The sequence below is a fragment of the Psittacula echo genome (assembly GCF_963264785.1).
Source record: "Psittacula echo genome assembly, chromosome: 7".
NCBI lineage: Eukaryota > Metazoa > Chordata > Aves > Psittaciformes > Psittacidae > Psittacula > Psittacula echo.
The window spans coordinates 32,188,732-32,332,910 of record NC_137740.1 but is presented as its reverse complement, the minus strand read 5'-3'; the positions used below and the strand labels follow the sequence as shown (position 1 = coordinate 32,332,910).

The 144,179-nt window shown below is 39.5% G+C and overlaps 1 protein-coding gene across 8 annotated transcripts; it reads right to left on the bottom strand.

The window, feature by feature from the left end:
* Window positions 1–26,036: 26,036 nt before the first annotated feature.
* TBL1XR1 (TBL1X/Y related 1) lies at window positions 26,037–139,835 on the bottom strand. Of its 8 annotated transcripts, XM_080623078.1 has the most exons (18): window positions 139,636–139,835; window positions 88,406–88,470; window positions 76,028–76,075; window positions 65,857–65,924; window positions 47,809–47,911; window positions 45,491–45,636; window positions 43,815–44,034; window positions 41,611–41,743; window positions 41,274–41,415; window positions 40,944–41,007; window positions 40,745–40,842; window positions 38,977–39,037; window positions 37,668–37,789; window positions 37,105–37,179; window positions 34,551–34,678; window positions 34,201–34,366; window positions 33,212–33,313; window positions 26,037–31,432 (listed from the first exon to the last, which is right to left on the bottom strand). In XM_080623078.1, the coding sequence occupies exons 5-18, from the start codon at window positions 47,864–47,866 to the stop codon at window positions 31,406–31,408; spliced, it is 1,542 nt and encodes a 513-aa protein (XP_080479204.1). In that variant the 5' UTR covers window positions 47,867–47,911; window positions 65,857–65,924; window positions 76,028–76,075; window positions 88,406–88,470; window positions 139,636–139,835; the 3' UTR covers window positions 26,037–31,405. The 8 variants fall into 8 exon arrangements, with proteins under 8 accessions (XP_080479204.1, XP_080479202.1, XP_080479203.1 ...); XM_080623076.1 differs by lacking the exon at window positions 76,028–76,075; XM_080623077.1 differs by lacking the exons at window positions 65,857–65,924; window positions 76,028–76,075.
* Between the last annotated feature and the right edge of the window lie 4,344 nt (window positions 139,836–144,179).

Sequence of the window (144,179 nt, the reverse complement as noted above, 5' to 3'; positions counted from 1 at the left end):
AGTACCTCTGACTTGAGAGCAAAGACATCAGAAGCAGTAAAATATGCCCCAAAATAAAACACTGAAAACCAACTTATTATTCTTACAAAAAATGTTTCAAATGATCAGGCTTACTTTCCATATGAGAATGATTTCTCTATACATCCAGAATGCCTAGAAGGAGTGACACGTGATGAGAGTTGACCTTGGATGCTGGGGGACCCCAGTTTGAGTTTATTCAACTTTTCCATTCTGTGTTATTTTTAATGAAGATGAAGCAGTACAATTGTAGGGATCCCCCAGAAAAAGGAACAAAGTGACTTACACAATTGAAACCCAGCAGGAAGTAACACATTTTAGCTATCTCCAAGAGCCAAGTTTTTTTAATTTACTTGGATCTTCCCGCATTTCTGTGCAATTGAAAAGTGCCTTTTCTGCCTCTAGCAGACAGGATAACCTGTGCAAGCATCTCATGTAATTGGAAATGCACAGCCTTCTGAAGCTTCAAAGACCACATTTCAGTAACACGTAACACAGAGCTGGATGCCATCAACCATGTTTCTAGTAGAGTAATCAGACTTTCTTGTAAAACTTACTATTTTGAGAACATAGCTTCAAGTCAGTGCACTGGCCCAAATCTTCCAAATACATACACACACAAGTAATTTCATCTAGCTATGAAGCTCTGTTGAAGAAAATGAAATTACTTACATACAGCAGTGGAGTTATATACTATATTTTAGGAAATATGTGCTTTGGAAAAGACAAGAAGGTGTCAACCATAGGGCAAGCTCCTTTGAATTGGAGTACATCGTGAAGTTCACAGACACACTAACTTCCCTCCAGGACCACAGTTTATTGTATGCAACTGCTGTGAGTCAGATTTTTCAGGCTTTTGCCTTTAAGTCTGCCTTTAAGGCAGCTCTCTTTGCATAGCCAGAGACTAAATGCTTACAGATTATGATTACTTCAGGAGAAAAATAATCTTGAGACCCACAGCATTAAATTCACCTGCAAATCTGTCTGATACATTTCAAATAGAAATCAGAGTTGAACATTTACCTATGATTACCTAACTGGCCTGGCCATCTTTTAATTACTACATATCTCCCAGTGAAGCTGGAGACACATATTTCAGAGCTTCTTTCCAAGCAGAGGGCAACAGTCCACTTCTCATCACGAAGAAAAAGGAGAAAATAAGCCAGGAATAAATCATCACATCATTTGAAGCAACCCCAGGAGGTAGGTGACTGCCTTAAATGATGCAACTAATATTGGCTGTCTATGAAAAGTTACCAAAGAAATTATTTGGTTATTAAAAGCACCGAGCAAAAGCAACCACTCTGTAGACTTAGTTGCTGGCTGTAATCAAACAAATGGTTCGTGCATATCCCCTATCACTCAGACACACACCCGAAAAGCTGAAAGAACAAAACTAATCAACATTAATAATAAACTTTAACTTCCTCTTGGTAAACCTTACTTTTTAGTTATACTTCCCACTTACATAGGTATTGCTTAAAGAAATCATATCCTGACTAACAGTGCCAAAGAGCACTGTTAACATATGTGTAAAATATTACGGCTCTCATTATTGTCTTTGTATGAGCCAGCCATCCTGAAAAGCTTCCCTTATGAACAGCAACAGAGCTGAATGGTCACAGCCAAGAGAGGAGCAAAGAGCAAGCTCTGCTATTAGTTACGCCAGTGCAGATGCCAGCAGAAGTTGAGCCTGTTGCTAACATCAGTGGAATTACTGTTGCAACCAATTTGTCTCATGGTTGGGGTGTAAGTTCAGTTTTCTGAGTACTTTGGAAAAAAACATCACCTGCTCACAGCCTCTCCACTGACTGTGATGTGCAGAAGTTGTACAGGATCACGATACGCCTCAGTCTGAAAACATGACTGATTATGGATGAGGGAATTCAGGTGCAGAGATGCTGAAAAGACATTAGGTGCCCAAATGTACAACAAGAAGGAGAATATTAAATATGAATGTAGTTAGCTTCCCTGCTCTCCATTCAGGCACGTACATCTTCATTGCTTCCACTACACAAGGAAATTATAGTGTAGACAAAGAAGTACAATGTTTTCAAAGTCATTCACTTCAGTTTGGGTCTGCCTGATCTAGTCTCAAGACACCTGACTGAGGTTCTTAAATAGAGGCTATTCGGCAAACCAAATCCCTTCTGCGGACACCCATCTCCCCCTGCTGGACCACAGCGGTCCTGACTGCAGTTACCTCTGTTACGTGTCAACAGTTTGATGGCAGAATTTCACCCCTGACTTTTCTAAATGTGGTCACATCCTCAATACCCAGAGCTCAGAGAAGCGTCTGTGTCAGGGCTGAACAGGAGACAGGTCTGGTCCTGCTCCCAGCCACCTGCCTGCTGAAGGACTCTGTCCCTGCAAGCAGTCCTACCCAAACATCCCTCCTGCCAAAGCAGTACATATTTTCTGTCCCTGCTGCTCATTTTCACAGGGCAGAAAACTATGCCGTGACAGTTTACATCATGTTTCACCCATTTGCTACTCAATGAATATAACAATTGCATTCACAATTAAGTACTCTCCAGATAGGACAATAAATGCATAAACTAACACTGACGTGCAGTCCCAGACATGCCTATGTCATCACATCCTTGCTCACATCCCCAGAAAAGCCTTTTTACAAAATTAAACTTGGTAAAGGTGCTAAAGGACCCTTCTTTCCTATAATACGATTTGAGACAGCAAGCATAAGAAAATAAATTTCATAACAAATATGCAGTGTAAGAAACTGTATAATCAGTGCAAATTCAGTGGATATTTTGTGTAATTCAGAAGCATAGAAATAGCAAGAAGGATAGAAAAATGTAGAAATAACAGTGCAGTTTCTACTAATCCCAACATAGAAACCTAGCAAGGCGGTCAGTGCCATGCGTTTGGAGTTTAGCACTAATTAGCAAGGTTAACCCAATATCTATCTTGATCTTCCCAACTGCTGTGAGGCACCTTCATTGACTGTGTAACAGTTTACAAAGCACTGTCCATTTTCAATGATCAAAATCTTGACTGCAGTTGCCCCACCATCATGATGCAGTCTTTAAAATCATGAAGTTAAAAAACAAATTTCAATAAATACGAACAACATTAAACAATCATTTGTGGATAACGTTTGCTTTTTTAGATAGGAACTAACTTCTGATCTTCAAAATACAGGGTCATATTTGCTTAACATTTTGAACTTTTCTCTGGCTCAGGAAGATAAAAGCCTAACCTTTCATTTTCTTTTCAAGAAATGTGAGATTTGCCTAAAATAACATGATTATAGCAACCAGACCAGTTTTTATTGTTGGGGTATTTTTAGTTGCTAGACCAGGTGATATGACTGCAGCAGAACTACTTTCATAGTGCCTATTCAGTTTATGATTGTTGCAATACAATCAACAACAACTATGTCACTGCCTATCTGCTCTGAAGCAACCCAATTTACCTATGCCTGATGTCAGGTCCCTCTTCTACTGCACATGCATGTTATAGCAGCTGAGTTTCTGTCCCGCAGGGATGCAGCAGCAGTAGTGCAACATAATGGGAAAACAGAGAAAAGACATTTTATTCCCTCTTTATTCCTGGAAAATAAGGCACAGAAAAAAAATAGTGTGTCATCATTAAGCTTTTCTATTAAATACACTATGCTCATGCTCAGAAGCGGCTGGACTCAAAATATCTCTCCAGCCATGGTCACAGAGTGTTTGCTTAAGCTCAGCATCATATCCAGGTCTGAACTGGCTCCCAGTTAAACAGCTTAGAGTTTGGGCAGCATTGCATCGTATCATTACTCAGAGGTGTCTGAGAAGGTATTAGGTCTGCCTCTCTCAAAGAGCTGCAAAAATGATTTGTCTCCCTGTAAAAAAACAAAACAACCCTTTCCTATGCACACATAGAGCTGCATAGGGGCAGCGCAGAGGGTCAAATTTACTGTGTATCCTCCCTGTTTTAAAGAGAGTTGAACCATTTCCCTACCAGTCTGTGTAATACAGCACAGCCACAACTACTTTCCTATATCTGAAAATACCTCTTGAATAGGGATGACTCTCAGCAGGTTCAGGACAGGACTTGGATGCAAAAGCACACAAGAAGCAGTCCTACATGGATCTGTGACAGCAAAGCTGCTCCAGGAAGCTGATGAAGACCTCAGGTACACAGGCTTGCAGAGAACCCATTCTGGTTATAGCTACCTGGCTGAGGGATTAAAAACAGCAAAGTGAAGGAAGATTTAGGATATGTCTTTTTTTTTGAATCAGGTCAGCAAAACAGGCAAAAGCCTTAAGTCTACACCTAGGTTTTTATTATATTCATGTGACCATACTCAAACAGAGCATTCACAGCCATCTACAGGTTCTTCTGAAAACCCTGCACTTCCTCATCACTCCTTAAGAGTCTCCTCTGGCATCAGCTCAAGAACATGTTGGTGCTAGGAAAGATAAGGTCTTGTGTGCCAGGCTGAACAACAGAGAAGAGCAGAGCTCTACTGAAGGGGCATTTTGAGAATTACACCTCACAGGAGGGAGCGTTGTAGCAGACAGGAGTTGTTTTCCAGGAGTGTGGTCCATCTACTTACATTTGATATTCTCCAGTGAGGACTGCCTTTCAGAACAATAAATATTTTTTGCTAATTGTCACCATTCTCCTGTCAGCAGCATAAAATCTCTATGAAATAAGACTACCTGAATTCTGCAGAGATCTGCAGCGTCAGGAGCTGAAGGCAATATGGCCCACAGTCTGGGTGTGTGGGAGTCCCAGATTCACTTGATACCTGTGCAGAGCTCAAGCAGCTTATTGAGCTGAGACTGAGCAAGAGCACAAGTGTCATTGCCTCCTGCTCAGAAAACATCCTCATTATAGAAAACATTGGTAGCAAACAATCAATTAGAGGAACAAAAGAAATGTTCAGAGCCAGGACTTAGAAACACATCTGCATCTGTTCCTCTTTTGTCATGAGTGTCACCTTGTACTTCCTGAGGGTCTGATCCTGCTTTTGATGCATAAGCATCAGCTAGAGCTGCATGCACATAGCAAGGAGAGAGTGAGACCCTGTGAGCAAAATCACTCAGTGTTGCTGGAGCACATCTCAAGCTGATGACAATGTTCTTGACAACAGCAGAGATGCAGAAGCACACCCGTAGCTGCGGTAGATATTATCATATGTCAACATCAGCGCTTCCCATGTTTATGAAGAATTTGATTGAATAAAGGGCCTGGCAATAAACTATACAAGTGATTCCAGATTGCAGCACACATATCCATCACATGCCTTTTCTCCCCTAGAGTATTGTATTTCACCTAATTGGTGACACATGTTAAGTGCCACACACTGTCGACCACCCATGCGGAGCAATGGTTCCCTCAATGTTCGTTGCTGTGCCTTCCCAAGAGCAGTGATTCCTCCAGGTTTACCAAAACCATCTCATTTCACCGAGCTACAATCGTCCACCTTTAGTGGGAACGCAGCATGTACCTGAACCCATGACAGTAAAACGTAATTTGTTCAGATCTTTGCCTTCAGGGTGAACACTAAGATGCTGCCACCAGCCAGAAAATTTGTGATCTAATTTAGAGGCAGTGATGCATGTCTTTTCTCTGAGGCTTCTGGAAAACAGAGCTGGGTTCTCCCTTTTACGTGCTAAAAAATGTCCAGTTTTTATCCAAAAGGCAGCAGGCTGAGACAGAAATGAAGGCACCTCACAGAGGGCTGTTGGCTGTTCACCCAGGCCCATGCTCCAGGCAGGCTGGCATGCATTTGAACACCAAGTTTGGTGCTGGGGTCCCTCAGCTGCTGCCAGCGATGGTCATTTGCAACCATCAGCAAGGGGGAAAAGCAGGCTTTGAGATTCATTTTTGTCACAGCTGTTTTAGATGGCTGTTCTACAATCTTCTATGCACTTTCTCCTTAGCCCTCAATTGCAGTGCAGAATAAGGCAACTACAATGAGTGATAGGATGTTTCAGCTACAATTTTAATGCACAGCATCCCATTTCACCTGCTTAACCCTGCCTCCTGCGGAGTGTTTGAGATTGGCTTAGAAATATCACACAAAAAGACCAGAAATATTTTTTCCTCTTTTTTAGAAAATTTCTGGGTAAAGTCTGCTTCTTCCAGTCAAGCTAAAAATACTGCTGCTTCATTGTGAAGCAGCACTTGGAAAGGTTTCCTAAAGGTCACAGGCTGCGACCGAGGGTTTGAGCTCCTGAGATTTACACTTAGCTCTTGCTCTAAACTGTTATGTGTTATATGGCTGTGCTCTCCTTTGCCCTGATGTACTCAGACAAGTGACAACTGTAGGGTTGGAGATGCCGGCATGTCCAGCTCACATGTGCCCTGCTGAACTGTAGCTGGAGCACAAGATACCACCACACATCCCCGGGCCAACAAGGTTGTGAGGGAGGCATCGCCTTGGCTGCTGGTAACTTGGATGAGGAGGCTCTTTCTTGGGGAGGGCCATTTCTAGCCAGTCTCACATCTGGTACTTAGCTCTGGCTCTATCCCCATGACATCACCCAGCAGATGAGCAGTACAGAAGTATGGTTAACACCAGAGAGCACTGGATTTGGGGCAAAGAAACATAGAGGTATCCCACACCTTAGCAGATCCATCCCTTCTAACAGAAAGTTTCCCTTGTTCTACCTTTCTTCCCAGAAGCAACTTCCTAGGGGAACTAGAGGGGGAGACATGGAGATCCAGGGCCAAAACTGAGACCTGAAAATGAAACATTTACCACTAGTCCAGCTCCTTGCTCCCACCATGGTAGTGTTGGGAGTTACATACTAACCTAATTTAGCAAAAAGCGTTGCTGCTGCTTTGTTAGGGATATCGCTTTAGTGGTAAAGCCAGTGTCTCACAAGAGCTCCAGTACTCCTCAAGTTAAATACAGCTGAATGCAACTGCTTCAGCATCCTCCTTTTGGGGCTTTCAAGCCAGGCAGAAATGCAGTGGATTTGGAAATAAAACCTTGAACCAGATCTCCCTGATGAATACTAATTTCCAAGGAGCTTCTTAACTATATAATAAAAAGGTTTTCCAGGCTTTTTGAAATTCTTCCCTGCAATTCAGCAGTAGAATGGGCAGGAAGACAAATACAATTCTTGACAGCGTACGACAGTAATGTATTCACAAGTGAGAAATAAGTGTGAGCCGCATGTTCGGCAGGCGCTGCCTGCACCTTCTAACACCCTCCGGGGTGACAACAGGCATCGGTCAGGGACGCGGCTAAAACCTCCTCGCACTGGTTCCCGCCGCTCCTGCCACGCGTAAGGTCTCAACAGCGGAGCTGCGGAGGGAAGGCAATCCTGTCCGAACCCCGGCGGAATGGGGTCTGTAGTAAGCATCAAAGCGCCTGAGGTAGCCCCGGAGGCCAGGGGTGAGTTCTGGGGATGACTCCGGGTCACCGCGGCACTCAGCTCGGAGGAGCGCTGAGGGGCGGGACAGAAGCGGTGCTGCGACGGTGCGCGGGCGCCACCTGGCGACGGCAAGCAGCGACTGCAGAGCGGGACCCTCAGCAGCGCCGGCTGCCGGGTCCCGCCCTCCTGCGGCTACGGCTGGGCTAAATGAAGCTGAGAATCGTCGCCGCCGCCGCTGGGAAGCTGGGGGCCTGCCAGCGTCCTGTTCGGGCCTTCCTACAACCGGCTTCACCCTCAAAACCAGGATCAAAGACCCTACAACAGCACTGTTGTTGCCGCAGCCCGCACAGCCCCATGGCTGCAGCGCAAGTCTGCAGTTTGCCTGCGGTGCCAGGGAGGTCAGCACTCACCTACCCACCGCCCTGGATAACCCCTTAAATTATTATAAATAACGTTGTTAGCAAACTGTCCGACAGACCTTCAGCCGTGCAGGCCAGGGACACCCCGCCAGCACCCAGAACAGCTTTGTCTCATCCACAAAGCACCAGAGCTGGCAGAAATGACTGTTGCAAGCATTTATGTTCAATCCCTGCTCTGCAGGAACTAAGCTCTTCCAGAGAGTGAAGACAGTCAGCAGTATCCTAGATAGTGTAAGCAATTGCAACCAGGAAGTAAAGATACCACTTCCCCATCTTAACTGCTGAATGACTGCTCCCATAGGATACTCCTTCAATCCCTCCACTTTGCCACTTAAAGAAAACAACAAACAAGCCTCCAAGAATACCCCCCCCAAAAAAAAAAAAAAAAAAGAAAAGGAAAATAAACCCCAATCAGTGTTTAAATCATAGCAAGTAAAGATAATGTGAAAGATACTGGTTTAAGCCACTTACATACAATGGTGTTGTCCAGTTCCACAGGCAAGAAGACCTAAGAATATGTGTTAGGTCCTTAACTGAAGTCTCTTGACTTTGTAGCATTGTTGGCTTTAGAGGTGAGAAGAACTGGAACATGAAACTGGAAGGCTCAGCTGTTTCCTGAGGCTCCCATGACTGATCTCAGACCTGCCCCAGCACCACAACCTGGACATAAAAATGACCTCATCCACAGGGTCTAGAGTATTTGTGATTTTGGGTCACTTGCCCAATGTCTCACTCTCCCATCCATGATGCAGAAAGACAGGTGACTGTCACAGAGGCTTGTGTGAGACACTGATATATGAATTAAGCTGGTCACAAACCTTTCCTATTCACTTGTCACCCATACGAGGGAAAAGAATGTCACCATGGTGCTTCGCTGCCAGCCTGGGAGAGCAAAGAGAAGATGCAGGTTATACCCAGGAGCAGCCTGCTCCCCATATTGGCAGAAGCTCACTTGCAGTTGGAAAGCTATCAACTGGCTTTTGCAGATGTGTTGCACAAGCATTTAGATCTCTCTGCAGACCCTATTTGTATCTGTCTGTGTATTTAAGCCTTTTTGTTGTAGCCAGTTAGAAAAGGGTGATTCCAGACCACACAGTAAGGTGCCATTAATGCTCCAAGCTCACAGCCCTAAGTAGAGGATCGTAAGTATTGTGGGGCTGGGGTATTCATCATCACCGGGGACTAGAGTGAGCGTGAAGCCAACAGCGTTCAGTGCTATGTAAAGGTCAAACTGCACACTTGAACAACATCTTACCTCAGAATTGCTTTCTGGGGAGTATTAGCCCAGTCTCACTGCCTCGTGAGGATGCACTGAATAACCAGTGCTGCTCCCCTTTAACAGGTGGGTAAGTGAGATGGAGATAAAATGATTCACCTGCACAAATATCACTCCACTTGTCCCACCAGCAAACTTAACAGCAGTAGTTACACTCAGAAATTCCCAGGCCCTAAATCTGGCTTTTATTCTAGCTGCTTTCCACCAGAAAAGAGACTTAAATGTTGAGATCTCACCAAAGGCGAGTGACAGAGAGTTTCCCCCGTACAGGGAAGTTTTTGTCTCATATGAAATGAAAGCTTTCCAGAAAGCTGAATTTCTGGATTTCAGGGGAAATACCAACATCTCAAAATTTATTCTTAATTACTATCCAGAGAAAAGCAAGCTCTTCCACAAGACAAAGTCACAAAATTGTTGTTTCCGTGATATTGAACTATTTCACTTTGATAATGTCAAAGCATCCTAAAACATTGTCTTATCCAAAATAGCAATCAGACTGACCATTTTAATGAGCCAAAGTGAAATAATTTACACAAGCAAGTCAGAAAGTTTTGTTTCAGTTTCCTCCTTTAAAAACTGTCAAATTGCCAGAAACCTGAGATTTCAACACTAACAATACTGCCTTTCCCAAAAGGTAACTATTCTAGCCTGCGTTTTAGACTAGCTCTTCATATGATAACCAGACTGGCTTCAGCCTCAGCAATATCCATTGCTTTGTTGGTACAAATCTTACTCTCCTGGAGCTCCTGGAAGGGAGGAAGGCCTGTGGTGGAAAAGCTGACCACAATTCCATCACTTGCAACACTTGTGTTGTACCCTTAGGCTGCCTTTGCTTTGTCTTCTGCTGGTCCCAGGGACTGAGCAGCTAAAACTAAAAAAAAAAAAGCCTGGCACCCAAGTGACAGCTCAAAGGAAAATTATAGCTATCAGAAGTCAGAGCCTGCAAAATAAGCATTATCATCTCTGTGGAAAAAACAAGTGCACATGCAGCTGAGATCGGTCATTTCAATCTCGGCTTCTAGAGCTGTACCAGAGCACTCAGACTGTGATAATTTATAATTAGGAGTGGGTGATTTATTGCACACTGATAGCCCTGTAAATCAAGCTGAAAAACTGGGCCTGTCAGAAGCTGTCTGTTAGCATTTCCATTTCTCTCTATGCTTACTGCTACTGAAGAAACTTCAGACTGTGCTATTCCAGGTCCCACTTTCCTTTCACCTGTCATTTTCAAGTATTTCAGCTCCCATGAAAGGGCTGAAAAACCTGGGGTTTGATGCTGCAGGTCGTGGCCCAAAATACTCCCCCAAAGCATTTCCTCCCAAGAACACAAAAAAACTCTCCCCATCTACCACATTTTGTGTCCCGCGTTTAAGGAATGTGCAAAACTTCGAATACACTCAGAGACAAGCTGTTTACAGCTTGCAGGAGCAGAGAGGACAACCACAGTGCAATGCAAAGCCAGCTCAGAAAAGCGAGGAAAATATTTAATTTCCATGAAACCTCTTACCAGCCTGGCTCCCTGCACACATCACATGAGCTCCCCGCCTGCCGCTGCAGCCCATTTTGACAATGGAAGCATCCTCCCTTTGACACTGCTTTCCATCTCCCCTGGATGTGGGTTTCCCCAGTGTACCAGCCATTGCATGCACCACCTGCCCTTTCTGAACCCACTGCTGTAGTATCAGACAGTTTCTCCACCTGTCTTACAAAGAAATGGCAAAAGAGAGATCCATAAAAGATGCAGTTAATATACTTATATAACATAACACTCCTGCTGTCTGGTCTGGTCACCCTAGGCTAGTTGTGGAAGGACCACAAAGGTCCAGGCACATTTTCCTTGTTGCCTAGTTTGTCCCATGAGGAGCAGTGTGGCCTTTTCCCACTTTGACACTGTTTTTTCCTTTTCAGGAAATTTCTTCCTGACCCCATCAATTTGTATCCTGAAACATGAAAGTAGATAAATTTAGAGATGACAATTTTATTTCCAACCGTATTTTTTGTTTTCATAAGTGTCTGTAGTTTAAGGTGCTTGGCTGTTTGCATACTAAATAGCCTGCCTCATTTTCACTTTGCCTCATCTTTGTATTATATTATTTTTACAGCTGACAAGCACTGTGGAAATGCTGTAGTGTCAAGAGCAGATTGAATTTGCTGATTGCTGGAGTTCTTTGTGCTGCTCACACAAAATTTCCTTCCCCTATAATACATCTGTTGTTTGTATATTTGATAAAGTTAATATCTGTGAAATCAGTCATTTTCCCTAGCTCTAAATTATACTGCAACAGACAGAAGATTGACTTCATTGTATTGACAAGAGAGTTCTCAATGCTTATTATTTGTGGTGACTTGGAGATATTACGAAAGCACACAGAATGGCTTTATGAGGGGAGTATATTTCTATAAAACCTGATAAGGTGGTGTATGCACACTAACAGTGGGAATAGTTTTTAACAAACTTCGACTTTTCTAGTATTTTGGGGAGGAAGAATTAAAAAAATAGCTTAAATCAATGTATCATTCCTTTCCTCTCTTCATGCCAGTATCCTGTTTAATACCAATCTCGTGTGCAATATTTATGTCTACATAAATAATTTAGGAACTAATTAATCCAATTCTTTTATAATTACCTCTTATAATGGCATACAGCCCAAATCCCAGCAGCTTAATTGCTACTTAATGGAGATATTTATGACACCAGCACTAGTAAAGAATATAGGCGCAGTCACTTATTTCAAGCAGGGTTGAGGCTTAAGCTAATAAACTGCTGATTTGAATTTCAAATGCCTCCAAAGTTCTGGCATTTAAAGACACATGTTTTTTTCAATTCGGAGCAAGAGGCTTCAACTCTTCTATTTCACATATGACCAGATGTTAGGGCACAGGAGTTAGCACTCATTTACTGGAAGACAACAATACTGCAGTACCATTTCTCTGATGCTTTGACTCTTGCAGCAGGGCTGTGCTGGATTTTGACCCCATAGATATGACCAAGTTTGACCAGGTTAGCTTAGCTCATTGTGGATGCAACCAGAGTGCAGATCACCCTGAGTTCAATTCATAAGCCTTGCTCAGTACATGGGAGTGGGCTGATTGTTAAGGGCATCTCAGATGGGAATGGGATGGGATGCATTATGGATCTCGATGAACCACACCAAGGACCATAGTAGATGCTTAGGTGAAGAACATCACTCAGACAGGTGAGAGCAGAAATGTATCATGTAGATCTGAGAATGTTAGAATCAGGTAAAGGTTTCTTATGTACTATTCACCCATCAGAGAGAAAGATGTGAGGGAAATGTCCAGCTTTGCCAATGTCCCCACCAACGCCGCTATGCGGATTCAGGAGTTTATCATTTTCCATCTGTGGCCAGTGCTGTAGTGACCCAGCACGCCACAAACCTGATTAACACAGATAGCCTGGTGCTCGACACAGCTGCCTGTGCCGGTCCCCAATTACATTTTCATAAACATAGAAGGCAAGTGTAACATGGCAAACTAGGATGCTCCTGCAGCTCTCTCAGGACTGGCCAAAACTGTGGGAGCAGCTGGCAGTGAGAGGCCCTGACCTCTGAGTGCCACGTTAAGGCCTGCAGCATGCATCAGGATGCTCTTGCAGAGATGGGAGCACTGTACCCAGCAGTACTGTGCCACCTTGGCCAGTCCCACAGGAAGGAGGACAGAGGTCAGATTTTGTTAGGCTGGAACAGTTTAAGGATCGATTTTGCTTATTTGCCACATGCAAATACGAAGTTTAATAACAGCACAACCTCGCAGTAGATGCAGGTAGCAACTTAGTGAGTGTTTATGATAGTTACCTGAAAGAAGTGGGTAACCAGCTTTGTCCACTAATAACAGATTAGAAAACACCTGGAAAAGTAAATACCATATAAAGGGATCTTTCAGGTCATAACTCTGCAGAGCTTTTGCTCTAGTCATATCTGTTGACATTTTGATGTCTTGTTTTATGCAGTCAGGTTAATAAGGGAATTAAGATCACAAGCAGAATCATGAATAATCAGGTGTCACTGGTCACATCCTCTTGTTCTGTCATTTATGCCTCAATAGGGGAAAACTGACATGATTTAGAAATAAAGGAAAGTTAGCTCTCCCTGCTTCACCTTAGCAGGCCTGCAATTTTCCCATCATCCCTTCAGAGGAAAAAGCAAAAAGAAACCTTGCAAAAGGAATAAATGGTTAGGGGCTGTCTAATTTGGTAGTCAACTCTTCAACACAATTTCAAGTGAGTAGCATATTTCCTGAGCATGGTTTGCACTGCCTGCTATATGATCATCTTGTGAGGTTGTCTCACACATCATTTAAAATAACCTCTTTGAAAATATGAAAGCATTTCTTGAAGTGTCGCATAATTACATATGTGGTGCCTTTTCCTTTGCGTATGTTGCATGTCTCTCAATATGGCTGTGCACATGCTCTGACATAGGTCAACACCTAGAGCAAGGGAAGGGGAAAAGCCTGGAGTAGTACCCTGCACCCTTCCTGGCAGGGATGCCCCACATTCATGGACTGCTTTAAGCAGCATATTACAAGACAGGCACTGGTATTCAGGTAGTCAGAGGCAAGCGTGGCATTTCTGAGTAAGGCTTTGCCTGCTTTGGGTGGCTGCATCAATCTGGTTTACTTCAGCCTCAGAAAAATTAAAGCTTATTAGGCAGTGCAAACAACCATCAGGATATACGCATTTGGGATTCAAGGGACTGCATTCAAGTTGAGCTCAATGCGTTCTCGATTGATTTAAATTAAGGGAAAATAAACAGTTCTTAAATGAAAAATGAACACCCACGGATTATCCGGCACAGGTTTATACTCACAGAAAATCACTCCTTCTACCAGTGTAATTTTCCCATCATGAATAAGATCTAAAATGTTAATGGCTTTCAACTTGCAAACACAGAATGCCCTGAAACTTTGCCCTGTTACTTGTAAAGTGTGCTCTACCAAGAAGTACTTGATAATTAGAGGGAGTGTGCTGGTGTGAATATAGAAAACTCATTTTAAACTATTTAAAAGCTTCAAACTGAGAGTCACGTAGGTTTTATGATTGCTTTTATCTTTACTAGCAGCTAAAGACATCCTCTGAAATCTTAAACTAGTCCTAAAGATGGTTTAGTTAGGGTATTTTCATGAGACCTGGCAAATTTATTCCATTGTGCTGCTATTAACTGGTGGATATTTACACATTAGGATGCAAAGGAGTCACTCCTACAACTAAGAATTCACTAAGGAAGGCTTTGTAATTAGACCAAGAGACTGGGAATTTGGATTCTTGTGTTTCTTCTGACACACATAATGTGCTGTCCTCAAATTGAGTCACTTTTATTCCCTCATCCACTGAATGCTCAATAATGTTGATAAGAAATTATTGTGATATGCGTCAAGAACTGTTCAATAAAAGGGTGAATTTAGGGGCATTTCATTCCCTCACCTGCATGCTCACTCTAGGGCATTTTACTGCTGGTAAGGATCTTTGAGATTCTCAGGTAAAATGTACTGTTATGAATACTTCTATTAGTGTTTATGGGTGGTTAATGAATTAATCCCAATCCATTTGTCTCTGACCTAAATCACAAAAAATAGAAAGCTGAATTTGAACCAGCAACGCTGGATAAGAGGTAGAACAGAGACATTTACAAGGAAATTAAAAAGAAATAGAGTTGCTACTAAAAGTATTTTCAAATTAGTCCTTTTTATTTGGGGAGAGGATGACATTTTTCTGGAACTATCAAATTTCTTAGAAAGAAAATTAAACTACCCCCACTCCAAGACACAAAGACTGAGGCTTACCATTTCTGGAAAATCTTCCAGCTTTGTTTTCTCAATAAAATAGAAAGAAAACCTGACCTTCTCTATGTACATGCTCCTAGATCCTTCACTTCCAGCAGCTGATGAGCAGATAGGGCAGAGAAGCACCAGCGATCACCTGAACAAACACCATGCAGCAGTCAGGAGGAGCCTCAGAGGGACACCACTTTTCTTCAGAAGACCCAAAGGGTAGCTTAGAGGGAGCATTAGGTTTCCTCTCCTATATCTGCAGAGAGCTGGGCAGACCACTCTTGCCAGATATTGTTCTAGTCTCAGTCTCTTGTTCTTCTATTTCTAGTACACTTGTCCCCAAGTGTAGGGTTATGAATAAGCCCCTTGGAGAGTCCCATATTTTTTAGGATGACGAGCCTTACTTGTTACTTCCACAAGAACTTCACCAGTGGTACTGTACCCAGGCTGTAATGCACCAGTATAGTCTTGGGGGCCAGTGCTGATCTCCTATCTCCTCACTTGTCCAGATAATCACTATGAACATTTAAGATATGGGAACAAAACTGAGCCCTATCAAAACCTTTAATAAAAAATTGGAAGAATCGCATGCCAGGATAGCTTTTTACGGATGTCCTCACTGCAGTCTGCCACATGCCAGGTAGGCAACCTAACCTTTGGCTGTTGCACTGGCCAGTGTAGCCCTGAATACAAAAAAAACTGTTGGGTTCAAATTTTCCACTGAAGCAGCTTTACCTGGCTGAAATGTTCAACAAAACACACTGTAGAGAAAGATACTTTATCCAGAAGAATGTCTGGAGTTGAGTAACTTCACTGACTTCGATGGACGAAGTCTCTTTTCTGAGCTGATGGTGATTTATCTGCTCCATTAAGTCCAATGACCAAGCTCACGGTGCTTTCAATGGGACCAGAAATTAGACTGTGAAAAGAGAACAGACAGAGGTTTCACCTCAGTTACTCTGATTTAAATGCAGAGAAGCTCTTGTGACTTCTTTTGTGTTATTTCAGCTCCAAAGGAACAAAATGGAGAGCAGAGCTGTGCCAGTGAACAGTTGCCTAGGCTGAAAATAGCAGGTAGTTAAAGCAAAAAATTTTTTCTTTTATCATGGAATTCCCCAGTATATTTGGGAAGTTACTGATTCATTTCTCACAAGTAACAATTTGCATGTAATGAAAAGAAATCCTTAGAAATCACTTATTTTAAGAATATACTTACCTGAATCTGTGTATTTTGGGGTTTTTTTTCCCTCCACTTTTCTCTCAAGGTACAATTCAGCTAACAATAAATAAATATCCCCCATATTTAACAAATGGAATTCCATGGTAATTTCACAATCAACAATGCCTGGTGTTAAGGATTTCATTATTAATCTGATTGAATATGATTAAATATGGCTCATGCTTTTCAAAATGGGTTGCATGATAGATTTAAATGAACTTATTAGTGCTTAATGCAGCAAAGCGCTTTCTAAATGCTAATGTTTGGCTGCCTTTGGCTCGTTAATTAGTTTGAAGATTGTGTAATTATCAGAGGTTTCAATTAGCATACATCTACTTCTTTTTATTCCCAAACACCAGTTGTTTCCATGTAGTTATTGGAAATTCAATTATATTTATAATAAAAATAGGACATCAAACTGCCCAAACAAGCACACTCTGCATGGGAACAGCATCTTTTCCTTTAAATTCTCTTTTATTACTGCTATTTTAAAAAAGAACATAGGCTCAGCAGCTTTCTCTCAGCACAAAGAAGGGATAGCAAAGTACACGGCTTTACCAGATACTTATATACCTCTGAAGAGTTGTGCAAGATGCACGAGGTCTGAATAGTGCTTGGAAAGAAGCAGGAGCAAAACCTGGCTTGTTTTCTCTCCCTCTTCCCCCTCCTTTTTTCATTTCTTTGGTACTTTGCTTTTAAAGGCCAGCAGCTATGACATGAAGCAGTACAGCACAAATGCCCTATCCAGAACAGTTGAGCTGCTGTGTACATGCGGACATGGCACAAACCCAGGTCCTGGTAGATGTGCAGGACCACAGAGCCACAGGCTTCAGCACAGGCTAGGGAAGGGACACCAGTTAAATACACTGATATTTACAGCAATGAATGAACCAGCAGTTCTACTTTAAATAATACAAAAGCATGGAAATAAAGCAGAAATAGTCTCTTAAGCAGATATTAGGCACGATAGGGCCATAAATGCAACAGAAACGGAGAACTGAACGAAGTGTTACAGTCAAGGCTTGTGTCTGTAAAAGAAAGTCGTGGGTTACGGAGATACAAGCACTTCAGAAACATCAGCATGGACTCAAGAGAGATGCCATAAGGATAACTCATGTCTAAGTTTCCTGGAGCTGGAAAGCTCTTGGGTGGAATTAAAAAAGAGCTTTTTTTCCTGAAGGCATATTGAATGACAATAGCTAAAAAAAAAAAATCAACTGGATCATTTCTCTCACACTTTTTAAAGGCATCTGACTTCTCCAGCAAGCCTCCATGATTGTCTTCACATGCCAAATTCATGTCAGTCCTTACAGCTTTTAACAGGGAACTTCTTTGTCATCAGTAGGTCGTGTTTCCACTAAATATGGAATTCTCTGCTGTAGTTAGAGGGTCACAAACAGCTGAAGTGGCAGCACAAGTATACAAGCCAGAAAAATCAAACCTGGTAGCTGCTGGCAGAGAAGGGCTCTGTTCAGGCAATGACATGCATGCTAACGAACCGCAAGAGCCACAATGCATTAACATATGGAATAATTAAGCCCAATAAGTAACTATTACATTTTTTAGCGAAATAAAACAACTTCATTTTCTCAAACAGTCAACTTGTGTCTCAATACCAAACCAATGTGCACCACTTAGATAAATCACCTGATAGGTTTGGTTTTTAAATTGCTATTAATCATGAATGCTCATCCTATGCACTTTTATGTGTGTACCTGTTATTAAAAAATGATCAGCAGGGCATGATTAGGTAGATAACACTTTATGCCCCCCAAAACCTCAACAACCCCAAATCTTCATTCAAGGGAAAAAGGTCAGCAATGATTACAAAGCGAAATGTGTCACCCTTGACTTCTAAGCTATTGCTTGTTTTAATGAAAAAAATCTGTTAATTCTTTGGTTTTCACCAAAGTAGCTGCCTTCACAATTCTTATTTCAGACAGAGATCTACCTCAATCAGTAGCAGGGGGGTTAAAAATATAAGGCTAGGTTCCATTAATAATTTACAGTGAAATAGGGATGCCAAGGTGGTATGTTAGAGAAAAAAAAATTGCACTTCCAGTGGATGCAAAGGCCTGTCACCAGGTCTACTGTCATACAGGAACATAGACACATTACTGGACAGGTTACTCAGTGCTCAGCCAATTTGATTAATGCCTGCAAATCCTCTCAGCACCTGCTTCCCATCTCTAAACCATGCAAAACCAAGTGTCTCAGCATAGCCTAGGAGATGGCAGTGACCCCCCAGCAGCAGCTCACTGTCAAGGCTTGCTGCATATGAAAAGCCACCTTCTTCCCTCAGCCTCCACCACCAGCTTAGAGAGAAAGCAAACACAGACAGCCCATGGCATATAAGGCCCAAGGAATATAAATGGGCCCATCAGGTCAGTGAAGAATATTATTGTTGAATAGTGCAGGGACTGGCAACACAGAGAAAAATAACAGAGCTTTTGCCACAGCCTCTGACGGAGAAGGCAGAGAGTGATGAAAAGGAACCAGGCTCCCAGGCAGCTCCTGGAACCTGTGAAGAGTCTCCTGGGCTGATGAAAAATTGATGAATCAAAACTTGAAATACACACTTAAATCATTACATTGACTTCAGGAAAAGGTGCAGCTCGGTTCAGCAGGACACCACTGAAAAGTGACAGGAAAGCGTGGGTTTTAATGGTGAATTGTAGCTGCTGCCTGAGGCAGAGGTCTCACCAAATGTCTACAATGAATTTTTAAAGCCAGCTAAAGGGATGAAAATTTTGTTGTTCTGATGCTCTCAGAGATTTGGCTGCTGATTTCCATGGAGCCAGCAGTCAGCCACCCTAGAAATATCTGCAATACCAAGAGGGAAAAAGCCTCCCACTCTCCTGGGTATGACATTTATAGATGGGAAGGGCAAAACGTGGCATTGCTCAAATGCTTTTCCTTGCTGTTGGTTAGGAGGCTACCTGTGGTATTAATCATACAGACATCCCTTTAAATCCTGCATTTAATGCTAATGGACGTGGACCATGCCTCAGGAAGCTACAACAGTGGGAACAGGCAGCTCTCCTCCAAGACAAACAAATACAAGGAAATGAGAGGAAGGTCTGTTAAGTGCACAGTAGCTGATCCCAATCTCCAAAGACAACTGTGTCACACCAAGCTGACAGCCTACTCCTCTTTATGCAGCCCTCATCTTTTTCTCTTCTTCTCCCCTGTACATCCACAGACACACATGCACCTGCCATAACAGACATTACATCAGAAGAACACTCCATCCATCCATCCATCCATCCATCCATCCGCTGAAAGGGCTGATGGTCCCCCTGCATCATCTGTTGTATTTGCCTTTTTATCTCCTTCTTTTCTGTACTTGAGGCATACTCCAGCATCTTCAATTCTGCAGATAGCAAAGGCCTGTACACTATCATTTACTCAGTGGATGATGAATCTGACAGTCTAATCTTAACTTCTTAACAGCTGTGTTTATTTACTAAAGTAGTAAATTGTTTCCTCTAAAGCACACAAGGGTTGGTTTGAACAAACTAACATCTCTGCAATTTGGTGAGATTTGGTACTCGCACATGCTTTCTCTTGAAACTATACATTTTTCTATCACTGAAGTATCTGAATTATAGGCAATCTTGGGATCCAATCTTTATTTTAATGACTGCTCTGGCTGCTGTATTGCATAGAGAAGGAAGGGTGGAAGTACAGTAAATTGGATTACAGGAAATGTGCAAACTTCTGTTCTGAACCTTACTGCCTACATTTGCCCCTATTCCAAGACTCTTTTCTGTTTCCTATTTGTAGTTTGGTTCAGATTACACAAGTCATTGCAGCACCACACTGCTCTTTTAGCCTGTCTCCACACTTACACAAACTGGACACTGGATAATTACATGCAAGCAGCAATGCTCCAGGTCAGAAAAGATGCTAGGATACCCTAATGAGTCTCATACCTGCCCCCTGAAACTTAAACCCCAGCCCTGTTTCTCCAGACCAATTTGGGTTTTGAGTTTCTGGAAATGGCTTTCAATAAGAGGCAAGTCTTGCTGGGACACCCTGCAGCAGCCCCTGAGCTGCTGGGCTTCCCATGGTGCCTGCCTTGCGCCATGATGCTGCATGCTCCTGCTCTTGCCTCAGGATTGTGACTGCTTAGGAGCCTGTACAAAGCACAGCTACTGCCCTAACACCAGGGAAAGGAAAGCAAAATCTTGCAGCTTATCATGAGCTAAGTATAGCTTTGCTGCAGCAAATCCAGCTGGAACAGCAGGATTTGGAAAACAGTGGAGATGCACAAATCTACTGGGAATACAGTACATCCTTCTTTTTTTTTTTCAGTGATAAAATAATGCTAATAAAACCTCCTTTTCTAGTTTCCATTTCTCCCTGGGGGTATGGAAGCAGCTGAGAATACAGCACACACTTACCCCCTCCACCACCACTGGGACTGCTGGATCCTTAAAATTCCTCTCTCAATTAGGGCTGATAAAGGAGATGCCTTTTCTTCCGACTTGCTTCCTCCGGCAGCAGCAGTCACACCAAGACCCAAGTAGGAAGGGTTCAAGTGGCTCCCCAGTATAGGCAAGAGCAGAACAGGTCATAACCCAGAACTAGAAGTGATCAGCATACTGAAAGTACAGTTTATACCTCTCACCCCACCTCCTTTTTCTGTCATTCCCCACATACCCATAGACATGAAAGCAGGTGCTCAGGAATACATCCAGACATCTCAGCATCTATCAGGCTTTTGCAGTGGGTGCAGGTAGATGTGGCAGCTGCAGCCACCCTGCTGCTAGGTGATCCCACTGCCTCCACCTCTGCTGTTCCTCCCCTATAAAAACCAGTCAGTTTTTGCTGGGTCAGCAGGCTGAAGCAGCACACAGATAGGAAGATCTTAACTGTTCTTTTACCAAGGAACACATGCTGGATGCTGTCTTGGCTGGGATGGTGGGTGCCATGTAAGGAGTATGCCTGGAACTGGTTGCTCTGGTGGCCTGTCACAGGCTGTTTCACAGTGACTAGGGCTGCAGCCAGCTCTGACTGCTAAGCAGAGTACTTGAGAGATACTTCAGATGTTTGATTCTTCCAACTTGCACTTTGTCCTTCAAAATTCCCATTTAGACTGAAATGACTTACACATGGTGTCAGCTGAGAATTACCTCTGCATGAGTTTGCAGATGTTTGGGGGTTTTACAGTTTTAAAAAGAGACCTGTGTTTAAAAGCTTTTTATTTACAATAGATTTGGTTATTTTTGAATCCCTGTGACACTCGTTATTTAAATGAAGCTCTTTGGGAGACAAGACAGCTGTGTGGTCAGAAATCAGGAATATGTGCGTCTCCCTGAGACAGAAGCAGCTCTGACTGAAATATGTTTTTATCACTTTAGAAAACATTTATTGCCTGAAAACGTATTTAATATAAAGCAGCAAAATTTCTTTCTCTCCTTCTTAGTACTCTTACCAAGCATATTAACATATCACTGGAGCATTTCATGAATTCATTCTGTCTCAGTGCAGGCAGCATGTACATCTCCAGCTCCCAGGGCGCCCCTTCCCCATTTTCATTGTTTCTGGAACATTTCTGTGGCAGTGTTGGTTTGGGAGGGTTGTCCCAGGTGTCCCCTGTCCCAGGGCAGATACAACCCTCAACCTGGTCTTCTGTCCTATTCTGGGGGAAATTTAGAGTTTTATTTCTACCTCTGCTATAGGCTTGCTTGACAACTCTGGACAAAACCTGTCAGTAGCTGAAAACCAGGAAGGGGGAATAGTGCAAAAGCTTCTAGGAGAGAAAAAAGGTGTTTATGTAAAACTTCCAAGAACAATGGGGTCCCATCTTTGCTGGGACATCAGTAATGCAAACACATTAATTATTGAGCCATTGTTCATATTTGTTGTAGCAGAATTGCAAAACTAGGAGTCTTATTTCATTTTCAGTCCCCCCCTTCCTCTCTCATGACCGTATTTCCTATAAACAAGATTCTTATTTCAAGAATTCCTTAGACTGTTTGTCAAGAAGGGCAGCTGGTGTTCATGAACTGATTAAGATGCACAGAGGACAGTTCAGCCTAAACAAGAAAAGATAACAACAGATTTCAAACATGCAAAAGGCTGCTGTGAACAATAAACAGTTTTTTTTTCTTTCCCCCACATTCAGTGTGGACAAAATAGTAAGTTTTTTAACTGCAACAAAGAAGATACAGATTAGACAAAAGTGCTTTGACATTAAGGCTATCACACTATTGGAACAGGTGGCTCAAGACAGCCTTTAAGGCCAGACTGGCAGCTGTCTGTCAGAAACAGGTGCCTGTTGCCTGCATGCCTGCTGAGTTCTCTTCTAGACCTACAACTGCAGTAATTTCCCCTTGCCTCCCTAATTATTTGATGACCCCATTATTTTCAGACACTCCAAACCTGAAAGTATTCCATTTGGTCCTGCTTTTTTTAAAATCCTCCTGAAGTGGAATGTTGAGAAGCTGGAGAGACAGAACCTCCAAATTCCTGTATCCGTGCCTGTAAAGCGTGATCCAGCTGCAGACAATGCAGAAAGCCAGGCAGTGGGCTGATGTTCAAGCTAACAGAGTACTATGGGCACATATTTCTTATCCTTATTATTTCTTATAATTATTTCTTATTATTTCTTGTCCAATTCAGACACATAACTTACCTGCAATGAGAAAAGCATCTGCTGGAAACACAGAGTTGATTTATCCATCCAGCCAAGCAAACAGCAATAAGCCAGGAGATAAATAAATAAGTGCGTCAACAAGTATTTCACACTTGAGTGTTCTAGATAAGAAATCATATACCTAAACCTCAAACTCGGAGGCATATCCACTGTCCAGGGACCAGCAACATACGACACCTCTATTTAACTGACATTTCAAATTGGTACCAAACAGGAAATTTCCCCCTTTTTAACAACACATGGTGCAAAGTTATAATTTGTTTGTTATGAAAACTCTATTGAATGATTTCTTGTGAAATTAGCTGCAGGAACTGAACTGAAATAGAATATCTAATAGAACAAAATAATAGAATATTTAATTCAGCACACACAGCAAGATTTACTGATTTGAGCATGAGATGGTAAACAATGCAATTGCAACAAATACACACGCTCCTACTTCTTTGCCTTGGGAACTGGCTTCTGGCTTCAAATTACTTACTGCTAGAAAGCAGTCTGTTGCCATGTACCTAACCAGCATCTGACTTGGCTGCAGTATTCAAACAAACTGAAGATAGATGAGACGTGGCAATAGAAAGTGAAAGAACAGCAAAACTTTAAAAAAAAACAAAAAGTAAATGAAGCATCAGTAATTGCAATTTTTCACTGTTTTCCTGAGGAAGGAATTCTCTTAAAAATGATTCACTTAAAAGAAATTAAGGGATATATGTCAGAATCCACTGTGGCTCCCAATTTAAATATTAGGAATGCATGGTTATTAGATCATACCTTCACAGAACAGTTTGGGTTGGAAGAGACCTTAAAGACCATCTAGTTTCAACCCCCTACCATGGGCAGGAACACCTTCCACTAGAGCAGGCTGCTCCAAGACCCATCCAACCTTGAACACTGCTAGGGATGGGGCATCCACAACTGCCTTGGGCAGCCTGTTCCAGTGCACTGCCACCCTCACAGTAAAGAACTTCTTCCCAATATCTAACCTAAATTCACCATCTCTTAGTCTAAATTCTCCCTTGTTCTCACACTAAAAATGTCTTTTTCCATATTCATGGAATGTAAGGCCTTAATGCAGTTCAAGTGTAGCAGACATTACTCTCCTAGCAGTTTTGTAATTGCAAATGATGCAGCACTGCAACTCTGTAAGCAAGAGAGAGATTTTAACAACCCAAAGCAGCTTTGGAGAACCAGCAGCCACGTTCAGATGACTTACACCCTCCTTGTGCCTGGCATTTACTGCAGGTTGACCCTTACACCTTCAGATATTCTTGACAATAGAAGACATTTGAAGCAGGGACAAGGGTAGCAATTAAACTAAATGGAGCCTGCAGATTTAATGTTTTCTGTCAAGGCTGATAGAAAACATAAAGAATGCCTTAGATTTGTTGTATGTGCACTTCAATGCAGTGGAATGGGAAATACGATCTTTAATAGATGGACTTTTAATATTTGTCAGAAAAAAAAACCCTCATTTCACCAACATTTATTTTCAGAAGTGCTGCCCTAGGTCTGCTCACACTGAAGTAACTGGAAATTTCCCTTCAGCATCACTGCAAACAGTGGCCTTTCATTATCTGATGGGAAAGGGAGAACACTCAATCTGAGCTGTCACCAGTGCAGTGAAGAAGCCCTGAAATGTTCAAGAACATGTAATTCAGAAAGCTCAAAATGCAGCTCTCTCAAGGTGAAAATCAGGGTTCTCTGCATACACAGCAAGTCAGAAAAATCTCTGTGGAAACAACAAAGCATTCTGCTGAAATTAATTAACCTGTACTGAGGCTTCTTGACATCTTCTTGAGACTAAAACTTTGACTTGGTGTCAGAAGAATGACTCTAGGAGCTGCACATTTTTACATTCCATCTAGCAAGAAAATCTTTTTTAATCCTTCAAATAATCCTTTATGGTACCAATTTTCAGTTAGTCAGATAAATGCACACACAGCAACTCCTGGGCCAGCATTCCTTAAGGACAAATTGTACTAACTGGGACATCATTGTTCTCTACAGAATCATCAATAACTTCCTCCTAAATTATTATTCTGTTACAGCTGCTCTGTGCTGCCATCAGTGAACCAAAGATGTTGCTTAGACTTCCATTAAGTCATTTCCCTACAAGGTAGGGAACATGGATTTTATGAATCTGTGAGTTGCTAGAGAACTGCAAACCCCAGGTGGTTACAGCATGAGGGTAACTACCCTTCACAGGGAAGATTTGGGCAGTAATGGCATGAGGCACCTACCTGGGATAGTCTCCCCCTCCCAGGATGGGAGGGAAGCGGACATCACTACTGTACAAGCATAATATCTAGGTACCACAACACTGCTCTGGGATTCCTGCATCTCACGGTGGCCATATTCTGGAGGGCAGCATTTGTGCTAATGAAACTTCCAGACACACAGATTTCCATATCGTGACATTAGGTGTATAAACAGTCTGTCTCAAACCCATGAAATTGCTTCAATATTGCTCTCTCAAAATTCAAACGGCAACGGAGGAATACTCAAGTGACCTCAGACTCCAGGGGAAGGGAATCCAAGAATGGTTTTACACTTGTAAAATACAGTCTCGCCTCTGTTTTCAATCCATTATATATGCTTTCAGCAGCAAGTTTCAATACTAAAATTGATTTTGGTAATATTATTGAAATAAGAAAGCTTACTACTTTTGAACATTTTATAGCAAATAAAAAACCTACATGAAAAAGCAGTATTTCACCATAAATTTCTAGTGACATTAAAAATAAGCCATCCAGGTTCTCTCTCTTGGATTATGACATGACCCACAATTCTAAAGGAATTAAACCATCATTATGTGTAGATGGATGCATGTTATTGCACACGTAATCTAAATCTTTCAAGTACCTGAAATACAGTAACGCAAATAACATTCCTTTGCTAATCAAATTGAATCACTCTATAAGAACAGATCTCTGCTGTGACCACAGAGGAGACTGCTCCTACACCTCCGATGCCTTCTGAACAGCTGGAGTGTAGCTGCGAGTATCACTAGACTCAGCTTCACTTCCACAATTGCATGGGTAAAGAGAAGATGAAGCACATAAAATGCACACAGGAGAATTCAGTTCGTTTAAATTAGATGCACAGCAGTAGATGGTGGCAGAGGATAGCTCCACTGCTTCAGAGATCTATTGTGTGGTCACTAAGAGTACATAGCTATACAATGTATTATCTCCCGCTACTGTGTCAAACTAAATATTAAAACTAGTGTTTTAGTCAGTCATTTCTCCAGCTTAATCTGTAGATCTTCGGTACCGGGCATTTAAAGTTACTGGTATATAACATACAGGCAAGGTAATATCAAAATATATTTTATTCTGGACCTCTTTCAGATCTGATTCAAATTACAGTTGTCAAAGCAATACAATGCAAAGGGAAACTGCAACAGAAAATGTGCCTAGAAGGGATATAAGGGCCTTGGGGACAAATCATTGTGATGTAGAACCAAAATACATCATAAAGTGTAATTAACATGGTCCAGGACAGTATAGAACATCTATATCAGTCTTCTTTAGACAATAATCATGAAAACTGAACAATAAAAGTCCTTTAAACAAGTACAAAAAACTGTCATGGGCTGGTTTACACTTTTACAACAGTTGTAATTTAACTGGATAACTGAAGAAATGATGCAGACATTTTAATCCAGTGCTATAGGTAGGCTCACAGAATTAGACCCAAAGGATTTGTAACTCCAAATGAAACCATTACAACTACAATGTCAATGTCAGGAGAGAGAGAAAATTACTTCTGTATTCTAGAATTAACTGTTCTGCACACTGCAGTCTGTTGGGGACAAGATTGCAAAAGTACACTGGACTAGCAACAACATGCAGACTGTTTTCTTGTATTTACCCACAAATGTCAAAAAACATGAAGTAAAAATGAATGATTATTTAAAAAAGAAAACAAAACAAAAACATGCCTCAAGTTATTGTCAAGCTTCAAACTTAAAGGCCGAAAGAGCGAATTATGTACTCAAAACTACTGATCTGAAGCACTATTAACACTAAACCTGCAATCCACAAGAAATGGCAGATTTTCCTGGTTCATCTGCCTTCCATCAGACTGACAGCAAAGACAGTCACACCTTCACAGAACATGATATTTCAGAGCTTTCTCTAGAAGGAGAGGCGAGGATTATGCCACTGCTCTCTCCCTACAGAACATGTTAGGGATCTTGATGGAGCTTTACTGCTGTCTCCCAAAGCCATATTTGCTTCTAACATGCCACAATGTTGCTTCTGCTTTCTTCAGACTTCTGGAGAGTGTGAAACTGCTCCCACAGGGTAATAGCTCTACAGGACTTTGTGAAGGGAGAAGCACTCATGCTTGTCAATAAAAAAGGAACACTGGGCTGAATGTGGCAGGCCCTGCTGTGGCAAAACGCTCACTTAAGCCAAGGGGAGTCCCGGCTTGAGCGAGATGTGGCTCGCTTTACCTATGCAGCATGCTGTGCGGTGTTACACAGACCCAACGCCTCCAATGCCGACTCTGGCAAGGTGTTCTCATGAGGTGAAAGACAATGGAATTCCTGGTTATGTAAAGATTGGAAAAAATTGGGTCCCAAGGCTCCTCTTTGCTAAACAGACAAAAACATACAACCTCTTATTTACAAGCTGAAAACTCCAGTTTGCAATTTGTACGAAATTCCTTCATTCAGCAGAACTGAACGCATCAGCTGCTAAGACTGCTCTGTAGGCAAACTGGCACAACCACCCTATGCCACCTACTATTCTTCCTAAACACAAAAAACACTGCGAAAGTACAATGTCCCATTAAATACCCTAGCATGAGGTAAGCAGTGTAAGGAAAAAGGAGTGCTTTTCAAAATGAAATTTAATTAAAATTGGTAGAAATCTTTGGCCTTTCTCTCAAGATGCATTAAAGTGTCATGAAATCAAGAAACATGCTTCAAAATGCCGTGTCATTCTAACTCTGGTAACTGTTACCTCCCTCCACCCAACCCAGAAAAAGAGGCACTTTTAGTGTTTTATATAAGATTTCCAATCATCTAGTAGACATGCTAAATAACCCTGCACAATTGTAGCCCCAGAATAAACTGAGTTTATCAACATTACAAAGAGTCTAAAAAAGCTTTTATGAGGACCTAGATATTCTCTTTGCTACACTAAAAAGTCCACTGGTTGGGAATCTTTACATCAATTCAAAAACACAGAAAAAGTAAAGTAAAAATAGAAAAGAGGAACTCTACAGAAACCTGGAACTAATTTATGCAGAAATGAGAAATGGGATTCTGAAATGGATGCATAGAAAGACAGAGAACTTAAGTGCAGTTCATTCCTTATTCCATCATTAATTCTGAGCCCAGTTTTCCCCCTTCCTTTTATCCTCTATTTAGATGTTTGCCCATTAATGACTCGAACATGAAAGAATAGGAACTATAATGTATGCAAAGGCTTATGCACACGTTTGCCTATGTATTTTGGAAACAGGCAAGACAGAATTACTCAGTACGTAAGACTTAAGCATGTGCATACGTTCATACAAAGTCAGGGTCTCACTGACATTTGGCATACCCAATTTATAGGAAAAATTTGGACAGTCCACCTCACTACTGAAGACGAGGTCGTTGTGCTATAAAAGATAATAATTAATGTCATGGTTTGCCTTTTTTTTTTTTCTTTTTGCTTCATGTAATCACAGAAGCTAGCACACCTTGCATGCATGCATTTAGCAATGTATAAAACAAGAGGCGAGAAGAGGTGTGAGCAGGAGCAGCACTGTGGCATGCTAGTAAAGGACAACAATAAAATACCTATTGGCCAGATTCTTTGCTAGTGGAAACCGGCATCATTCCACTGCCGTGGGGCACTGTGGATTAACACCAGGTTGGGGGTTACTGCCTGCACGTCCAGAGCACTCAAGTCAACAGATCTGATATTCCTGCTGGACTGTGCTTCAAGCACCTGAAAACCTGGAACTGTGAGACTGAAGCTCCGTTTTTCCTATTTCTGAATATGTGATTCTATGCTTAAGCAACCAGAATTACAACCAAAACAGCTGATGATTGAGAAAGAGGAAAATGGCAATACCCTAAAACATGGCTGTGTGATTTTGCAGCTATGTCACAGAATTCCACCACAATTGTTTAGACTGGCTGAAAGAATCATCCAATAACTTGTATGAAAAAGAATAAACTGTCCATATTAAAATACAAAAGTACTATCAAGAATCACTTCTGACTTTCAAATTTAAATTCAGTGCAATTGACAAATGCATTGCTAAACGAAAAATGCAGCTTAAACATACTCAAAACATTTGTGTCTATTCCTGGGAGCACAGTTTAAAATTATTGCACAGATTTTTTTTTGATTTTTTTTTTCATTAAATGACAGAGGTCAGCCACAGTCATGGACCTCCAGCAATAAAAGCAATATTTCAAGTGCCAGACACTCAATATATTAAATTACCTACATATTGTAACTCACAAGGTAATTGCTCTAAACATTTGTAATATGTTCCAAACCCCTAAATATCGCTGGCACTGAACCACTGCAGATGACCATCTTTATGGATATGACTTTTTGTTGGTTTTAAATGCTGTGTATGATAGTATTATAATCCTGGGGTATATATAAAGAATGTGTTTTGTTGACTTCTCTATACCACTGGCAAATTGCTACCCTACCTTAGCCAAACTCAGACTTGCTTCAAGTCATATTTGTTCCATGAAATAGCAGAAATCAGTGCCTAAAGAACAATGGTTAAAATGTCAAAGCTGCATTACCTCAATTAAATCAATTTGTAACTAACTTGGAGGGAGGATAAACCAAAACCAAACCAAAACAAATAGATTAGAAACTAGCAATCATAAGCCACAAAATCATTTGTGATTGAAATAGTGTTATAAAACTGACAACTTTGCAAAGCTCTGTAATATAAACCATTCCTTAAGTAAAATTCCTGTGACATAAATTTGACAACCTCTCTTTTTATAAATTTACACTCTTGGAATCTTATGCAAGACATGATGCAACCTTTTCAACTACACGTACTTGTAAACACAACCTCATGCTATCATTTACAAATAAAATCACTATCAGTATACTTTTAATCACATGAGCAGAAAAAGGTTTGCCATATACATCTGTCATTGTAAGAAAAATACTTGATATTGTAAACAGAGTAAAAGACGCTATATAGTAGTGATTATTAAAAAAATAGCAGCTTACATCTACCCTATATTTGGAAAGAAATGTAGTCACAAGATATAATAAACTGCAGGACTGGAGCAGCAGGGCAATTAGTGCAAGTATTCATCTTTTAAATGAGCTGAATCACTGCTATTAAAATAAACTTGAAGCAAGTCCTCTGTTTAAGGTTTGGGGGTTTTTTAAATCTAAGGTAGTAAACATTTTGCCTCCTAATGGCAGTGTTATCAAATATATGCCAAAGATTTTATTTTAATAAAGAAAATTACATGAGATACTTTTAATACTGGAGTTTGATTACAATTATACATCTAAGCTCCTACAAATAATGATGGGCAACTCTCAAAGAAGCTGTGGCATGAACCCTTGTCCAGAAAGATCTTAGACTCTGAAAAACAATCCCCCAGCTACACTTTGCTCCTTCTCACAATAGTGCACAATTCAACCATACTTCAGCTATGGTCTGAAAGCCACACAGAAGATGCATTTTTTCCTTTTTTTTTCTTTTTCTTTTTTTTTTCCCCCCCCTGCATCCCTGTACTTTTCCTTTCTGTATTTTTGTGCCCTTCTACTCTTAAATTTGGCAGAATTATGCCTCAAATAAGAAACTACTGCATTTCAGCCATGTCACCAGAAAATAAAACATAGCATTATACCCATTACTGTCATACTTTGTAGATGAGCAGGACGTGAAATATCACGCCTTGAAGCAGGATTTTTTCCTTCTTCTTTTTTATTTCTGTCTCCATAATCCCTTTTCCACCCTCCCTCTGTTCACAAAATTGTGCTCTGGGAGCCACAAAATTCACCAAATAGTATCAGGTTCAATCTCCCTCTTTAAAGAATGCACTAAAATATGTTTCAAAGAAACACTTTTTTCCAAGGTGAAAAAAAACATAAACAAGAAACTAATTTACTCCCTTACTTCATGCATCCGTAAACTTAACCAAAACAAAACAGAAACCCCAAAGATTAAAAGCAAAGAAAAAACTACTGCTGCAGATTTCTGTAAGTCCATTTTCTCTGTACACACAAACTGCTCAACTACTAAGAAGGAAAAAAAAAATACCCCACAATCCATTGTCATAATGGATTTAAAGGGAGAAAGGGGTAATGAAGGCTGCCATTAGTATCTTCTGAATTTGGTATGTATATGGGTCTGCTCTTGTATATGGTATATTTCTCTCTCTCTCTCTCTTCTGTTTTTCATATCCAAAACCTTTAAATGTTATTTCGGGGCACAGCAGATTCCAGCACTTGGTGAACAGGATTCACAAGCTGTGACAAAACTCTGTCATCCTCTTCAGGGTGTCTTTTTTTTTTTTTCCCCCTCTTTTTTTAATATACAGTATATGTATATATTTCTTTTACGTTTGGCTGTAGTGGACTGGCCATGGTTCAATTGGGACTATAGCAGTACATGGGTCAGGGACAGTCATTTTGGCTATGTACACATTCATAGTCGGTCCATGGCTTCCAACTAATAGCGCTATTTCCGTAGGTCTAATACACAAACCTGCAAGAAAAAAAACACAGATACAGAAATTGCACATGGCACAATATTACATACTTAATGTGTGAAGTATCTGAGCAAAACCTACAAAACAGATTGTGTAAGCTTAATCTTATATCTATTAAAAATAGATTGGGCAGAAGAAAAAGTCACCAAGTGAACAATTTGTCTACAGTCAGACTCGAAGACTGCTGCCTAATGAATTACTATCAGAGCATTAACAACATCTTCTGTAAGTGGTTTGCCTGTTACTGATATTATGGAGCTGAGAACTTACTTGAATCTAGGCTATAAAAATACAGTAAAATGAAATTAAAAATGTGTGGCCAAATCTAGAATTGATCACAACAATTCTGAATGAACAGTTAACGGCACACAGATTCCAGTTTTTGTCTTCACAAAATCTTCACCAACTAGTGCTTCTAGTTCTGTCAGATATAGAAATCTACAAAAGCTATGCTTTTAGGCATCAAACAGTTCAAAAGTGCCTGTATTTGCTTAGTTGTTAACAGCTATAAATATATTTAAAACAGGAGAGAAGAAGGGCTTTTGCTAGCAAATATAAAACAAAATAGGCTAAACAGTTTTAGAAGAGCAGAAACTAAATGAAAACAAGTCTGCTGCAAGTACAATCAGCCTCTTGGGACAAATTAACTGGAGGACTGGAAAGGTTTCACAGCATATCTGTAACAGGGTCATCGAGAGGGAGTGATAATTAATTTCTACTCAGGGTATGCCTTGAGATTTTTCTCTATGTATGATATTGCCTATACTTGCAGGACTAAAATGATATGAAAGACAAATCAGAATCAATTCTCTAGAATTTAATCTATCTAAAATCTAGAACTTCCTATTTTCTGTTCTTAACTGTAACAATGTGATCTTGCTTACCAGCATGGAGCATGCAGGACAGGAGAATGCTTTGGCATCTCTGTCAGGATACTGAGACTGGACTATACAAAGCCACCAGGATTGCCACTTACTGACATTTGTTAATTTAAGCTACAGCGCTTCAAAATATGATCCCTTTATGACTCTTATTTTAATTTTGCTTTTCCTTAGGCTCTCTTCTCCTTTTTTAAAAACCATGGCAAAAGAAAGAGGGGCAAGCAAAAAAAACCCAAGCACTGTCCTTGTTTTGAAGAACTGCATGTTAACATCTTACTGCGATACTTTGTAGAAAAATGTCAGAAGAGGAACAGTACACTACTGTCAGATGATAGGGGGTGCATTCATGATTAGTTAAACGTGAATTAATGTCCTGCTTTTTCTAAGCACAGTAAGCAGACTGGTATTTACGTATAGCTCCTATCATTTTTAGTAACTTTAATGACGAGCATTCAGAAATTTGTACTTTGTTTTGCCGTACTTTCTGCTGAATGCAATGCAGAAGATATTTCATTCCTATCATGCACTGTAATAATATCACCTACATTGAACATTTTCACTCAGAAAGACTAAAATTAATTTGTTTCCAGGCTACAATGAAAAGACCAGCCACACTGAATACATTTCCATAGTAAGCTCCCATAGGGACAGAAAATCTAAATTACGGGCATCTCCACCTTCTGAGATTTTTGGAGGATTTAGGACAATAATGCATTAAGCTGGAATAAAGACATTCTCCTTATGACATTACTGAACTCTTGCAGGCAAAATCTATAGGTGAGCTGACCGCATTCAAACTACAGCTACAGAAGAAAACTTTGTCTCCATTGTTAGTCAAAAGATTTCCAGAAGATGCTGGTTGTTAGAATGTCAACCAAGTCAAGCAACACTTACTGAACCATCTGAAGCGCTTGCTCCAACTTTGTCTCCTGCTGCATTCCAGCAAACCTCAAAAATCCCTCCTGTTCCCCGGTAACTGTGAACTAGGGCACCTGTCTAAAAAGGGACAAAACATGTAATTAATATAATTAATAAAATCCAAGCAAACAATTAAGATTTGCATAAAATGTAAAACTTTCCCATGGCTTTTAAAGGCTGAAATTCTCAGAGGAAATGATTCAGATGAGACTTGTGGATAACCTCAGCATCGTGTTAAAGGACACGGCAAACAATCTCATGTTTGACAGGCAAAACTGGGGATGACCATGACTACCTCAAATTACTAAAATAAGCCTCTTAAAAATTAATATCCAATTAATTCCCAGTAGCCAGAGATCACGTTTTCTGACACAAAGGTCTTTAGACTTTCATTTGCAATCAGCCTTTTTTTTTTTGCCTGAAATGCAAAGCCAGTAACAGTGTTCTTTCTTAGAATTTTACATTGTGTCATCATTGTCTTCTCTCACTTTACATGCTCTTATTTTCAGTGAAATTCAATGAAACAGCTATCAGATTTCTATGTCTACACCTAGTCATCACTTTTCAAAGCAAAACTGTTACCAGGAGTTTAAAGTAACAAAGACAATTTATGGATGCAACATGCTATTGGAATCACTGTTGAATGTATTTTGTTGGAAGTGGTGTGGTTTTGGTTGGTTGTTGGGGTTTTTGTGTTTGTTTGGGTTGGGGTTTTTGTGGGGTTTGTTTTATTGTTGCTTTTATTTCTAAGTAAAGACAATGTAAATACAATTATTGCTTCACCCTAGCCAAGCACTCAAAGAGATAAATTAAGTTTACATCCAGTAACAGAAATAACATTAGACCAAAGAGAAAGCGAAGCAGGGTGTTAGGAATGGCAAAGCAATTTGTGGTCAAAACATGGTGGAAGGGTGCTGATGGAAAAGACCGGAACACAAACTTCTAAACAGACAGAAGATCTATACCTGTGTATTCCAGATGTGTACACATTTATCAAAGGAGCCACTGGCCAGGTACCTGCCATCAGGACTGAAAGCTACACTGTACACAGGTTCTTGATGTTTTGTCAGAGTATGAATACAAATTCCTCTGTCTACATCCCATAACCTAACAGTAGAATCAAAGGATGCACTGCCAAGGAAAAAAACACAGATTAATTAACATCTTGATTTGATATATTTTTTTTTTTTACTAATACAAATACAATATGATTAGTATCTTACATGCTTCAAAACATTCTGTGAACCTACATATATAACGAGTGAAGTAAAAATGATGTTTAACAGGTATTAAATTTAACAGGATTAAATAGTACCTGGCTAACATAAGATTGGCATTTGGATTATTTGTTCCTGGTCCTGTAGGACTCCATTTGATAGTATAAATTTCTTTGTTGTGTGCTTGTAAATCATGGACACAACTGTCTTGTTTCATACTCCAGATCTACAATAAAAATGAAAGAGAACACAAAGACACTCAGCACAATAGTGTACTAAAATACTTTCTTCTTTATCATTTGCAGCTTTTTAGACAACTCAAAACATTTGCTATGGCTACTGGGTTTCTTAAGTAATTATGACAAATATTATTCCAGTACCCTCCACTCTCTGAGTTGTAAGTACCTGATGGGGTTAATGAGTAATAAAAGGTACTGTCTATAGAAAGCAATCTGCAAGTGTTAACTTTCAAAACACTTTTTAAAGTGTTAACTTTCAAGCCTCTTGAAAAGTGCACGGATGAGAACAGATGCTACAATGAGAAGAGCAATGTGTATATGTTCATGTCTGAATTGACAAGCATCAGAGTCCTATTTTTAAATGAGATTTTTGCTACACAGACCGAGTGACATAAAGGTATAGGAAGTAAATGTTCTGCCTCTATACCAAGCATTTTCCTGGCTTATTTGGATTTGCATTTCTAGGTGTTTATTCAGTACTTCACTCAGTTCCTTAGGACTGCAACTCCTTCATGATAACCTTCAACAAGCAAAATAACTTTATTCTATTAAGGATTTACATTGCCACTACAGAGGAGATTTTGGAAGGCTTTTATATCTTTTCCTAAATGTGAAACTTGATATGGTAGCTAATCATCTGAATGCTTTTTCTTTCTGATATCTGTTTCAGTAGTGCTTGTAGCTCAACTTTTGTTAGAAGAAGCTAAGAGACGCATGTTTAAGCCCAACTGTATTTAAGATACAATTGAGGCATATGTTTAAATGAATAATGCTCTTCAGAACTAGTGCCTCACTGAAGGGGAAATTGATTTTTAATGTGCAGAGAGAATTAAAATTGTGTTTCCAGTTTAAATTGATGGGATCAAAATCTAGTGTCTCCAAAACTAGTAGGGATAGAAAGAGTCCATATAAGCTGCCCTACGGAGCATGAAGTTGGCATCACAAGAGAGAAAAATACATAAATCAGTCAATCAATTGCCTTCCATATGCTTCAAACCCCAACATTCATTGCTACTGCCATTGAAAAGTAAGTGGTCCACAAGTGATTAGTGATGTGTAAACTTATCTACAAACAATCGGTCTTCCAGATAATCCTGAATAAAAAGATAAAATTCTTTCCAGTCTGTGTTGAATTCAAAAAAGCAACCAAGTTAATTGCCTGAATTGCCTGAGCCCACAAATAGTGACATGTTCTCAATTGTCACCTCTCTACTCACTGAGAGGCAGCAGCAACACCTTGAGCTCTAGACTGGAATTTATCTCACCTGAGTTTCAGCTGTGTTAAGTATTAAATACCTTGCTTAAGCTGGCTATTTTGACTCCATCCACTGCCAATGGAGAACAACTGATGTTCTCAGGGGTCTACTCATCACACTTGACTTAGACACTTAACTTAGGAAAAGATTAATTATTTTCCAGTGGTGCTAGACACTCTGTGGACTAAAGATGTCTAGACATCAAGCTTTGTATTTAGATAAGGTGACTTCCATTGCAAAAGCTGGACCGTGTGCCAACAGAGGAGGGAATATCTGGCTACTCATTCAGCCATTCCCTATCTCTGATTAAACAATGGTGAGCTTGATGGAAGTAACTGTCCCAAGGGCTACTAGCATGACAGCACTGTCAACATAAAATACAGTATCCCAAACCTTGACCTAACATGGTGCTAAAACACCCACTAAATGTAAAGCAGTATGGGAGTAATAGGAAAGGATCTGTACCACGGAAACAGCACAGGCCTGTCAGGCATGAACCATCTCATTTCTTCTAGTGTATCTAACCTGGTGAGATTCTTCTATGGTTCTCTAATGGGCTTTGAAGTCATATGTGTAAGTTACAGTATCCTCTACATTCATGAGTTTGCTCCAGTTCTACAAGCAAGCATGTTGCTATGAATTATTTGGAGGACAATGGGCAACTAAAAACTTACACTGGGAGTAAAATTACTCCCAATGAACTGGAAAAAAAACAAAGAGAACTCTCTTTTTTTAAGACACAAAATGCCAAAGATTTTAACTAAGAAGAAGGGGAAAATGAAGGAAAACCAGGAAAAGGGTAGTCATGCATTCTTGTATGTGGTACACAACTTCTATGCATTCCAACTCTTCCTTTTAACCAAAAGCAGCCATCAAGTGTGACAGTTTAATGATTAATGACCCGATTCTGTAAACAGCTAAAAGCACCTAATAAATCATGCTTCAAGTCTCAGGGTGGCAGCCTGTAACAAGTTCTCGGGACCAAAGCTTGGCTCTGATTAACAGGGATTTGCTAGGATTGCCTAACTTCGCTGTACTAAAAAAGAGCAAATATTAGATGACACGGCAAGAACAGTGATACTGCTGGATTCCCCAAGCTAATGCTGTGCATTTCAGAGTCATGCAAAGACAAGAGCCAGTACCAGAACCTCCGTTACCTTTAGAGTCATATCATCAGAGCAGGATGCTAGAAGATTACCAGTTGGATCCCATTTGATTGCGTTTACTTCGTTCTAAAATTGAACAGTGAGAATAAATTGGAGTCTTCACTTCCATTACAAATGACAGCTTATGAAAGATAAAGCTGGACAGGAGTATTTGTATAACTTAATATTCTAACATTTAATTTTCATTCCTAGCTTTGCCTGCAATAACAACAACTGTTATTGAAGTTCATCATAATATTAGCATCATTATCTCGTCCATGCTCTTACACAACACTGGTTGTGCGTAGCAAAGAAAGTATTTCTTCTTCTGAAGCTAACTTTTGCTATGCCATCCTGGCACTGGTAAAGAAAGCTGCACATGGGAGTCATAATTCTTCTAATAATGACAGAGACTACAGTTAACATATGACCTTAACTATAACTACCTGCACATGTGTATCCACTGCCTGTTGCCACAGACCCGTTACACGAGTGGTGTATACTGGCAAGTATACATGGCCCCCAATCTCTTATTAATAAAAACATACAGTGCCCCCCAATTTTTCAGTACTTACTGTGTGACCCTGGAAGGTTTTGATGGGCCTATCTTGTCCTAGTTTACAGACATGAATACACATGTCTGTACTGCAAGAGGCAAACGTGTTGTTACTCTGCCAATCGACATCTAATGCTGGTGCTAAAAGAAAAACGAAGGTATTTGAAACTATGGTATGTATTATGCAGGAGTTTGATTTGCAAATTTAGCATGGACCACCTTACAACAAATGCCAACAGGAAGCAATCATTAATTTTACAGCAGTTCTGAAGATAACCAAACACTATGAACAGTGAGAAATGCAGTCAAAACCAGTCCTACACAAAGAAATAGAACAAAATTTAATAGAAGTCACTAAAACACGAAATATATCTGAAATTAAACAGTCATACAGAAGACAGTACAGCAGGACAAGATGTAGTTAAGTCACCTATGAATAAATCTCAAGAGTCAGCAATAGGAACAGGTTCCCACAACTTAACACATCACCATGCATGAGCTTTATCTCCACTAACAGCCCATGCTTGTGCTGATAGATGGCAGCCAGTGAAAGGTAATGATTTATTTCCTTTCTTAATTCCAGCACTATAAGGTGTTGTAACTTGAAGCTTAATCATGGGCAGCATACTCCATTTGATCAAGCCAAGATATTTATGGCAGATAACACACAGAATTGCTTGGAGTACATAAAGAATTGATGTTTTTGACTGTTGTCATACCACTGAAAATGTAGTACGAGTGGAATAAAAAGTGGAAACGAGACACATCCCTTGAAGGCCCTTCAACAATGTGTTCGTCATCCTCTCTATTCTATTTACCAGCTGATTCTGGCAGGCTTGCACAGCATGCAGCTCACAAAGCAATTTGTCTGACCTCCTGAGGTGCTGCGCACTTATCCCAGCTGGCCAGTGAACAGCCTTTCAGCTGGTTTGCGGCCAAACAAATTGGGGGCAGCACAGCAGGCAGCACAGAACAATGGGATGCAGAGCTGGGATTACTGTAGCAGGAAAATGACAGATCAGTCCTTTATCTGATAAACACAAATCCTTTGTGGCCCACCCACTTAATTTTTCTGCCACTGTGCTACAAAAAGTCAGTAATATTTGGGTTCTGTCTTGACTTTCATAGAACTGTAATAAAATTGGGAGCTACAAAATTATAAAACCAATAAAATTCTACATTTACGTTCTCAAAATTCCCAAGATTGTTAATATGGGAGTCAGTATCCAAAGACTGCCTCTAAGACTTCAAAAGGGTGTAAATCACACAGAGATCATTTATTTCGTCTTTTTAGATGATAATCCTGAATGATCAAAATCAAGACTTACCAGAATGAAAAGGAAACTGCTGCTTGGCTTCACCAGTGTGGGCATCCCAAATAATTGTGGTCTGTATTAAACAGATAAATAATAAACAAACTTATACAAACTGCTAATATCCCCACAACTACCACCATTCACATGTATCAGACTACCTAGTCTACTTCCCATTGCCCATACCTGCTCCTATCCTCCCGATTATGTGTTTCTAGTGCTTTACCAGTACTTAAGGAAATGGTAGTAGGTGTACAGACAGGAGTAGAAAACTTAGTATAACGCAATATTACAAAGGCGTTTAATCACATTTTGGGGTCTAGAGGGAAGAAGGGGATTGTGTTGGTTTTGGTTTGGTTTTTTTTTTTCACTTAATAAACAAAATGAAACAGATTCATTTCTTTAGTCCTAATTATATTCTTGCAATCCACTCCACACACCTATTTTAATTTCAAATACTTGTATATTCAAATTATAATTTCAAGTACTCATTTGTTCCTAAGGAGATCTTTACATAAACAGTTTCATACTTAACAATCTGAAAGATTTAAGGGTTGAATTTTGTTCTCTGCCAATACTTCTGATATCTTTCTGATGAAAGAAATTTAACATGACAAAATTAGTACTTTATAATCACTACATTATATGCCAATAATCCTGACCTACCTCAACAGTCAATGAGAATTTTGACACAGGAAGCATGAACTGACCACACAAATTATTCATGGAAAAGCAGCATAAGGTTGGGTCAATCTTTTTTCCTAATGCAGAGTATTTCTCAAAGCATAATCTCAGTTGCTTTGTCCAAGTTTTAGTGACTGAAACAAGGCTTCTACCTCCTCCAGAATACCTCCACAAAGATTTAAAAATTGGCATAAGATATCACAGCTGCCAAAAGAAGAAAACCATTCTTTTTATGCTTCGAGACATTTACTTTTCCTTTCTTAGTGCCAGCACTAGCATTTACAAAGCTGGGCACTAAAGTAAATCATGTTAAATGCTTGCAGGAAAAAAGTAATAAATAAAGGAGAAAATCTACTACTTTACAGTGACACTGCCAGTTTTATGTGTTGTGGGCCTGTGGTTTTACTGAGCTTGTAGTTTGCCAGTCTCACTAAGAGAAAGCCTGTGTTTAATTCTGCACTTCAGTAAGAATCAATTACAAAGGGAAAATTAAACTCTTCTTAGTCTTCAAATAGTCTGTTCTATCCTTTGAATGCATCTTAAGTCTATTCTTCATCACTAGGTGCTTTTCCTACCTTTAATGAAATTTCCCTCACTAACAAGGGCTTTGAATTTAAAGACCGTGTGGGTCTAAGTTTGTTTAGAGATGTGAAATAAAACAGTTATCAGTATATATTGACTTTTCTTACGTTTCAGCTCTAATTTTTTTAATCATTGTCAGGCTTGACTGATATCCAGATCAGCGCCAAACTATTCCTTCAGTACAATTGGTTTTCTGCGTCTTTCATAAAGTGCTTCACTAAATTTTAGATGATTTGGTTTTACAAAGGTTTAATGTTCCTGCGTTCAATGCACTTACTTAGGCTAACCTAACTGAGAAGAGATCTAGGGACACTGAAATCTAATAAATTAAAATATCTCAGTAAACTACTACATAACACAAGGAAGCCTTGCTAGCATTACAAGTTCTTTGTAAGCACATATTTACATCCCCTGCCTTTAGTTTCATTTACTTACTTTCTAATGCTTTGCTATTATGTTTACAATTAGATTATAACGGTGAAGGAAAGAATTTTAACTTTACCAAAGATTATCTCACCTTGTCCACTCCTGCACTTAAAATGAAGTTTCCTTTCTTGTTCCATTTTAACGCAAATATAGGACCTTTATGTTGCCCTAAGGTGCTGGCAAGATTACCTGAAAATTTATATTGATATGAATACATTAAAAAAATAAAAAACTATGCTGTGAGCCACAATACAGGAAAATATACTGGAAGTGAAAAGTATTTCACTTACCATCTTTAGTCCATATCCTTGCAAAGCCATCGTAAGACCCAGTTGCTAGAAGTGTACCTTCACTCTGCCAGCAAAAAGGTTATTTTATTTATTTTTACTATATGACACAAAGTAAATGCACAAGATTTACTTACAATATTTACTCCACTGACTACAACTTACTAAAAAGTCCCCGAAGCGTAATACAAGAAATGACAAAGCAACTCAAAAATAGAAATATTTCAGGAACTGTAGCAGAAGATGCACAGTTGTTGTCACTTAAAATTTGACTATGCAAAATTATAGGTACAATTTTCTTGGAGTATTTTGAGCACTGCCATTTCTACTTACATTCCAATCCAGCGATGTCACATCTTTGTTGCTGGGTACATCCTGCCCTCCTTCTCGTATACAGTGTCGAAGTACCAGCTGTGTAGAGCCGCTCGTGCTGTTTTCACTGAGGTTCCATATCCGTGCTGTTGAATCTCCAGATCTACAAAAAAGTTACTGAGAATGTAACTCTCAGTAAAATAATTCAATTTTAAAAAGCACTATTTTTAGAACAGCAAGCATTGTGGTATTTGATCTACAGTGTTAGGGCAGGTATTATTTTAACTTGTTACCATCAACATACAGAAGTATGCCAATGAGCACCGATATTACGTACATACATGGTTAATGCACATACCCTGAGGCCAAAAGGTCACTAACGGGATTCCAGGCACAAATGAATACTTCAGATTCATGGCCACGCAGCACCACTGCCTTGTTGGGAGGAATTTCAACATCTCCATCTACTTCCATCATATCTGTATGATTATCTGCATTATGGGAAATAACAGTAGAGAAAGGTGGATTTTAATATTTTGGGACAGTACACTGTAACTACTGTATGCTTCATATTCTTCCAGCATGAACATAACAATTAATTCCTAATTTACGTAGATCAAAAGTTGACAAAGCTGTAATGTTCCTTTATTTTTATTTATGAAGTACTATAAACAGATGGGATGTTTCAAAAATGTGAGAAAGCTCTTAACCCTTTTAAACGTCAGCATCTAAACGGATTTAATTTTGAAACTTTAAATTGAGGCCAAAAGTTAATTCTTTGCTATGTGAAAAAATAAACGCTGATGTTGAAAGTATTGACAGTTTTTCAGGCACAATACTGCATAGTACAATATGTTACTAGTCTATGTTGTGCTTTAAAAATACACTTATGACACATCCGTTTTCAAAACTCTCTCTTTTCACCAACTGCAGTCAAACAGGTTTTAAATCAACATCTCTGACACTTCATTTACAAAATGGGTTTAATTAATATAACAACATTTGGTGATATGGTAAACTGATAACAGAGCTTTTTAAACTGCATCGGCAATTACAGTGGAATTGTGGCAATACATAGCTTTCTGTGTGGAAGTGATGTTGAATCCATATTGTTCTGCAAAATGTAATGGAGGTAATTCAACTGACAGAACAGTTTTCTTGGCAGCTACCATCAATAATTTTCTATTAAAAATAAATTCACACTAGTGTAAATGCAAAATATAAAAAATGCTGAAGAGTTCACCTGCTCTGTATTTATTCACTGTGGTTAAAGAAACCATTTCACATCTATTGCTTAATTTAATATTAAGGGTTTCTGTTGCTGTTTGTATGCATGGGAAAACAGAAAAGGCTAAGAGAACATGCATATTTTAAAGAAAGAGCACCATATAAAAAACATTGATTCAGTTTAAGAGAATCAATGCCAGTATAATTTGGTGTAACAGCCAGTAGGGGTTGCTGGAATCACATTTAACAGTGGCTAAGATCTGAAATTTACACCTACTCTACCCAGTTCACAGTTAACAAGTACATATTCCTTTGAGATTTTTAAATGAAAACATCAAAGAGCTTATTTTTTTAAGACAAGGATTATTTTTCCAGTTTATTTATCATATAGAATAAGGAAAAAAACCCTACTGAAATCCAGCTGTAAAATGCAAAACTTGTACAAGGCTTAATATGGATATTCTCTCAAAAATATCTCTTTTCTCCACGTGCTTTTACAGCAAAAGCTGTAGCTCCTCTCAAATATGTAATTCAATAACTTCCAGAACAATATTTTCAATATCACATTTTAATGCCTGACCGGAACTTTTCTGCACTAAGCTTGATTGTAAGCTATGTTCCTTTGATCAGTGATGAGAAATCTTGTTTCAGGCATCACAATTAAAATGGAACCAGTGAATAACCCAAACCTGCAAGCAGTTGCATTGAGTAATTCTAATAATAAATCATGAAAACTGATACCCATAAAGGAGACAAATGACACAGGATTTGTCTCAGCAGCCATGATGATGTCAGCATGACAAGGAGGTCTGTCCTACAGAGAGCCAGTTACAGCTCTCCTATGCATGGGGTTAGCAGAACCCATCAGAAGTAAGTTTGCAGAGCTTCACAAGCAATGCTCAGTGTGGATTAGAAAACTCTCCTTATTCCTTGTACAGCCAAAGCTGGGAAGATGCAACATTTAAAGAGTTGTCTCTGATTCCTCCCCTCTCTCCACACCACTTTATGCAAAGGCTCTCAGAGAGTCCTGTGAAAAACCTTCAGACAATGAGAAAGGAGCAGTACTGGAAGTGAGACTGGTCAAAGGAATATTGTGAATTAGTGAATTCAGAAGTCTGCATCTCCGCCTGCCATATGTCAAACAGGGGACAGTCAAAGGTGAGACACCATCTGCTAAAGTATCACCTATGATGAAGCATTCTCTGCAAGATGAAGTGTTACTAGTACCTCTACACATCTACCTCTCTCTACTAGCTCATAGTATGAGCCTGTACTATGACAAACAATAAGGAAATGATGTTAACATAGGTTAAGGTCATTTCTGTCTCAACTTACTTGCTATAGTATGTGCTCCATTCTCTTCTCCATTTGCAGTATTTTCTCCATTTTTTGCTGATCCCTGTTGGTTAGTCGCTGCTGCAGCTGCAGCAGCTGCTGCCTGCTGTTGTGCAAGTTTATCTCTGTAGGCCTGTTGTCTTGTCTGTACCACATCAGGCATTACTGCATCTATCAGTGAGAGAGACTCTATCGGCCTACCATCAAACAAGGTACCATCCTAAATAGCAGCAGAGGGAGAAAACAACAAAAAAAAAAACAACACAAGACCAAGTACAAATTAACATTATGGGAATAAATTCCAAGAAAAAATATAAATTTGAAGTTTTGATTTAATAGAGTAAATCAGTTTACAAATTGTGATATTCCATCACTGTTGTGTTTAGGATTGGAATTTTAGCCTAAAGTTGCCACTATAAATATGCAAAAAAGGCACTGCAGGCCTCTGGCAGAACTTCTGGAGTCAAAAGTTACATGCTTCAAGTTTGCTAAGCAGCCTGCTAAAGCAAAAAATTCTGTAAGCTCTCTAGGAGTATGATTTCAAACACGAGTGGCCACAACAAAATCTAATGGTTTGTTTGAAGAGCTGCCAAACATTGCAAGCCTGGCCACTGGCTTGTGAAGTTATTCTATCTATTAGACTAATACTTTCCATAAACATATTATCTGGAGAGTTGACTAGTTTTCTTCCTTTTTTTAAACTGTGCTGGCACGCTTTCAAATAACAAGAAAGAATTTTATCCTGAAATGGACAAGACCCAGTTAAAAATAACATGACACATATGCTAGGGCTTTGTAAGGATCTATTTTTAGGAGCTAGAAGGATTACTTGCAATAAATACAGAGTTCCCTTCTATTCCAATCACTTGCTTTATTTTTCTGAGGCTTCCTAAGGGAAAGGATCTGCTTCACTGGGACTGTGAAAACTACACATAAACAGCAGACATAAAGGAGACTGGAAAGAGAGCAGAATTAGTAAAAAACCCACTTTCCTTCTGTAATATAACTGACACATACAAATGCTGCTAACCTTCCAGGCATAAATGAGAATGGAAACTGAGGGCGAGGATCTGCACCATCAGGCAGGAAGACACATAGCTTTCTGTACTGCTGGAATAACCATTTAAGCATCAAATTTAATAGATCCTACTAAAGATGGATTAGCCAGCAGAGGCAAAAAAGTAAACTGCCATATACCTTCATCCTTCCTGCCACAAATTAAAACCCCATCTCTATCTAGAAACCTTGCCTTTGACCTCTCATTCCTTCATTATAATGACACATCACCTAAATGAGTGGTGCGTAGTGCTCTCCCACCTCCCTAGTGCAAGTCTACAAAAATAAAAATTAAGAGGTTACATGTCTCAATGATTATCTTATTGCACTTGTCTGGATTTACTACAACAATGTATTAAGGTAAAAACTCTACAGACAACGGACCTTTAAGCAATGAGCCAGAACACCATGCCTGGTGTTGTGTGGCTGCACTGGGCAGAACCCCTACCCAGTTATGTCAGTCCATTCTGGTTCCACCACTGGAGTCATGGTGAACACCAGCAGTAAGGAATCTGAAGTAAAAGTAAATAAATAGGATATAAGAAAGTTAAGAAAAAATACTAACATTCAAACTTACTGCAAGCAAGGACATAATGTTGCTGCAGGCAAAGCCTCCTTACCTCATTAATACTGACTTCTGCCTCTACATACTGCAGACCTTTCTGGATGATGGAAATCAAAGCAGCTGGTGGCACCAGAGCACCATTTATATTAGACTGGCTGATATGGCTCTCTATACCAAAGGTAAATGCTGAATGGGAAAACCCTAAAGACAAGGCAAAGACATCATAATTGATTTATAGGCAATGCTACTTGCCACACCACTGCAGGATCTTCTGTTTACAAACCTATGCAAATTGTACGAAGTTATAACATGTTTATGAACTACAAAAAAACTCATCAAAACACCTCTGTTGTTTCTCTTATGTTTTTAGCTTAAATGTACAAAAAGAGAAAAACAAAGTTTATATATAAACACAGCAGTTACTAATTACAGTATCATTGGCAAAACATTTGAGTGACTAAATACAAAAATATATACAATCTGCAATAGCATTTACATATACTTACATATTCTCAAACTATATATATGTATTGTATCATATATAGCATAAAATATCTCTCTCCAATACACCAAGACTCACTTGTTATTTACACTCACTGATTTGTTACCCATGAAAGTGAGATGGATCTGTGTGTAGAACAGAATTCCATTCATGGTACAGTTCTGTCATAATTGCATATGTTTTGGCACTTCGAACTACATCAGTATTGTGCACTGATTAAGAAGGAGCAAGCGTGCTATGGTGCAGCACTCCTAGTGGCTTGCTATTTATTTGATCATCCTGAAAAGGAAAATTAAACCAAGAGAAAAATAGTTGTTTCAGCAAATTAACTTTACTGACAGGATTTTTTTCTTAAACTCCTTTGATGTGCTTTTTTGTGTTTTGTTTTGGTTGTTATTTTTTTCTGTCAGGTAACAAAGAAGCTGACTGTAAACTTTCAAATGATGACAAAGCAATTTTGTAAGTTTGGCTTCCATAACAAAAGCAATAAGAATAAGAACATGTAATAGTTTTCAGTAAATTCAGGTGGAACAATGAGCTTCTGCTTTCTTCTGACAAGCACAGACTGAAAAACTCTGCTGTCCACCATTGCTCCTCGTGCTGCTTTGTCTCAGTTTGAGAAATCCATGAGCAGTGGACATAAGCAGTGGGCAGATGTTAAATTAGTCAAATGAATTTTCAAGAACCCTGAAGCCACTCATCAATCACTGAACAAAACTAAGAAACAGTAGCTGTTGAAACAACAAGGTAACATACACATTAAAGCTGATCCTTACATTGTTAAGAGTGGGATGGGGGGGGAAGGGCGTTTTGCTTTAATATGCTTTTTCTACGTATTGCTAAGGTCATATTCCCTCCTGCCAACTGACAATCATCACTTGTTTATTTCCTGGGGCATGCCCTGATTTCCAGCCAAATCCACCTGTTCTAAATGTAGGCTGCTTTAGGCAATTGGTATCATAGCTGTAAGTAAAAGATAATGTTGTATTTTACGTAGCTTCAAGACCAAAAACCACTGCAAACCCCTCTGCAACCATATGGCTACATCTAGAAACTCAAATATGCAACACAAACTGCTAATCCAACAGGGTTTCAGAGGTTTTAAAAATAAACTGCCAAGGGAACATTACCGCATTCTATCTTGTGTTTTCCAGATACGGTCAGTTTGGACAAATATGACAGGAAAATAGTTCCTTTTCAAGTTTGACAGTATTCAACCATCTCTGGCTCTTATTCCTAAGAAGCAAGTTTTGGCTAGCCTGACACCAAAGGGCAAAATCCTCCAAGAAAGCCTCCCACAGGGAGGAAGGATTTTCAGAACCCAGGAGTCACTCCTGTAAAAAAAATCTGTGATCTGTACTTCAAAAGATACAAGTTACACCAGCACAGTTGCCACTTCTTCCTTTGAAATACAGCAACATCTGCCCTCTCCCACAGTCCCATTCGGGTAAGGAATTCAGCCATGTTAAGAGCAGCTCACAGGAGCACCGTCACTCCAAGACAGAACAGGAAAAAACAGTATTTTGGTGGTCATCCTTTTTTCTTCTTCATGCAGCCCCAATGAAAATGGTGTGAAGTATCATCATCATCCTGTAGATAAGGGATCTCCAGGAAAATGCATTTCTAGCAATCCTTAGTTGGTTGGTTGACTGCCATCTGAAGATTCCAAATAACTAAATCTGATTAAGTTACAGAAGGTAACTTGACAGAAATTCATTCTCTTGTTGAGAGAAAACACCAAGAAACAGTTCAGACAGAAGCACATGCCTACTGGCAAAATAATTAAATGAGTCCACATTTGCTAAAGCCCGTTGCAGATGAATACCAAGTAAATAATGCATCATTTAACAACCGGAATTGTAAGAACTCACCTGACTCTTGCAAGTATCTATATACCAGGAAGTTAACCTCATCACTGCTTATACTCATCTTTATTCCCAGTTAAACCATGAGGTCACAACAAAGGACACAACCCTGAAAATAAAGAAGTAGGTCAATTAAATATTTTTAATTCCTAATATGTATTTCTCAGCAAACACTGTATTTATAAAGTAAGTAGCTCCCTGGCAGCACAGACAATCGTTTTATTTTATAATGCAAATAAGTCTAGTCATGAAAAAGTAATTTCTCTCACCACAACATAAAGGTCAGTAAATTAAATATTGAAGGGACAGATTCTCAAGTGACACAAATTGGTAAGGACTGGGGAACTATGCTGCTTAATACAAGTACTAAAAAAAGCCTCATTTCATGGGTTTAAAAAAAATAATCAAGTGAGTTTCATCTAATCAACATTACTGCTACAGAACATGTTTTTCAAAACGTGGATTTCTCTCTACCTGTATAACAAAGACTCAGACCTTGGTTTCACATTGGTATCCAGACAAGTTCTCACTTTTACTTTCTCATCCTCTTCAATTTTCAGGTACTCCTGCTCTAGTAAAAAGGTGCAATATGGGTTGTACCATGTATCTGTTCAAAGAAAGCCCAGATGGTTCCACTAAAAATTGGAAAACATCTCAGCCATACACTTAGGCTTTTCAAAAGGAATTCACAAAATTACAAACAAACTTTAACCACACCATTTTTAGTAACATTTCTCTAGGCTTTCAATCAATGCTTTAAAATATGGATGGATATATACACACAATTTTCCCTTGATTTTATTATCAGTAAATATTCAGCATGACAAATACTGTATCAGACGATATATGCTTCTGGATGACAAATTTTGAAAATATGAAGCAACAGCAGTCTTTAAAGCACAAAAGATAGGAGAGACAGAAAACATTATTTTCCTAACTTTAAGCCTTATTTTTGAGAACATTCTCAAGACCTCTGAACGCTTGATAATCCTCATCTTTCTATGGCATCTAGTAAATAATAAAAACATCAGAACCAGAACATAGTATGAAATAAGGTCCATCTCCTGTTCCTAGTACCCACCCAACACTTTTCATTAGCAGACCTTCAAGGTTTTTACCCAGCCACCCACCACTATCACTTTTGCCTATGGAACTGCAGTCTGAGAAGATGAAGGACTTTCCTACTCTTATTTGACAGTCCAATCCAGAACTGACATAAAAAATGGGACCACAGAACAGGTTTTCCTGTTCCATTTGGAATCAAAAGTTCTTGCTACATGTCTGGGTGGTCAGGCCACTACTGCTGCCCAAAGTGTGAAAGCAGTGAACATGGCAATAAGCAACAACTATGAGATTATGATTGGACAAGATTATGATTTTAGATTGGATATAAGGAAGAAATTCTTTACTGTAAGGCTGGTGAGGCACTGGAATGGGTTGCCCAAGGAAGCTGTGAATGCTCCATCCCTGTGTTCAAGGCCAGGCTGGACAGAGCCTTGGGTGGCATGGTTTAGTGTGAAGTGTCCCTGCCCATGGCAGGAGGGTTGGAACTAGGTGATCTTAAGGTCCTTTCCAACTGTAACTATTCTATGATTCTATGATTTGCATTACAAGGCTGCCATACATATTCTTTCTCGGTATCTTTTCCTAGCAAGATTTCCCAAGGAAATAGGAGAAAATGACCACACTCTCTTTCTTATCATCTAACTTCTAATTTTAACAGTCAATTGTAAATAAATTTGATGGGAAGAGCTCTTCAAGATGTGACTTTCTACAAGTCCCATAATGTTGTAGAAGAAAGACCCAATTAAACTCCTCAAGAAGAAGAGAGGCTACAGAATGCACGTGGACATCAAAAGAAGTGTGTCTGGTCAAAACATATGAACACTGGTGAGTCAATGAGTGCATGGACACCCCCAAACCCACCACAGCCACTTGGCCACCTCGCAGCTAATAGCCAGGGGTAAAAGGGAGGGCAGCACACACTGCCCACTTTGTTTGGAGTGGGACGAGGCAAAGTAACACAGCCCAAGAGCTGCACAGGGAGGGCTCAGACCCAGCAGGGGCCAGTGGGAGAGCTGGGGTTATCCTTCAGGGAAAATGGGGGGTTGTAAACAATGCTGGATGTGTTCACAGAAACCCAGGTTTCACGCTTACAGAGCAGCTTGAGCATACTGTGCTGCCAAAGGTAAGAATGATGGTTTTAGTTCACTAAAAAAATAAATACAAATACAGAGCTACTTAAATCCATATCATTTCTATATGAAAAAAATAACTGATCAAGTGCAACGGTGCAACACAACTTGCAAAGAAAGGTGCTTTGATACTCAAGCCACTCCACCCCTCCACAGCCCCCAGTGTTGTCTGACATACAAGGTATACCTGCCAAACTACAACATACGTTGATGGCTCGTTTATTGAGCAGTGTGTGAAACGAATGTAATTTTTAGCCATTTCATGCATTAGCAACTGATTCTGCCACATGCAGGACCAAACACTTATTTTATTTAGCTATGTTTTGTTGTCACGCCTGGCGTAAACTATCTCTAAGACTGCGTCTTAGAGAAGTTCTGTACGAAGAGAAACAATATTCTCCTTAGGAAAAAAAAAAAGGTAACTAAATTTCTGAAAACTTGTAAAGAAGCCTTTTTATATTACGAACATGCACAGACAGTGTATCTCATAGATCTGTTACTGATTTTTGAAATCTTGCTGCATCGTTGAAAAGCTGGATCAAAATGCAGAAATCAGATGAAAATGCCATCTGCTACACAGAGATGACCTGCGTTTTTAATATAAAATGGGCCCCCCCACTCAAAGCAGAATTCTGGAGATGCCACGTAATTTCATCCATTATGTAGCTGGATAGCTAAAGAAAATAAAAGCTAACATTTTGCTTGTCTGTCAAAAGCATTATTCACCCTGTCCAAGTCAAATGAGTATCACTTTTCAAGGCTAGTTCACAGTGTTTCCCAGAAGATGCTTTGGTAAGGCAAGGAGTACTGCCACATGCTGTCCTGCCCGGCTATCAAGAGGTGGCAGTGCAACACTGGCTTTGGTTCCCTAAAGGCCAGAAAAACAGAAATGTGTTCAATAAATACACAGCTTGCCTGATGAGGACATGAAACCGAAAAGGGCTCAAAAGGTTCCAGGTTTTTACCACGATATTGCTTTATCTATTATTTTTTTATATGTATTTAAATTTTGTCAAAATATTTCTGTATTTATCCCTCATCACAGGCCCAGTCATTCCGCCCTGGAGGCTATCCACAGTCAAGGGAAGTGAGGAATTGTGCACAGATCAAGCAACACCAAACCACCTTCCTGCCCATCCCGAAAGTGAACTATCACAATAAAGAGAAAACACAGCAAAAATACAGATAGCAGAGGATACAATAATTATTTCTGCTTGACAAACTTTGAATTGACACCAGGCTTGATTCTGGCTGCTGGGCTTATGCTGCCAACCCCTGAAAGCAAGGTCTGAGCCAAATATCCGAGCAAAGGACTCTGCAACATAGCCACCTCCAGCCTCAGGAACAGACTTTGCAGACAGATGAAGAAGCAGGTCAGAGCTGCATGAGCCCCCATCACACATGATGGGGAAGCTGCTGCTGTTTCTAGCCCTGGGAACCGTGCTGCCTCCTTCTTTGTTCACAACTTCCTGGGATGTAACCAGCAGGAATGACCTGAGACTGTGGCAAGAGGATGATGGTGCAGAGGCAGGATGGGGAGGGGACCCACTGGCCCCAAGGCCACCAGCCATGTTCTCAGTGCTCAACACACATGGCCCTCCCTTCATGCTGAAGTTACAACTTACCAAGGATGTCTGCCAAATTAAAAACAGTAATGGGAAAGAAAATAAAACTGCTAACCTATGAACCACGTGAACAACAGTTTCCCTAATGCCCCAACGCAGCCCCAGGGTTTGTTTGGGAGGTGGCAGAGATTTCTTCGTGGTGTCATGTAAACGGAAACATAAACATGAACAGAGGAGGAAAGGCTGAAAATAAGCAGAGGAGAAGAAAAAAAAAAAATTTACCTATATGTATGCACCCATGCATGTACACACCCCATGTACTAACAAATCTACTTCATTAATGCTGGTTTATTTTCCCTAAATCCTCTATTTTGTATGTGCAATCAAGTACTTATTTTTGGCACTTAACAGATATTAATATTGCTTTTTATTTTAGATACAAGAACTAAATAACCAAAAGGACAGAAAAATGAGCCAAAAATAAATAGATGTGACACATAATTCCTATCAGTCTTAAATTTCTAGCCTAATTTGCAAAGCCCATTAAAAATATCTCACAATATCTCTATGCCCCAAATCCATTCTGAAAATAAAACAAGATCCTTCAGGACCTTTTTTCTGGCCCTTATAAAAATTCCAAGTCTTCATCCAAACATTCCATGAATTTACAGGAAATACAGCAAAGTATGATGCACCCACAGTACTATTTTAGCTCCAAGTGCGCTTTTAAAGGAAATATCTCCCACTTGCCTCTACTTTTGTTTTGCATGTTGGAGCAGTTACAGTGCATGTGAAGCAGATTCTTTATCAGTACCAGTAGGATTAAAACAAACAAACAGAATTAAAACACAGGTTAAAAGAGGATGTGCACAAAGGCTTACAAATCATGCCCATATTGCTCTCAGGCTTCCAGTCCCTAGGACCACACCAGGATGGATGTTAATTGCTCAAAACAAAGTCCACTTCAGCACACCTGTCTCTCAATCCACATGTCACTGCAATGTTCAGCAATGCCACAGTGTCAATGAAACTGTATTACAGCATAGCTAACCCATCACCCTGTTCTCCCTCAGTCATCTGAAACCACTGGTTATCTGTAGGATCCCCAGCCAAAACCAGCACAATCCCCTTCCTAAGCCTGTGGTTTGTAACACCACTGTTCAATTAGAATCAGCACAGTACCAAGATACCCCAGGTAACTTTTATTGTTGCTATAGAAAGTCTCTGAACTCCCAAAATTTATCAGGCATAAAATGCATCAGCCATAAAAGTCAACTGTCTATACACATGCTGGCCTCAAGACCTACTCAAGAACTAGATGTACCACAGGTCAGGAACAGACAAGACGCATGCCTGTGCTTTAGACAAACCGACCCACTCATTCCAACTCTGAATCCACATCAGAAATTCCACAAGAAGTCATTTAGAAACTACTTTTTTTTCAAAGGAAATGAGGTTTCTTGTCCCAATGCCAACATACCAACTCTGACTTAGCTTCCACAGAGCAAAAATGTGCCTGTATTTTTATAATAAGCCTACCATAACTCAGACACATAGGTGTCACAGAGACTTCTCCATCCCTTGAGGATCATTCTACACTTTCATACCTGGGATAAAATTTACAAGTAAAATCCATTGTAATGACATTAAGTTGCACTATCACAAACACTGGCTCTGCAGCCTAATAGAAGCCCAACAGTACAAAACTGATTGCATTTCTGACAAATTATTATTATTCTACTCTGCAAGTTCATGCTAGCTTTGTACTCTTCTTCCAGGTTCATGCCAAATGCTGGAGAACAGATGACACCTGATAAGGCTCTTGGCCTAATAGATGTTTTGTTTCTTTCTTTTACTTTTTAAATAAACAAACCTGAACTAGCAGAGAAAGTTCCTACATCAGATTAGTGCCCTGTATCTCTCAATCACGGTTTTATAACATATAATAAATCTAACTATAGCAAATCTATTATATCATCAAACAGCAGCCTAAGAAAGTAATACTTTTGCAGTTTAGGTGGGCTCTAACACATCCTAATTAGGTAGCATAACAGAAAAACCTAGCAGGCTGCTGTAATAGTTCCCCAAAACACACCAATCGTTAGTTTGATACCAAATGTGATAAGTTAAAGGGAACAGATAATGCTCTGGGTAGCTCCGAAAAATGTTCAGTGTTCAGATATAAACAGAAGTCTGGCTACAGAAACAACAAATCCCCTACAACAGAAATATTGCCGCTAGTCCTTTTATTTTTCCCTCTTTTACAAGAAATTTAGACAAATATTGTGCCAGTATGTGTGCACATAAACAGTGATACCTTTTTTTTTTTTTAAACTGCTGCTTAAGAATCTTTTTCTTTCTAATGACTATGATGATTTAAAAAAAATAACCAACCAAGTTACATGACCCAATCCGGAAATTTTTTTAATTCCTCCCCAAACCTCTGAAATTGTGTACATATCCTCTGGAAAGATTTATTACAATTCTGCTTTACATCTGTATTACCTCTCTCAAAAATAAAAATTAAGTCCTGCGTGCAATACACAATTCCTCTTCATTATGCTTTCCAACTAACACTGGATTCCCTCAGCCTGGCAAATCTACCTGCTGAGTTCAACAGCTAAGTGCTTGCTGTCATGGTGACTCAGGAGACAGACAATACACCATAGCTCAGGAAAGTGCTGATAAAACTGCATCCAGGTCAATTAAGACTGTGAGGCACCAATGCCACCAAGTCTGCTTGGATTTATCAAATCAGAGGTGCTGGATAAAGTGGAAAAGGTGCTATTTAAGTCCAACCACTCAGACCAAGTGAACTCCTTGATGTGTGAGGTTTCAGAAGGACTTCATTTGGGTACCAAATCTACCGTGTGAGTACCTTGCAGAACTGGAGTTTAAACCAGGGCCCCGCAAAACACTGCTGGTTGGCGGCTGATGCTGTATGAAAGCGTTCTCCAAAGACTCTTCCCAAGATGTGGTGTGTCTACCCCAAATAGCTGCTGAACTCAGTAAGCCTATATTCAAAGCAGAGTTATGTATAGGCCTTTAGAAATAGTTTATAAAAGAAAACTCGTAAAATAAATTGGTGGCTCCTGTATGTCAAGCAGGCAGTGTACAACATATGTTGTATGTCCTTCAGTGTAAGAATTTATTAAACCACAATTTCAATCAAAAGAACATTTTGTCATACTTTAAACAGAAGAAAAAAAAAAAAAAAAGGTTGAGTTTTCTTTAACCACTTCAACTGATTGTTCTAAACACTCCTGTTTCACATCTTCACTTTAGAGATAAGGTGCAATATTGCATTGGGCATAATACAAATGAGCCTTTATTAAAGTTCTACTATCTGACAATCTGCAATTAGGAGTTCTTTCTAACCTTCTGAATTTAAAGGAAAATGATTTTTAACTTAAATGTATAAGCTTTGTTGTAATATATCCTAAAATGAAAGTTATCTTATTTTCTGCATTTTAACCTGTATCTAAATTGCTATTATTTAAATGTGCCCTTTTTTATTTTAAGGTTCAATAATCTATGTCAAATGTGAAATTAAAAAAAAAAAAAAAATCTGTACTTCTACCTAGTGAACCTTCTTACTGATTTCCCACATGATCAAGCTTTACTAGTTTCCCTTCTAGCAATTTAAACTACAAGATGCTTCTCATGTTCTAAATACTGCTTTGCTTTTAATCTCAAAATACAGCTTCATTTCCAAATACTAAAAAAATACTTTTTCCTCTCCTCATCTGAATTGTTTTCCTTAGCTCAGGCAATAAATATTTGTATTCTGTACTTCAGCTTTAGTGACCTAATTTATGGCAACGGCCTCTGTCTTTCTGTGCCAATTTGAGAGTATGAAGCATACAAGATGACAAAGCCAGTCTGAAATTTTCTGAAGAAAAAGAATTACAGCCCTGAAAGGAAGAAAAAAATAAAATTGCCAAAACCACCGAAAACCTTAGCTAAATATACCGCCTACTTATCTGAGTAGTCAGTCCCCAGAAATGCCAAGTGCAGTCCTGAGCACTATTACAAAATAAGCTGCAGATGAAGCCCATTTGTTAGTTTTGCCTAGAGCAAAGTAGTATTTAATTACTGAACTACGAATCTCCTCCCCAAAGTCATATGCTGCATGACCCAGGAGACCGGGATTCCGGATGTTTCTGTAGAGAAACAAGCCACAGTATATTCAGTATCATATTTCCAGGGCTATGGCTACAAAGCTGCAAAGTTCTATGCTTTCTAGAATCTTCCTGGACAGCTATATGGCATTTTGCAGTGATTCCTGGCTGCCATATTCTGTAAATCCCCAGACTGACTAAAGAAGACTAAGGGATATTTCTGGTACCGACACTTTCCTCAGCACTCTCTAGGTTCTTAAACATCTTTTTTATCTTGTTATAGTGCAACACAAGAAGAAATGAAGTGCTTAGGGAAGACTTTTATTCTCCTTATTTCCTGTATTAGAATAGCAAATGGTTATTGTATATTAGTATTTTAAAGACTTTCCAAATGTTTGGGGAATAATGAAAATAGACATCTCTTTCCAGACACAACTCTTCTGCAAGATAATTACAACCCTATTGAAATGGAGGTAGCCACAATACATCTTTCTTTAGAAGCAAATATGCTATTCCTTAAAACTTAAAAGACAAACCTAGCTGCTCAGCACATGCACTCATATTCCAGTAAAACCACCAGCAGAAGAAAATCTTGCCTCAATTTTGACTACTTCACCAAAGCCATTCCTCCCCAAATTCCCACAAGATCTCAAAGCCCAAGCATCTCGTCTCACTTCCTTGAGGGCAACTAAGGAGAGGGTTTTTAATCACAGACTCACTGATGCAGGCAAATTAGGATTAAATGAAAACTGTTCAAAAGTAGTAGTTGAAAAGCTAAATCACCACCCTCTTTCAATACTTGAATAATTTTTAGAGTGCTCCAGGAAATATAACCAAATGTTACGATATTCTCCTTAATAAAACACCTCATCCAGGCTAAAGGCATTTTGTTGGAAAGAAGGAAGCCATGGCTTGATGGGATGACCTACAGGGTTAGACTGTTAGACTGTTATACCTGCACAGAAGTTGGGCAGATGCCCATAGCAGAAAAACTGGAAATGCAACATTTCTAAAACTCATCAGAAACAGATAGCTTCTGATTGATGATCAGAATTAGCACAGTTACCTGGGGAAGCAGCAGTACAGGTTCGGCCAGTATGGATTACTTCACAAGATGTCCTGCAATGTCCACATTCAAGGCTCTGTATGCTAAATATACCTAAGTACGTAATGGAGAGGGAAATACCAAACAAATGCCTTTTTTTTACTCCAGGGAGAGGCATCTGTCCCCCCAAAAGGAAGAATTTTCTTATTGGTGGGGTCATCAAAGAAACAGTGGTAATGTCAAGCAAGCTGTAGTTTCCATTCTTAGGTCATTAGAAAGACGTCCCTTTAGACAGAGTTCAGGAACACCTAATTTAAATAAAGACTTTTGCAATCAAACTAACAGACCCTGTCCCCAAAAGGCTTTGTCAAATTGTTAACTGGCATTAAGTGCTAAAATAATGGCGTACTAATATTCTCTGGATCTAGATACAGAATAACAGTAGGTTGCTGGAATCAAATACAAGAAAGACAAAAACTGGAAGAACTATCTGCTATGTTGTTTAAAATCCCATGCAATGTACCTCTTTGGCAAGCACCCAGTTCTAAGCATACAACTGTATGACTGCTAATTTCCCATGCTGCATTAGAGCCTTAGCAAAAAAATTAATTATGGATGAATGTGGGAACACACCCATTAATCCTTGCTTGGATCAAACTGTGTAAAAATTTCAGACAAAATAAAGGATTGAGAAGTGCTCTTAAGTCAGTCAAAATGAGCCCTATCAAGAGCTTCTGCTGAAATTAAGGTAGGGGAGCAGCAATGTCCAAGAAATGCCTTCTATTTGTGACCATGCACCATTGAAAATAAGTACAAGAATTATGGTTTGAGTTTTCTGATCAAAAATGTGCAGAAATTAAACTGTTAAACAGAGTTAAAGATCTCCACACTGTGCTAAGTTTCTGCTCTTAGCTGATTTATTCTCATTTTCACTGCTGGAAAACCCACCAAATAACACAGCCTGTAAGCCTGATCAAGAACATACCATTTTTCCAATACATTGTTCTTGATGTTCCCACAATAGATCATTCAAGGCTCTAAGGGACTGTGTCAATTAAATTGAATGATGTCGTCGCCTGCTGGTACATAAATGCAAAGGCAAAGCTGAGGGGGTTTATTTTCAAAACAGGAGACATTGATTCTGTGACAATGTTCCATTACCCTGACTTTATTTCCATTAGAGACAGTGATTACATCCACATCAACTGCTCTAGCTGATGGGTACTGGTGCACTAAAAGTGACACAATTTTTCACTATGCTGCTGCTGCTGACCTGCATACTGATGGCTTACAAAAAATGATTCACTCTGAGCTTGGACTGATGCTACTTATTTATCAGTAGAAAACTACTGAAGTTTGGGCAGACTTTCATAATTAGTCAGTTTTCAACTATTTGTGGTTTTGGGTTGGTTGGTATGTGTATTCTGGAAATCTCATTGTGGAACAGTGATTAGTGACCATGTAGGCCTGGCCTGATTATGTTTGTTATGATTAAAATGTTTATATTGCTACCTGATGGTAATAAAACAGCATATGTAGTTTTATAAGCATCTGTGGAAAGATATCCCTGCACTCCTACAGTAGCATCTCTATTTTGACTGGGGACCTTTTCATACAGATGTATGGACTCTTCTTCCATTTCCCCATACCGTTAACATTTAACAGTTTCTATACGCTGTACCTGCTATATCTTTCCCAAGCTGGTGATTCTGGCTTTCATCTCAATTTGACATGATCTTCAGCCTGTGGTCACACACTTACTCTGGTTTTCACCTCTTCACCATGCACTGCCTACATGTACTCTGCATTGCTGAATTCATCTCTCCAACCACATTCAAGAGTGCTGCCTTTATCTGTACTACCTTCAGTCACTTCCTTTTCTACATTCTTCTTTCACCACTTTTCCATTGCTACACAAGTTGCTAACATTTTGCACAAACAAACTCTGATGGTTGAAAAAAACTCAATTCATCTTTGGAACAGTGATTTCTATTCCAACTAAGCCCTGTTTATTTTATTTGTCCATGTTTGTTTAGCCTTGTGCCCTCAGTCATGTCCTGAAGTGCTTGCAAGAGAAAGGCCTTTGTCAGACTTGCTTCAGTGTATGTACCACAATGGGTTCCCTCTTTCTTGGTTTGCAAGGTTTTTTAATGCTGCCATAACAACAACAAACTGAGGTAATTTGAAGTTATACCTACACAGAATAACAGCACAGCAGAGGTTGGACTTACCAGCATCTGATCGTGTGCAGAAACCAGAACAGCAGCACGCCTGCCAGAGCCAACCAGCATCTTCTCATGGCACCCCTCTGCACCATTCTGACACCTATAACTCACATTAAACACAAGGCTGGCCACCTCTTTGGTGAAGCCCATTCCACACTGCACGTCTGTAGTTTTTCCATAACCAAAAGTAACACAAAAAGACTCCGTCTTCCTCTGTAGTATGCCCTGGTACTCACAAGGCTGAGCATGTGGGGAACCAAGCAGCCCCTGCCTAGGAGATCCAACAGCATTCAAACAAACAACAATGAATTTTGGTAGAGTCTAAGTTTTTAAGTTTTGAAGCACAGTTTAGAGGCCACCACTGCCTCATGGCTTTGAATTGTGTCTTTTTGGTGAAATTAGAGGGTTTAATGTTTTATTAAGGTTGCTATCATTATTCAGGCAATTACCCTGAATTTCTGCATGTCTCTGGGACCCGATTTGCCTTTCCCAGTGAATACCCTAAACCAAAACTAGGACCAAATGTACTTAGATCAGTCTGGCCACAGACAGCTACACGAACATGACATTTTCCAACAAAGGGATCCACTCATTCACTTGCCCTGCCTTTGCCGTATGAGCCTGAACATTCTCACCTCAGGTTTTTTAGCACCTACAAAGCTAGTATTAAGTGCAGATTTTATTTTCAGCACAGAATTTGACAAAACTACCCTACAAATAATACTAACTACACAAAAAGAGCAAGAGAAGCATTTCCTGCAGTGGAAGATCCAGGGGAAGGGGCTGCTCTCTGTGTGTGAGCATCTTCCCTAACTCCTACATTATTTTAGAAAAGATCCTGGATTGTCTGGCACAGCACGTAACTTCTGTAGTGCTGGGGATATAAGCATGCAATTAGATTAAGGGGGAAAAAAAAAAAAGAGAGACAGTAACGAGGTGCTCTGTTCACAGAGCAAGTGAAGAGGGTTTGATCTATTCTAAACGGAAATAAACCTATCTTATTTCCCCACTGTTAAGCCTAGTCTTATATGGCTTTCCTGTGAGAAAAGAAGTTCTGGAATTATGTACTCTGACAGCATCTAGTTTGAGGATAACAAATAATTTTTCTGAAATTCCTTTGTGAGTGCAGGAAAGCTGCCATTTTTTTCCTGAGGCAGATGTTTTGTTGAATACTAACAGCTCTGAGTCTGCTGCTTCTGAAAAATGAAGGATGAAATGTAAAACCCCTGTGAGGAAATACCATCATGAGGTCAAAAAAAGAAAAAAACACAAGCAATTTCACAAGACACAGAGAAGATCCTTCAGTCACAATTCATTACAATTTCAAGACAAGAAAATATAAACTGTTAACAAAGAAGGATATCTCCAGCTTTAGTGGTCAGTAATCAAAGCAACTACATCAGAACTTGCTACTTACTGAAAAGAAGGCCATATATATTTATTTATATTTTAATTTGGGATGAAGAAAAAGCAAACAGCACCCTTCAGATAGGGAAGGCAACAAATTAATTGTATTAAGAATGCAGGGGTTTGTTGTGATTTTTTTTTTTTTTTTTAAATAAAAGCATCTAATTACTTCTGACTACTTGGGACAAGGCTAATATTAGTAATGAGTTATAGACTCATGGCGAACAGGTAGAATGGTATTATAAATGTTAACAGTAGAAATGCTCTGTACTTTAGATCTGCTTTTCTCTATTAACAGATATTAAACATGTTGAGAATCTAACTGCAGTTGGTCAACAGAATTTAGTATTGAAAATACATGCTAACATTCATCATATTTAGTGTTCAAAGTTCTCTACAGCTATGAAAGATATCCTAAAGTCTCAAATAAATTAAATATAAACCGACAAGTTCTTTCTAGCCCCAAGATGTTCACCTCAAAAGATTTAAGGACATGTAGCTCATGACTGACTCCAGCATTATGCATGAATGGAGAGTTTTAAAGAAAGCTTAAGAAAGTTTACCCTCAGATTAAAAATTCAACTCTTTGCTTTACCCAAGCATTTTCACATCCAGCCCTGTTTACTAAGCTGCCTGAAATGAGCCTGTGGGAACCATTATGAGTTCAGGACCTTTAAAAATAAAAATTAAAGGTCATTCCCCCCCCCATTCACAAAACCGAAGTAGACAACACGCTTCTGCAATTGGTCGTATGAATGTAAAAAAAACCTCAATGTGTGAATCTACATTAGGTATGTCTACTCCCACACTCCTCACTATCCCTGCTTTATTATATTGCTAATCTGCAAAACCAGGCATCCTTTCCTTACAACTATTCTGATACCACCTACAACACAACTTTCTTTTATTCCCAAATAAAATCCAAATGCAACAACAGCATTAAAAGGGCAAACAACAGCTCTGAATCTTTAAAAGCTGTCTGCACATTTTTGCTGAAGAATAATCAAATTGTAGCACCTGAACTTAAATGACAGAAACTAGTTACCAAACAAGATGAAGTGCAAAAAGGCTGTATGAAACCATCTTCACCCTGGCTTATTTTTTTTAATTGAAGACTAATTAGCAGGAAGAAATTATTAAATCAGAGCATACCTCAGAAAAGAGAGATGTACTAATTAAGATTTAATGCTTACAAATTAATTTTAGAAAAAGGACGGTTAAAGTGGATCAGGAATTAACCACTTACTTTAGCACCTAAAGATTTAACCTCAGATGGACTTTGTAATTGGGTAGCTAAATTTACCAGAAGCACCTAAATCACTTAGAAGCCTTACTGGAATTGACTTCTAACGAAGAGCAGGATGTGAAGTGTTTGCCTCTTCTAGCAACTTGATGTGCCTCTCAAAACCCATGAATTAAATTAAAACACAAACACTGTCTGACAAACATGATTTCTGGTATGCAAAGAGTCAAAGCTGTTCTCCTCTCCTCAATTTAAATCACGTATATTACTCAAGTAAGAGTTTAATATCTATGATCTTAGCTCTCCTAAGGAGACCAGGCACGGCCACTCCAGAACATGACTGATTGCAGCCACAGACAGTACGCAATAATTCATTTGTCTTCAGCTGTGACACAGCATGATCAAGTACTTGTCCTATTTTCTATTTACAACCTAAAATAACGAAAATGTGAGAGCAATGTAAAATTCTTAATTATTCTTTCACTGCCATATATACCAATCTGCAATACACATGCAATCTGTTAAGATGTTATCAAAAAACAAAGCAACAACAACTGGAGATGTTGTACCAGCCAATGCAGCTGGTCAACCAGGCGTGTGCCTGAGGCTGCTCTGGAAATGAGCAGCCTAGAGGCAGGTTAAAAAGGGTGCTGATACAGCTTGTAAGGGCAAAATACTGCTTTACTTCTACTGAAATAAATGACTGGGAAGATTGGGCATTCCTTGTCCACCGTTCTGTCATTGTTGGTCTCTCACGGCTGTCATTGCCTCTGCCACAAACTGTCCCGGACGCAGTGAGACAATAACCGAAGAATGAGAGAGGCAATGAATTGACTTGCATAACCCCTGCCTCAGCTTCCACTGGACACTCAACTACACAAGAAGTTGAGCTGCAGACCTGAGACCCTTGCCAGGAGAGAGGTAAACAAAACCACCTCTGCCATGTTAATCACTTTCGATGCAGACATTCAATCACCATATCTTTACATTTAATAAAAAACTCACTCGTGCCTCCAAGGTTTGTCTAGACATTAAGCTGGTGTCCCTTCCTGCCTCCAGCATCTGCTTATTTTTTTCATCTAAATGAAGCTGTATCAAGGGTCTTTTGGCAGAATATTAAGAATAGCACATGTGCTGAGGAGATATGCCTGTAATACATGGAAGAGACATGCAATACAGTCATCATCCATGATCAGCTCTTCCATACCCTGCAATATATTCTTTTTTTTTTTTTACTGAGAGCTGTTGCAGTATCTAAATCACGAAGAACAGTCTTTTACAGAATGCCCTGAAAATAAAAACAAGCTTCTTTGCTTGTTAGTTGAAAATGGAATATTTTAACTCCATTGAGTTAACTAACTCAAACTAAGTGACTAAGGGCAACTCTAAATGAATGTCAAGTTCTGATACTTCATCAGTTTAAGTCTATAAGCACATTTATACTACTGCAAAGAAAAAATTCCCAGAGATCCAATGAACATGTCTGCCATAACACAGCACCAGACTGCTCCTGCACATTGTAGTCATCTGTATCTGTAGAAGCAACTGCATTGACGATCTTAGAAGATTAAAAAAGCATAATGTTCTTACTGCTAATTTTAAAAGACACCTGAATACACCTGTAGAGAGATATACAACAAGATTGAAAAAAAAGTATTAAAAGACAGTTTAAAAGAACACTATTTTTGTTTTTCCATATAGAACATGGGATATAGAAAAGCTATGCCGAGGCAGCATGCTGTATATAAAATTTCTGTTTTGGAGGGAAGCATCCTTAGAAGCTGTATGCGAATGCTTGCATGAATGCCTAGACACATGCATAAAACCGTTAAAATTTAAAACTGTTGGCTTTGTACAGCAGAAGCAAAGAGTCTACTGAAGAAACCCTTATCAAATGGGCTAGAGTCACAAAGGATCCAATTAAGATAAAAAGTTCAAACCCAGGACATTTCCTCTTCTTTCTGACTGCTCAGGACAACATCAGACATCTGCTCTCACTAATCTTTTAATTAATGCCCTTTGAAGCAAACTATTCACAACCTGAGGATACATCATCTGCGTAATAGGATAACCCCCTCTCCCCCACTAAAAGGTTCTATTTTGAATTAAAGAGTCTTCTCTACTGGTGCAGCTGGAAATATGATCATAGCTTTGTGTAGAGAAAAGTTTTGCTTAGTCAAGTTAAAATATCAGCAGATGGAAATACACTATGTCTTATAACTGCAGGCTACCATTGCATATGCAGCTGCACTGAAACGGCCTTCAAATTGTCCCACAAATGACCTTTACTGTATCTTTTGTAGAATTAAGCAATCACAGGAACTAGTTCTGCTAGTTCAGATTTAAACAAATTAGATAGCTTTTCACAAAAAGAAAAGCGCCATATTAGGTTATCTTTACCTTACCTCAAACACTGAATAACAGGTTCCACACATGAAAAATTCTGCTAACCCATTTCCAGTAATAGAAGCATTATTTGAAAATAAGGAGATGATAGAGAGGAAGAAGTCCATGACTTCTCCACATGACATTATAATTTAATAAGCATTGCAAAAATTGCTCACAACATTTTGAAAAATTTTCAGCATTTCTCAGACTCCAAAGAGCTCCCATCATCTTTCTTTTCTTACAATATTTATAAAGCTGTGATGTCTTTTCTTTGCAGAATTGCCATTTAACATTCTTGAGTAACGGTTCTCAGAACTTCACTATGCCATTTCTCTCATCTAAATCTGAAAGCTTATTTTCTTCCAGTCCAAGATTTAGAAACTCTAAATAAGCCTACATGCATGATTTGTGCATGCTCAAGGTATAATGTACCTATAGAGCAGCAAACCATATAATGTGAATAGTACAGTGCCCAAATACTTTAGATAGACCAATCTAATGCAATGACAGCAGGGAAAATGGCTTCAGTCTTTACAGCAATTCACTTGCATCTTCAAATAGCACCTTTTGCTTCCCTAATTTATCAGCCTCCAGAGCCCTCTCAAGCAAGCCCCCCTCCTACCCAAATCTCCAACACAGAAAGACCAGCTTCTTAGGTTGACTAGAGAATCCCATTAAGAATTTCTTGTGAACCCCACCTTGTTTTTAGGAAATGGTAAAAAGCTTGTGAAAGCATACATAGATACAGATCAACCCAGAAGAATATTTAAACATATTCTAGTCCCACCGACTTCAATTTCTTAAGTGATTTCTTGAAGCAGAGCCAGTACAACGGTTCCCTACAAGAGGAAGGACATAAAGAACAGTCAGCAATATCCTTCTCCACCTTGTGGGGGGTCTACTTGCAATGTAAGTTTTGTTAAAACAAATTCTCTCTGTCTTTGAGTACCCTCTATAGACCTAAGATAGTACACTAATACAGCTTGCCAAAAACTTTAAGGAAATGTGATTTAAAAAAAAAAAAAGGAAGAAAAAAGAAAGAAAAGACATCTGCTACACCCACAAGACATTTGTTAAATTACAGTATATATTAAAGATTCTACAGATACAAATATGACAGTTATCCACTGCTGAAAGAACAAATACTCAATTGTGCTCTTGCACAATACTTAAGCATGGCTGTCTATAGACTGGTTCAGAATCAATCTTGCCTTTATTAGAAAAAGTAACTCTGGCCATTCAGAGAAGAGACAAGAAAATACACTAAAGGCAAGAGTGCAAAATCAAAAGAAAGGGTAGAGAGAGTGCAGATATATAAAGAAAACAATCACAAAGTCGTACATTAAATTTAAGACAAGGAGACTAGTCACAGCTCATGGTCTGGGTATTTGCCCTCTGAACCACATATTCAAATTTTCCTTTAGGAAGCCAAGCCTTTAGTGCTTGAAAATAAAAAAGGACTATGATCAAAAAACAGTATTTTCCCCCCCCCACAATTTTTAAAACCTAATAACACACTAAGGCAATAGTGAGTCCACACTTCAAGTAGACAATACGATTTTTACAAGGTGCTTTGTCAAAAGGTCCATTTATTAATATTTCCATGCTGTGAACTGATGTGTTATACCCACCACAACTCTCAACAAAATGAATATGGATTTACACGAGACAGTAACAGCTCCAAAAGGAGCTGTTAAAGACCACTGAATAAAAGAATACTTAATGTAAATATTCAGAGGACTGCAGAAACTGAAACCTAACAAATACTGTAAATGCATGTAATTGCAATTGCTAATACTAAATTGTACCAAACTACCAGTCCACTTTTATGACAAATAAATAGATAAATCATTGCGTGTCCTTACCAGAACTACTCTCTGAAACCCCACAAAATTGTGATGTGGCAGCAGTACAGCCCTTGGTATTACACCACCTGTAACACAAACCATATTATGATAGTTTCTATCAATATTTATTTTAAAGGATGAAAAAAGGATAAAAGCTATTTTTCTACTAGTCTTTTTATTGAAAGCATTAGAACAACATTCAGTTTCCTACTGACTACAATACACGTTTAGATAAGAAAATAATTGAAAAAAAATTAAAGACTATCTTTTGACTACTTATATCGAATTTATGTAAAAAAATTAGAGGCACAGTTTTAACTCTACCCTCTTCTCATTTTTTTAGTTGAAAACAAAACCCCAGCACAGAACAGAACAGTAGCTTTAAAGGAATTTCTGTTCTTTTTGGCTGCCCATATTGACAAAGGGGAACTTTACAAGAATTCAGACTAAAGTTTACAAATGGCTAAGTATTGATGTGGTAGCTTATTTTAATGTAAGCTAAAGTATAAAACTAAAATTCAATAGCCAGATAAAAAAAAAAACCAAAAACACAAAACACAAGGCCATGATCAAACCACCCAGCATTTTCAAAACTGACCATTTTGGATCTGAATTTAACACCAACAAATCACAAAGAACATGTGATATGAAAAAATCCTTGAAATATCCTCATGGAATTAATTTCCACAAGCACCTTAAAAACTTAAACACTCCCTATGTGATCAGAACAATTACTGATCCTATATTTGTATAACATAGTGATTATTCCTACCACCAATATTCATTACAGATTAAATCATTAAAGAACAATTTTACATAAATTAAGGGATTAAAGAGAAATCTTTGAATGTAGAGGCACATGAACGCTATCTGGGCACCCCAAGAAAAGAATCCACACATCAAGAGAAAGTATGTCCTGCTTCAAACAACAAATTAGTAAAATATATAACCCTGCCCAAAATGAAGAGGATCATGAAAACAGCAAACTATTTCCTGAATACTGAACTCCAGCCACAAAGGCTCACAAAATACATTACAAATAACACTGAAACATCCCAAACACCTCCTTAAAATAAGGACTAAGGCCAAGGAAGGCAACACATGCCTTAAACGGCACACAGCACTTCAGAATTTCCATTATCTTAAAAATAATCATTGACCTCTAAGAAACCTTTCGCTATTTAGTCTGTTACTAAGCAGAGCAAGACTTGAAAAATGTTTCTTCCTTGTTTTGATTGAGGAACTAGAGAGTATTTGGGTCAGCAATCATTTTCCATGTTTAAATTCCAAAGAGATTCAAATAAACTTCTTCCTCATTCCTGCAGAGCCCCTGACAGCTGAGCGGACATTAGCCTCCAAAACTACAGGAAACACCCTGGGCAAGAAAAGGGTGAATGCCATGAACACTGATGGCGATAGCCTCCACAACATATAAGGAAAATGCAACATTTCTTTAATTAATATTTACTTATTAATTATTCTCCTTTTCAGAATGAGATATATAAATACCACAACCCAGAGGTGGGAGAAGTAAATGCTACATAGCATCACGAGGAGATCCGTCAGTTTCCTCATAATAGAAGTCAGTTTATTCATTACTGCATTTCTGAGAAAAACACTCCAGTACCACCACCAGAAGCGTTCTGGTCCTCCTCTGTAACACCACTTCCTCAGAGTAGCTCACAAGGTAAGTGAAAAGGGCCTGACCCTGTATGAATGTAATTTTAGTTCTCTACTAGGCTATTATGTACTATATTTCTATGAATCTAACTCTATATATCAACTGTTCTGATAAAATTTAATTAAAAAAACATCAGAAGCAAAATTTAACACACTTATACAATATTAACACTAAATGAATGACAGTGCAAAAGGCCATTGAAAGGCTATGCAGATCATGCTGGCTGAACAAACAACAGGAAACAATTAAACACTTAAAACATAAAAACTTCAAAGAATGTAAGTTTACACTAAATATTTTTCATTCATTTAAACTCTGTTTCAAGTAAATAATTGACACTGCCCCAAAAACGATGCCTAACAGGAGAAAGAACCAGAAGGAGAGTGGTGTAGCACCCCCACCCTCAAGAGAAGCTGCTGTAACAGGAATTTCTTTCTTCTCCACAACTCTCCACTGAGCACACACACACAACACACCCAAAATACCAGAAATTCATCATTACGCTAGCCTCCCTATGACAGCAACAGGAAACCTGTTTACAGTTAACTAACTTGCCATGGGATGGAGAGAGCTGAGAGCTAAGCAAGAATTAAACGCACAGCCAAACTTAACAGGTCTTTTAAGAATCACTAAGTGACAAAAGTAATTTTTCACATAGATCCCAACTGCCATCTACTTCTGAAGACACTTATACCACATAATGTGACCATCAAAGAATCCACTAACTTATGTTTATTCTGGAAATTCTTTTTATCCTGCTTCAAATTAAAAAATAACATTTACTGCATGTGCTGCAAAGAGTTACAGATAGGGAATATGTTCACTTTTTTTTGTTTTAGTGATGTTAGCAGAATTTGTAGCTTGTTGGATATAAACTTCACATTTAATTATACTTCTTTCAGGCAATGTGATGAAATGAACAACATCACAGGGTGCCTACCTATAACCATAGGGTAGAATTTTCCTTACTACATCCAAACTTGAAACTTTCATTCTGTGGTAATGCTGTGGGTTGCTTCATAGTTACACACTTCATCTTTTATTTCTCTTTCTTACAAGATGCATGCCTATCTACACATATTTCAGAGAATCTGAAAAGAATCAAACTGCAAACCTGCAGTCTCATTAAAGGAAAACAAAAGCAAAACCAAAAAAGTTAAGCAGGAGGGGAATGGCTGAAAAGATTTACAAGCCTCAGGGAGAGGACAAAAACAGATAACACTGCAAAGACGGGTTCTCAAAATCAGCCACAACATTTTACATGATGCTAACTGGCAAGCTTAACAATTGTATCTGTTACTAAAATGCTCTCACTCCGTATGAATTTGTGCATTGTTAGCATGAAATCTTTCCCTCTGCAGCTTAAAATTTCTGTGTGTATGAAAATACACATTACTTTCCCATTTCAAAATTAATTACAGAGCGGGAACTTTATCATGCTACCACCAATACCTGTGATGATGCCACATTTACACATATCACACTTGTTTTGGCACACGACAGAAATATCGATGGTAAAATTAAAAAGATTCTGTGAAAACGTCACTCTCCTCCTTGTAGCAGTTGATTGATATCGGTGAAGTTGGAGGGCTGGGTATCCGAGAAGGCCACACTGGATTCACCTGCCACTAGGGCATGCTCCTTGATCAGCAAGCAGTCCTACTTACCCATTTAGTGGGTGCGGTTATTTCCACAACCTTTTTCATTTTGCTAACTGAAAGAAACATAGGGAAGAGTGTGTCTTGTATTTCTCTAAATTAAAGGAATATAACTATTCAAAAGAGACTGACTTAATCTCTTAAAAGCTTCCCATGCTTTTGGGCAGCAATTTTCATTATAGATTCTTCTCTTCCATGACTTGTAACTGAAATCTTTACTACTATTAGACTGGGACTTCTTAAGTCAATGCAAGTTTTTAAAAATAATCAAAAATTTATTTCCAACCAAACAAGTAACATTTCTTTTTTGAGTGACTGTCTAGGGTTTTTGCTTGTTTTGATATTAAATCACATATAGTTAGGGAAAAAAAGACAAAAAAGTGAATTATATGTTCATAAAAAAAGTACCGATGTGCATTTTATAAATTGAAAGTGGCCCATTAGGGAGATAGAAATTACCTACTTTTAGGAACTATTGTTTACTGCTGCTTTCCCCACGAGAACACCTATTAATGGTATTTGATGTTGTTTTCTTTCCATATTACTATAACAAAGACTGCTACTAAGGCAATGAAATGTGCATGTAGAGAAAAAGAATTCAGTATAAACTGACATTATACAAAAATGTAAGCCTTTCTCTTGAACTTAAAGGAATGCACACATTTGGATCTTCAGAGAGCTCGATGCATGAATAAGGACTTATTTTCAGTCTGTCCTATGAGTGCAGCGTAATTTCTGGTCTGCTTCTCATTCTTCATTTGCATAAACCCAAATGTTACCAGTGAGATATTTGATCTGCTTGCTACAACTTATTCCCTCTAATCCCTCTATTTCAAAGACCATCCAACCAACAAATGTCACCAGCAGAGAAACTGAAATCCAAGTAATGCGTTGACAAAATAAGGGTTGGTTCATATACAAAACCATTTGCTTTTCCATTTTGACTCTGCAAACAGCACCACAGATCCCTTTTTTGTCACACCTGAGAAAAACACACAACTAACAGGAGCGGCAGCTTAGAGAAAACCAAAGTATTGGGTTGAAAAATTCATGTTAGCCTCTTAGAGCTGCTTTATGAAATGTAAGCAAATCTATTTAATTTTCAAGTAGGACTGCATTGACTGCTAAGTATTTTGTTATAATTTGAAGCTTACACACAGCACAACCAAACATAGCATCAGAAGTTAAACTGACAATAAAGCATTTATCACATGCAAAGTTTAAGATCTCAATTCACTGAATAATATTTATGATCACAAAGTAAACATGATAAAAATATTTCCTTGATAATAGCAGACACAGTAACTTCAGAACACAGAGGCAGACTCCAAAACCGCTAACAGCCCTAATCCCAATAAAAGAGACTTACCCATGAGAGAATCTACTCAGATCCTGAAAAACGTATGCATGGATTAAAATGCTACAGACAAACAAAGCTTCAGCGTTATTGCATCTTCAAGCGTAACTGTACTATTAAAACTTTACTTGTTAGCAAAACACTTATTTCAGGTTCTGAAAATGAAACTATGAAGTTTAAGATCTTTATCTGTAAAACATTACTGTTCTACCTTGACTACCTAAAGGCAGTATCAATTCCCCAAGTGAATGCACATCTTCTCCTCCTTATTCACTGTCATTTCCATAATTCACCTTTTAACGATTTAAGAAGTGCAGAGGGTATTTTCAGAGGGCATTGGTAGTGCTCAGAAAGTCTTGTTTGACTAGCTGCTGAGGGGCACACCAAGGAAGCACTACTGTGTACATCTACATGAGCTTTGATGGTACATTGAGCAGACAGGTTTTTGAGCTTTATAGTGTTGTGCATTTGTGAACAGAAAGGTTCACCCAATACCACCACAAACAGAACAAGCGGCCTTCATCTTTCCATTTACCCCCACTGAGCCAGTGCCACCATGCTCTCCCAGGAGAAAAGTGTGAGAGATGAAACACTGCAAGCAACTACAGCTAAGGACATTCAGAGACAAGGTCTGCCCTTGCTGCTTTTGGACTGTGACAGGTGAAGAGACGATCTGCTAGGCAGTGACCATGTCTTGCAGGAGCCTCAGTTCCTTTTGAATAAATATCAGTGGCACTTCTGGGATGGAGCACTCACTTCAAACTGGACTTTAATTTGCTTGTCTATGCATGTTAAAAATACTGGGATTTGGTCCTAAACTGGACCAAAACCAGGTTATATCATAATTACGTTGAACCTAATTAAAGTACATATCATTAAAATAGAGATTTGCCCATGTACGCACAAACATCATTTGACAGCCACAATACATGTCAAGTCTGCAGCTGGAACATAGCTCAGGACCTGAAACCATAAGAAAGCTACAGAGTAGCCTGATTTCAAGAATTTAGGTAGATTTTGCTTTCACTTATAGCATTGTAGTAACACTTTACTAGAGGGAAAGACAGGTTCTTCTATTTCAAAGTTGCAATTGATATATGTATATGGAGTTACAACACACATCTCTCTTGCATTCTCTCAGGAGACTCGAGTTAAATTCTTGGCTCAGGTTTGTAGTGAAAATAAACAGACAGCATTAATCTAGTCATGATTTTTCCATAAATTACATTGAAAAAAAAAAACCCAAACCCAAAAGACTGTGAATGCATCCATCAGACTAACAGCAAAAAAAAAAAAGTGCCTGACAAAGTCTTTGAAGTAGCTCTTGTAATCTATTATCTATTTACAGAGACAAAAATCATCTTGGGACAGAGATTCACAGTCAACCAAACAACTCAAACCAGGCTTACCAGTGCCTTAAGTCCTGCTCTATGGAAAAGATTTTGACAAGGAAATAGAAGTCTGGTTTTCTCCAATTCTGGAAGTACTGCAGCTGTGTATTGCTTAATAATTTAGTTTATTAAAGGCAACAACTGTCAAAATCTATACAAACTAATTTGTCGTGCAGCAATTTTACATTATTGGAACCTTGTTATAATCTGACTAATGCACGCTATCACTTTCTAACCATGCTTATAATTGGTTTCTTGGCTGTACAGGCTTAAAGAAAGTAATTCTAAACATCTTCCAATTACACTAAAAATATGCATGTTTGCAGAAAGTTACATTACTCAATTTTCAGACTCAAAGGGCTTTTAATAATATGAGATTAAAAAATGTGTGCAAAAGGACACTAATTTTTGGTGCTTTTCTTAAAGTTATGTGTTTGTGTACAAAAATACTATCTTAAGACCTGTAAATGCTAAAGCAGCGCATACGGAGATACTTATGTAACACTAGGCAAACTTGAGGAAAAAAGGTCAAAAATCGATTCAGATGGAAGAATAGATTCCAAGTCAACATATCCAAACCAAACAAGAAATCCAGCCATTGAAAGTCCCAGACCTCAAAACTTAGGTAGGTGTGACAGTTACTCATTAACTTGTTTACTTCCAACAAATGGGACAGTCTATTGCCATTGCCTGCAATTCTTCACAGGGCATTGGAAGTTCCTTGAATGTGTTGGTAGATCAGCAGAAGTTCAAAACATGAGCACTTTGCACAGGAATAATATTTCTAGTGCACAGTGGTTGACAGACATTTTCACTGCAGTACCATGACTGGCATAGAGGTTTTTAAGACGTTTAAAGTGTTGTGGCTTGACATATTAATACTTTGCAAAAACGGTTTACTATTTTTGATAGAAAACATTAGCAAGTAAATATTGCAAGGACAAGTGGGACTGCCCAGATGCAGATACGATTCTTAGCAGAGGAGAGAACCTTGAAAATGCCACCTGAAATGAAAGAGGTTTGTAAAATTATCTTTTTTAACTACTACAGAATCTTAAAATTTGTCTATAAATCTTGGCAGATTAAGTGTGCACCTTATGATGGATTCTCATGATTACAGTGAAATCAACAGAGCTACATTACACACAGGACAACATGCAATAAGCACATGCATAGATACTTTATTCCCAGAGTCTGGAACTAAAAATAAAACCAAGTACAGTCATGTAAGAAGAGTGAGAAAAATACATGGGGAAGGGTCAAAAGCTACAAAACAACGCCCTGACAGTCACTCCCAACATGCCTCAAGCTGATTGTGAAACGAGAGAAATCACGCTTCAAGTGCCCTGCAGAGTTTAAACATGGGCATCATTATCTGCCTTCATAGACAACTCTCATCACCAGAGTAGGCGTGTGCTTTCATGGTGTCAGTTCTTTCTTGGACCACTGTGAATTGGACAGACACTACCAGCTGACTTTTATCAATGGAGAATAACTGAACCTTAAGCAGTTCTTGAAATGGCCTGGATTCCACGTGATCCTTCAAACACCAATCTCTCCAGCTAAGCTCTCTGTATCAGTAACACAACATATTGTCTTGGGTTGGTTCTCTGCCCAGAGCTGTACCGTGCACAGTGAAGTATGTAAGAGCCAGAAAAAAATCCAAAAAAACCTTAAAATTGAAATCTTTGGATATCTGCAATAAAATGGAAGGAAGCAACTGCACAGAATCTGTATATCCATAGTTGTTTCTTTCACAACAGTGACAATACAAACTACACTTAAACACAGGCAGACACACAGCTTTGGGCAGATAGGCAGCAGAAATACAATACAAAGAGCTCATCAGTTTTGGAAGGCCATTGGCAGTTGCCAGGAGAACTATGAAAGCTCAAAGCCCCGTGCTATGCTTCCTCTACCACTGATAACCATGCCCTCCAACAAGCAAACAGCTGTAGCACGCTGCCCTCCAAAGTACACCTGTGTGTTGTTAGATCTTTGGAACTAATATGGGCTTTTCCTCACACAACAGACGCAGAAGATGCAGTGTGTGGTTGAAGGTACTGCTGATGCTTCTACTGACAGGTGAGTTTCACAGATAACAGCCTGTAGGGTTTAATCCAGCAAACACCTTCTAGTACACCGCTTAAACCTCTTAAGGCAGCTAGCTAAATGAATAACAAACTCTGCAAATAGTGGGGAAACAATTTTTGTTTCCCTTGAGTTGAGCGCTCATAGCAAAGTTACTTGCACAAGAGGGAAAAGATGCAAAGACAACACACACAAATTTTGCAGTCAGCAGTCACAGCCTGGGGTACCGCAGCACTGCTCTATCAAGTTCAGTGGAATGCACCTGAAAATGTTTGGGTATGTGACATAACAAAGATTTAAAAATATCAAGCATATGCAAAGTATAATGCATCTCTCACATAATCCTCCTGCCTTATTATAAATTCATTTAAGAATTCATAAAAAGGACAAGTATCACACATGCTTATTAAGTTACAGACGAGTGTAACTGCAAGAAAGAAGGCAGGAGGCAAGGTGAGTAGGTAAAAGAGATATGAACCTACATGGAAATTTGTCCCATCAAAGAAAACCAGAACATAACGTCTCTTTGGTATAGTAACGTGTGCTATGAGAAGTGATGTGCACTTGAATGCACATTTTACTCTAATGCCAAAGGATCAAGCTCCTTTGACATGCTCCTTCCTATTTTATTCCTCTTCAGTTTGCCTATGAGCTACCCACTTCCACTGGATGCTTAAAAATTGCCCTATGTCTTAATTTACACACAGGAAAACATATAGTACTAATGCTGCTTTGACTCTCAAATTAAGGTGAGATGTAGACAATGCACTGTTGGCTTTCCTCTCAGGCCTTACTTCAGGAGCAAGGTTTTTCTTAAAACAGTTTAAGTGCCATTACTTTGAAATCATCATACTCAAAGTGGTTTTGAGAAATATAACCAAATTGCTTTTAAGCTTTTGATTGCAAAGGCACGTAAGTATGAATGTTACTAAAGCAAAAGTTTCAGAATTAAACATACATGCAAAGAAGGCTACACAGTATAGACGAATGATATATGCCTATAAATAAGCAGAAAAATAGACTTAAAATATCCACATAGCTATTAAGTTATTAATATTAGATCTCTGGTCTACTTCCCTTCAAATTAGCCACCCACTAGCAAAATGTCAATTGCAAAACAAGAGACTGTATTTATAGTACAACCTACTTGGGAGGTTTGAAAGACATGTCAGCCACTGCTAAATTGCAATACCCCTATTGTGCACCTTCCCAAATTAACACATAACTTTCATTATAGGCAACTATATGTACAGAAGTCGCATTAGTTTTTAATAGTCTTTATTACACCACGTAAGCTGATGCAAATGTTTTTCCATATAGACGTCTACATAGAGACAAAAAAAAAGTGGTATTAAGTAATTCACTGGTATGAAGCTGGGTCAGACACTGGAACAGCCATATCTTAAAAGGTCCTGTGCAGCAGTGATGCTGGGAGGAGCAAGTATCAAGGAGATCATAATAAGGAATTTTTGGATCCAATTTTATTACTTCCCATCCTGAGACTTTGATTGCCAGTACTACAACTGATGCATCATGAAACGCAATACAACATACTACTCCATCTTTAAACTGTATTTATAGGGAAGAGTCGCCAGCAAAGGGGAAACAAATTCTAACAACATATATTATCAATCAGTGGGGGAAGCTGTATGTACCTGCATAAGATACCCTGCACAAAACCACACTGGGTTGAGACCAAATACTCCTGGTGACTGCCAGCTCAGCAAAACGGAAAATACACGATATACATGGCTACCTACCGAAACGCAGAGGTCCCTCTATGGCCTCTCCGGCTTCTCTTCTATCATGGAGAAACCAAGTAGAGTACAATCAGCATGGGGCACCTCTTCTCTGTAGCTTTTGCAAATGATGTAATTCATGGACTCCTCTGGCAAAACTAGACCGTGTTAGGGATTTCAAAGGAGGTTGAAAGTCACTGCAGAGAGCTACATTTTTAAAGAATATGGCCTAATCCACTGAGTTCGCTTCTGTTTTGTGTTTTGTGATTTACCTTGAAACCAGTTCTCCTCCCATTCTCTCTCCAGATGCCTGACACTATCTGCAAAAAAAGCAGAAAGGAGTATCCTGCAGAGGTTCGCTGAAGACAGACAGCTGGCAGGAGAAACCCTGGCAATACACACACTAAATTGCCTCAAGCCTTCTGCTGAGAGAGAAGTGCAACTCGTTGCTTCGGGTATGTCTGCCACAGAGAGGAAACAGAAATAAGAGAACTACATAGAAACAGTTCTCTAAAAACACTTAAGACTAAGGAACACCATCCCCTCAACAAGAGGTGAGCTGTACTCACATTTCGGTGGATAATAGTTTATTTTATAGTTTTACGGCAGATTAATTTGGAATATTCAGAAAAGTCTGAAAGATAGACTTGAAGAGAAACACAGTAACCACTGCTGCTCATCTTTAGTCTTGGTATAAAAATCACTTCACTTTCCATCAGCTTGCAGAAGCACACTCCTACTAATAGCACATTTTACAGAACGCCTTTTGTCCTGGTTTAGCAGTAGCAGTCATTTTTTCTACTGGTGCAGTGCTGTGTTTTGACTTTCGACCTGGGAATAATACTGATAAAGCCGATGTTTTCAGTTGCTGGTCAGAATGTTTACCCTGACCAAGGACTTTGTGAGTCTCATGCTCTGCCAGGGAGGAGGAGAAGCCAGGAGGAAGCAGGGACAGGACACCTGACCCAAACTAGCCAAAGAGGTATTCCATACCACAGCACGTCATGCCGAGGGATGTAGAATGGAGAGTTCCCGGAAGGGCTGGATCATGGCAGGGTGGGGGCGAGGTACCGGTTGGTGAGCGGTTGTATTCTCTTGCATGTTATTTCCTTTATCATTATTACTATTAGTGGTAGCAGTAGTGATTTGTGTTATACCTTAGTTATTAAACTGTTCTTATCTCAACCCGTGGGAGCTGCATTCTTTTGATTCTCCTCCCCATCCCTCCAGGAGCGGAGGGAAGAAAGGTGGGGGGGGGAAGTGGACTTCGTGGTTCTGATTTACGGCCTGGGCTTAAACCACGACACCTTTCTAGAGCTAGCTCTTATTCTTGTAAATAAATAGATAAAATCATACTCCTAGTCTTAAGATTTGGACAAAACCAGAGACTCTGTGCCAGCTGTTTAATTTCTTACGTATTTATGCATACCAAAGTATTTGTACAAAGAAATCAACTGTAGCTGCAACTAATTTTGCATGTTGTCTATTTACTTTTAAATCCATCAGGACTGAAGAGAACACTGAATTATTAAGAATGTCATTTGCTATCTGGTAACAGCATTGTCTATGTTTTTCTATTTCCTAAATCTTCCTTTTATCTTAAAATTCACTTTAACACTGTAACTATTAAAAACTAGAGGATTCAAAATTGAGAAAAAGAAACAAGAGCTGGAAGAAGAAACAAAATACAAAGCCAGCTGGGATCCAAAGCCACTTTCATCACACGAGATATTTTTATATCCATTGTACAACTTAATTTTTCTAATAACTGTCACACATTTAGCAGGAAAGCTAAAAGGTACTTGAAAACGAGGTAAAAAAGAAAAGATGAACACAGTCCTATCTATCCCTTGCTGTGCTTTTGCTATATATGTGCTGAAAACATTCAAACATTAAGGAAATTATCTAAAAATTGTCAGGATTAGGGTGGGCTTGACCAGCTAAGTGAAAGTCTCCACTATCAGTAATTTTCACTCAAGCAATGACTGCGCAGATCCACGTCTTATACCTATGAATAATAACAGGAGCCCCGCTATCAATAAGCAAATTTGTCTCTGAAGCTGGAACACTGCAATCGATCTCACACTGCCTGCTTTGTATCAAACCGGAATCAAGTCAAGACCTAGTTCCTATCTTTGATTTTTCTCCTATTCCAATAAGCTTAATGCAACAGCTTATCTTAAAACATGCAAACAGTATCAGCAGAACGAAAAGACTATTTTCATTTTACAATTATGTTTTAGTTACACTTACCCTAGGCAAAGCTGGCATTACAGAGGGAAGGACATTTGATACAATTTTTACGGTTTAATTAGTCTTAATAGAAATAGGGATAGAATTTTAGGTTTGAGAACGTTATGGAGATGAAGGCGAGTGGTTTTCTGGGAAGTCCTGGCTCAGACAGACCACTCAAAAATCCACAACAAAAACTTCTTCAAACCACAGAACAAGCCAATAACAGACACTTGACCCCTCCTGCTGACAGATTAACACCCATTTCTACATGCTGTTTCTTCAGATGACTATTGTGTATCCCACAGGTTCCCTGCTACCGCTGAGGGCTGCCTTCCACCAACCAAACCACAGACTTCATGGTCAATCTGGTCCATCCCCTGGTAAGAGTATTCCCCCTCAGAGAAACCAGGGAAGCTGCCTTTCCACTGACTTTAACAACATTAATCAGTTAATATATTACCCGAATTGAAGTTATTATAACTGAATATGCTATTATATAACCATAGAAACAATAAGTACTTTGCCATCATATTTTTCACCTGTACTGCAGTTAAGAGAATCAAATCCGATGACACTGTGCAGTTAAGCAAGAAAAGCAGACACTGTTACTCACTTATACAAGCTCTGTGGATAAAGATCAGAGCAAAAGCCTTATTCAGGCTATGTAAGGCAGTCTGAGGTGGAAGAATGAGGCAGCACTGTCAAGTGATCATTGACTTGAACTTCGGCTCCTAAAGCTGCTAGACTCTTAAAAATATAATTCAAAATATATAAAAATGTTATTTTCTGCCTCAGGTGAAGCAAACTCATCTGTCTACTCAGAAAGCAACAACCAGATGAGAAAGAGGTTTGCTGTAGATATGCCATAACATATATTACTGAAAGGGAAAAAGCTCATTTTGTCAAAAGAAAACTCAGAGCACTTGCAAGTAGTTAAAAGTTTGTAGGGCTTTCTAGACCTATTATACTTTACATTTATACATACAGAATATATTTTTGTTAGTGCCAGAAAAAGATAATAGCAGATACTTTTTTTGTCCCCTTTTATACTGAGAGGGAAACTATTTAAGACCTAGGTACCCTGACAATGCAATTAAAACCTGACCCAATTTCTAGACATAAACAAGCTGCATTTTTCACAGAGTAGCCATATGTAACCAAGTTCATCTCTATTTACCATGCCCCTCAATTCCACTTGTAACACTGAAACACGAGGAAAAAACCCGAAGCTACTACAAATTAGTGCCTCAGAGGAAAATGAGCAGGTATGCATGCAGAGGAGTGGGTGGCAGCCCACGCAGCTGTGCTTTGATGACTTGTAGAGAAGAAAAATCCAAACAAGTCTATGTGCAGAGTTTATATCACTTCTCTGCACTGCAAAACAGACAGCAAATGAATTACAGTGCTGCAAAGCCAAGATTATATAAAACCAAAAAACCTCTGGTAGTCACCATCACTACTATCAGAGTACAAATCACAATATGCGCTGATACAAACTCTTGTAAAAACTCTGATGTGGTTATATACACTTGGATAAAATGGCACTGTACAAAAAGAACTACAAAATACACACACAATTAAGAAGCAACACATGCAACAGATCACAGGGATTATTTGCATTTTACTTGATTTTTCTATTCTGCTATTTCAGGTACTTCTCTTCTTGCTGAAGGAACCTTCACTAAATTAAAGCTAGATGTTATGAACATTACCACTATTTATTTGTGGTAACAGCAGCATTCCAAAGGCCCTTTTCCAAGATGAGGGCCCCGTTGTGCTAATGTTGCACAAACATGTAAGACTTTGTTCCTGTGCTTGAAGAGATTGTAATATAACCAGCCAAGGTCAACAAAAAACCATAAACTGTCAACAACAACAAAATCTCCTATAAAGGACTTTGTTGTTTTGTCTTAATACATATTCCTCAGACCACCTGCTACTCCTCTTACCAATCAAGGTGCTCCACATAGTCTGCATCACTGCTGCTGCTGATTCTGTCTTCCTAGCACACCCCATAAAAACACACCTGCCTCTTCTGTGGGAGATAAAAACACCAAACTGTATTTAAAGATAATGAAAGTGCCAAGATGCAACATAGCTTTTCTAGTCATCCCTGAAAGTGCTAGTTGTTTCTGAGTTAGGAAAATACAATGTTAAATACTGCCATCTTTATCTACATTAAGTAACTTCTCTGGATAGTGAAATGAAGTATTTATAGTATCAAATAAGGATTAAGTGCTGGCTCTTGGTTTATACAAAAAAACCAAAAACAACAAAACAAAACAAAAAAACCAAAACAATAAAGAGCTAAGTAAGAAGTCTATTGTGCATTTGGAAAAAAACAATCTATATACAGCCTATAGCAAGAGAATGCCATTTCTTTTATTTTTTAACCATACAGCAAGCAGTTTCCTACAGATAGGTCCTTGCTGAGCCCCAGTGAATGCAGCAGAAATATGAGCACTGACCTAGCTTAAAGCCTAGCAAGCAGGGAAGCATTCTGAGGGAACAGGCTGAGACAAGAAAGGAAGGATCATGGGAACAGGCACTTTTCTGTTCTTGGCTTCATCTGCTGGGCTGAGTTAGGGAATGCTTTATTAAACAGCTGAAGCTCTAGAAATTTGCAGCCATTATCCCACAGTGTGAGGCAAAACGTTACTCATACGCTTCTGTCTAGGATTCTTTCTTCATTCAGCAAATATTTAGTAGATTTAAGATTCCCAAAACAAATGATTTTCTAGGTGTTACTAAAAAAAAAAAAAACAAAGACCCCATATAGCTCACCTAGATTTGGCTGCAAGTGATAGAGATGTATTTCCTACACTGAAGTCCATGCTTTGCAGATCCTGCAGTCACTTCTGCCATTGCAACTTTGCATAGGAGAAAGGAAGCAAAACCCTTTCTTCGAAATGCTTCATTTGTGAGGATTTTTTCACCTATTTTTACAGAAACAACTGTCCTCCTCCCCCTTTCAATATATTCCTGCTTTTCGACAGCATCACTCTTTTCATTTAACCCAAGATGTCTATTAGGAAATTCTTCTAAGAATACACAGCAAGTAAAGGAACACTTTACCTTTTGACAAATTAACTGTATTTGAAGAATGTGTGTTTTACAATGAAGTGTCTCCCCACCCAATTCTTTAACTCAGCTTCCCAGTTACACACTCTCATCACAGGATTTTAACATACGACAACAGAAGCACAATATAACACACTGAATTTAAAAATCAAGATAGCCACAAAATTGCTTTTCAAACACCCTAAAACTATACACATGGTAACACCATACTATTGTTTCCCAACCCTTACACAGTGTGCAGCAAGTTGCTTGGGTAAACAAGCCACAGTGGGACTTTCCAAATCTTCCTAAGTGACACTCAGCTCCCATAAACCATGCAAGGAAGGGCTACAAACACCTCTCACTGGGCAGCCATGTTTCACCCACTTCTGTTCCAAACCGGCCCTTTTTAGTTCAACTCTAGGCAATTTTCTTGGGTGTAGTCAGCAGAGACAGGAGAGGCAAGGCTAGATTTATTGGGTTTTTTAATATATCACTACTCCAACATGCACTAATTTTCCAATGAAAGATTCCCAGGGAGGTAGCACCGTTCAAAACACAAACGACATGCTGCCAGGGCAAGAGAATAAGGAAATCAGTGTGTTATTCAGCAACCTAGATCTCCAAGCTCCTTCCCTACCCAGAGCACTGTGCCTAAAAACCATTGTGGATTTGCCAGATCGTGGGTTTCCAGGTGAGTTATAAGTCACAAAAAATACATGAAACAATTAACTTTGCTAAAGCTGCAATGCTTTGTCTTCAAAAGCAAGCACCGGGGTTCCTAACTTACAAGTCCTGCATAGTTGAAATCTTTCTTAAGTAGATGTTACAGCTGCAGTGGGTGACTTGGCACTTCTAATAACACTGATCAAACTCTGCCTTTGCTGCTGTTTCCACTCATGTATTGTGCAGAAGGTCCCAGATCAATCTTAGGGTAGTAACAGAACATTAGGAATATCCAAAATTAGCATTTTTTCCATAGGTTTGCAATGTACAGATGTCACAAGTCCTCTTTGGAAGGCTTTAGAATTCATGTACTTAACACTCCTTTTCAAAGCATAAATCTAAAGACATTTCCATAACAGACTGAACTGTTTTCCAAATCAGACAAAAATTAGTCTAAGATCTGTTAACATACTACTGAATTTGCTGAACTGTAATGCTCATATTCATTATATTATTTTCTCCCAGGCAACACTTTTTGTCCCATGTTCCTAAAAGAAGGATGTGGTTTACTTCTATACACATCAAACTTGCTAATCTGTCAGAAGAACATAGCTCAGAGATGGCTGATGTTCTCTCCAGGTTACACAAAATTAAGCTTTCTTACATTTCAGAAACAAGAATCTGTTATTCCACAAACAAATTGTGCTTGTCAGAAAGACCATGGGACTCTCCTTTTGAGCACAGTTTGTGTAACACGAGTACATCTTAAAACTAGAGAGGATTTCTTGCCTCCCATTATATTTTGGGAAGCTTATCCAAAAATCTTACTCCCCTGGTGGATGAGATCTGATTTCTAATTTCCAGCATGAATGTACTCCTTGCCAAGATGCACACGCTTCTTCTTTTTCCAGTGCTGTCTTGAATCTAACTTAGAAAATAGTTAACACTCATCTTTATCAACCCCTCATGTATTTGGAGAAACCAAATAGGCTCAACAGCCTGTTCACCACAACTTCCACCTTGAGCCAAATCCTAGGACATGAAAGAGTCCTGCTATTTCATGACTGAGGTGGACTACCAACCAGGACTCTAGTAAATTACAACAGCCATAAGAAGTATCTTAGTATACTTAGTAATAATCAGAATTGAACAATTCAGCACAAAAGGATTTTGGTTTCAGAAGTTCAATACAAAGGAAACTAGGAATTAGGCTAGTAGGAAGGTATGCCAACAGTCTGTTCTACGCTGCACACACATTCACAAACTCATAAACATACCAGTTATTTGCTTTTCCTAAAAATCATGAAATCTGTAGGAGATAAGGCAATCTTGCCAAGACATCTCTATAGAGCAGCGCATCACCTCAGGGATAACAATACTAGGAAATAGTAACTTGCATTGTGTCTTCTATTTTGAACAAAACCCCAGCATCCCTAATGTATTTAAGTCACCTCCTCAGTGTTCCCTTCTGTTCAAATACCCTTACATACTCCTTCAGTTATTTCCCATTTCCCAGATGGTCAGTCTCTAGGAAAAAAGGCTTCTGCACCTCAGCCGCTTCTTAGTTAAATCCATTCTGACGGCTCATTAGTAGAATAATTTATCAACTGTTGTAAGAATAGCTGTTATAAATTTGTTTTCTATGTAAATCAGGCTCCATGCAACTAGGATGGAATTCCAGCCTTTTCAAATGCATTTTAATGTGAAGTGCTGACATCAAGTCTTAAGTTCATTTGATTATTTTTCTGTTTATATTATTAGTAATCAGTTTTTCTGGCACTCTTTTCTGTTCCAGTTCAATCACTCAGTTGAATTACTTGAACTCCTGCTGAACTGAACCAAAAAAAGGAAAATTAACTAATGCCTCATTTGATCTTGTGACCATAAAACTTGTGTTTTCATTCCTTCTTTAACCTTTGACCATCTATTTTCCCCCTTAATTTGTGTGTTATGTACCTGATAGTTTTAAATTTGTTCCTTTTATTCATGAAAAAATAATCTGCTCTGACAGCTGATCTGCCCTCTATTCATTTTAACTACTGCTGGCTTAATTCTAAATTCTCATTAAGAAACAAACACTTAAAATCCCTTCTTTACAGTCCATCATATATGCATATTATTTGACTTACTGTATGCTCTTTACCAGAAGTGCATGACTGTTTTCATAAAAAATGTTGACTAGGCTAATAAAGAAAACAAACTTGCAAAAGAGTGAAATAGCTGAATTTTTAAAAGCTCTTTTGCCAGTTTATTACATTAACAAAGTCCTCTTCTGGACTTGAATTTAATTTATGCTAGTGAATTAATATTTAAAAAACAAAAAAAAGACAGATGTCAAACACCTGAACACACGATAAAACATTCTTACAACACACGTAGACCATAATAAAATATAGTCCATCTACAGCCAAAATTATTAAATGAAAGGGAAAGATCTCATTATCATTAATGAGTACAAGTGTTGCAACTACAGCTCACATTTGACATCAATACCATTCATTTGTGTGGCTAGATATATAATGCTCAGTATTAACATCAGGAGGATCTAGATCCCTTGTCTTGAATAGCTTTTTTATATTTTTTATAAAAGCACAACAAGAACACCACACGACCTTCATTTACAAACACAGGTCCACTAATCCAGTGACTATTATCTTTATTTCTATTCACATGGTGAACTAGAAGCTTGGCATGTAGGTACAGGCTTCTAGATCTGGCATCCATGCTGACAGCCATGCCAACACAGCGTCTTTGGTGGCCAGGTCTCAGTTTCTCCCGAGTAAACAGAAGTCAGTATATTCAGTGTCATTCCTCTCAGCCCATAGACATCCTGTTGTTCTGCAGCAATATTCATTATCTCCCAGCATCAATACCACTGAAACTAAGGGCAGCTTTTACTTTTGTTGATTTGAGCTACTACCAACTTTCTGTTGACAAGAAGGAAACCAGGATCATGACCTGATGATACACCTGACATATTAACATCGTTTTCTCCAGACAGTAACACTAACCTACTCAGATACAAAACAGCCTGTCCTTGGGTTTTCTTCACAACATCCTACTTCACTTACACCTAATATCTAGTTTCATTTTTTAAATTTGCAGCAAACCTAGTCATTGTCAAGAACATTTAACACTGTATTTCTAATTCTTTCATATAATAGAGCAGGAAAAGGGTCTTTTCAGGTTATACGACTTCACCATGGGCATATGTCAGTGAACCCACAGCAGAAACATAAAATCTCCATCTCCTCTAAAGCAGATGGCATGCTGATCAAGTAAGATATAATCTAATGCTAGCTGTACTACTGCTGCTATTAACTATTGAATCAAAACCAGTATAAAGCAGTAAAGACAGAAAACCCAAGGCAGGGAAGAGCAAAGGATAAGGAAGACAAGAAAAGACCAAAACAAAACAAGAAAAAATCCACAAAAAAACCTGTAACATAAGACAATGTATCACAGCAGGAACAGCCTCTTTTCAGGCACATTTATGATTTAAAACCTAGGAATGGCAATAGGCAAGGAACAGCTATGGCCTTTATCCTGTTTTAGAGGACATTCCCCAGATTTGAGATACTGGCCCATTTCCCTTCGCTTTTGTGATTGTGCTGCACTGGGCACCTGCCAGTGGCTAAATATCCCAGCTGCTTAGATAATTACATATTTATGATTCTGCCGAGAATTCTTAGTCAAAGCTTATTTCTGAACTGCAAAACAATTAAGAATCAGCAGAGAAAGTTCTCTGGCAAATGCTTCTTCAAAGTAGAGCCACCACTTCTTAAAATTCTTAAGGACAGCAGCCACCCTTTTACTTGATTCATTCAGTAGTGAGCTTTAATGCTACAAAAAAGAGGCAAGGGGTGTTTTCCCTTTGAATCAGAAAGGCATCTTACTGATGTGTTTAACTTGTTTTCTGTAAAGAAACAGAATTAAAAAAATCTTGCAGAAAATGGATCAGAATGCAGAGGTACATAAAATGCTTAACGCTTATCAAGTATCCCCCTACCACACATTTTTTCTTCTGTATCACACTATTAGCACTTCCTCTTTAACAAATATACCACTAGATCAAGTAATTCATGCTGATCCAATTAATAGAACTTATGTATGAATGCTCTGACATACTTCTGAAAATTCAGCTGTAATCAGTTATGGGAGAAAATACGCTGCACTTCACCTTCCTTCACTGATAATAGCATCCACTGGTTTCAGAAGAACAGTCAAAAATTTCATGGTGTCCCAAGAATTATACCTAGTTTTCCTTCACTTAACAGGTCTTTTTTGTTAAGCCTTTGCATCCTTCTGAGATTCTGAGGAACGTTACAGTTGACTGGAAGAATGGGAAGGAGAACTTACACCAACTGAACACAACCACAGTCTCTATTAGTAGCCTATATCACAACATAATTTTATTTTTAAAAAAATTGCCAACAATTAGAGTATGTTTTTAAGTGGTAACTGATATTACACCCTATTTAGCTATCAGCTAACATATTGTATGTGATACAAAAAATAAGCATCTTTTAATTAGTTTTAAAATAGAAAAACAAAGAAAAAAAGAAGAGGATGTGTAACTTCTATGGTTTACACCCCCTGCCCCCCCCCCCTTTTTTTTTTCAGTACCAAGAAATGGAACTGACAATCATGATCAAAAATGCAAGGATCCTTTCTGATTCAAATATATGTATTGAACACGGGTAACTAAGTTCTGTTTGGGAGAAGAACACAAACTGCTTTTTTCAGGTCAACCTCTGGCCCACATTTTGTCTACATACATCAGAAAATAAAAACGTAATATAAACCTATAAAAGTCTTCTTTACTATAAACCAGATTAAGTTACCGTTACTTTGGGGACGATGAAGAATGTGTCTAGCTTGTCTCTTAAATTTACATTCAAACTGTTTCATAGTTAATTAAGAGGTAGTTGTTCAGAAATCTCTAGAATAATAAAATACAATAACTTACAGCATAAAAGCAGCCCTTAAAGAAAAGGGTGGGAAGTCTTTCACTTCACTACAACTAAGAGTTGAGTATGTTTTATGACCACCGCAACAACCAGTATGCCCTTGAGACTATGCAATTCTGAATTTGTAACAGAATTTGTAGGGGGAAAACTAGGACAAAATGCAGTAACATTTCAAGTACAGTCTTTCAGTATTTTAAAATTTTATGAAGTATAAGGACTAGGTTAATATGGAATGAGTCATGCTTTTAAGAGAAGCAGTAATACAGACCTGTATTTTAAACCATAACGAAAACCATACTCAACTACTACAAAATAAAAATAAATCAGAGTAGCTTTTATTTGGAAAAGGGTCGATAACAACACTGAAAACTCAGCAATAACAGAAACGCCTGAGAGCATTGCTAGTTTCAGTTTTGGGAAGTAATACCAGGCTAAGTGACCAGGTTAAAATGATGCCTTCTCACTCAACAAATTCATGCCCATCAGCCGAAATTCATCCCAAATCAATATAAACGTTATACATATCACCTCTGAGCCTAAACATCAGGCTATTAAATGACATACACACATGGCACAGATCTTCTGATTTCAAAGTTCTATTTGCTTTACTTAGCACCAAATACATGCTGCTTTACATTTCACTCTGTGATGTCTTCAAGACTCAACAGAATAACTTATTGCATTTCAAAGCAAGCAGTAACATCCAAGCAAACCCTCTTGGAGTCATTTTGCTCACAGGGTGAAGACAGTGACTTGTAAATAAATTATAGCCTCACTTAGACCTCTGCATATTCTTTAGATCCATGTCCATATGCCAATCAAAGGAACTCAGTTCAACTCTCAGATCCCAAATTGAGTTTTCAATATGGAAATACCATCTCTTTAACTTCTGGTTGAGTACAGTGATCTGGAGATGCTTGAAATACAAAACTCAGGCTAGCACCTTATACACTTAAGGCTAGGGCTGCAGTTACCATTCTCGTATATCTCAACTGTGACAACACAAGATACCACAATGGCTGAAAAAAGATTTGATCAAAGCTGAAGCAGAAAGCTCCAGCCCTTCTCTTCAGTCCTCACCTCTGCTTTCCATATGCACAAGTATCAGGAAGAGTTCAGTAAACCATAAAGACAGTCTGCAAATGCAAACTTCCAATAGTCTGTAACATTGAGTAATATTCCAGAAACGAAGTAAGATCGCATGAACCAAACTGCTTTCCAAAGAAGCTGAGAATTTAACTTCACTAGTCTTATGCTGTCAAATGTGCTGAAGCAAAATACACCTGACATGGCATAGAATTTTTATATATATTTTTTTTTTCTCTGAGGAGAAGCTGTTAGTCCTGAAACAAACTGCAGAGAGCACCTAAGTTGAGGCAATAGAGCACTCGGCTTGGCTACAGCTTGCCCTCAACAGGCTTTTGGTAAAAGAGGAAGCAAAATCAGTTGCCAACAGGATGACCTATATTATTGTCAAGTCACATTTCTCGCTTCAAAATTAACATGCTGCCTTACTTTCCACAGGATAAAATCCAGATGCAAGTGTAATATTTTAGTCATACAGAATAATGATCTAGATGTTTCCTAAAAATTTAAAATAATCCACTTGTGTACTAAAAAGTAGTTATTCTAAAATATATTATTTGCAATACAAGTCGGCTTACGGTCTATCTGCAAGAAGGAACCACACCACCTCTAATCAGTTAAAAAGGTACTTACCATTGGCAGTGCATTGATATGTGGAAGTCTTCCTTTCAGGTGCCTCTTGCCACAGAAGGGTGATGCTGACAAAGAAATGAACAAAATAGGAAACATTATTTATTATTTTGAAAACGGTGCTGTTAACACAATAAAACGTTATGATGGCTCTTTCAGCCTACTCAGGTCAAGAAGCTGAGTGATTACAACTGAATTTGTACACAGCCCAGAGCAGCAGCAGCAATCAGGCCCAGAAGAGCACGTAGAGCTGGGCTTTTGCATATATCCTGTCACTACCCACATCACACTAACTGCTCCCATGGGGAGCCTGAAACACAGATCTTTGAACAAATAAGTCTGTTGTAGGAATACTTTTACCACCAGACCTCTAGAGAGTCTTATCCATTCAGCAGGAGCATCAAACAGAACAACCTGTGTATAAAAATCCTGATGTCTGGATTTTGCTTTGGCTCTCCAGAAAAACCTTTGTGAAGTTAACTAGGCAAAGTAGGTAGCTTAGAGTATGTTCTGCCCATGTCAGATTTCTTCAGGAAATAAACCTCAGCTATCGACTTCTAAACACTCTGAAAAGCCCCAAACAAAAGAATCAACATTCCAGTGGTCTGACTTCCGAAATGGTTACATCCACTGTGTTCCTAACACGTACTGCAATGAATAACTTCATTTATTTACACAGGTGTGCTTATGCACCCAGACACTTACAAGCTCCTGCAGCGATCTCAGTAATTAAAATAACCAGCTCACACTAGTTGCTGGTGACATTTGACAATATGCATGTTACAGAAATACTCCTACTGCCATATTCAAGAAAAATCTTTTCCATGATCAAAAAATTCACAAAAACATAATTAATCAATCCATGCTCCTGCACATTTTTAGTAATTTTATTTATATATTAGTAATTTCATGTACTTAACAGTTAAGCATAAGGAAACATGTTTTGATGTCCAAATATGTGTTAACTCAATCCACTTTTTATTCAGTAATGACAAATTATTTTAATTTACACTAATATTTGACTTGTTGCTCTCCATGAAAATACTTGCCAGACTACTTTTCTTTAGGAAATAATCTAATTGCCAGCTCACAAGAGCAGGAAGGGTGACAGATGGACATGGATGATTAATGAAGTATTATCAGACTATTTTTAGATCAAACTATTTACAAAGCATTTTTAAACTGTGCTCGAAAACTTTGACTATGAGCACAGAATAACCACGGGGTTTTGGGCTCATGATCTACACAAAGTTCTCGCATGTAATTTTCAAGCTCAACCAGCGGGAAATGGTTTACTATAAAGCCATTTTTGAACCCAGCCAAAAAAAAAACAACAAAAAAAAGCTGCAGCAGTCAGGCTTATTTTATCCTTAGAAAATACCACCACACCACCAAGGCAGGTAGAAACGTAACCTTCACAGCCCAAGTGAGAGACACTGCAGAGAATGATTAAGAATGCACGAATGCTGGGAATTGAAAGCATTTGCAAACATGCTCTTGTTTCCTTGCTTAGTTGTACTGGTGCTGCAGAAATTATGTAAATAGGCTGAGGAAAACTGAACTCCTCAGTGGCACAGTTTCCTATGTGGAGCTACTCAGAACGTTTGTTTTTTCCATAGAGAGTTGCAGACCAGAAGAGAAAGCTTTTATCACCTCGCTTGGCAGACCCCATAAAAAACATTACTTGCTTATAACAAAAGTTTTCCTTAAAAACAGAACAAACCACCAACCAACCAGTATTAATTTTGAGAACAGTCTAAATCATTATAAAAGCGGTGCACAGAGAAAGTCAGAAGAGGGTCCTTCTGCCCCATTCTGAGTGTGACGCTTGGTTTGGGTTATTTTATTTGGGAAGGAACATGGCAAACATAAATAAAGGATGATTGCACAAACATAAACCATTTTCTTCAATGAAAAAAGGCTTTATTCGCTATACACTGCCCAAACTGTTTCCTTCCAACACCTCTTTGCCCTTACGCAATCTTCTGAGTGCAGCACTTATCATTGAAGCCAGAGACGGAAACCTTTCTGTGTGATCTGTAGAAGAGGCTTCTTGTCCTTCACTTCATATTTAAACAGTGCAGTGACACAGAAAGAACCTGGAAGCAAAGACTCAAGAGAGCAGAGAATGAGAAAAGAAAGGGCTCACTGACTGCTTCATTCCTCACTCATGTTAATTGGTTGAGGGCTCCAGTTTTAAATAAGAGCGCTTGAAATGACACGTAAACATTTAGAAAACTCTGTGATGTCCTTCTTCAGAATCAAGTGCTGAGTACAAATGCCTCAGCAGCAACTTTTTTGTTTCCAGATTTATCCTATTGGATTTTGAAATTTTAACATGTATCTTGAAACAATGCAGATGACTGCTATAATTTATTGATTTTTAGACTATATCTCACTTTCGCATATTGACCCGTTACACTGATTTAAGCAGGTGCCCACATGTAGCAACAGCTGCAGTATGTGACACCTAGAAATAATCCACCAGATGCTCTTGAACTGGATAAAGCACACCTGGAGAACATAGTAGTTTGTGAGTTTGGATCCTTCATCTTGGAGGCTCTGGGGGCTCACTGCTGACTGACACCTTCAACATCAACTGAATACTGCTCCGCTCGACTTAACTAAGATTTTTGTCTGTCCTGACCTGCTCTCAGGCAGTCGCCCAAAACTCACCAGCTTTGCCCACATTGGGATTTTCTGCACAAGAATGACACACCTGATGCCCATTTCGCCCCATGAGACTGCACCCAGACAGCTCCCTACAACACCCAACATCATCTCCTCGGAAAGAGCATCCCACTGCATTGCACAGAGAGGCAGCAATGCCCAAAGACATACTCTTGAGAGCTGCTTGTATGCAGAGGTGGGAAAAAGGTCTGAGCAAACAGGTTGCACAAGACAGCAGTTCCCATCTGCTAGACCCAAACTAACACATCAAGCTAGCTACCAAAAAAACAAATACCAACATATGTTGCTAGCACAGATTGGGCTGCTGTTATCAACCAAGTAATAATCATGCGGTACAAAGACAAAACCACAACAGATAAAAACAACCATGGTACCACACAGCAAGAAATCTGCCTATAAACCCATACCACAGATGTACACTAATGTTATTCCTTACCTGTTTCCAAACATAATCAGTTAAACACAAAGATTTCTCTAAAAGCTATTTGCAAAAATGTTTAGACATTTACTTATAAAAACATCATTTATCCTACTTTCTTCTATCTATCTGTTACACTGTGTTCATGCTATGGCTAAAACAATGTTGTCTGCCTGAGTTCTGAAATGCTTTGGTTTCTCACGTGAACATGTGCACTCATGTTTTTCTTCTAATCATCTTAGGATCACAATGTTTATACTACTTTCTGAGATTTTGGTGCTATTTGAGCTCTAACAACAAATTTAGTCATTAAATGTTGTGCTTTGTGAATTACAAAAGCCTCCTAAGGACACAGTATCTTTTCTTCTAAATTATCCTCCAGAATCCTGCTTTTATCTGGATTCAGTATCTGGAAAGAGTGTCCCAATCAAAATAGAATTAAAAATAACTAAATCCTGGATATTCCCCTCAGTAACTAGGCTGCAAAAAGCATCAGACAATAGTTTTAAAAGCCTAAATTGAAAACTAATCACTCCATTGAATCCTTCCTTTCATTTGGTTAATAGGCATATACAAAACTAGTGGTGATTCTACCACTGCGGTGCTTGAAACACAAACAGAGAAAATCAGTTATTTCTTTTAATCACGGTTCCACAGCAATGCATAGCAACTTTTTTAAAAACAATTCAGCACTTCTACAATAACATCTGCTTTTCAGATATTACAGAAAAGCTGAACTGAGACAAATACCAACTCAAAAAAAAAAAAAAAAATCAAGAGAAACAAATACATATACAAGTGGAAGGGGAAAATCAGCACCACAGTCGAGATGCATTAAAAACTGTCATTACCTGCAACTAGTTGGTAGTAATAGGGTTCCTACTGAAAAATGTAACATACACAGACTGTTCCAGTACTCCACTCTGATGGAGGGGGTATCACTGAGCGAATTTTACACCATTCAAAGTATCCAAGACGTGCCCAGAGACATATCCACCTATATTCCTAAATTTTTATCTGAAATGGTTTTTCTCTGTCAATCAAGAAATCTTTACTTTCTGATCTTTGGTCTGTCTTTAGGCCTTTATTACTTCAGAAATATGGGAAACATGACACTTTCTGGATGTTTCAAGGAAGAAACATTTAACCTGTATATTTATATCACAGAAGAGCTGCACAACTTTCCACACCTCAGAAATACTCTTTCGTATAGCAAGCACCCGTATGTCAATGGATTTATGTGAACCAGCTAGTAAAACATAACAGGATATCTGAGGAGATAAAGAGTAAGAACTAGGTAAGCAGACAACACTGTTCTGCAAAAAAGATTATCTGGATATACGAACCACTCTTCAGAAGTGCACAGAAACAGGATTTGCTGTGCAAAGAGAAACACAGACCAGAGCAAAAGAATATTGTAGCAGCTATATACAAGTTTAAATGTCAATTTCTATGGAAGTCAAAAATTGAGGCAATCATAGAAAATAGCTTATAGCCTACTGAAAGGAAAGGGGAGGAAACCATCTTAGCCAGCTCTATTAAAAAACACTTAATATACCGGAGAAATCTTGTCAATACCAATCAGCTGGTACCACTGGGGAAGGAGGGAGGCTGGGCTGGGCTGCAGCACAATTTCACTTGCAAGGCATTTAAGTGAAATTCACCGGTAAGTAAACCAATTTCCCAATTTCCATAAACTGAAGGAGATTCTACAGAATGAAGTCAAATCCAGTGTAGATTGGGAAGGAGTACAAACAGTTATTTCTCAAAGCACTATGTGTTACGTGAAGGGGCTAGAATAGTCACTAACCCCATCTTCACAGACTGCTACATCTAGGGTCAGGGCCCACCTATGTAAAGTCAAGTACGGTAATCTGTGTTGCTTGTTCTTTTTCTGAAAATAGTGGACATGATGACTAGTGGCATATTGATAATAATTGTAGCATAATAATAAATAATTTTTATGGTTTTATTCAAGAAATGAGTCAGAAATTTCAATTCATGACTGCAAGATTGATCAGAGAAAAGACTGAGAATAACAGCCTGTCAAAATACCTTCTTCCCTTTCCATGCTTCTGCTAACAGAGCCTTACTTGTCTGTTTTTAGATACTGAGAGCAAGATACTGATCTGCTTTGGGACTGGTGGTGGCCTTGCAAAAGAACCAGTCTAGATTACGGCAAGCATCAGAAATCCTCACTGTGGGGCAAAAGCACAACTGTACTTCTTTCTTAAAGAGCTAAATTTATTGAATTTGTTAAAATTGCCTCAAACGTGCCATGATTTGAGAGGTGGGATACATGTTTTAATTAGACATCACACTGGGAACTGGGCTCAAAACGTTTAAATAAGGAAATTTTAAGAAATAACAAGAGGATATGACAACATTGCAGTATTTTCAGCCCTCACAAATGTAACCACCATTCAAGCCCTGTCTGGGTTTCCCCCAATGTCAGTAACACTATCACCCTCACTTTCCTGGGCAACCAGAAGTCAAATGGAGCGTTCTTTCAGAGTAAAAGCTCGATCTGCATTTTAATCAAGCCAAATTACTGAGCCTTGGAGGACATTTAGACAATGTGGAGGAATCTGGCTTCTGCTGCAAGACAGCCTTTGCAGATAGTTTGACGTCAACAGCCTCAAGAAGTTCAGCATGGCCACTGACCCTGAATATTGTATACACCCAGTGCTGCTGAAGTTGTGGCTCTCTTCCTATCTGTGAACATGCTACAAAGGCTAGTTGTCTTCTGGTTGCCTCCTGCAGGAATGCCTCACAGGATGTTTGCCCTTGCAGCAAAGTATTGGGTTTAAAAACAGATGCACACTGAAATGTTACAAAAATCTACCTTGTGATGTTGGGCATGTAAAAGTAATAGCACACTCAGAAGAACTAGGATCCAAGAATTCTTTAGCCCTCATAATTATAAGTTACTTCAAATACTTAAAAGCACTTAAAAATCCATAGGTATGGAAACATTTTTCTGAAAACTTAGTCATTCCAGAGGTCAAAAGTAAACTTTGTGGTGCAGCTTAGGCTCATGTACTCCAGATGTTTCTCAGATACAGCTCCCTAAAATAAGGTGTTTATAACACATGGCAGATTCTTCCTAAAATTATTACTGTTATTTTGTGTAAAGCCAAAGAAAGACGTAAGCCACTCATGCTGCCAAAAGAAAGGTGACACTCACTGCCCTGAAATCACGCATTAAATGTATCAAAGAATAATTAAATATTTTTTTTTCAGAAATACTGCTCATCAAAAGCTGCTGCACTCATGCTTACAGCCCCCTCTCATTTCCCCAGGATTTTTTCAAAACTGAGTGACATTTGGTGCATAATGTACTGGTGCAGTATTCAGAAAAATTCTATGTCTTGGTCACATTTTCACATAAACAACCTACACACTAAGTTCTTCCTATAGAGGTAAATCCTGTGATTGAGCGGCAGTCCAAGTTGCCCAATACCAAGCAACACACAAGGAATTCTTCCCTTTTTCAAATCTCCACATCCTACCATCAGAAGACAACATCATCTTTCCTACAAGCCCTCCTGTCTCTGCCCTTCCCATGCTCCACCATTTCTCTAACAGTGTAATTCTGCACTGTTATATGAGGACTCTGACTCACAAAGAGTTAAAAACCTACCTGGATAGAGCTGCCAATGTTCATGCACTGGTTATCCAGCCATTCATGCTAAAAGGACAACTTACTCAAACACAGCAGCTACTGAACTGCAACTGCAGACAAGGGTACAGGAAACAAGACTGCCTCTCATTACCATAGCAAGCTTTCCAGGTTCATGAGCAGACAAGCATCCCTGTAGCAGGTACTAGAAACTTGGAGGTCAGAGGGATGGCACACTCATTCCCAGATAAACTGTCTCTTGTCTGTAAGAGTTCAGAGGGTGTAGCTCACCTGAATGCTTTGGTTTAGTTTTATTCCCAAGTCACATCCTAGCCAAAAGCTACCTGCTATTGCATGGGGACAGCTAGGTACCCTCCCACCATGCCAGGTGGGTACTCTCACAACTTCCTTTCTCCTAAAAAAATGTATAAATAGCAGCTTTGTATCACTCTCACCAGCATCCACTGCAGCGTCAGAAGAGGACAGAACTGGCTCAAGAGCAGAAGAGAGTACACAGCCCTGAAAGGGAAAAAATGCAGGAACAGCACTGCCATGTTGTCAAAATACACCTCTGTTTCCAAGGGTTGCATGGTGCCTTGGACAACGATGGGGATCCCAGCAGAAAAATCTCAGAACAAGCATGGAATGATGGACTAGTTAATATGAGCCATACCAGAAATAACACAGACACTAACTGTAATATATATATATATATATATATATATATATATGTATTATTCTGTTATCTTTTCAAACCATTTAGATACCAGAGCTGAGAAACCATGTTTGTTACACTGATTGAATAGGGAAATAATTGCATCAATATTAGACTATACATGAAGGAAGAGAGACTGAAACCTGTTCCAAAGAATAAGCAGCCTACACTACAGATAAACATGGCAAAATATTTACTTTAGCAGTATGGTCAAGGAGAATAGCATTTATTAAATAAATGGATCAAAGTCATTAATCATCAGCGGCATTAGACTAATCTAACTATGCTACTTTTTCTTCACCTGTTTTTTTTGAACAACAGGTCCTAAGCATGATCAAGGAAAACAAATGTATTTGGTTCATCAATGACAGCATATTCAAGATTTAATTATCATCAGGATATGAAGCCTCAGAAGAGAAATCTCACATAAAGACCATCACTAGGCTATGATTAATTGATAATCTAACAGTGCCCTTAACTCAAGTCTGCTGTAAGTAGTAAAGTGGGGCTTAGCTACATGTATACAGTTAAACTATGTACCTCCCACCCTACGTGGTCTATTCTGAAATTTAAAAAAAAAAAAAAAAAAAAAAAAAAAAAAAGCTTTTCCTAAAACTGCTGTTCATTTTGTTAATTAACATTTCAATTATATTGGGCTTTCCTACTGTAGGAAAGTGTTCTGTTGCAAATGGGTGGGGAAAAAAAAAAAAAAACCAAACAAAAAAAAACCAACAAAAAACCTAAGCACCCTTCATTTGTTGCCAAAATGTATGAAGTCAATATTTTTGTTTCATTGGAAATAATTTCTGTTGAGTTTCCTACAGTCATTGCAGCTATACAGCTCCTTTGAACTCATGTATTACATATACAGAACAATACATAGCAGGTGTTTATCCTACAAGCAAATGGCAGTGTGATTAGGTAACCTATTATACCACTTTGCAAACAGTTAAGAAAAAGCAAAAAAACTTGCTAATGTTAGTTCCCCAGCACCCTGTATTTTCCTTTATGCAAGATAGAAGACTATCCAAACAAAATTGCAAGAGACCTGAATGAGACCTGAAGACTGGCCATACTGGACCAGGCGAAAGGGCTCCCTGGCCCATTACCCTCTCTCCAGCAGTGACCCAAAGGCCAACAGCCAAAGGAAGAATAAAAACAGCACCAATACAACCTAGTCCCCTAAATAATCTCCTTGCCTCCAGCCATTTTTAACTCTGATAACTTTTTAGAGCACAATTTGTTTGGTCTCTGTGTGTTCAGTAACCTCAAAGGTATTATCTTCCATTAACATTTCAGTCCCTTAAACATTTAGCATTTACTTCTTCTGGTAAGAAGTTTTACATGTCTGCTCCCTGCTCAGAAAAAGAACAGCTTGTGTGTCTCTCTTTACAATTTTATATATACACTTTAAATATCTTATTGGCTTAACTTGACATTTCTGTAAGAGAAAATGAACCTCTGACCCCTATTCACCTTCTCCATGACTCTCGTGTCTCCACAGAACTCAGTATGCCCCACTCCCATGTTGTAATCTGGCCTTAACAAGCTGCTGTATGAAAGACCTACACATGGTCTCTATATTATGATCTGGTATGACAACTGCACACTTTGCATGGGATTAACTGAAGTCTCCCATGGCATTTCCAACCTTCCTGCCCTTTTTGATCTTTCTAGAATTACCATTTTGATAGGGTGGTCACTAATACAGACCCACTTCTACAGACAATTTGTACAACACCCACAAGAAAAAAAGGCACTTAGACATTGTTATTGAAGGTGTTCATCTATTAAAGTATTCATCTAGGAATATGAACTGGGGAATTGAGCATCTAACATAGAATGGTAAATGTTAAAATAATACCATTACATTTCAAGTCTATTTTTGAAAGAGCATTGGCCAGTATGTGCTCATCAGCATAAGCTCACACCTACAGAAGAACCGAGATGCTTACATATTAGTTTTTATTCTGGAAGCTATTAAATTCCAAATCTTATATCCACAGTAATCTGACTAATGCTCTCCTCAGTGTCTCACCTTTCCATTTCTGTTCTTCAGTACAGCTCCCCATAAACAGGGTTAATAGCATTTTGTTTTCTCTGCAATAGGCATGTCCTAATAGTATCTGTAAAGGATGTGTCTATCCTATCAAGAATGACATGACTTTAAGCTTTCTTAAGCTTTTCTGAAGAACTGACACTATATTCAACATCTTCAAAAGTATCCCAGAATAAAATCAGTTTTGTCAAGCATGTTATTTATCATTTTCAAAATCCAAATAAAATATGGAACTAGTTACAACCCTCTGCATTAAATGTCTTTTTAATCTCAGTGAAAGTCTACTTGATAACTTGGAAAGCTGTTAATAGCTCAGGCTTCAGGTACAAGTAACTAACATCTCCAGTCAGGTGAAGACACACAGCAATTGAACAGGAGCAAAAGTCAAGCGGAAGAAAACATCTCAGATTTAGTTAAATCTACTGAAGATGGTGTAGCTGGAAACACATTTTAAATAACAAGGAAAAACCAAAATCATGCAGCTGAAGAACAGTTATGAGAAACAACTTATGCTATGAGACTCCCGTTACTTTAAGCAAAAGCAGTAAGAACTCTGAAAGGAGTAATTCTGCCTAAGGAAACATCTAGTGTATGGCAGTTGATCTAACAGGGCTTTTCCCTTCCTTTACTTTTTGATTCTTATCTTGATTGTTTCACACCAGGCATTTGAAATTGGCTGAGCTGCACATCCTGTGAATCTTGTTCAAACTAGAACAGGCTGAAGATAGGATTTTACCACTTGGGAATTCTGCCTCTGTGGTTGCTCGCAGAATTCTCCACAACTGCTGTCAGGACTTCATGAAAAAGGTGAGTTTGGGACTCTTCCCTTTTTTTTCCTTAAGTCACCTCACATTTATCAATGTGATCTAAGAGACTGATCAGAGAAAGTAACAAAGACTCAAGTTCTCTACTCTTGGTCTTTGATTTTCCAGGTTATTAAAGATAAAAAAATTTACTCACACCTTAAAGATACTTAGATGTAGGCTTGTACATTTTGCTCCTTTCTTTTGTGATCATGCTAACACACTCATTAAACAAGGAAACAAGTGACAAATGCTTGGGTAAGGAATATCAAACACACACATTTGTCAAAAATACTCCACCTAGCAAAAGTATTTCCCCTCAGTGTCAGACATGCCAAATATTGGGGTCTGGTTCATCTCCAAACGGAACACTGTAGATATTATTTCAGTCACACCTACTCAAGGGCTTTCTTTCCCTTTTTTTTGAGCACATTTTTTTGCTGTGCTTTTCAAAGTCAGTGTCAGGATTCTAAAACGGAACAGTATGAAGTATTTAGCACTAATAGATAGGCAAAGCCTATACAGCACTATGCAGTAAACACACAGAACTTGACAGCCCAATAATGATGTATCTTCCATCTGCCCACAAGCAGTAGTAACAACTGAGGTTTACAAGCTGCTGCAATTCAGAAGAGACTGTTTACCAGATCAGATAAAAACAAGGTTCAATATATATATTTTGTTGCATGACACTGTACAGCTGCAATCATTTATCAGACTTTTTCTTGTGTTTTATCATTCTTATCACCGCCAAAGGAATAAGCAAAATCTTGGAATTACAAAAATGCCTCAGACACTAGCATTTCTGACTCATTTAATACATCACAATTTTTTTTACACCAACTTTATCCAGAAATAAATCAAACTGCCACATTCTCATAGGAATACTGCTACTAGACTGATTTTGACACCTTTTCAGAGAAGTTTCATTTGACCGTCTTGGACTGCACGTGTAGCAGGCTGTGAGTGCACACCACAGACACGGCGACTCTTCTGCTCCCACAGAAATAAGGATGCCATCTTCCTACTGGCATTTGTAGCCTAAGTTTAAGAGAAATTAGCACTATTCGTTCTTTTGTCAAGTTAAGATACTTTCATTATGGCGTTTTTAACTAAATAATTTGTTTATGCAATGATTCAGAAAACGTTGCTAGTATAATATTATTATGAACAAAAAGATCCTCCTGTAAAGTAGTAAAAATAACCTACATTCATTTTTCATAGCCTGCATACAAAGAGTTAATTTTTATTGCTTCAGTATGTAGAGACTTTACTACAAAATTCTTAAGTGACTTGGATAACTGCCAGTCCCCAACATGACACATGCCAAACACTCTTGCCAAATTTTGAAGATGCTGGCTGTATGGCCAAGCCACAGACCACCCATGGTCCCACAGGGCAAAGATGAGCGTGGATGAAGGCATACAGCCACAGTGAAATGCCAGAGAAGCAACAATAGCATAAATGCTTGTAATACATGCATTAAAGCGATCTGTGAAGCCTCCCATCACTGCATAGAATCCCACTGTCCCAGCACACACTGTATAGCCATAAACGGTAAGATAAGGAAACAGACATGAATTCTAGCAACATGGCATAATGAAACTCAGTATATATGCACATATATATGATGGGAAATGTAAATAGGCACAGAGGTTTACTTCTTGGCTTGCAGTTGCAAAGGTATTGGCTTTTCCAGTCAGTTAGTATGTAACAAAATTGCCAATAGGGCAATTCGATTTCACATGCAACTATGTAAAAATCTCTCACGTGACACATTTTAGACAGAGATGCATTTGCAAAATATTAAAGGCAACATTTGCATTTATTTTGATTAACAAACCAGAAAGATACTACTGAGGATTCAAATAGTCTGCTCATCCTTAGCTACCAGAAGACCACCTGGTGAGCTCAATTCAGCAGACACATCTGAAGCACTCCACCTAAACTCTCCTGTGGTGTGGTGTGACTCTGTTTTTTACTTTTTTAAATTAACCATTTCTCACTGCTATTAGCAATGACATAAATCAAGTTTAACGGATAGGTATTTCCTACATCACCCAACAGATACCTGCAGCACTGCCCTTACTATTGCCCCATCAGCTGAACGAAGTTACCAAGATGGACTTCACCGTGGCTGCTCACAGCCTGGACACACACTGGAGTGTTTCCAACAACCCCTTCCAAAGGAAAGGTATAGACACTACCTAAGATAAGCAGCAGAGTTATTCATGGCCAGACCCCAAAAAACCCGAGAACTGAGGCATGGTGAACTTAAATATTCTGGTAAAGATACAGAGCACAGACACTTTTCTGATATCGGTTTAATCATGTTTAGAAGTAAGAAAGATTAAAACACAAACCCTACAGATACCACATAGTAAATTTTAAACCCTACTGCTTATTATTTTGTTCCAACTGGAACAAAACAAAAATAAATGACAATGCCCAAAGATAACTGGAGCATAGTAGCTCCAGCCCTGGAGCAGGCAGGCTCCCCACAGCTGGGCTGCATTTCCTGCCCAGTACTACTGCCTCATCATGGCATGAGGAGAGTAGAAAAGAAGAGGGAACACCACAGAAGTATTGTTGTTTGTTCTTTTTAAAGAGTATTATTTTTTCACCTTTGGTAAAAATTTCTAGTAAAAACAAAACAAAAAAAAAATTCTTACTCTTTAATTGAAATTCTTCACTGTGTTTTGACAACACAACCCTGCTGCAGCATCCTTGGTATGCGCACTATTATTCTCCTAAAAAAAACACAGCTTTTGCAATGATACAGTTCATCTTGGATCATACAATTTTCAGGTTGAAATTAAAAGACATTGGTTGGTATCAACCAGATCTGAGAGAAAAGACAGAAATCCAGAAATCTCACTGATGCCCTAAAACATCTGTCTGAGTCAGACGGAGAGGAGGCATGTGTTCTGATATACACCACGTCTTGTAAAAGCTCTTTGAGGGAAAGGCAGCATTGATTCACACAGGAGATACTTCAAAACTTTGGAACACAAGACCAGTTTACAGGGAATCACACGCTATTACTTCCATTTTCCATAGAGTAACTTATGAATTGCTAAATACAGGCAGAACGGATTCATGACCCTCTTTCTCATGTCTCTGAAAAGTAATGATGGTTGGAGTACAACCCAGTACCAAACTATTTACAGGTTCAGAAATTAAAACTGGTACTTCAAACAGACCAAAACCACACACAGAGGCAATTCTCTCAGGAAAGCGCTAATTCGTGTACACAGCAATGCCTTACACCAGGACTGCTGATCCCTACACTAACGGCCATGCTGCAGGCTGGCAGAGCTGAGCCCCAGCCGGGCAGCAGGAATAACACCACTCCGGCCACAGTGTTTCTAATCTTAACCAACTGCTAAGAATAAGTTTAGATTTTAAGTTCAAATTCCATTTAAAATTTTGGCAACTTATGCCAAAATCTGATTTAAGCCACTATAGTAATTTCAGACAAATTAAATATTCAAACAATACATGAAGTTTTACAGACAGCTAAACCACCAATGGAACTGCTGGAAATAAGAGGCATAGAATCATAGAATAGTTAGGGTTGGAAAGGACCTTAAGATCATCTAGTTCCAACCCCCCTGCCAGGGGCAGGGACACCCCACACTAAACCATGCCACCCAAGGCCTCATCCAACCTGGCCTTGAACACCGCCAAGGATGGAGCATTCACAACCTCCCTGGGCAACCCATTCCAGTGCCTCACCACCCTCTCAGTAAAGAAATTCTTCCTTATATCCAATCTAAACTTACCCTGTTTAAGTTTTAACCCATTACCCCTTGTCCTGTCACTACAGTCCCTGATGAAGAGTCCATCCCCTAACTATTCTATGATTCTAAGGCTGCTATGAGGTCTCCACCAGCCTTCTCCAGGCTGAACAGACCCAACTTTCTCAGCCTGTCTCCATACGGGAGGTGCTCCAGTCCCCTGATCCAGAGGCCTCCTCTGGACTTGTTCCAACAGTTCCATGTCCTTTTTATGTTGAGGACACCAGAACTGCACACAATACTCCAAGTGAGGTCTCACAAGAGCAGAGTAGAGGGGCAGGATCACCTCCTTCGATCTGCTGGTCACGCTCCTTTTGATGCAGCCCAGGATACGGTTGGCTTTCTGGGCTGCGAGCGCACACTGAAGCCGGCTCATGTTCATTTTCTCATCGACCAACACCCCCAAGTCCTTCTCCGCAGGGCTGCTCTGAATCTCTTCTCTGCCCAACCTGTAGCTGTGCCTGGGATTGCTCCGACCCAGGTGTAGGACCTTGCACTTGCCATGGCTAAACTTCATAAGGTTGGCATCAGCCCACCTCACAAGCATGTCAAGGTCCCTCTGGATGGCATCCCTTCCCTCCGGCGTATCAACCGAACCACACAGCTTGGTGTCATCGGCAAACTTGCTGAGGGCGCACTCAATCCCACTGTCCATGTCACCGACAAAGATGTTGAACAAGACCGATCCCAACACCAGTCCCTGAGGGACACCACTCGTTATCGGTCTCCAGCTGGACATTGAGCCATTGACCACAACTCTTTGTGTGCGGCCATCCAGCCAGTTCTTTATCCACCGAGTGGTCCACCCATCAAATTGACGTCTCTCCAATTTAGAGACAAGGATGTCATGTGGGACAGTGTCGAACGCTTTGCACAAATCCAGGTAGATGATGTCAACTGCTCTGCCCCTGTCCATCAGTTTTGTAGCCCCATCATAGAAGGCCATTAGCATTCACAAAAAGCATTTATTTATTTATTAAAAGTGTTAAGTTCTTACACTGGCACAGAAATTATTTTTAATATCCCAACCAGTTCAACTAGCCTACTTGTACGTACTCCGTACGTTCAAGGATGGGATGAGAAGTTTATCTGCCAATTATAAGATGACAACCCCCACTAATTCTGAAATACTGAAGAACAAAATCAGTTAATTTCAGTGCTCACAAAATAATAGTTTTTCCTATTTTTAAATGCAAAAGTTTTCAGAAATAGTCCCTCTTTATCCAGTACACTGCAACAGTAAAACGCAGTGAAGACTTCGTGCATTAGATACCCACTTTCATCTAAATGCCATTTGACACAGTAAATAAGAAACATGCATCAACTTGCAACTTCATAAAAAGTCATGAAAACTTAAATAACCTGAAGCTTGTTATATGCTTTAAAAAAAAGCAGAGCAAAGCAGTAAATCAGCCTGATTAGCAAAAGAAATACCAATTTTACTATAACAACTCATTGCTAGTAGCAAATCAAAGATTTTAATAGATTGCAGCACAGCTATTTTCTTGACAAAGTTTGATTTCTCTAAATCCAAGACAAAATTACAATCAATTACTTCAAACAAGGGCTTCTGTCTGTTGATGAAATTGTTTTCACTTTGATCCACCCTGGGCCTAGCAGACATTTCTCCTGGTATTAAGTAGTCAAAGGTGTAAATTAAACCTTGAAAGACCTCCTTAAAGCAACCATCTATTATAAGCCTTGATATTCAAAGAGCAGTCAAAAATCTTTTTCTTCTGAAAGTATTGAAGCGGGGTAGCAAAGGTATGCAGCAATAGGCAGTCTCTTTCTAGACACAAGTCACTGAAAACTGATCCAAAGAAATCCCTAGCACAACAATCCCACATCAATTCCACATCCTCAGGTGGCCAGTGCTCCCTCAGAGTTAAAACAGCCAGCACCAACTAAACCATTAAGGGAGTGTAACTACTCCATTCTAACAGCCATATGGCAGATCAGGAGCTCTCAGATGTTGGTATTCTGGTAAACTGTAACTTCTATGCTGCTGAACAAAAGAACGTAATTAATATAGTGACAGCATCTATTACAGTTATTTGTACCGTGATGGCACTGGGGTTCCAACTGCAAATAAAATCCCCGATGTGCTAAGCAAAGATATAATATACCTGTAGTTTAAGTATAAAGGCAAACATTGCAGAGATGTAACATAAGGAACACAGAACCGCCCCAGTGAAGTGAACAGGGTAGCAAGAGGGGTAAGAGCAGGCAATGGACACCGCACACTGTACAGAGATGAACTCTCAGAAACTGGGTGTGTGGCAAAGCTGCTTCTGCTTCTCAGGTTGGCCTGAACCCCTCCAATCCACCAGTACTGAGCACTGCTGACAAACACAGGTTTAGGCTCTGATGTAAAGGCAGTCAATCTCCAACCATCCAACACAGCAGAAAGGCCTAGAGACTACACAGAACCAAAAGAAAAGGGTCCTTACTGGCCTCCTGCGAAGCAACAGCAAGGCTGCGTGCGTCAAGACTATTGATTATAACATGAGAGAACTCCTGCTTGGATTTACGTTGAAAAAGAAGAAAAATCTGCAATATTCTCTACACATTCGTCTTTACACTTGAAGAAATCAAATCAGCATTCTGAAGAGCACAAGCAGGCACTAAGAAGCGTACAGTACCTGCAAACTTCATTCTCAAGTTCTCAGGTGTTGGAATTGCTCTTTCTCCTGCCCTGACAATGAATTTTCTAAAGGAATTTTAATATAGCTCTCATTGTCAACTATTCACAATTTATAAGCCTGATCTATTTTGCAGTAGATCAATTTTACAGCCTTATTTTCAGCGATTGATATTAACATACCATGGATCACAAAATTAGAAATACAGAGGTCAATATCTGGGCACTACCAATAATTAGAAAAAGCAGTCTTCATGTTTGGGGTTGTTTTTGTTTTGTTTTTTAAGTTTAGCTTTATCATTTAATTCTAATCCAGTGAACAAATATTTAAATAAAACACAAAATTTTACGCAGACTATAGTAATCTTCAAGTAATTACACCGAGAAAGAAGAGAGTAAGAGAGCAATTGCCACATGAAGTCACCTATCTTGATCATACCTGCAATTATTTTTGTATTTGGTACTCATTCAAAACAAATCTTTTTGTACTTCAATAATTCATACGCAGCAGAGCTGTACTTGCTCTCACTTCTGCATGCATGCACTCCCCAAAATTTCACTTTCGATATCATAAAATCTCAACTCATTGGCAATTAATTTGTGTATCTCAACAGTTCCAATCCTATATCCCTTCTAAAGCATCAGCAAGAAACACCAATGACAGACCAAGAGCACTCATTTTAACTACAGTGTCGGAAGAACAATAAAGTTGCACCATTTGTATGGTAGAAAATAAGGAATCAATAATAATGTAAAATATATACTTTATATTAAAAAACAAAAAACAAACAAACAAAAAAAACCCTCAGAAACCCTCTTCTGAATTTAGGTTTCACTGTCTTAAATACTTCAAAAATCTAGAAAGACCCTGAAAGGCCAACACAACCACAAGATAGTAAGGTGCAGAAATCAATAAATACATCATTTTTTTTTAAATATGGTAAATTACATGGTAGCAAACACTGAGATAAATCAAATGAATCTTCATATAAGAAACAAAACAGCTGATACATCAAGCATTTCTAAACCTCCCATATTTTCGAATAGGGAATGCTGTGAAGAGAATGCATGACAGAGAAATTGTTTCCTAGGGGCACTCAGGTTTTTTCTCATTTCAAGTAAAAACTTTTATTAAAGGTGTGTGATCTCTAAGGATGTACCTTTAAAGAGCTTTCTGAGAATTTGCTTTGTATTGAGTATCACTGGTTGGGATGCCAAAGGAAGAGGACAGAACTTTTTGATCAGCAAATAGAATCCTTTCATTAGTTTAGGAAGGATTTTACTTAAAGTCATTTTTAAAATCTTCATACTGTAGGACCAAAGTCTCATTTCAGATCATTTCTGGCTTGGAGACTTTGGGGATTCATGTTCTGCTAAGTCATTGCTTCTGTGAACCAACTGAGCTCAGACACTGGAGTCCCTCAGCAGAATGGGCATAGAATGATCCAGCAAGATGTGCCTGGCATCTAATTGCCACTTTGGCTCCATCAACTTGATGTCACATTCACTTTTATTCAGTTCAAGGCCTGAGAGATTTCCAAACAAGGCAGAATGAATCTGCCAAACCCTGATGTACATCCACACCACAATGACACTCACTGGACTGACTCTAAGAATGGGACACCATTTGGGAAAGCTAAGAAAACAACTCATTAGAGCAAGAGGATAAAAATCTTTTTCTCCATGAACACTGATGTGCCATGTAATAGAAAAGGCTATTAAACAAATATGATTGACTACAAACAAATACAGATAATTTATTGAAGAAAAAATACCTTGCAGTTAAGAGACAACATAAATTAACATATGCAGACAACTTACATGCCAAAATGGCAGGGGCTTGTTGTCCCACAAAAAAAAAAGCAGCAAATGCAGAAAGGCAGTTACTGACTGTGTTTTGATTTTAGCAACAGAAATTAAAAATAATCCAAAATTAAGGATGTAATTGCCAAAGGGAAAAAACAAACACTACAGAAAAAGAATAGAGACTGGAGAAAAGGAAATTATCAAAGGCACCTGCTATCACAAGAATAGAAATGAGATCTTTAGAAGCCCTGAAAGACTCCTTACAGAAAACAAACAGGAAAACCTTAAAAAATTGATCATTACAGATTTGGTCATTTTAGCACACAAACAGAGATGTACTAGGGATGCTAGAAACTGCCAAAGGGAATAAAAACAAAAAGAGGGGGTGATAGGGTGGTAGGGGGGTGTCCTGTATTCATCTTGCCTGTACCATGCCAGAAGAACTCCCCCGTCTTTGCCGCCTGCATCCAGAGCCCTGCAACCTGTTGGTTCTGTGGCAGCTGCGTCACTCTCTCACTTCACAGCCACAGTGCTTCAGGAAAACAAAGACACTGGAGTGTAAACATCTCTGTGAGGCTAATGCATCATCTTCTAAAAGATTTCCACTGATTGCTCTGTTGATGGCTTCAGCCCCAAGACAGCACTATTTCTTTATTCAGAGCAGAAAACACACCAGATCAAAGCAAAGCACGAGTTACACTGTGTTTTTCCACTCTGACCAGAGAGCCATTCACTGTGTCCTTCTCCCTTGCCCATGCACACTACAGAGTACTTCAGTTGCCTCTAAAAGAGTCCATGGCCAGAATACAGGTTGATTAAACATACTGAATGCACTGACTTCTACAAATTACCCAGGTATCTAAAACCTAACAGTTTCTGTAACAATTTTACTTATATAACTTAAAATTCCCATAGGAGGATCCTGTTTGATATTTGAACAACCTACTGTAGCTACCTGAGATACAGTGTAAAAATAGTTTCAAAACAGACAAATTCTGTACGTTTCCACTCATTTGCATTACGAACAAAACGAGTGAGAAGTTCTAAGGAGAGGACTTTAATTTTGTTCATTCACACCCTGCATCTACCAGCTCCCTGAGTTCATGCAGCCTTTGATAAAACAAGAAGAGCCCGCTGAGTAGGGACAGAGACAGTGCACATCACTTAACCTGAAACTACGTATGAGACACTTTTCCAGTTTTATTTTTAGCACAACGTATCTGTTGGTAGAAAGCCTGTATTTTAACACTGAGAGGAATGTAATGGGAAATCTATTTTAAGCATACAGTTCTAGCAGGTCATAAAGACTGCATCGTTATCCTCCTTGGACAGTAATTGGCAATGCAAACACATGCTCTTCTCTTAGTTTTTGTTTCACTGATGAGTTGTGAGGAAAGAGAAATGCTGTTCATCCAACATGCTGTTTATTTAACATTCAGCTTTCTTGAACTACTCTTATGCAAAGCACAAATGCTGATGATCAATTATTATAGCTATCAATCTGAAATTTTACACTCTGTAAACACATTATCCTGACCACTGCATTGCACACTTGAAATATTCCAGTTGCAGCAACCCAAAGAAATGAAAACACTGCATTAGGCTTACAGTAAAATTCTGTCCTGACTATATGTACATGGAGGTTTTTTCTTTCATACAGCATTACATTTCACTGACAAACCACAACTTTTCAAATCAACATTTCAGGAAAATGCTCAGCATACAGTCTGACATTTAATGCTGCAGATAATAGTAAAAGGCTAAACAGGGAAAAAGTGGGCCTCTTGCTGAAGGAGGTGGATAATTTAGCAACAGCAGATGGAGATAAGGCTGAAGCTCATATAAGGGATTATTTCATACAACTGGACCCATGGCACCAGATGGGCTGTGTCCAAAGGTGCAGAGAGCTAATGCGATAGCAAGGCTCTATAGAGACTGAGAGGGTCCTCAATGACCGCAGGAAGATAGATTTTGTGCCATCTTCAGGAAAAGGGAGAGAAGCAGAGGCTATTACCTCAACTTTAGCCAGAGCTGGCATCATCTGCCACAATATTGAGGCCTTGGGTGGCATGGTTTAGTGTGCGGTGTCCCTGCCCACGGCAGGGGGGTTGGAACTAGATGATCTCAAGGTCCTTTCCAACCCTAACTATTCTATGATTCTATAATATTCATATATCCATTCTGGGATGTTGCCATCTGGATGAGAGACCACCAGACAGGTAGAAACCTAGTGGAATGGCTGGGCTTCACAGGGAGTAATAAAATAATACTGACAAGAGGACCACAAAGATTATCAGAGGGCTAGAGCACCCCTCCTGTAGAAACAGGCTGAGACTGCTGGACTTGCTCAGCCTGGAGAATGCCCTGGGGAGGTGTTAAGAGTAGCCTTCAGATACCTGAAGGGGCCAACAGGCTAAAGGGGCTAGAGAGGGACTTTTTACAAGGGGAGGTGTAGTGATGAGACAAAGGATAATAGCTTTAAACTGACAGAAGGGAGATTTTTTGATTATATGTTAGGAAGAAGTTCATCACAGTGAGAGTGGTGAGACAGAGGAACATGTTTCCCAGAGAAGATGTGGCTGCCCCATCCCTGGCCGTGTCCAAGGCCAAGTTGGATGGGGCTATGAGCAACCTGGTCTAGAGGAAGGTGTCCCTGCCTGTGGTACGGGGTGTGGAACTAGATGAGCTTTAAGGTCCCTTCCAACCCAAACCATTCTAGGATTCTATGATGACCTGAAGGCCAGTAACATGTGGGATATTGCAGCCATTCATCCATTCTGGGACCTGGCCTATTCAACATCTCCATCAATGATTTCAAGAAAGCCAGGGAGTGCACTCTCATCAAGCTTGCAGGTAACACCAGTTTGGAGGCAACTAGCTGTTAGGCTTGAGGGCAGGGCTGCTATCTGAAAGGAGTAGGAACCCACGGCAGTTCAGCAAGAAGTGCAGAGTGCTACCCCAGGAAGGGAAGAGCCCTTGCATCATCCCAGACTGGGACGCACAGCCGGGGAGCAGCTCTGGGAGCAGGAGAAGAGCCTGGGGTCTCGGCAGGCAGCAAGCCGAGCACCAGCCAGCGGTGTTTTGTATTTGCTGGCCTCCTTGATCTTACAATGGTTTATTCTGCCTCTTCACTGCCTTTGGAGTATTTGACTTTAAAATTCTATTTCAGCAGTTCTTTTATAAAATAATGTAGACCAGCATGTCCATGTCCACCAGGTACTGCTGGCTGCAGATTTTTTGTTTCAAAAACATGCACTCTGTCCTTCAGAGAAAATTAGCACACAGAGCCTTCAGCAAAATAACTAAAAATTGTGACTCCTGTGTCTGTAATTAACCCACGATTGGCATTTTAAGGGGCACATTCTACAGTGCCTGCTGCAAAAGGAAAATACTATGTGCATGAAAAAGCGCCACATGGTAACTGCAATGAGCATCTGTACTCACTTGCCAAAGGAGTTCCTCAAATTTGTATTTAGCTCCGATTTCTCATCAAGCATGCTAAAAGAGTCAAGCAATTGCAAGGTCCTATAAATATAAGTGACTATTTGAATTTTCATTAATATGGCGCTTAACACGCAAAAACAAATGTATTTATTTCCTCAAGCAAAAAATCTGACCGTGTTGAAGAGACAGCACATGCTCACATACTTGCTTGGAACTGAGCAAACTGCTATGCACTTACAGCAAAAATACCTGTGACATACGCCAAGTATGTAACTTGCGAACACACAATTGCTATTTCTAACCCAACCCAAAGTAAATCTATCCAAGAAACATGTTCATATAAACATATTATTATATATATATGCATATATGCACACACACACTTTCAAATCTTCTATATAGAAGCACATGTTGAAAGCATGAAAACCAAAACGTGCTGGGGACACAGAAAGTCCTACTTATCTTCAGATGGGAAACACAACAGCAGCTGCACAAAGAGAAAGTTGGAGGTTAAACCGTGAGCAGCCAGAGGGAAGAAAATGAAGCAAGAAACTTCAACTTAATGTCTTCCCAAGCTTGAACAGCAGCCTTACCTTCAACACATCCCATCCTGCTAATGTTCAAAGATACATTACAAAATTTATCATAAAGTATACTTAACTAAGTGACATATTTTAATCAAGTGAGCACAAGGCTTCTAAGATTTATGTAGATAAAAATTGAGTTCAGAGTTGTTAAAAGGAATTCTGTGAAAAATTAAGACACAAGCTGACATTAAAGTAGATTTAATTTGGCAGTGTTTCTATTTTGAAAATTTGAATTTTGAAATAACTGCAGAATTCCCCTCTTTTTTCTTTAGCTAAATATCTGCTTAGTGTAAAATTTCTTCCCACAGAAAAACTCAATCTCCAATATTAAAAAAAAAAAAAATCATAAACACTCACAAATTAAGGTTTCAAAAAAGAAACAGTGGCATCTACCTGGGCAACACTTTGCAGATAACAGTTAATTAAAGCATATACTTGGAATATTTAGCTGAAAGGCTGACTTACACCATCACTCAATATCAATAGAAATCTTCTTAACTAAGCCTGTGCAATCAGAACATCTACTCCTTAAATAATCATGAAGAAAAGTAAGACTCATTCAGTTCTTGAAGTCTCAGTGTACATTCTCCAGGGCTCCTTATACTTTAAGCAAATAGCAATAAAAAACAAAGGTATTCTTATTTTTAAAGTGGTTTTGTAGGGTTTTAGACACTCTGATCTTCAAAATGCTCAAGTACATAACATACAAGATTCAAAACATCAGTACTGCTCATTAAAAACCCCACACATTTTCACTGGTCAATATGCCTCTATTCTCATATAGAATACAGATTTAACTAGGTTGTATCTAAATTTTACAATTCTTGATGCATAGCACTTCTAAACCTTGGCCTATTCCATACATACACACATACAACTTATGGATGGAAGTTCTTATCCAGACTTCCATTACCAAAAGCCTGAGCTTATGCTGATCCTGGCAAAAGCAAGTTTGCCCTACTCTGATTCACTTAGGACCCTTCTGAAAAAATTATCATCTTTTGTCTTGCCACATCTCTCTGTACTTCTTCACCAGCTTCACCTCCTAATATCTCACACATAACACACTTAATACGTTTCGCTTTTAATAGCCAAGAAGAGCCTTTGCGCTTTGCTTATCACTGATTTGGTACCAAAGAGCTAACTTCAGCTACCTCCAAACGACTAATGATGCACTTGCATTTTCTAACGAGCATCATCATGCTTTCTCACATAGTGCTCATTATGAGAGGTGCTCCCAAATTCACAAGTCTTCTTTATATCCTTTTTCAAAATTCTCTATTTCCATGTCAGCTACAAAAACTGTGTGTTCAGTAGCTCCAGGTGAATTTTTCTTCCATGAATATATGCAATGGCTTTCTGAATTCACATACAGTTTCAGCATTACCATGTTCTGAGGCAAAAAATTCTGCAGGGATATTCTAGGAAAAAATACCTAACTGTGCTTACTTTGGACATCACTTTCTAGTTTCATTTGATACCTTTAGTATTAGTGTAAACAACAATCACTCTCTGATTACCTTCACTATAACACTCAATTTTACAAACCTCTCCCCATCACCTTATTCAGCTGTTACTGGGTTCCTGCAACACAAACTGCAGACTACTCATCTGTTTAATGAAACTCTTCCACTGCTGATTCTGACTGCAAAGATGACCTTACTTGTGAACCCGAGCAGACATTTCGCTAAGTTTCTAGTGAAGACTTAAAAAGAAATAAGCTTGTTTTCTCATTAGCAGGACAGGCTTCTGGAATTGTTCTACATCAAGGACATAAGATGCTGAGTCCAGTGTACAAAAAACCATGTCAGCACTACTGATTTCTGCTGCCAGGAAAAGAGATGCTCCACATCGCCCATGGCAGCACAAGGGAAAGGACAGCGAGCATTACTGAAGCCTGTCAAATCCTCCTTCAGCTGCTATGGTTATTTGGTGCCCATACCTCATCTTATTACCATGAAAAAATAAAGAATTAGATTTTCTCTCACAGGCTGAACTTCACTGAGGGTGATGAGGTACCTGTGATGAACCAGAAACCTGCAGGGAAGCCACAGACTTGTTTCCCGTGCACTTTGGTAGCAGCTCTAACACAACTGTTAGAGACTAACCTGTCTCCTGGTCCAATTCCTTATTCTGCAACAGCAGGAAAAAAGTTCCTTTTATAGGCAGCAGAAGGGAATGGCTACATGTAAGGAAGTTCAACATGCATGCCTCCGTTAATCAACTAGATGAGCAACTTCCCCATGAACCCAGAGCAAGCACAGCAATAACGTCCTAATAAACTCATATCTAAGTCAGGAAATCCACTTTTGGATTTCAAATCCACAGATTTGAAGTTCTCTGAGACACAAACTAATGCGAATCTGTAGTACTGGTCTTCCTTCCTTTGAGCATGAATCTATAAGAGCCTTGGTAAACACACTGAAGGGTTTCATGGTTTCACTACTTTATGGGTAAATAATTTTATATCCTTTTCTGAGATCTGCTTAAAGAACTACTGCCTACTGAGTCACAGATATTTCCAAAGCCCTAGCCACATCAACCACTGTTATTTTTCAGTCTCCGAAAGAAGCAAGATACTAATTAACTACAGCATCAGGGAAAATAAACTCCATGCTGCCTCACTAAGTTAATACTGCGCATCCAATAAAAATATGCATTTCAAAAATTATAAAATCAAGTCAAACAATTTTTATCTTTGACGTTTCTCTTACCACACTTAGCCATTTTTTCATGTTTCTCTTAACAAGGCTTGTATGAGATGACCTAGTTTATTTGCACTCCTCCAAAACTGTGAAGTAGAATGTGTTAACATAAACCAAATGGTCCCAGTCATTTTGAAACAAGCTTCTCCTCTGCCAGCCACTCACCCTCTGCCACCTCTGTCTACTGCCTTGACATTTTCCAGCCATTTTTCCTCTCAGGCCTTTGCTGCCACCTCCTTTGTTCTCAAATCTTGCTATCCCTAATACCAGATATCTCCATGCTTTTCTTCCTGGGCTGATGCCAATTTCTACTCCCTCCCAGGCCAAGCCTTGCCACCCCAAGCAGTTGGGTTCCACCTCACAACCCCAAGCAGTTGGGTTCCACCTCACAACCAGTAGCTCTTCACCTCCGATGTCACCAAACATTGCATTGGGGGCATCAGTAGCTCAAGCCCTTGTGAAGCCAAGTGCTACTTATCAAGCACACAGTGGCTGGCTCTGCCTGCTGTTTAAATGAACACAGTTTTCTTTCCAGGGAACACAGCCCAGCAGACAACACAAGTTAACACCACTGCTTCCCATCATGTGCTCCTATCAGAGCAACTGAATATCCTGGGCATGGGAGAAAGCCCAGCTAGGATTAAGTGCCAAAATACAGAGGACAGATCGGCAGATCACCTATCCCACTGCTAAACAGAAAAGCAAGAGAGCCTTGTATATTGACTCCATTGAGGTATCAGTGCCATCCCTGGAATACAGTATTACTCAGGTTACTATTTCCATCTTCGCTAAAGCAGTATCTATGGTAAGACAACAGCCAAAAAACTGCATGATATAATGGGCGGGAGGGGTGCTGGTGCCTAAAATAAAAAAAAGAAACAAACAAGAAACAGCAGTGAGGAAAAGGCCTTCAAAATTTTTGTACTGTTGTGACACTGTTTTGCTATTAAAAAAAATCCCCCCAAAATATTAAACTACCTTGCAATAAGCTGCCTGAAGCAAGCTATTTTCATGTTTCCTCTAATTTAATGACTGCTCGTTTTCACACTCCAAAGGCATATCTGCAAGTGCCACAGGCCACATAGGAGCAAACCTGTGTGTGCCTGTGGTAGTTAGGAGAACACGCAGTGAACACTCACCCATTACGCACCAGTCTGAAGGACAGATTGAGAATTGATAGCAGAGGATCCAACGAGCAAATAAGAGTCCACCATTCACACAAAATACCTTTAATTTCTTTAAAATCACCTTAACTGCACATTCCTGTCAGAAATTCGCATCCAGATACCCAAGACAAACGGAGGAAAGAGTACAAAGTTATGTTGCCACGTTGAATTTCCACAAAAAAGCCCAAAAGGAGCAGCCGTTCTCTGGCATACACCACGCTTGACCAGAGTCCACCTCTCCTCCAAAGGCAGTGTATCTTACCATCAGACTAAAAACGGGTCAGAGAATGAAGATGAGATTGTAATTTTCTATTTGGCCATGTACTACGGGCAACTGTTGCAGGGAACTTGAACTGCAGTGTAGAGATTTGGGGCTCTTAAATATATACCCTCTGAAACTGTACAGCTGTCTACAGCTGCTTCTCAGGATAACTAGAAAAAAAAACACCAAAATCTCCTACAGCCACTCAGAGCTCATCATTTCCAGGAACATGCAGCTCAATAAAATGCAACAGAAAGTCACTGCTGATCAAGAACACAACATGCCTCATATCCAACCACACACTGCACTGCAAGACAGAATTCTGCCTAAGACAGTACCTGCACAAAACAGGAACCAGAAGCCACAAGCAAGGAAAACTAATTCAGTCCCCTCCACACAAACAGCACACTTTGTGTGCTGGACAGAACAATTCAAAGATTCAAGAGTCTCTTCTGGTCACCACATTTCTCCACTTGATTCTCTTTTCTTAATTTGTTGGGTAAACTGACACCACCTTCCCCCGAGCCATAACTGGAAATTATAATTAACAAGATGATATAGGAGAAGAAATCTGGTCTCAATCAGTATTGAATGCTTGTGTTCTTGGTCGTTGAGAAAGGAAGTTAAACTTCATTCTGAATTTTGCACAAATAACTGCAATCATTCAGCATGGCCTCCTGAGATTTTTGCTTCCATTAGCATGATAAAAAAAAAAAAAAAAGTATTTCCTAAATGAAATTAAAAAAATAAAGGAACATTAATGAATGGGAGCCCAAACTGGCGGGTAACCAGGATAACACAAAATCATGCTGCAGGCTCTGAATCTGCACTGACTTCCATGCAGCTTATTCCTCACTTTTTAGGGGAAGACCACCAAAAGCCATTTGCCCTTGCACAGAATTATATCTGTGACCTCACGTTCTCTGAAGGATCACAACTGTAATGTGCACAGGTCTGAAACTAGACACCTAAATGAAAAATATGCTACGATGAATATATGCATCAAATACAAAGCAACATAAATTCTCTCCCACAAACACACACTCTTATTTTAACCTCAAATATGTTGAAGCATGGTACTGCAGCCATCAATACAACAGTTTAACTGGTTGAAGGCTGCATTAGCTTCCAAACAGAATTACATTTTTTGCCTTAAAATTTGACTATTTTGTCTAACTCAACAAGGACGAGGACAAGAAGAAAGCCTTGTATATCAAATATAAATATATAAAAAATATCAAATAAAAAGTGCCACCCCCAACTTACTGTCTCCAGAACATACTCTAGAAACACACTCCTCTACAGGAGTAACTTTGTCTTACAGATTGCCTAAAATCCAGACAAATGGACAATCTTACACACTGCCTCTCTAATGGGAAGATCACTAAAAAAATCAACTAGTCTATGCCTAACAGTGAAACTACAGCATACTCTGTATACCCATGTTACCCAATGTCACTAGAAATTCATACGGTGAATATTCCCCTAGCTCTCAACAGTTTTCAATGAAATAATTAAAAGTTCTTCTCAACTGAGTTCACTGTGAGCAAAACATATGCCAAGAAATTACCTTTCCTTTCCCATTTGAAACCTGTACACTGCACATTTCTTAGGTAACCATCCTGCACCACTCATTCTCAACTAAAATACCCTGAAACCGGCTATTAAACAGACACACCCACTGTAATCCAAAGGACAAAAAGTAACTTCCTTCAATTGTGGTGTAGATGAAAGGTATTAGTAAGAAAACACTCAAATACTGTTCATAAATGAAAGTAAAATGTTCCACATATCCTTCAGCAACAACCCTCAGAAGATCAATCTTCACAGCCTTTACTTCAACAGTTTCTCACTCCAGGGCTATTCCCAAAGCCAATTTAATTCTTCCTACAAGCTGTCTTCCCTTCAGTGATGCCTACCCTCTCCATACTTAAAATGTACGCCAGTTTGTATTTCTGTCAATTCCAGCCTGACCTGCTCACGAAACGTAAGAAACTCTTATCAGATTAGTCCACAGGCCACCCAAACCATTATGAGATTTTCTCCCAGTAAAGGCTAGGATCAAAGCCAATCATATTGTCAGCATGAACTCGCAACAAGAGGAAGTCAACACAAGATGGGACTTCTCAAGCTATGAAGTACATCTCATCACCACCAGCAACAAATGAAAACAGAAGTCCTTTCTCATCTGGGAGCCACTTATTCTCATAAGAAGTGAAGTCTGATTTTAAAAGATTAGCGTTCTAGATCACTGTTTAGATGACTGCACTTCAGTACACGTAAGATGATTAATATCAGTTGAAGACATCATTTTGAGCTTCAAAAAAACATACCGATACAAGGAAATCAGACCTGGAGATACCAGAGGAAGGCTCAAATCTGGCTACAGTTTAATGTCTCGCCTACAACCGGATCCTAAAGAGCCTTTCTTACTCTTCTGTGTATCAAAATATGAGTAAGAGTTCTCTGCATAACTCAAACCCTAACTCAACACTCTGACTTCGGCTTCTTCCTCACTGAGCACAGGGGATGGGAGCTGCAGCCCTGCCCAACACCAAAGAGGAGTCAATAAGCTTTCTGACCCCAGCAGAAATTTAGATTTAAACCACCTGAGGCCTTAAATGTAGGCAGCAATGGGAATAGTATTTTTCTAGGTGTTACTAAAAATCTTCAAGATGGCATTACTAGAAAGACAATCTGGGTCACATTTCTAATGCAAGAGGTCACTCCAGTTGCTTGACCCAAGATGTCGCTAAACTTCATGCTGAACACTGTGAAAGCAGGACACAGGCAAACTCAGCTGAAAATCACACACTCCACATAGGAACAAGGATGAGAGTCCAAGCATTTTAATTACATCACACTTATATTTCCATCCTATTTAAATAATCATTTGCACACAATTAATTTCAATTATTTGCATGCCTATCATAGGAATTGAGAGATTTTATTAAAAGGTAAAATAAATAGTATTTCAGATAAAGCAATTTTATAGGGACCTTGCAGTGAATTAATTATAAGCCAATATAATGAACCAAAACATAAAAATTAACCCATAAATAATTAACTCCCTCAGTCTTCCCATGCTACCCACATTCCAGTAATCATACTGGCTCACTAAATACTAGAATAATTTCCACCATTCAAATTGAGCAGAATGAAAACTATTCCATTTGCACACATGCACCACCAACTGTAAGAGAACATCAAAGCAAGCATTCCCAGTCAGAAAGTCACTCAGCTTCCCAGTATGTTTGAGCAGCATTCAAAGCGTTACAATTTTTCCACCTCAAAATACACATTGTAAAAATGCATCTTTTGAAGAAGAACAAAAAAAAAAAAAAAACCCTGAAAATTCAAGCTAGAACAATTCAAGGATCAAAAAATTCTTGCCCTGCTCTTCCTGCTCAAGTTGTTCACAATTGATTTTTATTATAAAATATTTTACTACAAAATTTCTAACAGTAACCTTAAAAAAAAACATCCCAACACTAGGGTCAGAACATAGAAATTGGGGGAGGCTCCACAGAGAATCTGGTTTGGTATTATGCTTGTATTAAGCTGAACGGGTTGGGGGAACTGGCTGTTAAACTGGAAATGGATGAAAAATGGGGTTTTACTGAGGAAAAGTAAACATGAGAGAGGGAAGTGACAGGTGTTGAATTAACATTAATGCCATCAAAACCGGTTTTGCTCAGGCAGTAAGGAGGAGTTTGAATAGAAAACAGCACAGCATTATTTTACTGTTTTTGTTAAACAAGCAAAAAAAATCATGAATACAAATAACCAAACAAAGCAGTGGTAAGAATAAGAACTCCATCAAACTAGTCTGAAGTATATCTCATGTAAATTCTAAGTTTCTTTTAATTTCAACCAACTTTGATATTAAAACCAGAAATACTGGCATCTATTTGTCTATGTGGCACTTGCACCTTCTATTTTCCTCTTACTTCATTTGGTAAAACCACTGATCCTGCAGAAACATGTATTCAGTTGCACAGGGTACACTATTACCTTGTCTAGGCCACCAGTGACCAGTTTTGATGGGAGATACTTCTGTCTGTATTTTCCAGTGAAAGCAGATTCGTAACACTCTTCAATATATTGGGATTTTATCTGCTCATGTTTAACAGCTTGACAGCATAGACAGCTAATAAATCACTCTAATAAATTACTCTCTTACTTTTGAATTTAAATCTAAACTATGACTGGTTTCTTGGTAGCTTAAAACTGCACTACACAAAGAGTATTTTTTTTTTTTTTTTTTAATTTTGAGATGAATTCACTGTTTAAAAAAATAAAAACCAACAACCAAAACCCCAAATCATACATATACACAAAATCAAACACACCCCCCCCCAAAAAAAAAAAAACCTCACAAACAAATGAAAAGCGAAACAACACACACAAAAAAAACACGAAAAAGACAACTTACGCTGCATCACAAGCATTAATGGTCTTTCAAGACCACATCTTGTAAATGTGTAAGGAAGAGTGATAAAAGCCTTCTAGAATTCGGGAACCTCCCTACAACTGACCCAACAGTACAGGGAGCTCCGCACTCTATTGGCCGTGCAGATACAGATCTCACTACCACTCACCACCTAAAGGAACAGTGTAATTAATGGCCTGATGCAAGGATTTCAGAAGTCATGTTTATTCTGCCAGGCTACTTCAACAAGTGTAAGCAGATAAAAATCCTAAATCACTGAATACCATTACACAACTACCTTCTTGTGAAAATATACTCAAAAAAATCTAGCATCATTTTATTTCCTCTGCTCATTTCATTAACTTTGCTTCTACCTGTCATTCCACTACTGTCCTTCCTAGCCCCAGGATTTATGAACTTGAGTGAAAGCGATTCCAGTGTTTCTACTAAAGCAACACTTGGAAAATGTCTAGTATCTATATTTATACATCTCTAGAACTGGTAATGAACATGATTTTAGTATTGCCACACTGTGTTTTTTTAATGAGGCCTCATTCCTTGTCTCTGTTTACCAGGAATTACGTTGGCCACAGCTGAGTCCATATTATTATACCACATAACAAGAGTTTGGAAGGCTGAATGGAAACTTTGGGTTATGTATGAAGGAACGCTTAACGGCTAGGGATTGCCATTCTCCCTGCATCTGTGGACAGCAAGGCTACTCAAGACATATACTGGAAGGTATCTAAGGGGAGGGAGATGCCTGGGGAGGTATTAGGTGTGAATGCTCAGACTTTAGAGCTTATTTCCATCCATATCCCAGCCACAGTGACTTTCACAGGACTGTGCTAAAGACATTTGTCCAAGTCCAAGTGTGTGGTTCCTAGATGACATCAGATACCTGGGCAGCCAGCCAACTTCCCGTGGAAGTGACTTTAATATTGCTGAAGTTCAATCTAATTGTATTCATCATGTGATCACTTATATAAGGAGCCGGCAGCTTGCACAGGTAGCCTGTATTTTTTAATCTAATAAAATATGTTTTAATCATATTTTATTATCATATTTAAATCCTATTTAAATTTCATGCCTTCCTCTAAAGCCACTTATTGCAGAAAGAAACAGATGTTAGCCAAGAGAAATTCCATCCTTGCTCAACTGGGACTTAAGACAGCCTATGACGTAAAGCAGAGTATTTTCTCACCTGCAAATTTACAATTGTTTCATACCCATAATTACACCTTAAACATAAAGCCTTGCTCTTTCTACTCATGCTTCATAATAGGTTCTCACTGCCCCAAGGCTTTTCACAAAATTTGCCTGTGTTTTTCCCTTTGAGATCTTTCTCTCAAAACTTTTCTGTAACATACAAAAAATCCCATTCAACCAACCAACAAGCCAAATTAAGTTGAAGACAGTTATGTTATGGGTTACTGAAATGACTATTCTTCTTCCCAGGCAGTATTACATCAGTACTTCCATGCACACTTTCATCTCTCTGCATTAATTTACCTACTTTCTCATTTTTTTACTGAAGTTATAACTGCACACAGTCAAGCATAGCTAAGCTCTGCTGTGTGTCCAGAACCCTGGTGGAGCCCTGTCCTGCAGACAGTAAGCAGTGCCACATCAGGAGGCAGTATTCTGTAATGCACTCATGATCATAAAGTAGTTCATTGTTAACAAGTAGAAATAGGAAGCTGGTGAAGTTCCTACCATGTTAAAGCAGGACACTGAACTGAATGTGTTCATGTGATCAGTGCTCAAGAGCATTCAGGGATTAACATGCTCCGAGATATGCTTTGAAACACAAGAGAAAGAAACAGAATTAACGCCACTCCTCCCCTTCCTCTATACTCTTTCAGCCACAGTCTCCTCTTCCAGTAATCGTAAAGGAAATATGCACTCATAACACCCAGTTCAGATTTCAGATTCTAGCAGAGTGTTTCCAAGATCTTTGCTGTCCTTTCTGATCATGTTTCTCTCCGAAATAACAGCTCAGAAGTTCAGTGACAAACAGCAGGAGAAGGACAATAGAAAAGGCTCCGTCCTTCAGCAACGCCTTTAGGATTCACCATATGTCTGAAGGACTGTACTAACCATAACAAGATTCCCTCTCTGCTCACTGCACTCTCATAACACTTCCATGGAAATCTCCAGTTCGTTTCCGTAAATTAAATTTGGACCATTCTCCAGGAGTGCAAATAGAGCAGACAAAAAATGAAATTTAATTAAACACACACATCCCTTGGAAAAAAAAAAAAAAAAAAAAACACCCAATAAAACAAAAAACAAACCCACAACCAAACAAAAAAAAAATGCACTAAACATAAAATAAAATAAAGAAAAAAATTAAAATTAAAACAAAATAGAAAACAAAATAAAAGATAAAATAAAATCGTACAAACAAGGAACGTCAAATCTTTTTTTCCTCTGTGGTATTTTTTTTGCCCAGGACATACTTGCAGTAGTCTTAATCACTCATCACTAAGAAGTATATTGTGCAACAAAGTCTTTGAAAGCATTCTCAAATTTTGGAGAAAATGAATGGGAAATCTCCATCCAAGTAAGCAATATATTAAGTTAGTGTTTTTTATTATACCAGCCAACATTTAGGAATTTCAACCCTTTCACCTTCATTAAAAAAGGTTTTGTCATCATTTATGTATGTCATAAATGCTCAGTAAACATTAAAATATTTTGTTTCAAAGCTTATTCTGCTCTTTTTACACTTTTGTGTACCAGTTACTGCTATTATGTCATTTATGCTTTTTAGTATTACACACCACCTCTCTACAGTGATTCACTAGCTTGAACAGTCTGCTGTATTAGAAACGCAACAAGCAAGGTTGCCTGTGTCAGATTTGTGTTTTACAGAATAGCTTCACCCAACACAAAGAAAAAAAAAAAAGCCCAAACCAAAACAAAAGAAAAACAAAATTATCTCCACGCCTGACACAAAGGTCACATGTTTGCCAAACTTTAAGCACATGTTCTCAAACAGGAAACAAAACTTTTCAAGAAAACTATTCTAGCTAATTTGGCAAGAAAAGGGAGTCTACTCAATACAAGGCTTATCACGAAACATTTCAGCCTACTTACAAAAAAGTAGTGATGCAATTTCCCAAGTTTTTCCCCACTGCAACCACATTTCCATTGGGATCATAACCCTAAGCAATCACATAAACAACAGCATTTCTGAGGGCCATGACCCCTTGCAACTTCCTCTGCCCATCCTCCATCACCATCTCTCACTAGAAAAGCCCTGAGACAGAGGCAGAGCAAGAGTCAACCCTACGCCCAGGAGACCCCAACATTCTCCATTCAACACATCAAGGAACAAAAAGCATTTTTCAGTCTTGTCGATGATTGCTGAGATTAGACCCAAAGTTCCAGACAAAAGCAAACTAAAAAAAAAAAAAAACAAAAAAAAAAAAAAAAAAAAAACACACAAAACAAAAAAAAAAAAACCAAAAAAAAAAAGAGTAGGAATCCAGGTCTGCAATTCCGGATTGGCTTTCATCCATGGAAAATACAAGCTGTGACAAGCCTTATTTTGGCATATTCTAACACAAATCACCACCTCTAGCTGAGCCCACCTCAAGCCACCTGCAGCTATTTTGGTGCTGCCAATACTCATGCACCCACACATATATTTATTGTATGATTTTTCTGGTAAATTATTATCAGTGATTTCTATACAGTCGAACCACCCTTTATAACAGGTAGGAATAAACAGAGCCTTAAAGGATTCCACATGGTGGAAATAGGATACCACATCAAAACCCTTCATTTTTAAAAATACTTCTTGGCTAAATAAAATGTTTAGAAAAAATAGGCCATGAATATAACCTAGAAATCCTGAACCACCTCAGTGCAACAGTTACACAAAGGATGCTTCACATATAAACACAGAACAATAAGCATTTCAAAAATTGTCTAGTTTGGTTTCCAATTGATTTTATTAACCCACATTTTGCTTTTGACTTAGAATATTTCGGGAAAGAAAAAGGGTATTATGCAGGAAAAAAAAAAAAAAAAAAAAACAACATTTTTAGCAATTTATAACCACATAGATACACTCCTCTTAAGAGCAGGCCCAAGGCTGCATGCACAGATCTAACTCTGCTTTTTCTGCATATGTATTATGCAATGCAATGTGATAAATATGTAACCATGCAGTCACACACTAAATCACAAATAGGACACAGTACTCTTCAGTGACCCAAGAGAACGCAGGCTACATCATGTTCTATCTGTGATTTCCACACACCACATCCCCCATTTCATTTTCATGATGGTCCAGCCCTTATTTTGCAGACTTTTTATACTACCTCCTCTCTAAGGTATGTAAATAATTTAGTCAACATTAATGCATTATGCAATTTATTTTCAGTCAACAGCACAGGCCTCGTTAGGTGCAATTCATGGGAAGAAGCAGTTAATTATGGTAATTCATCTGCAGACATATTCCACTGTTATTCTGCTACCCTACTTAATATGCATATGCTGTATAAGATCAGCTAAATGGCAACTTTCAAAACTGACATCCCAAGCCCTGATTCTCTAACAAGCTCTGAACCTGGGCTTTAAGGCACAGCTACAGTAAACGCTGCTTCTAGGAGGCAAAGGAGTCGATTTACAAGAAACAACTTGAAAGATCAGGGTTTAAGGTAGTCTACTGAATAGACCTCTACAAGATACTGGAAATAATTCTATGCTATTGTATTGCACTATTTGTGGAATGGTATGTGATCATATAATTAGAGATCATATAGTACATTCACACAAAGAATACTTTAGGGCTTGCCAGGGAGGGGGGAGGGGAGCTCTTTAGAAAAGAAAATTACATTATCTGGAAATTCAGAGCTAATCTCAACAATTCAGAAATGCTACCAAAGAGTTTTTCCTTCACAAATTCTAGAGGAATACATTTCAAGTCTGATTTCTGCCTCGGGAAGAATTACTTACGAACAAAACCAGCTGAGGTTTTCAGCAATTTAGGAAAGTACTTAGGAAAATAATCCAAAATATGCCAATATGGAAAAAAAAAAAAAAAAGTGATTTCTAAACTGCAGGTATTTGAATGCAATGACAGGAAGCAAAGATGGCATTTGGTTCAGAACCAACACTGAAAGAAGCACTATGGATAGGTACTAGAAAAATAGTAGGTTTGTTAGCTAAATCAGAGGAGAAGAGAAAATGAAGGGCAGGTCTCTACTAGAGGCAGCAACAAGGCCATTTCCAGGAGAAGCACTGTGCTCAAGTACAGACTAGTTAGCATCTCTGTTTGGGGTAGACTCCAGCCTCTTCTGCTGACCAGGGCCAGAGGCCATCCAGACTGACAGCACACCCATCCCTGTTACACTTCCTTTGGGCAGCTCACGCAGCAGCAACCTGATCCAGCACCTGCTTCCCTGGGGGTCTTGGCACATGCCTTTCCATAGCTTTGAAAGAATAGTCCTTGATCTTGGGGCTCTTCTTCATTGCACCTTGCCTCCACCTTTCCATAGCCTGTCTGCAGGCTTCAGAAACCAACTGCTAAATGATCCAGCTCGTTTAACTTTAAAAAGAAAGCTTACAACTACAAAAGGGCAGCCTTCTGACAGATCCCAGCCCTCCCGAGTGAGCAAATTAGGTAGTGCAAAAAAATCACTGAAGCTCCACTTGCTTTGGAGAACAGGCAGCCCACTCAGTCAGGTTTGTCTGTGCAGTGCTCACCCTCAGCCATAAACCAAGCCTAGAAACCTGCAAATCTGCCTGAAGTCATAGTAACTTTAGATAGTCACTGCCTTAATGATAGAAGGCGCAGAAATTTTATGTCTTGAAGGTCTCAGTGGAGCACAGGTCTAAGAGGCATGTGCACAGACAGACATTCAGACAGTTTTAATTTTAACCTTATATGCTTTGATACAGCCGCAGGACTAAAACATTAGTGGTCTCCAGCTTGTTTATGACTGACTACATATGCTACACTGTGTTTTGCCAAAACTCATAGCTAAAATAAAAACATCATTCAAACAGCACAAAACTTCATGAACCAAATAAACACCACATTGCAAATATTTAAGACTTCCAAGCAAAGGCTATTTCCACAAATTTCAACATTTAAACTGGCAACAAAGCATTTCAGACACTGAAACAAATGACTGGCTAAAAAGCGCTACCCCATCATCATCATTTTAAACAGTTCATTTTTTCTGTTCTCCTGAAACACGCACTCAAACCATAACTGAACAAGTATTCATATCCTAGCTATTTAAAACAAAAAAAATTGCTTAGCCCAAGACTACAAAACCATCAGCCCCAAAAATTAGCTTTGCAGAGCCTTAATGCATCTGAAAACGGCTTACTTGCTAAACATGACAAGCAAATTCCAAAATAAAGGGAAACCCTTTCCCTCAGCACACTCACTAATATTCTTCTTCCCTGAAGGCTGGATCATTTCCAGAAAACTTGAATTGACTTCAATGGAACGATGATATATTTCTTACAAAGAACATGCAGGCTGCCTCAGAATACAAGAAAATGGTTCAACTAAGAAAGCGCTTCTCTCAGCTCTTCTAAAAATACCCAAGGATCACACTAAAAAGTGATTTTTTTTTTGATTTTTTTTTTTAACAATTAGGGTTTGACTACACCAACAGCTATATCTGCCGATATGTATGTATCTATAGATATGTATTACACTAAACAGGAATTAGACACTTTCTTTCTGGAGTCATTCCAAAAAACTGCAAACCCACTGTAAATTCACGCTTTTAACTTCAAGCCATGCTGCCTAGAGAGTGTAAATACATTCTTGTAAAGTTTAAGGGATTTATAAAAGTGCTAGCAAGATTTTCTTTTAAATTAACCAGAGAATACTTCTCAGTGTGCAGTGAAAATAACTAAAGTCACGATATAAAAGCACGACTTACAATGGCAAAACCCAAGCATACACAACTTTTAAGTATTATTCCCAAACTGAAGAGATTTCCCAAAGTTAAAATACTGCCTAAAATTTCATTTTCCAGCAGACTAAAAACATCCAAACAGCATATGAAAACAAGACAATGTAACAAGAAGCATGTGTTCATCAGGAAGACAAGCATAACTGTGCTCATCAGGACTGCAATGTGCTTTAGGAGGCACCTACTCTGCCAGGGAAAACTCTCACCAGAAAGACACAACTTAAGTTAGGACTGTGCATCTTGCATAAGCATTTCTCTTGACAACACCTGCAATGCTCTATCTGCCTGAGGCACACAGCTATGACAAGATAAATACCACTGGTTCCCAGAAAGGACATTAAAAAAAAAAAAAAAAAAAAAACCACGAACAACAAAACAACAATTTCATGCAAGCTTGTAAATTTGCTTAACTATAAATCTATAAACAAGAATCATTTAGGAAGTTATTAAGGAAGACTTGCCCAGATGATATTGTAACCACATAACAAAGACCATGTCACTACTTATGTCTACTTTACATGGAGAGAGTCCAGCGCAGGGCGACAAAGATGATTAAGGGAGTGGAGCATCTCCCTTATGAGGAAAGGCTGAGGGAGCTGGGTCTCTCTAGTTTGGAGAAGAGGAGACTGCGGGGGGACCTTATTAGTGTATATAAATATATAAAGGGGGAGTGTCATGAGGATGGAGCCAGGCTCTTCTCAATGGCAAACTATGATAAGACAAGGGGTAATGGGTATAAACTGGAACACAAGAGGTTCCACTTAAACTTGAGAAGAAACTTCTTCTCAGTGAGGGTGACAGAACACTGGAACAGGCTGCCCAGGGAGGTTGTGGAGTCTCCTTCTCTGGAGACATTCAAAACCCGCCTGGACACATTCCTGTGTAACCTTATCTAGGTGTTCCTGCTCTGGCAGGGGGATTGGACTAGATGATCTCTTGAGGTCCCTTCCAATCTCTAACATACTGTGATACTGTGATACTGTGAAAAACCCAAGCAGTCAAGACAGTATCAGTAACAGTCACAACATACAGAAAGGCTCATGTCAGACTGACTTAACTATTAGTTGGCCCATTGCAGTCTGCAAAGATTTTGCCTGACAGCAAAGATGATGTAAGAAGTTCATGTCCCACCCTTACCTACTGCAGGTAGGTTCATTCCTATGGATTAGCTACAGTTTACCACGATCTTTGTGGTAACAATGCAAGCATTTGTGGAGTCATGGTGTAAACTGGTTCAGCAAAACCAATAGATGTTAATACCCTCCACAAAACAGCAGTGGGTTTTAACACAATCCTCACAGAGATGATGTCTGTAGGACCAATAAACCACTGCATCAGCATGGCAGAGGAGTCAATAAACAATGGCAGATGACAGAAACTTTATTTCCAGACACACTGGTTCACAGAATTCCACCTGTACCTTTTGCTGTGTCTCTGTTTCACAGACAGCAGGATCAACTCAGGGGTCCCACCACTCCAACTCCCACGTCCACCACTGGGACAAGCCTGCATAGCTGCAGAAACCCATCCCTGAAGTGGCTCCACCGAAAAAAGTTCAGCCTTTCCCTGCCCCAAAGAGCTGCCAGGGCCTAGAAAAAGTGCAGGCATCTTAAAATTTCGTGTAAGGTTGCATTTCCACATTACTAAGGACACAAACATGCCTAACTTTATGAACACAGTAGCTCAATTTCAACATCCTTCTTCATTATGTGCAGGTACTATCAGAAAATATTTCCAAAGTCAAGGACCATGTTTTGTCCAACAAAAAGTTAGAAGAGGAGCAGAAACCTATGAAAATAGAACGAGCACTTGCCTAAACTAAAAGCTCTTCAGCAAGCAGATGCTGAGAACTAAGCCAAAAGCCACTTCACACTGCTACACAGCCTTTCACCAGAATATCTCAAAGCAATGAAGTGGTCTGAAAAAACTCCTGCTAAGTATTAAATTACTGGTGCATGGGTAAATTTGCTAATCCATTTGCTAAGGTCACACAGTGGCAGAAATAGCAGATAATCCTGACACCAACTTTCTGTCCTAATCGTTATGTGGACAGAAAATATTCAGTGATGTAAACTAAAAATGAAGTAAATACGGTTATCTGATACATAAAGGTACATTAGGTGAACCCAGAAAAGCAAAACTGTGAGTGTGGGGAGCAGAGGTATCTCTGTATCTCTGGGAATCCACTACAGATCTAGACAAGCATCTGAAAATTTAGAGTGAGAACTTATAACCAAAAAGTAACTCCATAATTCCCTCTACTCAAGCAGTCCCTGTGAAGGGACTGTGTAGACAAACTGCAACCATGCTCAAAAAAGAAGTCTGAAAACCTTGAACAGTAACCCACAGGATATATTCTGTTACTGCATAGTACCCACAATAGCACGCCAAAAGCTTGTCATTCATTCTGTATTGGAACTAAAGCAGTATTTTACAGATTGCCTCTAAGCCACCGAAACTGGGGAAGTCTTCTAATACCAAAGGGCAGACAGACACACAGCTGACATTATCGACATGCAGTCAAGAATACTAGGACAATTGCTACAAGCTTGAAAATTTCTACCAGCTTTAGCACCACTACGTATGAAAGCATCCTGGTAATACCTGCTATGGAGTTCTGAAAATGCAACTGTTTTGGTAAATGCTCTTGTACTGCTATAAAACACACTGCAAACACCAGTTTCCAAAGAGGAAGAAGCAAGACCATGAGTTGACAAAAGAGAAAAGCTTATTCTAAGAATTAAAATACTGAACCAGACAATGAGCTGTATTAGCATTATTAAGACGTGCTAAAAACAATAACATAATAAAATCACTGTAGGCCAGGAAGACTAATCTTTCCGTTCTTCCTTAGGCAAAACTCTCAGCAATTTCAATGGGATTCTCCACAAGACACGGCTGGATGACTACATCCACAGCCTCCACGTGCCAAGTTTGCTCCTGCAGCCAGTCTCTACTGCATCCATCTTAGTTACGCTACACATATCCTGATTACAGGGATTTATAAACAGCAAGAGTAATCTAGAGGTGATTCACAAAACCACGACTTCAGTTGAAATAAGGTTCACTATTATCGTCTCCAGTGTCAACAGTTTTGCAGTAAAGGACTTGCGTTTAAAAGACTTTCAAGCAAAAATCTTTTACTGACTTTCTCAAAAGCACATCTTGCCTTCTCTCCATCCCAAGCATATCTATTTCAAAGCCAGAACACTAGCCTGCTACTCCTAGGTTTCTCTCAGCAACAAGGTAGGAGACAGTTTAGGATGCATTAACCTCTTCCACTTATTATTTTAGGTTATGGACAACAAAACACCAAATAAAAATGATGCTTAAACATCAAGCAAGAGTAGTTCACTTATTATGTAGTTTCTAGAAGCAAACTCCTTAAAGACAATCTTTCAATCCTGAAGTCATAATTCCACACGCTCATCTGTGCAGTGCAGGACAAAGGCGTCTGTGCACACATACCAGCTCGCAGTCTCAAAGCGGTGTTTGTTCACCCAGAACAATGGGGCATGTGACTTGTCAACACTACCCATAATAAAAACAATAAGATAAGGCTGCCACTGATTTCATGACCACTGACTTTGGTTTTGCTCATTTTAAGTCCCAATGTCAATAAAAACGTATTTCATAAAAATCCCTTCTTTTAAAAGGCCCAAAGCTAACTTCACACCGCGCTGAGGTTTTCACTCAGACTTCCTCAGCTGTTTGCATTTGTACCAAACACACCAACTCCCTCCCAAAGCCTCCCTCTGATTTCATCAGTTGGATGGATCAATGTCTCACGCCTAAAGCCAGACTATTTTTATCAAGTACAGGCACTGTCAAAACTTGTCCTCTCTGTTTCCTGCCCTGCATGCCTGTCCCAGCTACCCCTCTGCCCGCAGGCAGGCCACTTGCTCACCTCTGGTGTCCCACTCACTGCCAGCAGCAGAGCCTGAAAAATGAGACTTCCTCAGCAGTCTGGCAGGTTTTGTTCCGCCACAGACCAGGGCTGCACCATCCAAACCCATCTAAACTCTCTGGTTCAAGAGAGCTACATAGGATCAAGTTGTGTATGTAAACTTAACTAAAGTTAGTAGAAATGGGAAGAAAGCAGAGACAACACAGAACAGAAACAAAAAGGCACCAATTTGGTTTAAAGAACTGGTGAAAGAACAGAGGGCAAGTTCAAAATGACAGTGAGAAGACAGAAACCCCAGGAAAAAAAAAAAAGGGGGTGGAGGAGATTAGAAAAATCAAATAAACCCTTAGGAAGGGATAATAATAAAATGATGCAAACAGTCAGGCCTGAGACAAAACACTTCTGTATAGTATATTAATTTGCCATATTTGTGCCACAGCATGGAGAAGGGAACAGAGCCAAGCAGAGGAGAGGGCATGACCATACTGACCATCAGAAGGGACTGATTTTTAAAAAAAAAAAAAGTACAGTCGCACTATTTGTCTTTTAATTACACAGGGGAGGCTGAGGGGGTTATTTCAATCACACAGAACAGTAGCAGGACCAACAGCACCAGACTAACAAATAAAAGTAGGCAGCAACACACACATGGCAATATATTACAGTTCCAAACTTCCACCGTTTACAGGAATATTAATGCAAGTGAAATCTGACTAACCTGATTACTGAACAAGTTTTTTTTAAAAACAGTGTATTTCTTTCTTTTCACCTTGAAAAACTCTGTTCCACAAGTGGGTAGTTACAAACCACAGCTGAGAGAGTGGGAGGCACATTAAGCACGCAAATAAGATTTCATATATTTGAACACCATCAGCTGCAGCTTCCTGGAGCTCTTCAGCAATATCCAGAGTACACAAGCCTTGCTGCTGGCACACCAGAGAACCTCAGGCTACATAATGGACACTCTCTTAGCCGGATTCTGATGCTGCATTTCACATGCTCTCCGAGTCACTCAGATGAAGTCATCCAGAGAGTCAAAGAGCGAGTCAAAACATATCAGAAGTGTTTTCCCTGGCTACCTCTGAAAGTTTCCATCCCTTATTTTTTTGTAATTCTTCTTAGCATTTCTGTCAATACACGTGGGATCTTTAAAAGTCCAGTGTTGTGCCCAGTACATACAAGCAACCAGTATCTCCCTAACACAGGACCCCAGCTGTGTCCCAGACACCAGGACCATGAGGAGAGTGACTAATACTCAGCTTGGTGCTTCCACAACCAGCCCACAGAACCACACAGAAAGCAGAGCGGTATTTTTAAGACATAAGCAATGCCCATCTATTTTACCAGGAAGTAAGGAGGGCTGTGGTGCCCAGACATTTCAATGGGACGACCAAATGGCCAAGGAAGCTTCTTGTTTGTTTTCAATGGAACAGACTTTCAGAACTTACTTTCTAATGTATTTAGTGTTTACTATATGTTCTGCAAGAAAGAATTTTACAAAGGGCCTTGATGAACTGGAAATAAACAATCCACATCAAAATAACTTTGCATGTGTAGACAGTAGAGGAAGCAACTAACATGGACTTTGCCAACAGTAAGATAAACACATTGATATTTCTAATGTAATCAAAGGCCATTCAGAATCTGCCCTGGAAGACAGTCATAAAAATACAAAGCATTTTCCTAACAACTCAAATAGCTGTGACAAATATTTTCTATAATGGTGAAAGCTGTTGGGGAAAAAAAGAAGTTGGTTTCTATTAATCAGCTACATTTAGATATCCGTTCTTGCCATCAGATTAAGCTCACCAAAACTGCTTAGTAGGCTGTTTCATTGTATTTTGGTTTAAATTTTATCGCAATTCAACATATTGAAGTTTCATACTCCTGACTTTTTTCATCTTACACAGTGCTAGAAATTCACAGTCTAAACAGGATACACCAGATAGTGAAATTCAGTTGTGCACTTGAAATAAAGTGAAAAATCAGGCACCACAGCTGCATCAGCAAAACATTCACACTATACAAGGTACGGACCCCACCTTTCTAAACCCCAGATCTGCTGCGTTAGCTGTGGGAACCAGCTAATCCATCGCTACACAAGGTATGTTTCTAGCACAATTTATTGCATGACGACACTAATAGATGGTTTGACAACACTGTTCCTCATTTTCCTCCATCCATATTTGTGCTAACTTTGCTTTGAAAGTACCTTAAAAAGTATTAAATCTGAACAAATGTAACCCCAAAGTAAATGTTACAGATTCACAAATATCATCATGGCAGAAATCCATATTTTTTACAAAGCACTTCCTAATTAAAATTTATCACTAACAGTCTGTATTTAGGAATGCATGTTTTTGTGTTAATATCCAAGCAAAAATTTCTGAACTAGAGAAGAATGTTGACATCCATACAAAAATTAGCTGTGATTCATTGTTTATCAGTTGTCTTCCCTTTACAGAACACTGCACACTGAGGCACATATTGCCAAAATGAAAGCACCAGCACTTCCTTTAACCTAATATGAGACAAAAAAATACAATTCAAAAGCCTCTAAATCTCACATGTCCCACTTTTTTGACCCAGATCTCTTATTATTTCCCCCTCAGGTCTGTGCAATATCAAAATTACTTTTCCCCACAAATTTAGACATAAACTAAAAGAGGAAAATCTCTCATCATTTCTGTGAGCTAAACAGACCTAGAAGCAGGAGGGGAGGGTCAAGAGACAGACTCATCTCTATTAAGATCAACTGGTATTTTAAGGTAAAATTTTCAGCCACACTTAACACTCTCCCCAAATGTTGCAACTAATGGCGAAAATTCGCATTTGTTCCGACAGGACTGTAAGCTAAGACCAGTACCAGTGGTACATGAAAAATATTTCAATTTTTTTATTGCTATTTTTACAAAGCAAAAATGTATTTTCAGAAGTCATGCTGACACTCGAACATTAATCAGCCTGGCCAAAACACACAAAAGAACTATAAAACTTGTTACTCCTCTTCTCAAGCCAGCCTGGACAACTTCTTCCAGGACCTCCAACTGTGTCTTCTTTGCCTGGTACTTTTAGGGAACCATCAGCGGACTGAAATTCACCTAGCATGGGCTTACAAGCAGGTGAATTCCCAGCTCAGAATTTGCCTGTGACAGGTCACCTGTGTGAAGAGCTTCAACTTTTTACACTGTTAATGCCAAATGGATGCAACTTTTAGGATAAGTTATATTCAGGGCTCTAGACCTTGGCAATTTGTGGGTTTGGAACTGGGCACAGTATTTAGCACCACATTTTCACAAACAGTAAATATTTGACCCTTAACTCATAACCGTGGGAAAATGCTCCACAAATAGGCTGTACAGAGATCTTTTCTGCATGCTCTCCAGCCACCACGAGCAGGCACATAGCTGCATACAGAAGTTTCCAGAGTCGCTTTCACAGTGCTAATTCACAGAAATCTGCCATCACCCTGCTGTCAGTGGGGTTCAGTGGGAGGTCTGCATGCAGCTGGGGAAGCGAATGAATCATTCCCCAAACCACCAATGGGTTAAAAGGAGCACTAACCTTAGGGGCAGAGACAGCTGCTTGCCTGCCTTGTCACCTTGGCAAAACTACTGCCCTGCTGAAGGGGAAGGGAAGGCCTTCTACTCACACCATACCAGTTAGAATTTCTAGTAATGCACCTTCAGTAAACTGATATAACTCTCAGGATGTCTGCATATGGCACATGGTTGTAGAGAGTGTCTCTGTAATAAACACTTACACTGAACAGAGCTTGAAACGAATCTCAGATTTTTAAAAAAAAAAAAACAAAAAAAAAAAAAAAAAAACAAAAAAAAACCTAACATAAATAAACATAAAAACACATAACTTTTTTCCCCACATGATTCTGAATTTTTACTGCTAGACATTACTAATAAACAAGATTGCTCCTTTGCAACATGGAGACTTACAACAATAAACACAAGGCAGAGTACACAACATAGCCTTTTACTAATACCACACCCGCACAGGAGTTTGCAACAGCAGCAAGCCACATACAAGCCCTGATTTTTAGAAATGGTAAGCACACACACACTGCCAACTTCACATGCAACTGTGGGGGCCCAGCATCTTTGAAAATCTGACTAATAGTATCTTACTTGATAGATGTAGGTGCCCATTTATACTTTTCAGAAGAGTCATATTTGCACCAAGCAGAACTAGAGAACAAGTCCAAGGGCCTGCTATCCACTCCCACCACACCATGCTGCCCCGCTCTCTCGGATCTGTGCAGGGTCACACAGCAGAACGATGGGCCACATGCGCTTACACGTGGCCGATCACGAACCAGCTCCAGTGCAACCAAGCTGACACCCAGTCTGCTTGCGTTACTCATCCTGAAAAAAGCTAAGTTGATTAGAACAACCTCAGCATCTCTATGTAGCGCTGAATAACACTATATATACTTACATTCAAAGACAAAGAGGGGCCTCTTTAAAAGATGACATGTACATGGCCGAAACAATTCTGTATAACTCCTCATCATCACTTCAGAGGTTCTTCCAGCAGGTTTTTCAGATAGCTACATCAATTCACCAAGATTTTTTCTTATTGTTTCTACAGGTGAGAAAACACTCTCAGAAGTCTTTCTAGCAACCAGCCCATCCAAGAAAGCAAGAGAGCAGGGTAAGCTGCAACACCATCAATTTCATTCCTTGGCTAACCAAGCCAGCTAGATCCTATGCGCCCAACTGGTGCCTGCATTTTCCCCTGTGGCTACGCATCCTCCAGCTCAGCGACCACTTACTTCTTTTCCAGGAAGAATTTTTTTTAAGGCTCTGTATCAATATAAAAAGGAGAATCAAAAGGATGTCACAAAAAGCTATGTGGTAAAGTATGAAAAATCCGCATTTTAGAGCTACGTATGGTTCTATAGATCCTTTAGAACCAACCAAAGAAAAACTCACCTTGAGCTCAAACACAGCCACAAAGACTCCAGGGAATTTTTGTATAAACAAATTCAGCCTTGTTTTCATTATGAGAAGGAAGAAAAGAGCCTTCTCATCTTGGATTACATACCACAAGATAGAACCCTAATGAGAAGTAGTTCACAGTTTTCACACAAACTGGCAGAGTGATTTCTATACTAGACTTCAGTACTTTTTCACTCAACCTATCAACTCTCACGAAGTGACAGCTGTGCTGCCTCATCTTCGCCATTTCTTACCTCAAGTTAGCTAATTCAATCTCATATCAAACGATATTTCTTATTCCTCATTTCATTGTCATACTTTATCTCGGAGGAAACCAATTATGAAACGAATAAAGCAGTCTCCATCTACTCTCCTTGAGATCACTGGATGAACATTTTTCCAGTAAAGTCACCCTTTCCGTTAAGCTACTTTAAAGAAATTAAGGCCATCTAACTTCACGCTGCAGTGCTTAGAAAGATGCATGTATTTGGGACAGGGTAGCTTAATCAGTAGCAGGCAAATAGGAACAGTTTCTTCATCACCTGTTAATCTGAAGGAACTACAACAATGCTACAGTGCAACTCAAAAAACACTGAAAAGAGGTATCAACCATAGTTCCTAATGAACAACTTATGACACTTCTTCCTCTAGCACAAACACTTATATTTTAAAATGAGCATGCAATGAGTATATTCTCGCAGCAGCCACTTTTTGTAAGAACCAAACATGTATAATTATAGAGTGTGTGCACACACTTTCACTTCTTTCCCAACCTGCATCTACTTGCATGAGCTGATGTTTAGGGCTTTAAATATAGTCATTGTTACACCCTGTACTTTGCATGCGTACACATGCAGAAACACACACAGAGACCCCAAGGATGGTCAGTACACATAACAGTATCACAATTCTCAATATAAACAACAGAAATTAGATTAGAAATTAGTTGTATTTCAGTATGATACAATTCAGTATCACAATATTACAGTACTGACAAAACACACTCCTGTAGTACACCCTATTCTCGCCCTCCTCTTCAAAGCAGACTGGACCACTTTATGACCTGCCTATCCCAGTTCAGAAGGGGAAGAGCTGGTGGCAGGGTTTTGTCTGTCTCTCCTCTGCTTGCCAGTAATGTCCATTCCAGCAAGGTGTCAGAATTCACACGGGCACCACCATCCTGAGCAGCTATGGGAGGAATGGAAGAGACAGGCAAAGCAAGCAAAAACTGGAGGGTGGTGGTTATCTCCTAGGGCTGCAGATGAGAAGAGGGAACAGGATTAGTGAGTGAAAGGGATCCCAAAAGGTGCCATGCCTGCCACTGCCACAGCTTTCCCCAAAACACTAAACAGTGCTGTGATAAAAAAAAAAAAAAAAAAAAAGTATCAGTGTCATGAAAGAGTCACATCTTATTGCCCACCACTAATACAAAACACACTTAACTTCAGTGAGCAACTTCAGACATCTGCAGAGCTTATTCAACTGAATTAGACGGCTGATGTTCACAAAGTTGTGTGTGTTTCTTCACAGAACTTCCTGACTTCTGCACAACTACATGCTTGTAGGATGTGGGTCTTTACTGCCACTACAAAATTTATAACAGCAAACACATTCTGACTCAAATGTGAAGTTCATGTTAAATTAAATTCCAGAACCAAAATTGAGTTGGCAAGATAACTCAGTTTGCTTTACATTATTCAGATTTGTTCTTCCTAACTAAAAATATTACCTGAAAACAACATTCTCAGCAATTTTGACCATTTCCCCTAATCCATCCAGAGCTTCTTTATGCTTAGGGCTGTAGCACTTTTTAGCATCAAACTCATGATGGGAAAATGACTATGACGTACTGCTGCTGGGTGCTTAGTGCTTGTACCATGCCTGACAACTTCAAAGCATTACACGAACATCAATAATTACCATATATAGAGTAAAACTGAAAGAAGTATTCATATTAAGAAAAAAAAAAAAAAAAAAAAGAAAAAACAACCCTCACAGAGAAAAAAAGAAGTCGTAACTACCTGTTTGAAGAGGAAAAGAGCTTAAGCAACAGAATCTCCAGTAATTATTGCATTGTTTACACTTCACACATGCATTACAGCTGTGGAAGTTTAAATGAACAAAAATCATAAACTCTTGCCTGGTCTTACAAAAAAATAACTTAAAAGCCCAAAAGCCAACCCCCAACTCCTTTCATACATTCAAATTACATTTCCTTCCCCTTTCCTCGTGCAGTGAGAACTAAGTATTTCCCAGGTGTTCTCCATAACAGTTTGGGAGGCATGCCACCAAGTTCTCAAGACACAGTACCACATGAACCCTGTTCTCACGGAGACGAATCCACCTTCCCCTAAGAAAACTTCAGACCAACGGTGCACAGGCTCAGGTGATCTTAGGTAAATAATACACCACATAGCTATTCTGCTAGATCTTAACCAAAAGCAAAGGGGAAAAAAATCACTATAGAAAAACCACAGAAAGTTTGCTGTGATCATTTACAGGGCACCACCTGCACCCTAAGTGCTATCATCAAAACAGTACGGCCTTCTATTTCTATGACTAAGAGGAAAAAAACCCTTCCACAGCTCATCCACTAATACATATCCACTTGCTGAAATCCAAGGACACATAAAAGTTTGCAGGATCAGTCCTCAGTTGAAATATATTCTGAAAAGACAGTTAATACACAGATGCCCCAAGGAAGGCCCCAAATCCAGCGTGAGCCTCACACAAACCAGCCTTCAGGTTGCTTGGAGTAAGACGAGGCCCCACAACTGCCCTATGCTACCGCAAGCTGACGTACAACTCAAAATCCAAACATCAACTTTGCAAATGGTGACCTCGCTCTCAAAGGGGCACCACTTCCCCCGTGAACACCCAAAGGCTAGAGACTGTCGATACCAAAGGACCTTGCTAGCATGCTCAGTGTGCTCAGATATTTATTTAGTACCAGATAGCAAAGACAGTCCAGAATAACTGGTGGGGTTTTTCTGCACAACAAAGACTTGGTTTTCCTGATCATGCTTCTCATGCTTTAACAATAAAGAAGTAATATGTTTTGTGATCCCCTCTCCCCCCCGATAAATCAGCGAGGGATTTGATTTACACAGACAGGAAAGCAAGGAAGTTGAGCACACTGGAGAGTAGTAAAAACTTCACCAGAGAACTTCACTTTCCTACACAGCGACCTACAAACCAAACTTTCCTCCAGACTCACGTGTCACCTGCAGCAACGAGCCTTTGCCACACAGCACAAACAAAGTTTGCTTTTCGAGGATAAAGTAAAAAGACCAGCAAGTGGAGACTTTTATTCTGTCAGGCTGCCTTAAAAGGAAATTCGGTGATGAAAGATTAAATTCACCTGGAACAACACTATATTTAACTCTTTCTGGGGTGCAACAATAACAAGACACATACTGCAGGACCTATATCCCCTACCAAGAAAATGTATACATTGTCCCAACTGAGCAAACCTACCTAGAAGATGCAATGCACGATTTGCACAGGGTTCCGGACAGGGGTAAGCCCAAGTAGAGCAAGCTTATGTGAAGTGCCCAAGCTGATTTTCGTGCCCAATCCGGGCCTACTCCCTGCCACCACCACGGGGTATCTCACGTTCCACCCTGAACTTCTCAAGTGAAACTGATCAATAACTTGGCTGCTTCACCCCTGGGGAGGCCACACACAGAGACATCGGGCACGGTCTGGGTCGCCTCTTTCCGCCAGCCCCCGCAGGAACGGCCGGGCCCCCACCCCGCTTTTCCTCCCCTTCCCCTCCCCCCCCATAAGTAAATATGCGGGGAGGGGGAGGGGAAGGTGCATTTCCACACAAATCTGGCTAAAAATAGGCCGCTCGCCATGGCTCCCATGTGCCATTCGCTGCCCGGGCCGGTGTGTCCCCCCCGTTAAATCCTGTAACAAAAATGAAGCGGGATGGGGGAGGGGAGGCCAGCGGCGCGGAGAGGGGGAGGGGAAGAGGGGGTGCCGTTTGCTTAAAAAAAACCCCAACATACTCCCCAAAACCGAGCCCCGGGGAGCTCCCCCCGCACCCCACAGCACTGATAAAGGAGAGGGGGCGGGGGGGGGGGGGGGGCAGGGGCCGCGGCGGGCGTTAGGGAGCGCCCATCCCCCGCCCGCCTCCAGCCGCCACAGCGACAAACAGGGCGCCTGCCCCCCATTTCCCGGCCCGGCCGCGGCCCTCTCCCGCGGCCCCCTCCCGCCCGCTCCCGGCCCGCGGGGGTCGGCGGTGGGCAGCCCCGCTGCTTACCTTGTGAGCGGCGGCGGAGCGGCGGCTCCCCCCCTCCTTGGGAACGGAGGTACGAGCAATTCACCCTTGTTTGTCTCTCCTCCTGTTTTTTTTTTTTTATACAGCCATATATATATACATACACATCTCTGCCGCTGTGTGTATGTACGTGTGTACACACGTACGTGTATCGGTAATGTATATATTTTTTTAGCTGAGGTGTCCACACCAAGAGCGGGGGGGGGGGGGGGGGAAGGGGGGAGGGGAAAAAAAACCAACCCAAAAACACCACCACACACACAGGAGGAAGAAAAAAAAATAAGCAGCGCGTAGTGCTGTGATATTCAATTATATCCGAGCCAGGGGCCGGGGGGAGGGGGAGGGTGGGGAGAGGGGGGGGAGGTTAGAGATTAAGTCCCGAGGAAGGAGGGAGGGGATAAAAAAAAAAAAAAAAAAAGTAGTATCTGTGTATGTGTGTGTGATTTAGATTGAGGAGGAATTGAGGCAGAATGTAAAAGCTGTTACTAAGGGAAGGAGCCAAGCGGCTCGGAGCAGCCAGCGGCCCTCAGACACTCCGCGCGGGGAGAAGGTGGCCAGCCGCACGGAAATGGGCGCCTGAGATAGCGCCGCCGCTGAGGGAAGGATGGGAATGGAAGGAGCCGGGAGGCGAGGCCAGGCGAGGAGGAGTGGGGCCGGCCTGCTACAGCCGCCCGGCTAAACAGATTCGCCGCCCTGGCAGCGAGGGGGTCGGCGGCCGGGGTGGGGGGGGGTCGGCGGCCGGGGTGGGGGGGCCCCCTCCCTCCCCGCGCTGTGCGGGCAGACGCATCGGCGGCCCGGCGTGCGTGAGGAGAGCGGGGCAGCAGGGAGCCAGCCCTGGCCCCGGCAGGAAGGGGAGGCCGCCGAGGCCTGCTTGGCGGTGAGGGGCCCAGTAGCCACCCCGGTCATACGCCCGCTGCTCGGGGGACCCTGAGGGAGCGGTGAATGGCCGGCGGGCCCCGTGCGACCAGGCGGCGTGGCGCAGCCCTAGAGGTTTTTCGAGGAAAGCCATTAATTTGGCTCCGCTGCCAAAGGCGCTTGTGTAAATGCAGGATTTAACATGGTGGTTTACTTCTTTCTTTGTAGTGCGTTGCGGTTGGCAATGGCAGCCGGCACTGAGGATCCAGCCCTGCTCGGGGTGCGGCATGAAGCTTGTGCCCGGGCCCGTTATTGTGTCCATCCTGTAATTTTATGTAATAAAAAATAATCCTCTACAGTAATAATGCTGTATCCTACCTGGGTGCTGTTCAGTTTTAGAATTGAAATGCTATTTATTGTTTACGTCACTTGTTTATTTTTAAAGCGGGCTTTGTTAATCGAAACCATATTCATCACTAGGCAATCCTTTCTCTCTTAAAATGTTTTTGAAATAACATTTCATGTTCTGGGGCGTTGGTCCAGTGTTCTCATGTCCGGACACTGGCACCCGTGCAGAGTCCCAATGACCACAAACCCCACACACATCTGACATCAACATCAGATGTCGTTCCTGCTTGTGCCAAAGACTCCTCACACGCATAAGCCCAGGTCTGGTGCTGCCCAAATGGGTTCCCGTATCACTGTTTCTGCAGGACTTGTTTTTACTGCAGCTGGCAAAACGGGAAAATAAATGGGCCACGTGAACAGAGCTCAGCATTGCTGAAGAGTTATGCTAGTCATAAGGTGGCAGTTCTGGAGTTAAGGGTGGATTTTACTTTCAGCCTAAGGACTGGGACATACCATAGGCAGATTTCACCTACATGAGCCTCATCTCACAGTAGGTGCGCCCCCTCGACTCTACAAAGCCTGGATGAAAGCAGATGGGTGGGTCTCTGGGTGTAGGATCGTCTCACAGTGCTCATGTTGTTCAGGGTCAGGCATTTTTTTCTTTCTTCTATGAAGAAGAATATTTAAATACTCGGAAAAAACAAATAGCTTTTTTTCCATTGCAAAATCATTAAATTCTGAGAAGGCCTTGAGCTGTTTTCCTTGGAGAGGCCTGAGTTGTACGAGGAAACCAAAGTCTCTCTAGAAAGCCGGGGACCATATTTGTAATTGCAAACCAGTTGATACTCAGCATTTATTTCTGTAATGACTGTGATGGCCCAAATTGGCAACTTTCTCTTCCCAACAGTGGTGTGTAGGTTGTCTGCTTTAGGTATGTAAAGAGGTGATAATTTTTGAAGACCAGTCCAATTCCATAATTTGAACACTTTGCTGTACATTGGGAAACATAAGAGGGGGGAAAAAAGCGGCCAGGGACTCATTAACCCTTCCTGCATTATAATCTCAGATCTGTCCATGCTTCTGAAGGAATTTAACCTCTTGATACTCTGACGGTTTTCTTTCCAAGGTAAAAGAAAAGCAATAACAGTGGATGGGGGAAGGGGGGATGAGCATAGCCTGGGGCAGGAGGAAAGAAAATAAGGCTCAAAGTTACCAGGGGCCACTTCCAGAGCATTCAGGAGGGAGGTTCTCACTTTCATAGGTTTCCAGGAACAAACGTTGGGTAACACAACACAGGGCAGTTGAACAGGTTATGGTTTATGGCAGGTGGTTCAGTGAGTGAGCTGAGCTTAGGGACTTGGCTTTGCCTTGATCTGGGAGAGGCACTTTAAACAATAACTGTTGTTAATGTTTCCTTTCACAATGTCTCCTAGTAGCGAGAAAGATGGGATGAGTCCCTAACTTCTGGATGTAGAACTGGAGCAGATCTGAGGTCTTGGTTCATCCATGCATTTGCATAAAGGTGTGCTTTCGGAGTGCTTTACCAGCCTAGCTGCTCATGTCCCATGGCTCTGTTATCCCAACTACTGGAAAGGCTTCTCATGGCCATATTTGTAAGACACATCCTTAAAATAGTTGAAATTGTAGCAGTGAGTGCTCGGCCTACAAAGCACATATAAGCAAATATTTGCAATAACTGGACCAGTGTTTGTACAGCACCAAACACATTGCCCGGACTCCATAAATAATAATACTTGGCACTCATGGGATGGTTTCCATTTTCAAAGCACTTTAGTCATAACCCTTGACACCTATATGGCCTTTTACATCTTTACAAGAATTAATTAATCCTCACCATGTCCTGTGAGATAGGTATGCACTGCAGTAGTAACAATTAATAATTCATGCCTTCTACTCAAAAATTACTTCAGGGATTAAAATGCTTCAGTAATACTTGTTTTTTTATTAACATTTTCCAGCAAATAATAAAAGCCGTGGTATTGTGTTAAACCTATATAATATATACCCATAAATCTTTTGCAGATGAGGGTGAGACTAAAGGCCCAGTGAGAGGTAATACCAATACATCAGCAGGAACTGAATAACTGACCAGAAAAGCCAGTTCAAGCCTGGTCTGCCACACAATCTAAGTGCAAGAATGAATCTTGCCCACACATGGCAGTGCATAAATAAATACCAGTGAACCAGGAAGGCTCTGTGTTCATTTTTAGCTGTTGTATACGCAAAGACTCCCCGGTTACAGCATGCTTTACAGGACCCCATCCTATACAAACACAGCACCAAGAGAACACAAGCGCTTGCTAGGTGAGAAATGGCAGTGACTCAGCACCACATTGTGAAACGGGGAGAGCAGGGACAAGTCTGGCCAACACCAGGGCAAAGTCTTTTCCTTGTAAAAATTACCATACTGCCTTTGATATGCAGGCAGCCCCAGCTAAACCTGATTTTAAACAAGCAGGACTTACCCTCGGTTGACCTAAAGAGAAAAACCGGCAGGCTCCCATCAGGGAGCACCCTTGCAGGGAGCAGAGGAGGGATCAGGATGCTAGAGTCAGGCCCCTGCATGGACAGTCCCATTCCCTGCAAAGATGCTGGTTTCAGTCTGCATCCCAAAGTGGATTCATGTAAGCCACAAAGGCATCTTTAGACCTAATAATGCTGCCATGCCAGAAAACAGTGAGAAGGAGCAGAGATTCACCCACACCCTAGCAATTTCCCCATGACTTACCCATGACTTCCCTGTGTCTATAAGCAATGGATTTGGAGCCCTGAACAGTTAGGGCCAGTGGCCTTTGTACTCTAAGCCTTATTTTTTCCCTTACTATGAGGAAGATACCTAATTAAACAAAACAACTTCTAAATTACTTGCCCTTGTGTTGAGTATACCAAGAAAGGAAATGGAAATTCACCAGTCTGAAGGGACTGGCTTTTTTCTTTTTGCAGCTGCTGACAATGGCTGCAGGAGAGGACATGCTGGGAAAGGGGCTGGTTTCTGAATAGGGAACACCTTCTGCCACTACCTTGGCATACAGATTCATCAATAATTGATCAGTGGACATGTGCTAAGAAATGCCTAACATTGGTGATCAACATGCCTATACCACTACTTCTTCTCTTTATCCATTGCTTTATACACACAGATGCATTGTTGATCTCCATAAGGCAGAGAGGATTCAATCCCAAGACAATAGTTTCACTTACCCAGATCCATCTCAGAAGTTTCTGCTTCCCAGAATAAACAGCAAAAGTGGAAGAACAGCATGGCCAGGTGACTAGTCCCTCATTTGTAGACAGTTGATTAA

Excerpts from the sequence above, each read along its gene's own strand:
- TBL1XR1 (XM_080623078.1), bottom strand. The coding sequence starts at position 47,866 with ATGAGTATAAGCAGTGATGAGGTTAACTTCCTGGTATATAGATACTTG. Across the intron at positions 44,035-45,490 it reads CAGAAGTCAGTATTAATGAG|GATGGTACCTTGTTTGATGG; the intron begins GTAAGGAGGCTT and ends GCTGCTATTTAG. Across the intron at positions 39,038-40,744 it reads TAAGTGCAGGAGTGGACAAG|ACCACAATTATTTGGGATGC; the intron begins GTGAGATAATCT and ends TGTTTAATACAG.